At 31.3% G+C, this 127,345-nt stretch overlaps 8 protein-coding genes across 16 annotated transcripts; 3 read left to right on the forward strand and 5 right to left on the reverse strand.

The window, feature by feature from the left end:
* Window positions 1-12,479: 12,479 nt before the first annotated feature.
* LOC132718511 (ATP-binding cassette sub-family G member 5-like) lies at window positions 12,480-18,389 on the reverse strand. The gene is made up of 10 exons (XM_060702212.1): window positions 17,799-18,389; window positions 17,276-17,508; window positions 16,810-16,942; window positions 15,930-16,199; window positions 15,186-15,405; window positions 14,594-14,793; window positions 14,090-14,228; window positions 13,636-13,821; window positions 13,004-13,125; window positions 12,480-12,734 (listed from the first exon to the last, which is right to left on the reverse strand). Exons 1-10 carry the CDS (start codon window positions 18,109-18,111, stop codon window positions 12,568-12,570), a joined length of 1,983 nt encoding a protein of 660 aa, XP_060558195.1. The 5' UTR covers window positions 18,112-18,389; the 3' UTR covers window positions 12,480-12,567.
* Window positions 18,390-19,732: 1,343 nt separating this feature from the next.
* On the reverse strand, window positions 19,733-28,001 carry LOC132718512 (ATP-binding cassette sub-family G member 5-like). The gene is made up of 9 exons (XM_060702213.1): window positions 26,234-28,001; window positions 25,540-25,672; window positions 24,902-25,171; window positions 24,033-24,252; window positions 23,521-23,720; window positions 22,780-22,918; window positions 22,206-22,391; window positions 21,496-21,617; window positions 19,733-20,415 (listed from the first exon to the last, which is right to left on the reverse strand). Exons 1-9 carry the CDS (start codon window positions 26,522-26,524, stop codon window positions 20,249-20,251), a joined length of 1,728 nt encoding a protein of 575 aa, XP_060558196.1. The 5' UTR covers window positions 26,525-28,001; the 3' UTR covers window positions 19,733-20,248.
* Window positions 28,002-29,765: 1,764 nt separating this feature from the next.
* On the reverse strand, window positions 29,766-35,869 carry LOC132718518 (ATP-binding cassette sub-family G member 5-like). The gene is made up of 10 exons (XM_060702221.1): window positions 35,411-35,869; window positions 34,941-35,173; window positions 33,844-33,976; window positions 33,150-33,419; window positions 32,645-32,864; window positions 31,948-32,147; window positions 31,266-31,404; window positions 30,845-31,030; window positions 30,432-30,553; window positions 29,766-30,008 (listed from the first exon to the last, which is right to left on the reverse strand). The coding sequence occupies exons 1-10, from the start codon at window positions 35,739-35,741 to the stop codon at window positions 29,842-29,844; spliced, it is 2,001 nt and encodes a 666-aa protein (XP_060558204.1). The 5' UTR covers window positions 35,742-35,869; the 3' UTR covers window positions 29,766-29,841.
* Window positions 35,870-37,962: 2,093 nt separating this feature from the next.
* Window positions 37,963-69,689, reverse strand: LOC132718520 (ATP-binding cassette sub-family G member 5-like). Of its 5 annotated transcripts, none has more exons than XM_060702229.1 (13): window positions 69,568-69,689; window positions 48,185-48,446; window positions 47,761-47,891; window positions 46,137-46,238; window positions 45,323-45,455; window positions 43,129-43,283; window positions 41,942-42,059; window positions 41,513-41,744; window positions 40,506-40,705; window positions 40,050-40,188; window positions 39,143-39,328; window positions 38,648-38,769; window positions 37,963-38,281 (listed from the first exon to the last, which is right to left on the reverse strand). In XM_060702229.1, the coding sequence occupies exons 2-13, from the start codon at window positions 48,438-48,440 to the stop codon at window positions 38,118-38,120; spliced, it is 1,938 nt and encodes a 645-aa protein (XP_060558212.1). In that variant the 5' UTR covers window positions 48,441-48,446; window positions 69,568-69,689; the 3' UTR covers window positions 37,963-38,117. The 5 variants fall into 5 exon arrangements, with proteins under 5 accessions (XP_060558212.1, XP_060558209.1, XP_060558211.1 ...); XM_060702226.1 differs by lacking the exon at window positions 69,568-69,689 and adding an exon at window positions 68,347-68,513; XM_060702228.1 differs by lacking the exon at window positions 69,568-69,689 and adding an exon at window positions 54,740-54,872.
* Window positions 50,670-81,322, forward strand: LOC132718519 (ATP-binding cassette sub-family G member 8-like). Of its 4 annotated transcripts, none has more exons than XM_060702222.1 (13): window positions 50,670-50,815; window positions 52,938-53,137; window positions 66,369-66,518; window positions 70,214-70,489; window positions 70,713-70,951; window positions 71,297-71,429; window positions 73,306-73,429; window positions 75,636-75,781; window positions 76,185-76,413; window positions 77,423-77,622; window positions 78,337-78,413; window positions 78,591-78,858; window positions 79,442-81,322. In XM_060702222.1, the coding sequence occupies exons 2-13, from the start codon at window positions 53,071-53,073 to the stop codon at window positions 79,705-79,707; spliced, it is 2,175 nt and encodes a 724-aa protein (XP_060558205.1). In that variant the 5' UTR covers window positions 50,670-50,815; window positions 52,938-53,070; the 3' UTR covers window positions 79,708-81,322. The 4 variants fall into 4 exon arrangements, with proteins under 4 accessions (XP_060558205.1, XP_060558206.1, XP_060558207.1 ...); XM_060702223.1 differs by lacking the exon at window positions 50,670-50,815 and adding an exon at window positions 51,172-51,321; XM_060702224.1 differs by lacking the exons at window positions 50,670-50,815; window positions 52,938-53,137 and adding an exon at window positions 55,103-55,472.
* Window positions 81,323-91,687: 10,365 nt separating this feature from the next.
* LOC132718498 (ATP-binding cassette sub-family G member 8-like) lies at window positions 91,688-100,765 on the forward strand. Its single transcript, XM_060702196.1, has 8 exons — window positions 91,688-91,750; window positions 91,992-92,172; window positions 96,616-96,783; window positions 97,177-97,405; window positions 98,404-98,603; window positions 99,287-99,363; window positions 99,543-99,810; window positions 100,436-100,765. Exons 1-8 carry the CDS (start codon window positions 91,688-91,690, stop codon window positions 100,699-100,701), a joined length of 1,452 nt encoding a protein of 483 aa, XP_060558179.1. The 3' UTR covers window positions 100,702-100,765.
* Window positions 100,766-113,875: 13,110 nt separating this feature from the next.
* LOC132718522 (uncharacterized) lies at window positions 113,876-115,536 on the reverse strand. The gene has a single exon (XM_060702231.1). The coding sequence runs from the start codon at window positions 115,434-115,436 to the stop codon at window positions 114,327-114,329; it is 1,110 nt and encodes a 369-aa protein (XP_060558214.1). The 5' UTR covers window positions 115,437-115,536; the 3' UTR covers window positions 113,876-114,326.
* A 984-nt stretch (window positions 115,537-116,520) lies between these two features.
* LOC132718492 (uncharacterized) lies at window positions 116,521-124,777 on the forward strand. 2 transcript variants are annotated; one of them, XM_060702189.1, is made up of 6 exons: window positions 116,521-116,652; window positions 117,660-117,704; window positions 118,485-118,541; window positions 119,292-119,348; window positions 122,870-122,917; window positions 123,671-124,776. In XM_060702189.1, the coding sequence occupies exons 1-6, from the start codon at window positions 116,586-116,588 to the stop codon at window positions 123,808-123,810; spliced, it is 414 nt and encodes a 137-aa protein (XP_060558172.1). In that variant the 5' UTR covers window positions 116,521-116,585; the 3' UTR covers window positions 123,811-124,776. The 2 variants fall into 2 exon arrangements, with proteins under 2 accessions (XP_060558172.1, XP_060558173.1); XM_060702190.1 differs by lacking the exon at window positions 117,660-117,704 and having other exon boundaries at window positions 116,529-116,652; window positions 123,671-124,777.
* Window positions 124,778-127,345: the final 2,568 nt, after the last annotated feature.

Consider the following 127,345-nt stretch of genomic DNA (forward strand, 5'->3'; position numbering starts at 1 on the left):
AATATAGTGTAAATGAAATATACCTGGAAGTTACTTTTACTGTTTTCATGATGTTTAAAGAGATAAATACAGAATCCCTAAAGAAAGCCCAACACGGCAAAATTGAAAATGTTGCAGGCTCGGTTTGATTGAGCCTGTTCATGGACGGTACTGGAAAGTGCAAGTTACCGTCCACGCCCCCTATCATCGGCTTAAGCAGAATTCAACATTCAAACATGGTTTAGTAAAATTTTGAATTTAGAAACATCTACAGATGTGTTCATACGGCGGTTATCATGGAACCTTCAATGTGACACAGGAGTGTCATTCCATGAAAAGCGGCGTATGGTCCCCAAGTAAAAAAAGCGTGTGCCCTAAACGAGAAAACAATGGGCGGAACTAAATAAAATGGAATTTTGAAAGGGGATCAGAGGTTATGAAGCCTGCGTATCACAGATAAGACGTCAAAAGACAAATTTTAAAAGCAGGCAACATATCCTAAGGGTGATTCAACATTATTCAAGTAGGAATATTGGAACCACCCAACTAGAAAATGCCGAAAGGTTGAAAATAAAAATACCACAAGCGCAACAATAATGTCGTGCTGAACGATCTTTAAGGATCGAAAATATAACATCATTGATTAAATGTACGGGGAGACTTTTAACAGCCGCCACACGGCACAAATGACACGAATGTGATCATTAAAGAGATAAATGCAGAATCCCTAAAGAAGGCCCAACACGGCAAAATTGAAAATGTTGCAGGCTCGGTTTGATTGAGCCTGTTCATGGACGGTACTGGAAAGTGCAAGTTACCGTCCACGCCCCCTAGCACCGGCTTAAGCAGAATTCAACATTTAAACATGGTTTAGTAAAATTTTGAATTTAGAAACATCTACAGATGTGTTCATACGGCGGTTATCATGGCACGTTCAATGTGACACAGGAGTGCCATTCCATGAAAAGCGGCGTATGGTCCCCAAGTAATAAAAAGCGTGTGCCCTAAACGAGAAAACAATGGGCGGAACTAAATAAAATGGAATTTTAAAAGGGGATCAGAGGTTATGAAGCCTGCGTATCACAGATAAGACGTCATAAAAAGCAGGCAACGTATCCTAAGGGTGATTCAACATTATTCAAGTAGGAATATTGGAACCACCCAACTAGAAAATGTCGAAAGGTTGAAAATAAAAATACCACAAGCGCAACAATAATGTCGTGCTGAACGATCTTTAAGGATCTAAAATATAACATAATTGATTAAATGTACGGGGAGACTTTTTACAGCCGCCACACGGCACAAATAACACGGATGTGATCATTAAAGAGATAAATACAGAATCCCTAAAGAAAACCCAACACGGCAAAATTGAAAATGTTGCAGGCTCGGTTTGATTGAGCCTGTTCATGGACGGTACTGGAAAGTGCAAGTTACCGTCCACGCCCCCTAGCACCGGCTTAAGCAGAAACCATTTCAATACAAGTTAAATCAGTACTTTGAAATTAAAAAACAAATCATAGATTCATGGATTATTGTAAATTTGTTGGATATAAATACTCTTTGATAAAGCCAGGTCAGTAAAAGTTATTGTTTTTCTTATCATGCATTCAGCTTTCCAATGTGTCGTCTGCTAAATATCTCCCTCCCTGAAATAAACACTGCCACGTGCTTTTGTTTACTACTGAAGGTTCATGACCTGTTGTGATCACATGGCTCCTCCCAGGGAAATTCAAATTTGACAGCCAGTATTTTTTTCCAGAAATGCACTTAACAAAGTTATATTTTGAATAATTTTGGTCAATCTTTATCAAAAATATCTATGCCTACATACATGCCAAATGTTGTTTTGATGCTTTGGTAATTACTCTTAAATCTTTGAAAAGGGGTCCCTGAAGTGAAGCATGCATACAATTAATAAGAAACCTGCCCTAGCGCCATCTGCTGGCTTTTATAGTCCAGTTGGGCCTTTAAATTCCAATTGGTTATAAGTCAAGGTATAAATAGTCAAACAAAAATCCAAAAATGAAACCGAAACTATACGTTCTTAGCATATTTAATTATTTAAAAAACCTATTTAAGTCAATCGCAACTTCTCGGTGCTCGACGTAAACTTATACCTTGTTGACCTTGTTAATCATAGTTTATAGTCGAGGTGTTCCAAATGAGATATTAGCGCTGTGATTTATTGCACATTTACATATCAAACATCTTTCGTATATCGTTATATCGTGTCAAAGTCGACTTAGAGATGAAAACGAAAAGTACATTTAGTCTTTTTTAGAAAAAGAATGTCAGTGGCAAACAGAATGTGCAAATGACATATTCCGGATTTGGTTATGATTATATGGCAATGGATATTCTAAAATTGACTATGACTTTAAATATAAACAAATAGTACTTTGGATTATTTCATGTAAGAAAGCAATCCATCTAGTTTACGAAACATCGTTAGTCCGTTCATACCTGAAATAATGCACGCAGAGGCACCTTTTGTCTTCCTCCACCAGTAAAGCTGAAAAGTCGCAATATGATCTTTTCAGTGTTAGTACATTCGTGACTCATCTTACTTTACTACACCAAAAGTCACTTAGTAAATCTATTGATTGGGGCGAGGTGATCAATACCATATTATTTACTACAGAGTTTGAAGTATATGTGTATTTACTTTTCAAATAAACCTGATAAATTACAAACATGCTACGTTAAGGCCTCAACAGACGGTAGGATTTAGTTGTACAGCACTAATTAGAGATAAGATGTACAATTTTCGAAACTATACAACACTTGTATTCAGACGGTAATTCTACACTGTAAGAATCATCTGAGGTTTCCCCTAAAAAGGATCCCTTTACATTGATCCTTTACATACTTTACTCATTAAATACTTTATTTCGCCATGAGTAATGATTGAAACACCTCCATTTTTAGCTCACCTGAGCACAAAGTGCTCAAGGGTGAGCTTTTGTCATCACTCTGCGTCCGTCGTGCGTCCGTGCGTCGTGCGTCCTTCAAAAAATGGCGTCAAACTTTTCAAACAACATCTCCTCCTAAACCACATGGCCAATTGCAACCAAACTTTACAGAAATGATCCTTAGGTGGACCACTTTCAAAGTTGTTCAAAAATTTAAATTCCATTAAAAACTCTGGTTGCCATGGCAACCAACAGGAAAAACTTAAAATTTTTTTTTTAAAAAAAACCCTAAGAGCTAGAGCTTAGATATTTGGTATGAAACATCTTCTAATGAGTGTCTACCAAGTTTGTTAAAATCAAAGCCCTTGGGTCAAAATTGGCCCCGCCCCAGGGGGTCATTGATTTTCCCTATAATTTATGCATATAGTAAAAACTTAAAAAATCTTCTTTTAAAGAACTCAAAGAGCTAGAGCTAAGATATTTAGCATGAAACATGTTCTAATGGGTGTCTACCAAGTTTGTTCAAATAAAAGCCCTGGGGTCAAAATTGGCCCTGTCCCAGGGGGTCATTGATTTTCCTTATATGTGTATAGCAAAAACTTAAAAAATCTTCTTGGAAAAAACCCAAATAGCTGGAGTTTAGATATTAAGCATGAAACATCTTCTAGTGAGAGTCTACAAAGTTTGTTCAAATAAAAGCCCGTGGGTCGAAATTGGCCCCGTCCCAGGAGGTCTTTGATTTTCCCTATATGCATATAGTAAAAACTTAAAAAATCTTCTTTTAAAGAACCCAAAGAGCTACAGCTAAGATATTTAGCATGAAACATCTTCTAATGAGTGGCTACCAAGTTTGTTCAAATAAAAGTCCTAGGGTCAAAATTGGCCCCGCCCCAGGGGGTCATTGATTTTCCCTATATGCATATAGTAAAAACTTAAAAAATCTTCTTTTAAAGAACTCAAAAAGCTAGAGCTAAGATATTTAGCATGAAACATGTTCTAATGGGTGTCTACCAAGTTTGTTCAAATAAAAGCCCTGGGGTCAAAATTGGCCCTGTCCCAGGGGTCATTGATTTTCCTTATATGTGCATAGCAAAATTTTAAAATTCTCTTTGAAAAAACCCAAATAGTTGGAGTTTAGATATTAAGCATGAAACATCTTCTAGTGAGTGTCTACAAAATTTGTTCAAATAAAAGCCCTGGGGTCAAAATTGGCCCCGCCCCGGGGGTCATTGATTTTCCTTATATGCCAGTGTATAGCAAAAACTTAAAATCTTCTTTGAAAAAACCCAGATAGCTAGAGTTTAGATATTAAGCATGAAACATCTTCTAGTGAGTGTCTACCAAGTTTGTTCAAATAAAAGCCCTGGGGTCAAAATTGGCCCCGCCCCAGGGTGTCTTTGAATTTTCCGGTATGCATATAGTAAAAACTTAAAAATCTTCTTTTACAGAACCCAAAGAGCTAGAGCTAAGATATTTAGCATGAAACATCTTCTAATTAGTGTCTACCAAGTTTGTTCAAATAAAAGCCCTAGGGTCAAAATTGGCCCCGCCCCAGGGGGTCTTGATTTTCCCTATATGCATATAGTAAAAACTTAAAATATCTTCTTTTAAAGAACTCAAAGAGCTAGAGCTAAGATATTTAGCATGAAACATGTTCTAATGGGTGTCTACCAAGTTTGTTCAAATAAAAGCCCTGGGGTAAAAATTGGCCCCGTCCCAGGGGGTCATTGATTTTCCTTATATGTGTTTAGCTAAAACTTAAAAAAACTTTTTTGAAAAAACCCAAATAGCTGGAGTTTAGATATAAAGCATGAAACATCTTCTAGTGAGTGTCTACAAAGTTTGTTCAAATAAAAGCCCTTGGGTCAAAACTGGCCCCGCCCCGGGTGTCATTTATTTTCCTTATATGTGTTTAGTAAAAACTTAAAAAATCTTCTTTTAAAAAACCCAATGAGCTAGGGCTTAGATGTTTAGCATGAAACATCTTCTTATTGGTATCTACCAAGTTTGTTCAAATCAAAGCCCCTGAATTAAAATTGGCCCTGACGGGGGGGGGGAGTAGATCATTGTTTTTCATTATATGTGTGTAGTAAAAACTTAACATTGTGAAACATCTTCTAATGGGTGTCTTCTAAGTTTGTTCAAATAAAAGCCCTGGGGTTTAAACTGGCCCCGCTCCGGGTGCCTTTATACAGGTTAGCGACCTCAGGGCCATCATGGCCCTCTTGTTTTTAATGTGAAGCCTGACCGAGACTCAAACCTGGGACCCTCGGAATACCGTACTGCCGCTACTGCGGCTCTACTGACTAAGCTATCTGGCCGCCTATAAACTACCTCCCCTCCCCTTATTAGAGAACAATTCAATACCGTGACATAATCATTTTCGGAATGATTTGGGATTCGAACATAACACAACTTTGGGTCTGAAGAGTTTTTCAACATCATTTTTACCCCATGTTACGACTATGTTTACCTTGTAGCCCTAATTGTTCTGGAATTTCATTCATTACACCCATTATAGGAGATAATTTGGTTATCTGTTACTTGTCATTGTGGGAGGTCTGTAAAGATCTGTACGACAAGATTTTTAAAATAGAACATGTCCTATCCCTTACATCTAGACTTAAGGTTTCCGAAATCAAATAATAGTAGCCTTCACACATTAAGATTTGTCTGTGCATCTTAGTTTTAATTGGTGTTGTACTTCAAAATCCTACCGTCTGTTGAGGCCTTTACTGACTGGATGCAGTGTTTGTTCAATTGCATTAAATCACTTGATATGCAGATAACATACCTAGATATTTACATTTAAAGGCCTCATGATAACATTGACGTTAGTTTGTATGCATAATTAGAGTAAACATCTGCATATCAGCTAATTTATTTTGAAAAATAAAATGCTTATACAATGTCCTCAGTATGCGCAGTATAAATAAAGACACAATAAAATTATCATTTTAAGTAAAATATGTAATTCATAATGCACGTACACGCTTTTAAAGCTATGATCTCGAGTAATTAGTTGTGGTTTTAATCTATACATGTACTAGATGTATATGATTTTTTTTTAAGAATTGCTTAGAAAATGGAGCAGAGTTGAAAAATTAGGTTTTTAATGTTGTTAACATCACAACAACATTTTCAATATGACCAAACTTTTGCACATACTATATTTTGACAAGTGATATAATCACTAGATCGTTCACCGGCCCAAGGAATATGAATTATGTATATAACATAACATATATTTTATTCAACATAACATTGTATACATACAATTTATAGTCATTCAGATACTGTGTGGTGTAAAGTGTCTTACAGACAGTACTACATATCAAATATGTCATCTTCAAAAATTTCACCAGTGTCATGTTTAAATGTTGAATTCTGCTTTAACCGGTGCTATGGAGAAAGGACGGTAGTTTGCACTTGTCAGTACCGTCCACGAACGAGCTCAATTAAACCGAGCCTGCATCAATTTTGCCATTTTTGAACTTTCTTTACGGATTCTTACTTTCTCTATTTTACTTAGGTCCATAAGATTAGCATTTAAACTACAAAACAGATATGTACGTGCTGTGCGTTTTAGTGTCTCGGGAGAAAATATTTTTATCATACTGTCAAAGTGAATGTAAAAAGTTACACAATGGTAGGGTAAATGTTGAATTCTAGATAATAATTTAAACAAACTTAATGATATTCTACCAGTCAAAACAATTCGCTAAATACCTAGGTTTTTTGTGGGTTTCGGACAAGAAGTTTCAAAAAAGGCTTTCCAATACGAGTCAATCTAAAATCATGTGACTTCCTCGGGGGGGGGGACAATTTTTAAACTTGGTTCATGCCCTATGCAGATTTTGGTGAGGTCTATTAAAGAACGAATTAACTATCTAAGCTCTCGTGTTTGTCTTTAGTTACTCTTCCAAACTCATACGCAACACGAAAAAATCAGTGCCTCAATCTGCTTTTTGCCAGTTATTATTTTTTTTTTTTTTTTTTTTTTTGGAACCACGTTTAAGGCCCTTTTATTTACTTTTCCTTTTTACATAATACATTCATTTTACATTTTTCAATTAATTATTTTACATAACATACGTTACAAACTAATATATATGTTGTTGTAGACATTTTAAAATAATTTCAAAGAGCTTAAACGTGAATCTCTTTAAGAAAAAGTTAAGAGAAAGGATATTATATTTTAAACAAGATAGAGTTTTGTTAAATCAATTTAAAAAAAAAAAAAATCTTGAGTCAGTTGGAAAAATGCTGACAATTTGGGGAGGTGCTATAATATAAAAGGATAATTTGCAAGAGAATAAAAAAACTACGATAAGATAAAAAAAAATGGTAATATTAAGAAAGAAAGGCTGCTTTGGTAATATACTTCTGACATATCATCAATCAGTTCTTATAACATTATTAGAAAGTTATTCCACTTCCTGTTGAAATCAGCAAGAGAATCATTTTGAAATGCTATGTATTTTTCTAAAGATATTCTATCAATCAATTTTCTTTTAAACACAAGATTATTTGGTATTTTCTTTTTTGTTTTACAACTATATATATATAATATTTGGCAAATAAGAGAATATATGATAAAATTTTATTTCGTGAATGAAAAAAGGACAAAAATTTGTCTTGGGTTGCAAGTATACCAATTTCAACCAACCATTTAAACAATTCATTCCAGAAAATTTGTGTTTGTTGACAGGTCCAAAATATATGTTCTATGCTATCTATTTCCATATTACAAAAATCACAAAGACTAGACTCCACTAATTTACATCTAAAGAGAAATTTGTTAGTTGCAATATTTCTATGTAGGAAATCAAAATAAAAATTTTGCAAAATATTATCCTTACAAATATCAAACGCATTCAAATATATTTGTTGCCAATTGAAATTTTTATCTGGAAATACTGCCTCCCATTTTAACTGGGATTTTAGTTTTTCATTCTGGTATTTTAGCTTTCTTTCTTTTTGAACCTGTGTTAATTTTCTATTTAGGAGATGTGTTTCTGTTTTTTCTAAAAGCTCATAAATATTTATTTCCTCAGTTGTTACAGAAAGAATGACATTATCTAATTTTCTTTTCCAACATTTTGGGATTGAAGAGATAAGTCTATGGTAATTTAAAAACTCAGTATTAGGAATGTTATATTCAGTTTTTAATTGACTAAAAGTTTTAAATTTTTTTGCGTTTATATCATAGATATCTTTTACATGGTATATATTTTTGTTTCTCCACTGTCTGAAATAGAGAAGGCTATTGTTATTTTTTATGTTTGAATTTTGCCAAAGAATTTGTTCTGAAATATTTTTCGGATTTTCATTAAAATTGATTTCACTCCAAGCTACTAATACTTCGTGTATAAATTTATTTTTGATTTTAAATTTCAATATATCTTTTGTGTTTATATTGCATTTAAATATAGATATTCCACCTAAATGATTTATATTTTTCTTTATTATTTCTTTCCACAACCCATCATTTGAATCGTTTATTATTCTTTTTATCCAGTTCGATTTTATTGAGTTCAAAAATATAGGAATGTCAATCATATTTAGACCTCCGTTTTTGTACTCCTGTATTATTACATCCCGTTTGACTTTATCCCTTTTTGAGCTCCATATAAATTCATAACATTGTTGTTTAATTGTATTTACAGTTTTATTTGGAGGATTGGGTAGAACAGAAAACAGGAAAGTTAATTTTGGAATTATTAATGATTTCAATACTGAGATATTACCAATTGTTGTGAGATGTCTAGCTTTCCATCTGTTTATGTCTATTTGGAATTGAGATAATCTGTTATCGTAATTTAATTTGAGGATATGGTCAGTTTTTGAATGAAATGTTATTCCTAGTGTTTTGACACTTTCTGATGTCCATGAAATATTACTATATTTTTTTCTACAATATATAAGGTCGTGCTGGTTTCGCAGTGGGCCTATTCTTAGAGCTGTACATTTACTATAATTAAGATTTAGACCCGAGATGAATGAAAATTGTTCAAATATATATAACATTTCTTTGAAACTGTTATTTGTACCATCTAATAATATTGTTGCATCATCAGCAAACATGCTGCTTTTTACTTCTATATCAAATATATTAAATCCTTTAATATTTGTATTTTCTCTTATTGCTATGGAGAGGAGTTCAATTGCTAAAATAAAAATGTAAGGAGATAAAGGACAGCCTTGTCGGACTCCTTGTCTGATATTAAATGAGTCCGACAAGAAACCATTGTAAAGAATACAACTTGTTGGATTTTTGTATAACAATTTTACCCACATTTTTAAATTTGGTCCAAAGTTAAATAGATCGAGTGTTTTTAAAATAAAATTATGATTCAAACTATCAAAAGCTTTTTCAAAATCAGCAAAAAATAATATTCCAGGTTTTTCGTTTGTTCTGCGTACTCGATTACATCATAAATCAATCTTATATTTTCACCAATGTATCTGCCTTTAATAAATCCAGTTTGGCTATTGTCGATCAAGTTATTTAGTACACGTTTAATTCTATTAGCAATTACTTTACTCAGTATTTTATAGTCAACGTTCAATAAACTTATTGGCCGCCAGTTTGAAAGAATGATAAATCTTTTTTTGGTTTTGGATTAAGGTAATTAAACTCTGTGCCTGCAACTGACTTAAATATTCAGTTTCGAATGAATAATTAAGAGAATTTATTAGATCATTTTTAATTTCATTCCAAAACATTTTTTTAAAATTCAACGTTTATACCATCTGATCCAGGACTTTTCCCATTTTTCATGGTTTTAATTGCTTCGATACACTCTCCTTCTGTAATAATTCCTTCACATAATACTTGCTCGTTGTCGTTTAGTTTAGGGATTTTATTTTCATCATAAAAGTCATATGTTGAGTCTCTTTGTATCTTTTCACTGTACAGACTTTCATAGTATTTTTTTTGCTCATTCAGAATTTCATTTTGGTTTGACGTAACATTACCATTGACATTTAGATTATTAATAAGTTTTCTTTCAGCATTTCTAGTCTCTAAATTTTTTAGCAATTTAATGTTTTTTTCACTGTTGTCTAATTTAAAACTTTTTATTCTCGTTATAATTCCATTGATATTTTCATTATGAAATTGTTCTATTTCTGATTTTTTCAATTCTAAATTTCTATTTAAATTTTCGTCAAAATTGCAGGCTATCTCAGTTTCAATTTTTTCGATTTCTGTCATAAGTTTTTGAATTTGTTCTGTTTCTGTTTTCTTTTTATATTTTGAAAATCTTATAGTTTCATTTCGTATTGTACTTTTAATAACTTCCCATCTGACTAAAGGGTTTGTGTCTGTATTAAGAGAACGTATTTCAGTTATGGCATTTTTAATTCTGTCTTTAAATTCCATATTTAAAAGTAAACTATTATTTAGTTTAAAAACACCAGGTCCTCTCACTATAGGATCAAAATTTAAAGTTACATATGCTATTGAATGATCAGATTTAAAACTAGGCTTTATGCCAGATTTTTCAACAATATTTACCAAATCATTTGAAAGAACAAAATAATCTAATCTACACGCTATATTTAACCGTACTTTTGAGCGCCAAGTAAATCTTTTAGTGAACGGATTTTGTACCCGAAATATATCATTAAGTTGAAAAGTTTCAAGTATACTTTTTATTTTTTTGCGACATTTCAAATGTGTATGAGGGTTACCACCTTGTTTGTCAATATTAGGTTCTAGCACTACATTAAAATCTCCTCCTATAATAAAAAAGGTGATCACTTCTGTCTTTAATGAAGGCTTCTAATTTACAGAAAATATCAATATCATCTTTATTTGGGCCGTATACATTTATGATAAATACCTCTTTGTTTTCAATCTTTACATGAAGTGCTAATACACGTCCGATCTCAATTTCAAAAGTATTTAGAATGTGAATATTTAAACCATTTCTGAAAAGAACTGATACGCCTAACTGATTACTTGAATTCCCACTATTAATTATTGTTCCATCCCATTCTTTTTCCCACTTTTCTTTATCAGCCTGTTTGAAATGCACTTCTTGGAGAAGGCTTATGTCAACCTTTTGTGTTTTCAACCATTGAAAAATAGCAATTCTCTTGTCTTTTCCAGAAATTCCGTTAACATTATAAGTAAAGATAGTAGTTTTAGACATTAAATTGAATCGATGAAGAAAATTTATATACCACCAAAGCAGTTAAAAATTGTTCAAGTATAAAAGTCTTCCTGCAAAGAGGATTAAGTTGTGAATTACATGACCGCTACTAAATATTGTTTAAATTGATGTTTTATCTATTGTAAATGAACTATGACATTTTTTATTAATATCTAATGAATTGCTTGGTAACATTACAGGTATGTTAAAATAACAATAATAAATTTTTAATCTAAGCTTGATCGCTATTAAGTTAAATCCTAAGTAAACCAAATATGACATACATATACATATATTCGGTGCAAATCAATGTTAAAACAGTCATTACGTCATTTTTATCTACTATCAGGATTTAAAAATGAATGAAACAACAACAACAAAAACCAAAATAATTCAACATGACATATCAGAAAGAGAATATTATTATGGTACCTAACATACACTCTTACATATCATTTAAAGATGTGAATATTTGGAGAGAAAAAACTAAATGTTATGGATTAAAAAAATTTTAACAGAAAAATATTTATGTTTATTAAGTCATTGTCCAATGATTACTAAAGTTACTTTATTCTGAAATGAGTTATGAAGGAATTTTAGGTGACATTTGGAATAAGAGGATGAAAACAGAAAAAAAATATCTATCTAATTTTGGTATCAGTACTATCAAAATCATTTATATATCTTATATTTCTTAATATCAAATCTAATTAATTTAAACAGCAAGCAAAAAATATTACACTCATTTTGAAAACTCCTACCATCAAATCTAATAAATGTAATTGCTAGCAAATCACATTACATACAGTTTGACATTCATGCTATCAAATCTAATACAAATCATGTTACATTCATTTTGACATTCACACTATCAAATCTAATCGATTTAACTGAAGACAAAACACTTTACATTTATTTGTACATAAATACCGCAAGCAAAATACATTGTATTCCCTTTGACATTCATACCATCAAATCTAGTAGATTTAACTGAAAACAAAATATATCACATTCATTTTAACATAAATACAGCAAGCAGAATATATTACATTAATTTTTACCTTTATACTATCAGTCTTAATACGTTCAACTACAAGCTAAATATAGTGTATTTATTTTGACAATTTGAAATTTTGACAATCATAGTACCATAATCTAAATAAATTAACTGCAAACAAAGTATATTATATTCGTTTTGACGTTCATTTATACTTTTAAATAAATTAACCACAAGCAAAGTATACTATATTCGTTTTGACGTTCATTTATACTATTTAATGGTGTAACTTTTACCGAAAACAAAAACTTGACATTTTTAGAGAATTGTTATTGTTTTATTGCAGTACCGTTTTGACAGAAGATAAACACAACATACTTTAATTCAAATCTGTTTCGTTTATTTCTTTCATTTCATAAAAATATCTACAAGAAACATAACTGACCATAAATCTTGGTCAATATAAAATATATTACATTTAACAACAGGTATCACACAAATCTTTACAAATGTGTCAATGTAAATTTCGTAAACCAGATAATTTGAAGACGATAATAGCAAATATTAGAGTCCCTGCCAAATAAGCTGCTAAATATCCGAAGTTGTTTGCAATATCATCCACAGCACCAGGGTAATATTTGTTTAGGTAATCATTTCCACTTTCAATACAATTTAACGTCACTGAAATGTATCAAATATTTTGGTACTATAAATTCATTATACTATGTAGTTCATATAAAATAGAAATACATAAGGTAAGATAAATATTAATTCAAGTTATACTGATATTATTAATGCGATTTGATATTCTAATACTTTGCATGGGATGACTAAAAGATTTTCCTACTTTTATACAGGAAGAAATTAGTAAAAAACACAACACTTATTTTGGTCAGGTATCGGAGCATTTGCAGTCATTTTTTATTGTATGCCAATGTCTTCAAACTTACCATTCCGATCACAGTCAAAGTCAAGGTCTTTAAACTCGTTTGCTACAAAAATGGCTGCAGAATATCTATGTATTAGTATATAGCTTAACCACTCCATTGGTTCAACCAGGGTATCTAATGTTCTAAAAAGGAAATATATTTTACAGACGTTGGAAAAATTGTTACACTGAAGTTACACTAGACAAAATGTGACCTTTATTCATAAAAGAAAATAATAATAATACATTTTTTAATAAAACCTTTCAAACAATCATTGATATCTTATTCATCTGTAGAGTACCTTTACTTACACTGAAAAGCATAGCTTTTAATACATCGTTACGGTCACATTCAATGTCTTTTTTTGGAAATTTTCAAAATCGACGAGAAGGAAAACTCACTTACAAAGTTTTATTTTTAAATTACTTTGACGACAAAGAAATGATATATAATGCGTGTTTTCAACCTACATGCAAATCTATTCTTTTAAATATATAACCTTCTCTATTTCTCTAGATGAATTTAAATGAATGTCATCCCAAATTTAACTCATTTTCCGTAAATTGTCAAGGAAATGTTTCAACAATGTAAACTTGAATAGATTTTGCAAAATTTCCGTTCAAGGAATTTTGTCACACAAATATAGATCATACTTAATATATCCTGACGCTGCAATGACAGCAACTGACTGCAGCAGAACAGCAACACTGTTGGCTAAATTTGGATTCATAAACATTCCTAGACAGGCAACAGTCAATATCTCTCCCCAATAATGCAGCATGAACACCTCGAGTGTAAATATACCAAATCTATCGGCACTTGGGTACATCCCGCAAACCCTGTAAATGAGAAAGGGGAAAGAAATCCTACAAAATATGTAAATAGTACTTTTACAATTAGATAACAAAAAAGCATTTGTGCTTAATCAGATCACTCATTGTGCATATAATAGTTAAAAACGCAATTTACTTTTCTCTAAGACAAATTTACTGTAATGCTATATCAACCGCTATTTGTACTTTAAAAGATACCTGAGCAAGAAGTAAATGCAGTCTATAAATAGCTATGTCTTGTGGAAATTGTGATTTATATAAAATTTTACCATACCAGTATATAATACTGCTAAATATGGCACTCGACACAATATTGAAGGGTATGACATGTATGGAGTAAGCTATCAAGAATGTCGCAGGTCCATACAATCCGTCTCGACTCTCACGGTAGTATAAATCCCGCAAACATAAAACTGAAAATTGAACCGATTATGTTGACAATAATAAGTTTAAACGTTGGTGTACATCTACAAAATATACGAGGCATCAACAAACATCTGGTCTTCGAATATATTTGTATAAATTTTGCCTGCGCCTGCGTTTTGTTGAACATTTTGCCATCCTGATCCTCTCGTTTTTTCAAGTTAAAATATGTTTAAAAGAAAAAAAAGAAATATTTCAAGAATCAGATGTCATAGAATCAGACAACAAGTATGTCTTGGTCAAAATATATCACAATAAATGTTACGTTATTAAGTAATAATTGAATTAACACTTATTTTTACTGATTTCTGCATGATATATGTACATGTTTTTGCAAGTAAATGATTATACGTACAAAGTGCAATGCTGTTAATGATGCCCATGAAGGGAGGGCCTGTGGTAGCGTTGTAGATCAGACCAATACGGTCCTGGATACTTGTCTGGGTGTGTTTAAGCCTTCCCAAGAAAATGATGATGAACACCATAAACAAGGGGAGTAGAAAAATACGAGCAAAGTAGTCCTTTCGATCTCTAAACACGTTAGTATACATCCGGCTGGGAAAAAAAAGATTTGTTCATTACCGCTAAATTCATTATTATAGACATGTGAAAGCAAAGCATATTAATTCATTACCAATGACAAAGTAACCGTCATGGGTGTAATAGTCTCGTTAGTAAGTTTTTCATAATCTTACAAATATGGAGTCTCTGTCATTTTATATTTATAAAATGTCTTATATCTGTAGTAGTGTTTGTTTTTTTTAATTTTACATTATCTGAATAATCTATTCAAAATTGCAAAACAGCAGATTTGAGACATTTCACAAATTACTGTCCAAATAGATGCGATGGCTTGTTTTTATTTGTAACGTAACAAAAGATAATGATATAAGAAAAAGAAAGTTTCAACCAATAATCTCTATTGATTCAGTAAAATAATGATTTACCCTATAAGTGTTAGTAGCACCCTCATATAACTTGGTCCGCTACCTGCTTCACTACCACTACCAAGCTTACGGCCATCATTTTCATTCATGGCATTTCTTATATTGTGGAGAGTTTGTTGGTTTATATGCGAGTTTTGAAAAGCTTCTACTAAACTATCTACTCGTTTCGTACTTTCATATTGTCTTTCTAAATCACGACGATCTATGCTAGCAACATCGACTGTCACAAAAGAGAAAGACTTAAGGGTATTTTACTGTATTGCACTGTATTGCTTTGGGGTGTTTTATTATAAATAAATTTGGTGAAAATAAGTTAAACTTTCATTGAAAAAAAACCCTTAAGACTAGAGTATGTCTTTAAACAAATCATTCAATTAATATAACTATAAATATTGGTTATTGTTTATTTTCTATTAATGTATTTTGTTTTACGTTTTATTGTTACGCATTTTATGTTAAGTTTTAAACGATAAAAAAATTTCATATTTTAAAATCAACGACTCGTCAATACAAAATATAGACTTTAAATTTACTCGTTATGTGTTATATTGTATTGTATTGTGTAATTTGTGTAATATTAATCTTAAGTACATTCATTTGATCAGCAATACAAGATATGAAACTGTTGATTCGTACAACATATAGATATCATCTAGTATTAATAGTAAATCCCTTCAAAATATGCCTCAAAGATTTAAGTTGCATTGCATATCTAAGTAACGACATAATTTCCCTATAACTTACCATATCTGTCTAAAGGATTGGTATATCTATCACAAGGATAACCAAGGGCAGTGAAATAAGGAACCATCTCTTTGGCAGGTCCACAATACACCATCTGTCCCTTTGACATGATTCCAATCTGATCAAACATGTTGAAGATATCTGAACTAGGTTGGTGGATTGTTAACAGCACAATTTTCCCTTGTTTAGCCAGATCACGAAGATTTCTGACCAGGTAACGAGCAGTGTAACTGTCCAAACCTGATGTTGGTTCGTCCAACAAAACCATATCTATATCAAAATTAACAAAATTATGTCTTAAACAAAGCCAACAAGATCATATCTATGAAATAACCAACAAAATCATTTCGATAACTTATTCAACAATGTATTTTATTTGGTATAATAAATAAACCATGTTTGTAAAAGAACAAATAAATTATTGTAACAAAACCAGCAAGGCTTTATTTTAGCAGAACAATTAAATTATATCTATAACAAACAATTTTTAAAAGGGAACCAACGAAATCTAGAGAAGCAGAAAATGAAAACAAATCCAAGTTTGAACAGATGTCACTTAAATTTAACAGAACTAACCAAAAATTAAGCAGAATAGAATCGTTATTTCTAAGTGTCAGATACTCGTATATCTGTGAAAAAAAATCATTTTAAGTAAAAAAGTAAGGTTTGTTACAGTACAGTAAAGATGCGACTTCCCTTAAATAAATAGATGAGTTTTTAAATAGGACATTTCGCACATCCTTAATCAACAGGGCAATAGACTAAAGGTTACATAAAACTAGGAAGAGAATGATTTACAATTTACTGTTTCATGGGATGCATAATACTTACAAATTGTTATATGTCAAGATGTTTATTTGGAGAAATCAATATATATTACCTGGATCTTTAAGTAACTGTATTGCTATGGTAACTCGTCTTTGCTCTCCCCCAGAGATTCCACGAATTATATTACTTCCTATCCTTGAGTCAGCAACATCTTTTAGACCCATTTGCTGTATTACTTTAGCTACCTTCAATTTTTATTACAATTATGAAATAAACTACGTTGACAAAGATGTATCAAATTTACTTCTTCTCGATATAAATTTAGTCCATGTTTTCATGTAACAACCTCATGAAGGCATACATTTTAGTTATCACATATAAACATTCAATTTGAACATCAATTCCTTATTCATTTCCGGTCATACATTCAAACGCTAAGATACGTCATTAGAAAATCTACACAGATAATTGAGCTAATTACATTACATTTCTTTTATTTCACATCATTTAATATTTGTTGAAAGGATTGCTATAATCCTGCAAAGTAGTTATTTTACTACTTTATAAAAGAAAACTACCTTCCGTTCAATACCATCGGTTGTTACATGTCCTGGTAATTTCAGCTTTGCAGTGTATCTTAACGTTTCTCTAACAGTTAAGTTAGGTAACAGCCGATCAGCCTGCATGACGTACGTAGCATATTGTTGGATGACGTCACGAGTACATTTAACGTTGTTAAGATATACCTGGCCATTGACATCTCCGGTGGACCGACTAGATATTACATCTAGCAGTGAGGTCTTACCCGATCCTGAATAAATAATATATGCAAAGACATTGCTATCGAATGTTACATAAATGCCTAAGTATCACCTATTGTACAAAGTATATCATTCTGCATTAACATGTATTGTTAGCACAGGCTTTTACAAAATTCTTCATCAATAACTTCGTTCAGAGAAGCATATTTAAGTTTTACATAATAGAAGAAAAAACATTCTCTATATATACTGAAATGATAAATGGTTCATAATCATCTCATACCTTAATTGATATAAACTGACTTAAATGGACATTTTAAATGAGCTAAAAATTGCATACCTGAATTGCCAAGAATTGCCGTGAGCTCTCCTGTTTTCACTTGCAAACAAATATCCCGAAGAACTATTTTCCGTCTTATTTTTCTAAAACACGCCCCTGTCCACCACGGTCCTACCCATTCCTTCACAACGTAACATACATTAGATATATTCAGTGTTGATTGCACAGTAGATACTCCTGGTATTGGTGTTACTTTATCGTCTTTTGTGTCAAAATGCATCCCATTGGCTCTAATAAAGCCATCTGGTGCAGAATACGCTGTGGAACCATAACTCCCAAGACTATTTGACTGTATAAGTCTTGTTGTGTCCATGTTATACTTATTACTCGTACAAATCAAGTATGAAAATATTATTACTAAATAAAATACACACAAAAATACGATCTGCACTTTTTAATAAATCTTTAATGATCACTTACGTCCAATAGTATACTAGATACCTGCTGTAGCGTAAAATATACAGTTTACACGAGTTTCAAATTTCACCGACTGTAAATATTAGAAATAACTTTATCTTAGGTCAAAGCATTTTAATAATAAGACTGTCTATGTACATGAAAGTGACAATGTTTTATAACCACTAAAGTTTATCAATGTGATACATTCATATATACTTTTGTAATCAGTGTTATTGTAAACAGGACAAAGATAACTTCTATTGTTAATATGTAGAAAATACACTATGTATTACAACCGTATTACTTTATTTGAATATAATAGGAAATTAATTGAAGTATGACTGTCTTACATTCGTTATAATGACATACTTTCAACAGTGTATTTTCACGCAAAGCATTTTGAATGATATTTAAGCTAGCGTGGACGTACAGCAATTTATAACCACTCTAATCTTGTATTTGTGAGAAATACTCACAAATAAATGTGTTTGTTAAAATGCATTCGTTACTGTGACAGGCAATTATGATTCTGGAATCAATGTCGTTTTAACTTCCACAACATACAAACTTTTATACCTGATAACATTGTGCCCTTTTTATGTATGTAGGGTCAGCTAGTTTTTTAATGGATAACAACAGGGGTTATATAGAGGGCATTATTAATTTTAATAAAGGGTTACGTAATCGCTGCGCAGATTTTACAAAGTCCATTTATTTGGCTGTAAAACGAAATTTCTGACTGCTTACATTTTTTATTTTCAGTTTGCAGTCGTTTTATTAGTATTGTTAGTATTTTTAGAAATTGTTTCCTGGTCGCATTCTGTTTTTGTGTTGCATTATGATATAGTAAAATGTACACACAAATTGAGACCTCATGGCTTTATAATTGATCAAGTTATCATCATTTAAGATAAAGAACCTTAATCGGCTATATTTCAACATCTTAACGGAATTTGTATTCCTTTGAAATACCCAACGCTAGAAGTAAATAATTTATTTCAATGTGCGAGCGGGTATGTAAATGTGTGTGTGCGCGTGTGTTTTATCGTCACAAAAGTGTACTGTATTTATAAGCCAACTGTTATTTGGACATAATATTTCCCACAGTACTATTTTACTATCATTCAGTCTTGATAAAGGACGAACAAATCACTACAATATAGATACGGAACATTTAAATAAAAATTTACTCCATATAGTACTAACAAAATATGATGTTCACAATGATGTGCTTAATAATGTTATCAATTGTAAAACAGTGGAAACTTTAAAGAACGCCAAAAAAGGCAAAATTGAAATTGTTCCAGGCTCGATTTGATTGTGCCTGCTCAAGGACACTATTGTTTAATAAAAGCTACTGTCCACGGCCCCTAGCACCGGCATATGCAGAATTCAATATTTATTCATAAAATTATCCGCATATGTGTTCAAATGGCGGCTTTCATGGAACCTTAAATTCCATTTGAAAGCACGAATCCCATGTAAAAGAATGCGTTTGTCAAAAAAAAACAAAAAAAACAAGCAGAACAAAATAGAATTGAATTTCGAAACAGGGTCAGAGACTATGAGACGTGCATATAAAAGTATATAAAATGGAACAGTTTATTTTAACAACATTATGATATGTGAGTAATTATACAATATTATAATCATTTCAAGCATTCCACATATGAAAATAAAAAAAGACTTACAAATATCAATACCTTATGTAGCACTCATCAATAAATTAAAAACAACAAAGTAAAATAAATTGTCACAAACATCAAACATCATAAGAACTAAAATAATCTAAAAACGACTTAGTTTGTAAGCAGACTTATTTATTTCAAATTACACTAAACTGGTATGTACAGTTACAACCCAAGAAGAATCTCGATAAATCTGACGTACCACCACCTTTAGCTTACTATCTTTCTAGCTATGCTTTGAGCGAAACTGATGATTTGGTTTTAATGAGATTGCACCATACAAAATCGCGTTACATCACCAACTTTGCTGGTATGAAAACGTAAGCTTTGTAAATTTTTGTAAAATATCATTAAGTAATGAAACTAATGTAAATTTCGTAGTCCAGCTAATTTGAAAACAGTTATAGCAAATATTAGGGTCGCAACAAGATATGCTGCTAAATATCCGAAGTTTTCCGCTATATGCTTGTCTGCATCAGGATAGTACTTGTTAATAAACTCGTTCCCGTTATCTATACAGTTAAGCGTCACTAAAATAGAAAATAACAATAATATATCACACAACAAGGAAACAATGAATCAAATGCAAAGCTATATATCAACGACAAATTGTTTCTGTAAGGACAAATATAAGTTTGATATTTATATATAACGTCAAAACCCATGTATCACATCTAATTTATAATTTAATTTTCTTTAGTATAATCACAACTTCCCATAAAAACATTTTCTTTATATTATGTATCTCATAAAACAAGATGTATTCATGAATACTCAGTACACACTTTTCGAAAAGACTACCATCGTAAAGAATTAACACTGTAATATTTCAAGATGTACTAGACTGAGCCAAGTAAGTATCCTTCTGGTTATCTTATAAAATAGTCAAAGTTCGGCTAATACTGCAAACTTGAAATTGTTGCATTCGGCCTGTTCATGGACGGTGGTAGTTAATGCAAGCTACCAACCACACCCCTAGAACACAACACTAAAACAACAGTAAATTGTATGAAATTGTATGGAATCTAAAACGGTTGTGGACATAAGTCTTTTTATTTCATGCCTTCCAGTGTTTTATTGTAATATATCAGATGATTATATTCTGATAAACCACTAGTGAAATTTATAAAATATAATTTTCACTGTCATAACTAAATGGAATAACAGGCAGAAAAAAATGCCGTCTTGCGTAAATTTTGCTTCTTTAGGAAAAGAAAGTCGATGGCATCATACATAATGTTAAAAATGTAACAAAATTAGAGAAATGTAACAGTCCTATATTTCAAAATTGATAATGTGACGTCATGATGTGATGATGTCAAAAGGGAGAATGCGCGACGTTACGCGGCAAAATCAGTAAAAAAGTACTTAAAATCACTTAAAAAGCATGAAATAAAAAGAAAATTTATTTGTTTTACATATAAGATTGAAATATATTTCATTCGTGAACACCAGCTATTATATTTTCACTCGTGGCTACGCCACTCGTGAAAATATTGCATCTGGTGTTCACTCAGTGAAATTATATTTCAATCTTACATGCAAAACAAACAAATATCCTCTATATCTTGTTATGATAATAGACGATACAGAAATTTCTTTTCACTAACCATTACGATCACAGTCTAGTTGTAGGTCTTTAAACTCGTTTGCTATAAAGATGGCCCCAGCGTATCTATGAATAAGTATATAGCTTAACCACTCCATTGGTTTTACAAGTGTGTCTAATGTCCTGAAAACAAAAATAAGCCATGGCCTCGCATTTTGTATTCAACGTTGTGTAAAATCTAATAAGTATTACAGGTAAATTCCGATGAATATTTACAGAAATTTCCTTGGACCACGTGAAATCTTTATCGTCTATGCGAAATAAATCATAACATTGAAAGGAATTATGACAAAATGTAAACTGTTTTTTTCTTTCATCAGTTCACTCTTTATTTACCCTTTGATGGGTATAATATCACTGTAAAGGTGGTCTACAATTGGCACAATTTCTATAAGTATTTTAAGTATTAAAGTAAACAATAGAACTGTACCTTATGGATATTCTTATACAATATTGCTTGAAAAATGTTAATAACGCTTAAAAGGATTCAGTATGAACATTTTAATATGATAAATAATAATATTCTGTTCTAAAATAATTTATAAATAATACACACACTTTAAATTAAATGTGAAAACAATTTGATAATAAATGTCTTTTAACGTTTTACAATGTTGTTTTGTTTTGTTTTTTTCACAAAAAGAAATGTCCGATCTTAATTTTTTCAGTAACGCGTTTTGGGCTGTTTCCAACGATAAACCAAATACTTACTTAACATATCCTGACGCAATGATTACGGCAGCTGACTGGAGTAAAGCTGCAACACTGTTGGCTAAATTGGGATTCATAAACATTCCAAGACAGGCAACAGTCAATATCTCTCCCCAATAATGCAGCATGAACACCTCGAGCGTAAATATCCCAAACCTATCAGCACTTGGATACATCCCACAAACCCTATAATTATAATGATTATTGTATGTTAGTTAATACCATTACTTCTTCAGTTTGATGCTTATACAATTCCTGCACAATACTAGACAATAATTATCTATTCCCTAAAACTGCCTTCAACATATTTAAACGATCCATTTAGACAGAATGATATTTTTAATTGATAGCGATTCGCAAAAACTACATGTAATAAACCGAATCAGAAGTTGAAAAAAAATATCTAAAAAGACCGTCTAAATCGGCAAAACTGAAAATGTTGCAATCTCGGTTAGATTGAGTCTGTTCATGATAGAGTGTGCATGTTAGAGAATACTAAGAGACGTAATGAACCTTATTTGCACATTCATAAGTACATATATATAGGATAAAACAGTTGTATAGAATAACATACCAGTATATAATACTGCTAAATATGGCACTCGACACAATATTGAAAGGTATGACATGTATGGAGTACGCTATCAAGAATGTCGCAGGTCCATACAATCCGTCTCGACTCTCACGGTAGTATAAATCCCGCAAACATAAAACTGAAGATTAAGAATGCATCATTTAAATAAGTAAATAAAATAAACACATTGTGTAATTCTTTACATTATACAGAATTTATATAAATTCGATTGTGTTGGAAGCAATTAGCTATAGAAATATTTTAAAAATCCGTTCCTTGAACGAACCAATATAAGATGTTAGAGTGTGAATGTTCTAGCACAAGGAAACGAAAGTTTGTTCCCGACAGGGTTTGAACCCCACGGTCAGCAATCCTTAGATGTCTTGTTTGACAAGTTAACCACTAAGCTATGCGAATTATTTTAGGTAAAACTCCACACAAATTATACGAAATTGCATAATGTCAAAAACAAAACCAGCAAAATTAAAATGCTTTCTTGCTCGTTTTTAATTAAGTCTTTTCATGGACGGTAGTGGTTAATACAAGCTGCCATCTAAGCCCCTATCACGGGGTTATGCGTGACAATGGTTGAATTTGGAATACCAATACATGTTCCTTTATAATGTTTCTTACTCGATACATGTGTTTAATGGAAGATTTAGATTGAATAAAACAAGAACAATAAAATAAATATCAAAGAGATTCTTTATGTATTGGTTCGTGTAAGTTTTAGTTACTTACAGAGTGCAATGCTGTTAATGATACCCATGAAGGGAGGACCTGTAGACGCGTTATAGATGAGACCAATACGGTCCTGGATACTTGTCTGGGTGTGTTTAAGCCTTCCCAAGAAAATGATGATGAACACCATAAACAACGGAAGTAAAAAGATACGGGCAAAGTAGTCTTTCCGATCTCTAAAGACGTTAGTATACATTCGGCTGCAAAATTTAACCAAAAACATAAATAGAAACATAATCATAAAACGGGTTTTTGAAATAATTTTTTATTTATTTTTTGTTGTATAATAGGAATGATAATACTTAGTCAACAGATTTATTGTGAAATATTTCTTTTTATGTTTGTGAATTAGTTTAAGTTCCACATGACTTGTTGTCTTATTTCATTTTTGCATAATAATAATAAGTTATAAGATGCTTTTTACATCATTATCCTAAACAATTAATATTGTATTCTTAACAGGAAAGTTGATGGAATTATAACAGAAACAACAAACTAAAAATGTACTTTACCCAACAAGTGTCAGAAGCACCCTTAAATAGCTTGGTCCGCTACTATATGCTTTGCCATTTTTGGACTTGCGAACATAAATTCCAGTTATAGCTTCACTAATATTGTGAAGAGTTTGTTGGTGAATTTGCGAGTTCTGAAAAGCTTCAACTAGACTTTCTACACGTTTCGTACTTTCACATTGCCTTTCCAAATCTCGACGATCTATGCTTGAAACATCGACTACAAGAAATACAAGTATCAAGATGACCATTAAATATGTAGGAGAAATTAAAATTCCTGATGTAAGACTGATTTTGTAGAAAATAATGTATAATTTGTTTTAAGTTGCAAATGCGTGCTTTTTATATGTAGTTTACATTGTAGGTCTTCCTTTACCAATAAAGCTGAAACAAAACCAACCAACCAACAAAATCAAAACTTGTAATGTATAGTTACCTCACTTGTAACTTTGGACTTATTCATTAAAAAGTAACTTGGTTTCATCATGATGACAAATGAATCGGCAGAGACATATTTTAATCCCTGCTAGACAAAAGCAATAACTGTTTGTGTCATTTGCTTCGGCATTATTGGATATTTTGTCCGGAAAAAAAATAATGTTAATTGATAATAATATAGTTATTTACACGTTCAAACTCTCCAGTAACATTTCAAGCAGACCTCATTGAACTATGATATCAATATTTGAATTAAGGACATCAACGGAATTTTTTATCTTGGATATTTCAATAGATAGATATTACTATTTTCCGTTGAATAAATTAATATAAATTTGCATATCTCTCCATAAATATCAGTCTATGTTAACATTTACACTAATTAAACTGTTTAATATATTGAACATTACATTAATGTCCATTTAACTTACCATATCTGTCTAAAGGGTTTGTATATCTATCACAAGGATAACCAAGGGCTGTAAAATAAGGAACCATCTCTTTGGCAGGTCCACAATACACCATCTGTCCCTTTGACATGATTCCAATCTGATCAAACATGTGGAATATATCTGAACTAGGTTGATGGATTGTTAAGAGTACAATTTTCCCTTGTTTAGCGAGATCACGAAGATTTCTAACCAGGTAACGAGCAGTGTAGCTGTCCAAACCTGATGTAGGTTCGTCCAACAAAACCATATCTGTTTGTCAAAAAATGGAATGTTATATCAACATATTAAGCAATATTTGAGAAGTTCGGAAATATCATTAGTGTATTACTTCGAATACTTACCTAAATGTTATATTGTGTTACAGATCTTTTTTCATCCAAAACATATTATTAACGTGTAAAACACTTACATCATAAGAACATACATCATAAATTTAGATAATCGTATCTTAATAAAATAAGGGAAGAAACCGATCGGTCAAACAATAGCTCATATATATGTAACTTCAAGGGTTTTTTTATATAGAAAGTCATCGGTTAAACGAGAGTTTATATGTATTTAAGTTAAATATATTCATAAGAAGGTCGTAATACAATGTAGTGTACAATGATTAATACCTGGATCTTTAAGCAACTGTATTGCTATGGTAACTCGTCTTTGCTCTCCCCCTGAGATTCCACGAATTATACTACTTCCTATTCTTGAGTCAGCAACATCTTTCAAACCCATTTGTTGTATTACATTTGAAACCTAAAAGAAATAACTCTCTACATCCTTCACTGCGGACTTTAACCCTTAACCTTTTGAAATATGTTTTATAAACTTGTGAATCTCTCATTGTTTGGAATTGTCAATTTAACAGGTGACTTAAGCTAATAATTTCGGTCCCAGTAAATCAAGGGTTAATTGAAACATACTCATTTCTGTATCTATTACGAAATTTCTTACATTCTCTTACTCTTAGGTTCCATTTATTCAAAGTCGTCTACAAAATTCGGCTTCGTTTTACCTATGATGCCATGTTTTATGTCGTAATTAATTCAATAGTGTTACAAAGAAATTGATACAAGCGGTAAATTGAAGCAGGTGTAAAATGTCAATATTTTAATCAAATAGCGTTTTTAAACTTGCTAACACGCTAACTAAGTGCTAAGGAATTTGACAGTCCTCTTTTGAATATCAATGATATTATGATATCTGTTTTTTAAAGAAAACTCTTTTTGTATTTACTTTGTTGTTTTAATATATGTCTATCTAACAAGACATTCGTATATATTCATCTTTATTTCAGTCTTAAAGAAGTAATTTTACCTTCCGTTCAATATCATCTGTTGTTACATGTCCTGGTAATTTCAGCTTTGCAGTGTATCTTAACGTTTCTCTAACAGTTAAGTTAGGTAACAGCCTATCAGCCTGCATAACATACGTAGCATATTGTTGGATGACATCCCGAGTACATTTAACGTTGTTAAGATATACCTGGCCACTGACGTCTCCGGTGGACCGACTAGATATTACATCCAGCAGTGAGGTCTTACCCGATCCTAAAAATATAACGAAGGTCAAGAGATCACCAAATATTTTACATTTACTGGTCAGCATGTATTTATACGCCAGTTCATATCAGCAAAAAAATCATCTGTATGATAAATGGTTTTGATAATTTGCGCATATGTGAATAAATACAAACTGGTTTGAATGGAAAGTTACATGTTCAAACAAAAAAAGTAACATGCCTGAATTGCCTAGAATCGCCGTAATTTCTCCTGCTTTAACTTGTAAAGAAACATCCTGAAGAACAATTTTCCGTCTAGTTTTTCTAAAACACGCTCCTGTCCACCAAGGTCCGATCCATTCTTTTACAACGTAAAATACATTTGATATATTTAGTGATGAGTTCAGTACAGGTATGTCAGTAATTGGCGATACTTTATCATCTCTTCTTTCATAGAACATCCCGTTTGCTTTTGAGAAGCCATTGTGATATGAACAAGATGTGGAACCGTAGCTACCAAGGTTATTTGACTGTATCAGTTTTGCGTCCATGATAAGTTTTATTTATAAAGAATTCTCAATGAATACAACATATATATAAAGCACGTGATAAGTGATCAGCTACCTATCAAACCTAATAACAACTATACAAGTTATATCCAATTTTTAATTAATATGCATTTTTATTTCATTTATACTGAATTTAAAAACTTCAGTACGCACTATTGAACTTTACTCAATTTAAACGTAAGTGATCAACTTATACATAAATACATATTATCTACATTTTGTAGGTGAAGCGTTTATCAGTCTGACCAGATTGCAAACTATTAAATCACATTTGCATTTCATTGTCATATCACTGAAGGACACACTACTAGGATGACTATCATTGATTATATACCAAGCGTCATCAAAAATAAACATAACACATTTGTTCATATTCAAAATTACGAAACGGGACATTTTCTTTTAAAAGGTGTGTTCTTTTCTTATAGAGATATACGATCTTAGTAATTTGTTGTTGTTTTTTTTTTCATATATATTTAAGGCCAAGAATGTTTTAATTGTTATTTTTCAAACTCCTTCATTTTTGGTGTCCTGTTAAGTTTCCAAAATAGCTAAACATAGGTTTTTTGCTAGAGGTATAGTGGCTTTGAATTCTGTTTCAAAGTCAGAATACTATATTGTATTTTGTTTACATTACCAAAAAAGAATTCATTCATCTCAAATTTCTTTAGGAGAAAAGGTACACAAACACTAAAACTACTATTTAAACGTTAAAAAACTCAAGTGTGCCATTTTAAAATAGGAAAAATAAATCAATTCTGAGGGAAATGCTCCTTTAAACTTAGAGTTGATATAAACAAATACTTATATGTGTACACCAAATCTTTAATGCTTACATGCAGAACTATGTTCAATATTTTTATGTCCCCGCCATATAATGGCTGAGCATATAGTGTTTCCCTGTTCCGTCATTCCGTCCTTCCGTCATTCCCTAATTCTGTCATTCCGTCATCATCAGTTTCCGTTCATTATCTTGGTAACGGTTGCACACATTCAACTCAAATTTGGCATATATATATATATATATATATATATATATATATATATATATATATATATATATATATATATATATATATATATATATATATGTGTGTGTGTGTGTGTGTGTGTGTGTGTGTGTGTGTGTGTGTCATGAGAAAATACAGGTCAAGTTCGTATTTGGTAATGGTTTGATGATTTTTAGCAGAGTTATGTCCCTTTTACTTTGAAAATAATATGAAATTTAATTTTCAGTTTCCGCTCATTATCTCCCCAACGGTCTTACACATTCAACTCAAACTTGACATATGGATATGTCATGAAAAAATACAGGTCAAGTTCAAATTTGGTCATGGTTCGATGCTTCTTGGTAGAGTAATACCCCTTTTACTTTGAAAATAATATGAAATTTTCAGTTTCCGTTCATTATCTCCCCAACAGTATTACACATTCAACTCAAATTTGACGTATGGATATGTTAAAGAAATGCGCAGGCCAAGTTCGAATTTGGTTCCATGATTTTTTGCAGAGCGATGCCCCTTTCACTTTGAAAATAATATGAAATTTTCAGTTTCTGTTCATTATCTCCCCAACAGTGTTACATATTCAACATAAATTTGACATATGGATATGTCAACGGAATGACATATTAAATTAAAGATATGGATAAGAATGCATTGGTCAATTTCCAATTTGGTCATGGTTTGATGATAGCTGACAGAGTCATCCCTCTTGAACTTTGAAAAAAAAATCAGAAATTTTAAGTTTCAGTTCATTATCTCCCCAATGGTTGTACACATTTAACTCAAATTTGACATATAGATACATCTTAGGAATAAGCAGTTCAAGTTTGAATTTGGTCGTGATTCAATGATTTTGGACAAAGTTATCTCCCTTGAATGTTAGAAAAGTTTTAAATTTTCAGTTTCAGCACTCATACTTTTGTGGAAATGTATGTAGCCATTAATTTGGCTAGAAATATGCAATATGCAATTTACAAAATGTTAACAATGAATAGTTTTAAGGGCTTTGAACTTAAAATGAAAAAAAATAATTTGTGCAAACAAATTTGGAACTAAATATTATAACATCTGAAATTTTGGCTACATGCGGGGGCATCAGTGGCGTGACGACACATTTCTAGTTCTGTATGAAGAAGATTATGGTAAAAGTTAAGTATGAATATTTTATAAGTCATTTTAGATTATAAGGACAGGACTGGATTTTTTTCATTTTTCGTGATTTTATGCCATGTCTATGATGTAAATCTTTACTTATAACTAATGTGCAAAATTTCAGATTTTTCAATAGGTGCAAACTAACGTTAAATCAAAAAGCTTAGAATCGTACTAAATATCGATTTTCTAATTGATTCTGAGTATATCCTTCTCATATCTTTATTATAAGTGCTCGGTTTGTTTTATGTACACTTTTCAAATTTTATGTTTTATGCTTTCGGACCTCAGTGAAGTTCCTTTAACTGGAGTTCAAATCATTTAATCGAAACATACCTTCAAGTTAGCCTGGTCAAGTGAATTTAAATGATATATAAGCAGGTAAATATTATCCTATTCAATTTGCCACAACTTCCGTCAAAAACAATGTTGAGCGTATAGAGAATATAATTTTCTGCATTAGCTCTAACTATTCATATACATGTGTACTCTTAAATTATGACACTTATCCACGTGATTGTGGATGGTTCGGTATGTAATGCAAAACATAACACTGTCAACGTAAACTAGGTTTTTTTTTTTCATCGAAGCAATAACATTTTGTTATATGAAAACTTCAGAAAACAGCAAAACAACATCTTTAAGAACTTCCAAAGACTTGTGTAGATTATTGCAATTTGCACCCATTTAAATAGTCGTTCAGTGAAGATTTCTCAGTCCTCCGGCTTTAAAAGCTAGCATTGCAAGTATCAATGTTCCAACAGCATATGCTCCAACTGCACCGAAATTCCGTGCAAGATGGTCATCGGCTCCAGGATAGTATGCGTCGATATATAAATTACCATTTGGAATACAAACTGCAGTCTCTGTTCATGTTATGAAAAATAAATGATTACAACATAATAATTTAGATGTCATATGTATTAATGAATCTTATGAATGTTAGCCACTTGTTATGCTTCTTTAATTTTCTTTATGACAACGCAGTATTCTTAATTAAATTGTCATTAATATGCATAGAAGTAGATCGTATGGAATGGGCAGCTGATATAAATTAATGCAGCTAGGAATTTTTATAAAGTGTTGTAACATTAATGTCTTTGTAGCATAATGTAATAATACTACAAGAACAAGAACAATGAGATTACTTATTTAGATAAAACCTAAAAATCATGGAAGTCAGAGATAGATTGAACATATTTATGACCGTGGAAAGGTCAATATTACTCATGACCCTTATGCAATTATCGTTATTATGTGCCTCACATTCAGGTATTGAAAAGACTCACCATTTAAATTACAATCAAGTTCTAGATCACGAAATTCGTTGGCAACTAGAATTTCACCATTGTATTTATGTAGCAGAATCCAACTCAACCACTTGAAAGGTTTAATTAAAGACGCGGTGTTCCTGAAGATAAACACAGAATCATTTTTACAGAAAGTAACATTTTTTCTACATGTTCAGATATTTTCTTCAAACAAGTTACTTGGGGCATTCTTTTTTATATTTAAGGCAGATTTATACACTAACTGTAAACATTTTTCTAATATTAACGGTTTGTCAATCACCATTATAACATTTAATCTTTTAAAACAAATATTCAGTTTAGCTCAACTTGACAATGAAAAGAAATTAGCATAATGTCACTTAAAACAATACAGTCCATTGTACAACATGGATGGAAAAAAATATAATTACTTTAGAAATCCCGATGCAATAACTACTGTTGCTGCCTGCAGCAACGCAGATACACTGTTAGCCAAATTGGCATTCATAAATATCCCTAGACAAGCTATCGTCAGCATTTCTCCCCAGTATTGTAGGATGAATACATCCAGGGTGTACAGAGCAAATCTGTCAAATCCCGGATGCATGCCTGTTACCCTGTATTGAGAGAGAAAATTAAAATAATTCTGTGCCGAATATGACTTATTAATTACATTTAACTATTACTGTGATTTACTTTCGTATTAAATGTTACATTAAAAACATGATGAAAAAGAAATTCTTCTATAGATTATTATATCTTTTTAAGTGCATGTATGATATTGTCTTTGTATATTTATAACTGAGTCTCCATTATGTAAACAAAACTTAAAAAACATCAAAGGATAAATACCAGTAAACGATACTGCTGAAAATGATGCTTGATACAATGTGGAATGGTATTATATGAATGGTATACGCCAATAAGAAAGTGATTATTCCATATAACCCGTCACGACTTTCCCGGTAATAAAGGTTCCGCAAACATGAAACTGAAAAGTAATTTTATATGCAGTGAAATGATCTGATCGACTAGAATACTAATTAGTGGTGACACTTACAAAGTTGTTCTGTAAGCTAACGACATAATTTGACAATATCACAATAATGGGGAAGTAACTGGATCCGAAATATAAACAAGATTTGAACTAGTATGATCCCTTTATGAAATACAATAAGTAATACTGAAAGACTATCACATTAAAAAAAGCTATCGCTATGCAGATAAAAGACTCTCAATGACAAAGTATATTTTGTCTTTGTCCTACTTTTTCGTCCAATGAGAAGACCTAAATTTAAAAATTTCTGAGCGTCTATTTTCCAAAACTGTCACCAATAGCGTTGCGTGTTTCTGGGTTAAAAACGCGCGAAATATGAACAGTACGCCAACAATTGAAACGGTAGACGCTTATAATAAAAAATGTATAAAACAGCCATCTACTAAGTCGCTCCCTGTGAGCTGTTTAAATTGTTGTTTTTTTTTATTAGCGTCAAACTTTTTAAAAATTTATTCATAGGAACAATGGTATATTTACATAGTGCTATACTGTTTATTATTCCCATGAATGGTGGTACCGTAGACGACTGATACAATAAGCCAACACGGTCCTGAATGCTTGACTGGGTGTGTTTCAATCGTCCAAGAAAGATTAAAATGAAAACAACAAAGAGTGGCAACAGAAACAGTCTTGCAAAATAGTCCTTTCTGTCCCGAAATAGATTTGTGTTCATTCGACTGAAGAATAAGAAAGAGAAATTACTTAGTATCCAAAGTGTTCAGATATAAGATTGATGTTACCAACAGATAAACAGAGAAGATATTTCTTCTTGATACTTCTGCAACATATCAGCATAGTAATATTGAGTGCTGTTAAATCAATGATAAATAAGATATATGATATATCAGTTTTACATTATATTGTTTTTACACACGTATTTAGATTTTAAATGTCCAGAGCTGCCAAAAGACGCTGTCTGCTTGTACTTCTTTGAGAAAACATAAAACTTTTTAAATATAAAAGTATTAATTTATAAAATGATTTCTTTTTTCTCCATACTGTAACTTTTATATCTTAATGCATGACGTATAAATTGGTAAGACTACCTCTTAAATATGGATTGAAAATATCTCATTAATTAACAATATAAAGACATCTGATTGCTAAGAATACTGACATGTAGTAAAGTTATAATTGTAGCTCAAAAGAACCCAAGATTGTATATGCTTTCTACCTGAGGAGCGTCACTAATACTCTAAAATAGCCCGGGCCCTTTTGTTTCTTGATACCATAACTTGAGCTTGCCGAAACAGGTCTTGAAGACTCATTTCTGATGTTTTGTACCGTAGTAAGATGCAATGCTGAGTTCTGGAAAGCTTCAACCAGACTAGAAACACGTTTCGTACTTTCATGTTCTTTTTCTTTATCTCTTCTATCTATACTTGCCACATCAACTGTATGATCATATTCACCAATACAATAATATAATCTGTACTATGTTAATATACATTTTAATACAAGCTTGATGCTGTTTTAAAATAGAAGATACATTTTAATCTAGATATATAAATATTTTTAATTCATTTTATGTGTAAGAATATTCGTATATTTGTAATAGCCGATAAAAGGGCGTGCATAATGGTATATATCATTAAATTCCAAAGCAAACTTTAGCAGTCATACTGTTATTGATTTGAGATATATCCAAATATTTGGCATATAATTTCTCTTTAACTTACCATATCTGTCTAAGGGGTTTGTATATCTATCACAAGGATAACCAAGGGCTGTGAAATAAGGAACCATCTCTTTGGCAGGTCCACAATACACCATCTGTCCCTTTGACATGATTCCAATCTGATCAAACATGTGAAAGATATCTGAACTAGGTTGGTGGATTGTTAACAAGACAACTTTACCCTGTAGAGCTAAATCACGGAGATTTGTGACCAGGTAGCGAGCTGTGTAGCTGTCTAGACCAGAGGTTGGTTCGTCAAGGAGTATCATGTCTGTAACAGAAGGCTTATAATTATACAGAAGAAACAGAAGATGTTTTATTTTTTCTAATTTATCTAAATTTATTATCTACAGGGAATCTTCCATTTTTTATATTGATGACAATTAAGATAGTATAGGGAGAGCTAAGTTCGTGGAATGAAGCTCTGAACAACATCCAACCTCGTTGCAACTATGTAAAGACCTCATAGCCGTCTTATTCATAGAAAAAAATATGTCGGCAGGTTATGACCTAACAATGCAGTAAAGCCGGTTTGAGCAATTATCATACCTTGGACAAAATCAAAGAATTTTGTTTCTAAAATAGCGGATAGCAATGGAATTATTTTTAATGACAAAAAGTTTGTAACAAAACCTCAAACATTTACGTACATATAAATATTTTCTCGGAGAATTGTACAATACAAAATTATTTACCTGGATCTTTAAGTAACTGTATTGCTATGGTAACTCGTCTTTGCTCTCCTCCTGAGATTCCACGGATGATACTACTTCCTATCCTTGAGTCAGCAACATCTTTCAAACCCATTTGAATAATTACTTGTGATACCTGTAAATAAAAAACGTGTTCTTGAATTGTATCGTCGCAAGAAGATAAAATCCACTCCACGTATGTAAACAGCCTTTCTGAGAGTCTTATGACCAAATAAGGTTTATTTTTTATTTTGGTATTTTGTGACATCCCTAATTATATATTCAGTTTACTCTTTTATGTAATTATTTGCGCCTATTCTCCAATAACCCATAGATTATATAAGTTACCTTTTGAGTTATTTGATGAGACAGGACTATTTTGCAAGTTAAATATGTGTATGCATTCCACATATATTTGTTTCCTCAGAGAATCTAATGCATTGTATAGAGTGTTAAAGCTGTTAAACATGTTTGAGATATGTTAAAATTTCATAGACTATAACCTAAACTTATACAATTACACTTCTTTATTTTTGTCTGTAAATTGTCTTCAACATACATTTACACCGTACTAATTTCTTTAAAGACACAAATAAAACCGTTTTCGGTCCAATTAATGGCGATTTGATGCCGTCCTGCATCGCTTCTGGTCGGATGTGTGCCTTATACTGACTAAGATTTGTTGTAATATTTCTAATCGTTTAAGATAAATAATAATGTTCAACTTGATAACTTGATGAGATTATAGTCTGCGTTGTTTTGAACTATCCTCTTATCAAAATGTTTGAAATAAAGAAGTAAAAATGAAGATGTAACATAATTATAAACTGAAAAATTGAAATGATTTGTTCACAAGGTACTATGAATAGTTTATCACATTTTTTAAACTACACACACATTTCCGACAATCAAAATATGGAAACACCTAATTTAGTTTGTGAAAAACAAACATTCCTGAACTCCAAGTTAGTGAAGTATTATTCTAATTTAACCATTCCTTAAGTAATTCTTGTACGTTTGTTATCATAAAAACATAAACATACATTAGCAAGATTGAACTGGATTAAATATAATCATAATCATTGGTTGTTTTGGTTTACCTGTTTGTCTATCTCTTTTGATGTTTTGTTTCCCGGTAATTTTAGTCGGGCAGTGTAGCGTAATGTTTCTCGTACTGTAAGATTCGGTAACAAACGATCAGCTTGCATGACGTAGGTAGCACGCTGCTGGATGACGTCACGGGTACATTTAACGTTGTTGAAACATACATTACCGACAACCGAGCCAGATGATCTGCACGATATAATATCCAAAAGCGAAGTCTTTCCTGACCCTGAAAGTTAATACCAAAATACACATGATTGTAATTGTTATGATATCTTCTACATTCACGTCTTGAATATATGTAATTATTTAAGTCGATATTTAAGAAAGTTTGTTCCTTTTAAAAATAAATCGTCATAGAGAATTATTATGTTTGTCCTATATTTATTATGTACTTAATGGTACAATGATAGATTGAGTACCATTCAGACATTTCACTTTAGTATTAGGTCTTACAGCTACATACCCGAATTTCCTAGAATCGCTGTTATTTCTCCAGATTTGACCTGTAATGAAATGTTTTGAAGAACAGTTTTTCGTCGCGTTTTTCTGAAACATGCTCCATTCCACCATGGCCCAACATATTCCCTTACAACATAAGTCACATCAGATATATTTAGCGTAGAAGGTGACTCTTCTGGGGATAACGATACTTCAGAAAAGTCATTCACAGGTGAAACTTTATTCGATTTAGGATTAAAGCTCAAGCTATGTGTATTTTGAAATGTTGTCTCGCTAGTGTATGAAATAGATCCATAAGTGTTTCCTTGTCCGTTTGTGTTCAGTCGTAAATCCATGTTCCTTTTTACCTCCCTTAAAGTTGTCAAACTGTGAAGTGCCTTTAACAGAATCAATCGATGATCCTAAATTCTATTTTAGGGTATTTATATGAAATGACCTTCATTTTGTCTATCTTGTTTACATTTTTGTTTTAAATTACGATATGCGATAACGCTTGAACCTATTCTACTTAATGTACACGGAGATAACAGTTCGTACAAATGTACTCTATTTGAAATATATCAGTCAAACGATTTAGGATAAGAAGGTAGGACATCCTAAATAAAACCTTTGACAACTGTGGCAGAGATTCTTTATCTTAGTCGTCTAGAGCGTTTTGTTCCTGTAGTTTTGAGTTCCAACTCCATAGAAAACACAATTTCTCGTTAGATACATAAGTACCTGTGAGTTTAACAATTTGATATATTATTTCAAGCTTTACCCACTCCTTGATATTGTTTTAAAATGGGAGAGTATCTTTATCTTTAAGACATATCTTATACTTATTACAAACATAAAGATAGGGCGCGTGGTTATTAAAGGTACTAATTGCGATTACTGTATATATTTTCCAACTAGTGAAAAATGCATTTGACAATTGAATCTTTGGCTTTCTGATACCTTTGCATCTTTCTGCTACGAATTTCTAAATGTTGATTAGAGGTCTTGTGCATTTCTACACCAAGTATGCATCTATTGATTGTGGTTTGACCTTTATTATAATCACTGACTTAAAATATTCTCCTAGTATTTAATTAAGTTAGCTGTCCTGGATCTGTTGCGTAGGCATTCATGTGACTTGTCATTGAAGTATCAACACTCATTTTATCATATGTAATGATGGGACATCAGATAACTAATGAATTGTTGTCTGGCTACTGACTGGTTGTCTGATATAAAATCACAGTCATCAATGTTTTAATGATGTATACACTGATAATTATCTAATATAGCATATTGAGATAGAGGTAAAATGATGTATCGTACTAGAGTTTAAGAGTGGACTGGCAAGATTTTTGCACGGTCAATAATATTTGCTTTGCTGTACTTGATTTAATTAGTTTATCGCAATCTTTGTCTAGACAATATGAAATTATGATAGAAATGATATTGTACACCAACCTGTCATAACCGGGACACTCTATAATTGGTACACTTAAGTCATAAAAGCATATTAAAAGCGATTGTTATACTTATAATGTACTCCTTTTGTATGCTTTGTTTTGTTCATGAAATTGCCAGTAAGTAACAAAGCATGTTCTCTGTCTTAAATCAAGAACGTCATGAAACGAGAATTCGAATATCCAATCGAAGTCGGATTTTTCTTTTGGAAATTTTGCTTTCTTGTCATAATTTTGCAGCCATCATTGGCCATTTTGCCTTTTGTAAGGGTTCAATAAGAACAATTTATTTATACTCTTATCCATTTCAGATTTAGCTTAGGTTTGGGTTTTTTGAGGATATGAATGCTTATTTAAACATATCAATTGGAAATAAAATTTATATTTTAAACTCTTTTTTTTATTCATCTTTTGGACAAAAAAATAGCAACAAAATCACATTATTTATACAAGTTATTCATACAAAAATGAATCTTTGGTAGTACATATATAAGAAATCAATTTACTTTGCACTACATAAAGAAAGTCATTAAAACCATGGCAACAACGCAAGGTTTCCTTCTCGTTTCCTTAAGTAGCATGCGAAAGGGAATTCAAAAAAGATTTTCAACAACAAATAATAAGATAAAGTAATTGCCTTAAAGGTATGAATTTCATTATAGTACGAACAAAACACATTAATTCACTTATAAATCAATGTTAGCTTAAGAAATTGTTTTCACTCTCAAAGAGATGTTTTAAAAACTTGATTCTTTGGAGACCGAGTCAGTTTGTTTCGTATTAAATTGTTCACGATTATCTATGCAATTACAATAATAAAATAGCACAAATATACAACAAAATATCAGGCAACTGCAGGGGAAAAGTACATTCAAGTCAACCGAACTATTAAGTTTTGATTAAGTTGTTTTAACTTTGATATGCAGGCATACACTTCAATGTAACTCAATGCTTTCCTGGCAGCCGAATATTTTGAAAAGCTATATAAAAACAACATTTAATGAATAAAAGAATATCACAGTCACCTTATGTAATACTTCAAAACACTATCAAAACACAAATGTTCCTATAACAAAGGTTCACTATAGCTTAAATTAGCTTAAATTAGTTTAAAGTTATCAGTTGCAAATACAGAACATCACAACAGCGATGTCATTTGCCATAAAAATATCTGAGATATTTTAAACAAGAAAGTATATTTTATTTCACGAGTCAATGATAATCTTCACTGTTCATTGCGCCCAACTGTACATTATATTCATCAACAGTAACTCAACTCAAGTTCGGTATTCCACGTAACTTGAATACCACTATGACACATATAAACGTGGCAGTTGTAAATCCTCCTACAGCCCAGAAATTACGTGTCAAATTGTCAACAGCTTCCGGATACACTAATTTCAAAAACGTGTCACCGTTAGGGAAACAAAATGTGCCTGAAAATAATTAAAATGAGACAGTGACTTAAAGTACAAGAATATGATGATTTACTGTATACATTTCTTTTGTAACAAAACATGAGACATTTGAGTCTAAAAGTCTAAGTCTAAATTGCACCTATTATTTCTTTGCAATACTACATGTTTTTGTATTGATTTGAAAAAAGCAAGTCTTAAGAATAATCATTAAAAAATATTGTATCCATCAACAAATCTTTTTCTATTACATATTTTTGCAACACTTTCAAAGCATAATTAAAACATATATAGATGAACAAAGTCTACTTCTAGATACTTATACTAAATTGAATTTATAAAGAAATAATCAGGTTATCTTTTACAATTTGACAAGACTTATCTCACCATTTTTACCACACGAGAGATCCAAATCATGGAATTCGTTTGCTGCAAGAATTTCTCCGGCGTACTTGAAGATATTCCCCCAAGCTATCCATTGAAAGATTGGTATCATTTTGTCCAAATTTCTAAAATGAAGGACAGAATAATAGTTATTTACTACTGACTCATTAAAAACGTTATTGGTATTCGATAATAGTCGTCAAAGTATCTTAAATGAACGACAATCCGACCAATCTGTATATAATAATAAAATATAAGAATGGTAGATATTGAGTTTGTCCATATACGAGTGTACATGTATCTTGTAATGAATTCAGGCAGTAAAATAAACAGATAATTGTGAATGCAACATTACAAAATATTTTATTTCAACTGATGAACAACATATTTATATCATTAATATCGTCTTTTTTATCGTAGCATGTTCATATGATTTTAAAATTACAAATTCGTACATTTGGCAGAAATATTGCAGAAAAAAGCTTCAAACATAAACACCTTAAGAATCCTGACGCCATCAGTCCTGAAGCAGACAATATCAAACCGGAAGTGCTTGTTGCCAAGACAGGGTTCATGAAAGCACCCATCACTAGCACACACATTATTTCACCGAAGAAGTTCAGGAAGAATATTAGAGAAGAGAAGTGTATAAACTTTTCTGTCAATGGCTGTAGTCCAGTAACCCTGAAAACATAATAATGTGATAACATTTTAATGTCGATTAGAATGTTGGTGTTAAAGCGCTTGAAGAACTCACAAATGATTCATTCACTTCAACAGAATCGTAATATTAATTAGTTAAACATGCTCAATATATGTATATAAAAAGAATAAGAAAAAAATTGTATAACAGTGGCTACTATTCACAGATTATATAATACATGTGTTATCATGGCCGTTCACAATATCATTTATTTTATACTCCGCTGATAATTTGAGTACAATGCTTCAATTTTCATCAATTATATAGCATTAATGATAACAATCCATCATAATTTCTGTTTACAAATCTGTAATAAATTTCAAAAGTTTATCATGGTGAGTATACAGAGTGAGCTTTTTATGTCAGATTGAATTCCACGTTAATAAGGCTCTAATTGCAAAGTAAAGCAGCTTAATTGTAAATCTGATCAGCTTAGACCAGGAGGAAAATATGCCACCACAGAACCTCGTACACAGAGCTTGACAATGTTCATGAAAAAAACAACCAATTTAATGTAATATTAAGACTTGGTTATCCTGTTATTGCATAAACCACTTTGTTAGAGAATTTAGTGTGGGCTATCTCTCCCAAGTGCTTTCAAATACGATATACAGCATTTTAAGCCGGTATGTTCAGTTGCATATTATGGAGATGGACAATCAAACATAAAGGCTCACTTATGTTGATGTATCATCAGCTTACCAGTATACGACACTAGAGAATATTCCTGAGCTGACAATTGTGAACGGCATGATGTGCATCACATATGCTAACAGGAACGTTGTCGGCGAGTACAGACCATCAGAACACTCCCTGTAGTATAAATCTCTCAACGGCGGAACTGGAATATAGTATCATGCCTCATTGTAATATTAAGGACTAAAATCTATAGACAAATAACCTTAGTACGGTCGTGTCTTAAAGGACTAAATGATGCATTTGAATATATTGTAGAGCTTTAAATGGTAACAGATTACGGTACAGATTTTTTACCTTTAAACACCAATGATAAGAGATATAATTGTACGTAGAAAGCCATACTAAGTCCAACAACATTATATATTATGGGCTCCAATATTAATAGTACAAAATGGTGATAATACAGACATTTGAATAAAACAGGTAAGCATTAAGTGTATGATAAATGTTAAAACTTACATAACCCTGCCGCGTTTAAAGCGGCGACGTATGGCGGGACTTGTGAACTTTGGTACAATAAACCAATCCTATCTTGTACACTGGTCTGGTTCCGTCCAAGATGACCAAGGAATACGCATATAAACGGGACAAACAATGACAGCATGAATATTCTAGATAGGTAACTCGTTCTGTCCCGGAATACATTCATTGTCATCCGCCTACAATGTATAGTAAAACGATTTAGTTGGAACAGTACCAATATACGCTTGCAGAAATCATGATCACAAAGTAGAAAAATAACGCTTGTTTTCGCCGATTCTTACATTTTTCAGTTTTTATCGTAAATGAATCTGTGTGAAAGGATTAATTGGATGTTTTAAAGCTCATTCCGTTGGGTTAAAAGGCGAGATTTTAGAATTTAATCATTCAAGCGACTTGTCCGTTATATCGGAATACAGTATTTAGTGTGATGCTCGTCTCACTGATATGTAACAAGATATATTCTACCAACAGTTACCATGTACTCGTACATTAAATGTGTATAAGTGGGTATAATGTTTGTATTTAGTGAATTTAACAGATGTTGATTTTGTCTCCTTAGTAGTAAGTGGAAACATATTTTGAATATTTCTGAGAAATTAAAACCGGATCCTTATGTAATTAAAACCGGATCCTTGTGTAATTAAAGCAGGAACTGAAATGAAATTGAGACCGGAACTTGATTATATATTTCCACTTAGGTAATATTTCATCCTGATTACGCTCTATGAAGAGAGAGGCGATTACTGAAGATGAGGATGATTATATATTGAGAAATACTTTGGCAAAATGACTTTTGAAACATATTAAACCATAGTTTATTTTCTGTTTATTTAGTATTTGTTCTTCTCACCCTCTGGATATGAACGGGCGAATATTTTGACGTACATAATTATTAAGTAAATAACATGCTTCATGAATTATATGTGTACTGAAAATACGTTTAAAAACAGCTCTGAATAAAACAAAACAAAAATCCAACAAACCCTAGTAAAGTATATAATGTTCTGAAGAAGCCGGATTTCTGTGGTCTGTAGTAAGTTATTTTCTGTGTGAAGAGTTGTCTGCCCGTGGTAGGTTTCATAGTATCCTCGATTATCTGGTAGACGACATCTTTGTGCATGGTGGAGTTGCTGTATGATGTAGCAAGTTCTTTAACTCTTTCAGACGACTCTTCTTGTCGTCCATTGTCACGTCTATCCACGCTTGCCAAATCAACTAAATATAAAAAATAAAATCATAACATCTGGCTTATTCATATTGTCAGTAATTTAAGAAGCAAAGTACAAAAAGTCTATTTTTGATGATATTTTACCGAATCATTGTTTAAGTACTTAAATCCATTGTAAATAAGTCACTAAAAGCATTAAAAACATATTGTTGTATTTCATTGAAAGCATAAAGAAGTCATATACCAAAATAGTCGGATGGATTTGTGTATGTAGGACACTGGTACCCGAGCTCGCTGAAGTAGGGAACCATTTTATCTGCGGGTCCAAAATAAACCATTTGTCCTCGGGATAATAAAGCAACCTGTAATAAATTATAAAGAATATCATTTTCTCTTCGTTTTCAAAGGTACGCACATCTCGACAAATAAGGAAAAACTTGTGATGTGTTTTTTTTATAAATACAAAGTAACAAAATAGCAGTAAAATACAATAGGTAGATGCTATTTTAAGAGATAATTCAAACCATCTAGTAAAGTAAAAATATTAGCCATAATCTGTATAGAAATTCATAACAAATGATTACTGAATATATAAAGAAAATGAGCTATTTATTCATCCTTGTTTGTTTACATTTGTGAGATTTTGTAAAGAACTTAAATATTTATGTTCCAAATTAGATGTTTTAAAAAAAGAATTAAATAATAGAGGATATTTCGAGATCGTGTGAATTGTAAACAAATTTTATCTTGTAGAATCTAAGCTGGAATAAGGAATGGCATTGTACAACAAATAAATGTAAAATCTAAAATATTTAATTTGACTTTCCTTGTTCAGATTATTGAATTGGCGACAATATCAACAAACTGTGTCTTTATTAAAGTGACATTATGCCAATCCAAGTATAAGTGGTGAGTATACATTCAAGTCAAAATAACTTTATATGTGGCCATAATTGTTTTCTTTTATATACATGTATTCTGATTCGAAAAAAATAATCAACAATTAAAATAGTATTTTTTTTAAATATATACAATGTAGCTTATTTCGCTGAAAGCGTTATCGTGCTCATTTTTTTCATTGTCACGCTGAATTAAGAAAAAATATATACCAAACAGTGATTTTATCTCTCAATAACATCACTGTTTGGAGTTCGGATGTGACGAAATTTTATGACGAGGGCGTAGCTCGAGTGATATAATGATGCGCATCCTAATGTTATCAAGCGATAAAATCACCGAAATAGGTCTTGCCACTTTTTGGCTGTTAACGTGTAATTTGTCTACCCGAAATAAATGCAAGGCATGTTACAATCATTGTATTAAAATATAATGATCACTTACTAAATTCTTATAGTGTTTCATAGTAATGTTCTTTTGCTTTGCTCAAAACATCACCATTAGGTAAAAAAAATATGTTTTTCTGTGGCTTACCTGATCAAACAGTTTAAATATTTCAGATCTTGGCTGGTGAATTGTTAGAAGCACTATTTTCTTGCTGTTGTGGGCTAGGTCTGCCAGAGAGGAAATCAAACTTCTCGCCGTGAACGAATCTAAACCGGAAGTTGGTTCATCCAGAAGCAATATTTCTAGAAAATGTTGTTTATCATTAGTAAGTAGTCAAAGAAAACATGAAATCTATCTTGAACAGGTCCGCGTGAAAACAAGTCTTAATATTAAAGCAAACTTTTTTATAAAAAAAAGAAAACAAAAGAAACATAATAGAGGCATTTTAAATTAGATGTTGTTGTTGTCGTCGTTGTTGTTGTTGTTGTATGTTTAAATTGGCAAGACAATATTTGACTATCTATAAATAAAAGGACTGTATTTCATAAGTTGAACATTCTTATTAAATATTGATTACCCAATCCCTTTTCAGGTATACAACGAATCAAATGTCGCAATATCTTAGAAATAGCTGAATAAAATTACGCATATTATGAGCAAAAATCTTATAATCATAAGGCACAATATTAATCTAATGACCATATATGCATTGAAGATAAAATTAAATCACTTGTTAATTAATATGATATATCTAATTTCATTATAATGTAAGAGGCTAAATCCGTACTAAGAATATGTTCGGTTATTTTCATCTCAATTTCATGACATTTGAATAACGAAGTCTTAAAATATCCACAAATGATTTACCATACATAGACAGAAACAGGATATTGTTATTTTTTTTCAAATTAAAAGATCAGGTGGCAGAATTAAAATAACGTAGCTTTTAATTGGCGACATAAACATACTGTGAATTTGTATGCAAACAAAAACCCGTTCGTACATTTATGATATAGACCTTTTTACTCTACGATATTCCATAGAAACGGAAGTAGCATTTCGCGCATGCGCATTCTGCATATGGCAAAAAAAAATCGCATAAGGTAAGAAAAGATCAGTATTTAACAACTTCATTTACAATTTGATTTAATCTAAATGATTAATCATACATTTAGGATATTTATTTTGGTTAATTACCGATGTAAAAGTGAATCTAAGTAATTGGCTTGAGCGTTTCTGCATTTACGCATTAATTCAGGGTCTTTCATATTCGATTCTGACAAAGTACCTTCGTATACAAGCATAAGAATTTAACCATCTCTTGCAATTAAGTGTGCTGAAATACGTTATTTGGATATATCGTCCTTTAAAATACTCGTTAAAGGTGTCATTAAAATATGCTGACTAACTAATTCGGTGATTCAAAAGCGCATACAAAAGTCCTGGTAAAATTTAATAATTTTACATATACCTATTTTATTAAGGTTTGGAATTATTTTTGTGATGTGACAAATAGTGTGGGATGCATTTACCTAGATTTTGAAAATGTGTGAAAATAAACTGGTTAAAATGTGTTTTGCTACGCTATCTGGTAAATGGCCTAAACTTCTAAAGATTTTGTAGATTTGCTTAAACATGTATATGTGACTTTTTGGCATCGCTGTATAAATCGGGTGAAGAATAAAATAAGGTAATCTGAATACTAGAAACATTTTCATGAACTTACATTATCATATGTTCTGACTTTTTTTCAGAATGATAATTAACTTCGATTTCATAGGCTATATAAATATCTTACTTGGATTATTTCATGAAGTATAATGTAGATCTTTTTTCTTGATAAAAATCTATTTCCACATTTTTACAACAATTATTTCAATGATTTTCAAGTCCGGCGTGGTCGCAAAGGGCTTTCCATGGATATCCTGTTATAGCACTCTTGGCTACTAAGCTGTAAAGGCATCTTTTTCTTTTTGTATTTAAGTTATTTAATATTTTTTAATTTTAACCGACAATGTATTTAGAATTGTCTGTGAACTTCTACTGCATTTCCAGGTAGGGCGATGATATTTTGCCCATCAAAGATTGCGCATGCGTGAGAAAATACTACATCCGGTCGATTTTTAATAGCAACAGACCGCGTCGTAAAAAGGTCTATAAAATGTGCATATTAATCATCTTTGAATACTTAAAGAGATATAATTAGATATAATGTGAACAGAACTGAACAGATATGCGCTGATCAACTTATCAGTTTATTTCCATTAATGATTTTACTCAACGCTCGGAGTAGCAAGACGAACATTTTGCCCCTTGAGGAAAGATGTAAACACCAACATACTTGGATTCTGTAATAACTGTATAGCAACTGTGACGCGTCTCTTTTCTCCCCCGGAAATCCCCCTTATAATACTGCCCCCTATCCTTGAGTCGGCCACGTTTTTCAGTCCCATCTCTATAATCACCTTACTGACCTTGAAAACAGACGACAATTAAATAAATACTGACCTAATTAAGCATACATACGTCAGTACAGTCAATGAATATTTAATACATGAATAACAAAATTCTTACAAATCTAATTTTCCTAATGAACTTTTATGAATTATAGATTATTCTGGGCAAGTATACTGTATTAACGAATAAAAAAAGATAAACATATAAGGTGATATAAATCCCATTTGGTATAAATGTTCATGTTTAATATTATTGCATTTCATATTGATTCAAAACTTTCAAATTGATTCAAAACTATTAAGTTTTAAAGGGACTTCACTGAGGTTTTTTGACATGACGGAACTGGAAATAATTCACCGAGATTAATGTCCGATTAGATTGAGGTCTATATAAGTAAAGTGTGTGCAAAATTTTAGATCATTCGCTCACTCTGCTTTTTTCAGAATAATTATTTCATTTGTGGAAAATGACCCAAATCGGACCAAGAAAGACTCAAAAATACGATTAACAATATTTTTCTGAGTACATTTCTTAAAAATCTTTTGCATATCTTTCTTTTTTTATTTCCCCCATTGATCTATGTAAAAAACAAACTCAAATGATACATATTTAAGCTGAACCTCAATGGAGTTCCTTAAATGATATGATATTATATATTTATATATAAATGAACATATTCATATATAAATGAACTTTACCTTTTCTTCGATGTCAAATTTTGAAGCGTTACCAGGCAACCGTAATTGTGCACTATATCGTAGAGTTTCTCTTACTGTAAGATTTGGTAACAATCTATCAGCCTGAAATAATAGAATACAAACACACTAAAATAGAGCATGTACCTAAAAGTTGTTCATGTACAGGCATGACAGTAACGGCTAACCAATAACTTTTGGGGAGTTCTTAGTCTGAGACAATTGCGTACAACTAAGACACGGCAAGACTGTGGTATTCTTATGCCATAGTTTTATCAAATCGATTTTTCATTCAGGAATTCTTTGATACTTCGAAGACATTGATTTTGAATGTTATTTGTTCCATTGTTGTTGAAACTTTTATGACCACTACGGAGATAAAATGTCTGAACAGTACAAGTTTAATATCTATTAACATCCTTACTATGGCAATTTTATTACAGAATCTAGCATCAGAGAATATTTCGCCCCTTGACCTTGCATTTGAAAGGCTTATTATTTATTAATTCATCTTTATGACTCATGAAGCAGACAAGATAGTATATATTTGTCTTTCATTTCTAACTTAGTTACTTGTATCGAGTTATAAAATCGAATAACAAATGCTACTAAAAGCTTTTTCTGAAAGAAAACATGAACGCCTAAAGGGAAACTAGCAGACGACGTCAGTAAATACCAATCGATTATTCTGTGAAACAGAGAATTTAATGTGCCCCTGTGGAGTTACATAAGCCATTGTCAGTATATAATATCCTTAAAGTCTGTATAGCAGTGTGCAGTTGTCCTACAGTATTATCCTTATTAAGTATTTAAGTGAGCGCATTGTTTTACTAACATAAAACGTGAATCAAAGTTTCTCCGGTAAATAAATTGAGTATTTTAAAGAACATATAATCATCAATATTCTAGTAGATCAAATAGCAAGGATGAGAAAGGATTAAAAGAGCATTGTTTAAAAAATATGACGATTTAATGTTTAAATATGATAGAATGCATTATGCACGGAAGGGCACTTGATGTCTTCCCCGACCAGTAAAGCTGGAAAGTCGCCATACGACCTTTACTGTGTTGATGCGACGGAAAAACTCAACCAAATAAAAAATTGACTGCATTATTGATTTGGAGAAATTTAAAATTTCTGATCTATATTCCCAGCAGAATCTTATCATTAATATTTTTGAATTCAGACGTTTAATGACTTTGTAGACATTAATAGAGAAATTACACTGACAAAAATGAAATAGGTAATTAATTTCAAAGAAAGTTTCCAGCGGCGAATTGAAATTATCTTCAAGGAAAGATAATATCTATTTCAAGTATAAAACAGAATGACTGTCTTGGTTGAGATAGACTTAATATAAATTTCTTAATTACAAATATTCGGTTTACAAATGTATATTTTATTATATATTTTTTCAACAACATATCTAAAAACCGTCAGATCAATTAAATCAAAACTCGTTATCTTTTGAATAATGGTTAATACCCGCGCAAGTTAGTCGTTCAATATTGTATGTTAAAATTTAAATGAGAAATAAAGACTAAAGGAACACTTTAAAAAAAGTCAAATTCAAGTAATTGGTTCCTTAAGACAGGTGGCTGTTTAATCAAAATATCACTATAATACCTGCATGACGTAGCTTGTAAATGTTTGAGCTATATCTTTTGTACACTCCATGTTGTTATAGTACACCTTTCCTGACACAGTACCATTAGCTCTCGATGCTATACAGTCTAACAATGATGTTTTACCTGAACCTAAATCATAACATATAAAACATATATCATTAGGTATATAAGAAGAAAACATTTTAAGCGTGTTTCAATTTTCATGGCACAAATTGCTATCGACATTCTGACGATAATAAACTAAGTGAAATGTCTCATCAGTCATTAATCAGTAAAATATTTTCATTTTACATGGTGAATCATTATGAGTGTTTTGTAATGAGCAAAGATTAAGGAAATTTGAGAAGGAAATCTTGACAGATTTGAGAAAAAAATAGAAATTGGAAAAGAAGAAATGTTTTCAACAAATAATATATGTATACCTGACCCGCCGAGAATCGCTGTTATTTGCCCAGATTTCATGTGCATGCTGGCATCTCTTAGCACCACCTTATGCTTGATCCTCCGAAAACACGCCCCTTTCCACCATGGTCCGATCCTTTCTTTGACCACGTATGATACATTAAGAACACTAAGGGTGGTCTCTGCCTCTTCGTCGTCGTCGTCCCAGTTACCAAATGTGCATCTCCCCAAAATATAATTTACCGGAATGTCAAACGCGCTTGTTGTAGTTTCCATGGTTACCTGCAATAAATAATGTAAATTTAACCTAGTTTTTTTCCGGAAATTAAGAACAAACCGGAGGGAAAATAACTGAAATTGAGACGACATTGTTGCAGCAAAAGTGTTTTAGGAAAATAGTGTTCGTAATTAATACAAGCGACTTGATTAAGAACAAGTAATGCAATTAAAATAGATCTAATGGAAAGCATGTAAGCTGTATTATACTACATATAGACATGTCACTTATAACCGACATAACACCATAAAGTCTGATAATATTCAATTCAAACTTTTATTGCAATTAAGTATGTAAATACTTATAGCAAATCAAAATGAAAGAAATATGCGTGAAATATATGTAAATCTATATTATGATTGTAACGCTATTTTGTAACTGGTGACCTGAAAATAAGATAAGTCTAATCCTCGCGACAGACAAATTAGTCGAGATGTCATCTACATATGTCGCCATTAACAAGAAGAAAACCCCTTGATTTCTGCATAAATTCTCACGAGTATATGTAGAGCAAACGTTTCCATTGATTTTAAAGAGGTGCCTAATACATATGCTACATTTAAAAAAAAAATTATCCCATGTGAGTTACGTTTTACTACAGTCGATAAGAATCGATTACATTCATGTGATTCATCCATTCCATTTTCTTGTCACATACATTTTTAAAGGTTGTTCGAATTTTGGTTAACTTAGAATAGCTTTATATGAATTAAAATCGTGTTCAGCCGCGGTATACATAATTTACTCTTTCACTTCAGTGTTTACCTAAAGGTAAAATACTGTTGACTTTTTAATGATCTATTGTGTTTTGTTTGTAGGGCAGAGGAACTAGTAGATGTCGGCTAGCAAAATGAATGAAGTTTAGAAAATCATTGCTAAAGAAGATAGGCATTTCAATTTGGATTTAATACTTTAGCATGATTTTTTTATATAGGAAGCAGAATAATGATAAGACAAAACAACAGTTTTATCAGCCTTGAGGGAAATAATCATTCAGCTATATATAATTCAGGCGGACGCTTCGGGTTTTCCTCATATAGTTTACTTTTATGATTAGGCTATTTTGAGCCATACTATTGATTTTTCCACACATCAGTTTGGGGGCAACTTTCATTATTACGCTTCTCCTTTTGATTGATTACTTGTCTCCCTGACCACTCCGTCTTGGCAACCTTAGTGATGGTTAGCAACTTACACCAATCATTAACATAATAACCACTATTAAATGTGAAACTATGAAGTTTGAAAATAATATGACATTTCTTAAATCAAAGTTTTGGTAGGAATATAATTCATTATTGTTTTCTTATCGAATTCCATTACTCTGTAATGAGACTAAACACAAGAACTTACTCGTTATCTTTGTGATAAGTTAAACACAATTATATAAGACAGACATTCCATTATGTTACTGATCAACCTCCGCAATATTTAAGAGAATCACTTGAGGGTATAAAGCTATATCTTAAAAAATACTGTTATAAAATTAATCAACACTACAAATATAATGTTTTAGTAATCTTATGGTTGATTCTTGAAAGAGTTTTAACACAGAAATGTCTCAGTTATTTAATATACACGAATATTACCGGAACAAAATGTTATTCTGCCACTTACGTATTCTTTTTCCGTTTAGCAATGATTTCGTTCCTGTGCCATTCGCTCATGTGCCATTCGCATGGCAAATTAACTGTCGTATTTTTTCTTTTCATACAAACAATTTTAAAGTATCCTTTATTAATTCAAACAATACGTTTTACAGCAGATATATAGCTTTATACACCTTAAAGCACATAAATATGTATCCACCCGCGTTATTATTTCAGACAGCAACAATAATACACTGACGTATTTATACATGAATCCCTTCTACAATATTATATCGAGAGATATTATGATTGTGTAATATTTAAGTCCATTCTCTAAAATCATAAGAAAGTACTCATCTATCTTTAAGCATTTATCTAACATACCTTCAACTATTTGAGATTTACTTCCGCGTGTTTAAGTCATTCAGTGTACACGTGACTTTTCATATCCATTCTTTTTATCACTGAACTCTTTTCCTCTTTGTTTCCTTAAAACACATGCTTGTAGCAAGCTGCAACTGTTTCAATATTCAAGTTTATATCAGTTTTAGAAGCGGTATGACATTGAACTTAAATCAATTATTGGAAAAATTGATAGCAAGCGTCTCGGTAACTTTGACTGCAGAATCTGGTAAAATATTCACAGGTATTGAACGTTTGTTAACAAAGAAAACCGTTATAACAAAACATGGTGATAATTGTGGTGAGAATATAAAGTTAACACGGGAACTTGTATCTGAAGTATGGTTAAGTGATAAAGGAAATACAGCAATGAAAGAAACAAAGTAAGTGCCCTTTTTTCCAATTACTGTTAAAATGCCTTCTTTGTTAATAGTTATAAAAATCTTATTAATTCCTTACACCGCGGGTTTTAATACACTTAGTAAGCGAAAAATTGTGTTTTATTGTCAAATATAACTATTTAAGAAAGATTTTATGAATGGTTTATTCACCAAAGGCTTTTAAATCAATACTTCACTTTAAAATATCCGGTTCAGCCGCGAGTGTTTTATGTCATATGTATTATGCTGATCTAAATAGTTATGGGTGAATGATTTTTTAAAAGCAGTACAGCTGTTTTTATGAAACATATAACATTTGATATAGGGAATGAATGTGGGTTACGTTTTGAGTATGCTTGACTGATGAATGTAAGTGACTTAAACAATAAACTTGCAGGTCCTACCTTAAAAGTGATTAAATGTAATCTATTTTTATGCGTGTTGATAAAATGGGGATCTTTTGAAAGAAGTGCACAGTCTGTGTTACGTGGATTTCTGTCACATTTTAGGTAATATTTTGAAATTTCTCAGCTGAAGTCGGTTTCATTAAACACTTGTGAATGTAGATAATTTTTCGTCTTTCGAAGATTTAAGTAATAGAAATGTATATAAAGAGCATCGAAACACGAGGCTATCTGATTTGTACGAGGGGGTACCCCCGAGTCGATGTTCTTTCTGTTTTGTATCATAGTTGAAAATAAAACACCTTCCCTGTTGTTACAATATGACACTCCAGAAAAAGGTAACCAATGAACGAGCATTTGAATATGATATTTATATCGCTTTCTCTTTCTCTGTCGTCACAATAAGTAAACCCTAGAAAAAATGAGCCAATCAATAGGCATGCTCTGGAGTGCGGGTAACTTATACCTGCACTCCAGTTAACGCACTGTACATGTATATTTATACGATTTAAATACAGAAAGGTCTCCAAACTATGATACAACATTCAATATACCTCATTTGTTAACCAATTGTTCTTTATCTGTTTAGTATACCATAAACAACATTTGGTTTTTTGGTATTTTAAGTGTTATTCAATAAAACAATAATATAAACTATCATTACTCGTGCAATCAATGTTAAGATGTTAAGTGATTATAACAGCTCTTTTTTCATCCATGATTTAATTCAGACAGAGAATGGCAGCATTGTATATATAAAACATGTGTGTTATGTGCACGAATATTTTCTATAATTTCTTGAAACTTCTGCTGCTATTCTCTAAATTATTTTCTGGTTTAAAATTCGATAAATTCTGCAAGTATTGGTGTAAATAGGAATACACATTACGCAAGTGTTATCTTAAGGTAGTGATATGTGAGAGGTAGCTGATGCTCATTACTTCAAGGTTTTTTTTTATTTTAGCTGATTAAGATAAAAAGTACACTATATGCTAATTCAAGATCTTAAAAAAAGTTAAAAAGGTATTTAATTTCTTAGTTTCACTTAATTAATAATGCGATTACTTGTGCCAGGTTTGAATGCTATGACGGTCTGTATGGAATGCCTGGTTAATATTACTGATAAAAGTTCGAAATAAGTGCCATTATATTCAGCTGTCGTTTAAATTATTAATTTCTAAGGTTCCAAGGTTCACCTCGCCTCGTTTGAAGTATGTTTATTTATTCATATATTTGTTCTGTTTCATAAATTATGTATACGAATTTGGCTATTTCATGTTTACTAAGTAGGTTTATTAGCCGACTCAGCATTTTATCACAGTCATAATTTTATTTAATTTACTAATAGTATTGTCTGACTATAAGTTTTATTAAGTTTACACTGTTTGTTTAACACATTTCATTTGTACTCTGTCTAGTTTTCATAAACCGACATACACACTCTTGTCAGATGGTTGGATTCTATTCCAGTACTTGTCAGCTGTGTGTTTATCTCTGCAAGTAACTGACAACTTCTTCGCATAGTTTTTTGGGACGAATGACACGAAAGACTTTTGAGTTCAGTTAATTTATCACAAAAAAACTACATGTTATGGCAAATTTTCCAATTTGCTAAATGCATGTATCATGTATCATGTTCATATTACATGATAATATATAACTATACTTATATCATCTATTACGAGCCTATAAAATTTATCATTTTCTTATTCATATCACAGAAGACCCCACAAAAGCAAGCAATGTGACAAATAAGTTCTACTTCTGATAAAACCTGAAATAATACATTCCAAAGATCGTAATTCATCAGGCGTCCTGGGGTCAAAGTCTGCAATACAGCTGACAGTTTTCAAAATGGAGGGTGACTCTGATGATGACGTCATTCCAGAGTCTGAGAGGACGCCGTTAAGACGCCGAGAAAGTAAGTAGACCTGTGACTATCAAATATTCGTTTTTTTACAGTTATAGCATTTTGCCGGTTCTCGTCAGTCAGTGTCTTAGTTAACGTAGCTTATCATTTAAATTTATCCACACTATTATAATTATTTATCAATATTAATATTTCACCCTTAAATATACGATAAATCCAATTTTTTTTCACCTTAATGAATTGATTACGACGAACACGTATCATCAAATTAGGTTTTCGAAATTCAACCCCGTCTACGAAATAAACTTACATATTCTTGTTTTTTTTCTAAAGCGAGTGGGTTTATCAAGAACATGTAAATGAAATACATCTTCGAGCTGAAAGTGATATTTGCACAGGAAACATGTTATATTAGTATTTTATTTCGCGAGTGGTATGATTTGCAAGTATTACCAGATGGAACTCTTTGTACATACCTACATATTTCACCTTTGAAGGATTTCTATGTTTACTTTCCACCTGTACAGAAACAATTTACTAAATACCCAGATTAGAAGTAATTTGTAGCTGCAATGTTTCGTCGAGTTAATTAAACGACCGAGGATTTATATATTTGTGAACGCATTATATTATCATCTAAATAATAACAATTGAAATACCCCGCCAACTTATATTCAATAAATAAAAATTAGAAATTAAGTACATTTATTTCTTCAATGAGTTTTATGGGTTTGGTTATGTATAGGTACTGATTTATCTGGTATTCAAAAAAAGTTGATATGCTTTTAAATTATGTCCTTTAAAAAAACCCCAATTAGCCTATTGTGAGGAAATATACCTTACCGCATAGGGAAAAATTCTTTCAATATGAACCAAGGACAAATAGAAAGATATAGAGCTATGAAGAACATTGTAGGACATTCATGATAAAAAAGTTTTTTGGTGTCAGTTCTTTTAAACTAATGTTTTCCCAAAATATTATGCGCGTGTAAGAATGAGAACGGTAGCACGAGTAAAGAAAACGAAATAAATAAAAAAAAACTCTGTTCTTTCTTTTCCTGTCTTTATTTTTTTAAGGAAGCAATATATTACCGAAAAGACCGTCTTCTTTAATATCTTGATATTTCTAACGATTTTTAAATAAATTTTAATTTTTACATTTAATTAAACACAAAACACGATAAGGACAAGCAACAACTCATTTCATCAACAGAATGCACAAACTATGTTAAGAAAGCTGCATTACTTATTAATGATCAAATTAATTTGGTCTTTTAATTGCCAGTTCTTTTAATGACACTATGTCTTTATACTGTATTTACCTATTGGGTGTAGAGTTTTTTAAAAATCGTAATATATCTTCACTGGTGTACTCAAAGATATGTTTATTTTACAAGAAACTGTATAGCAATTATCAGTATTTTCAAATATCAAATTTAAGCGCAATATATCTTTATTAAGTAAGCATTGTTTTCTAATTATTTTTGTTGATCAAATCATACTGTTGACGTCTGAAATCGATTATTGTACATGTCTTTAACAGCTTCGTCTCACAACTGTGTGAACTTTTGACAGTCTGAATGCTGTCGCAGCAAACTAAGACAAGAATAATAAAAAGTCTTTAACGAAACAACGAAACGAAATGTCACTTACATCTCTCTAAACCCGTATAATCCTTATTTAGCGAGCCTTAACTCCGTTGATTTCGTATAAAAATCACGATTTCCGCCGAGTAAGACGCATGATATCTCACATGGGAACTGAAATCTTCCAATCTTCCGCTTTATGATATCAAACCTGATTATACAGTCATAAAAACTGATCTAAATGTATCATACAAACTAAAAGTTCACAAAACTGGAATGTCAAACTGCATGAGACACAGCATCATTTCCTTACAAAGATTATTGATTCACAGAGTCTCGATCAATACATATTCCGTATCCCTCTCTGTAGCCATTTTACACATCGCTACATTTTCTAAATATTATGTTTTGCTCAATTTCCATGGAAACTGTGTCGCAAACTTGAGAGAAAGAAAGAAAAAAATGGATCTTATATCTTAGAAATTTCGTTGCATTATTGTATTATTTAATATATTATAGCTGCTATTGTAAGGGCGTGACAGTGCTTGTGTTTGTCTTTTAATGACTAAGAGACTGAGGTTGAAGGATTTCGAATAATTAGAAGACGATCGATGTTTAACTTACATCAGGATAACTACGACGAGCTTTCTGTTTTCCTATTCAAAAACATAATCATGTGAGTTTTGAAACGGTCATTTGAAATTATATTGCAAACTTCGTGACAATAATGGACAGATAGGATTTGGACATTCCTTGAAGTTCAATTACAATGTTAAATCTAGGTTTCCCGCTAAATGTTGGTAAGTAATGAAATAACAATATTCTTTCCTTTTTTACAAGATCTTCAACAGATTCAGGCGTAAACGTTTCCATGGTAACAATGTATTCTTAATAGAAGAACTAATCCATCATTTTGACTGTGGTGTAATAAACATGTACCGTCTTTAACTTAACAGAATTAAATATTTCAACAAGTCCTTTTTACGTAAATATTCTGTCGAAACTGCTATAGAGTGTCAGCTTGGTAACTTCTCAAGCCGACCGTAAAAGTGTAAAATGTAATATTAGTTTGAAGCTGGCACACTTTTATTTTCCACAAGTTTCATAAAATTCCTACACATGCTAATTGAGGCATAAGGTAGGAAGGCTTAATACATTTACCTTCAAAGATGACCTTGATCATAAGCCATGTACAATATCGTGTCAATATTGTTAAGAATTGGTCCCAATTTTTGAAAATATTTCTAAAATTGTAAGAGAAATAAAGCAACCTGAAGCACAGTCTTGCACTTTTGACCTTCAAGTGTTCCTTGACCTTACATCATGCTTATCTTCTTTATTTTGTTAAATCTCGCATACCTTCATAAAAATCCATCAAAAATACAAAAGATATTGATTGGATACGAAAATTGCACGTACTGACGGACACACGATAGAATCGCGGCTGAGCATTAATAAAATTAAGACGATAAAAATTTCGTTCCTCTTTTTATTACAATCAAATGCGATTTCATTATACTTAGCAATGAATATTGCATAATATACTCTCTAGAAATCACGTCGCAATGAGACTTTGATACGCTCAGTGAGTAAACTAATGACTGTAAACTAATGACTAATGTATCAAAGACAGTCTGTTATAATAACCAAGTACTTACGGAAATGTTCACAAGTAGAAATGTGAACTTCGGATACCGTACTTTAAACGTATTATTACTTTAACCTTTTTGTTCTTGAGAATTATTTATACACGCATGTGATATAGTTCAGAAATACATAAAAAATTATCATTACATATTAATCTATTAGTATATATTATTTTTATTTAGTCATAAAGTCACTTCACGTCAATGAAAATAAATGTTGTAATACATTTCAATATCGCATTTAAAATAAATTTGATTTCTCAAGCATATGACATATAGATGTATAGACTACATTTGAAAATGATATATTTATATATATATTCCTCTTTTTCCTGATATTGATCCTTCGTTACATAATTTCAATTTGTGAAATAGCATTCCGGGAAAATAAACTTATGAACCACTTATTTAATATAATGTATTTTAGATAAAAAATCACTCTAAATCTGTCACATTATGTAGTTATTGATTTGCGTTTACTTGCACATTTTTAATGGTTAAATTAACATGTGCTGTTTAAGCTTTTAAATATTATGTGATACTTAAGATTTATTATTATGAAGCATTATAGATTTTATATCATGTGGTAGTTTAGATTTAATATCACGAAGTATTTAAAATTTCATTTTATCTTGTATTTTAGCTTTAATATCATGAGGTATTTTAGCTTTTACATCATGAGGTATTTTAGCTTTTATATCATGTGATATTTTAGCTTTTATATCATGTGTTATTATGGCTTTTATCATTAGATACTATAGCTTTTATAACAAGAGGTATTATAGTTTTTATATCATGGGGTATTATAGCTTTTATATCATGAGGTATTATAGCTTTTATATCATGAGGTATTATAGCTTTTATAACATGAGGTATTATAGCTTTTTATATCATGTGATATTTTAGCTTTTATAACATGAGGTATTATAGCTTTTATATCATGTGATATTTTAGCTTTTATAACATGAGGTATTATAGCTTTTATAACATGAGGTATTATAGCTTTTATAACATGAGGTATTATAGCTTTAATACCATGAGGTATTATAGCTTTTATATCATGTGATACTTAAGGTTTTTTATCATGAGGTATTATAGCTTTTATATCATGAGGTATTTTAGCTTTCATTATATGAGGTATTTTAGCTTTGATATTATGAGGTATCATAGCTTTTATATCATGAGGTATTTTAGCATTTATATCATGTGGTATTATAGCTCTTATATCATAAGGTTTTTTAGTTTTTATATCATGTGGAATTTAGGTTTATATCATGAGGTATTTTAGCTTTTATAAAATGTGGACTTTTAGATTTTACATCATGAGTGTGGTATTTGAGATTTAATATCGGTCTCAGCGTTGTTTATCGGCTCGGCTATTTAACACCGTTTAGTCTAGAATGTATTCCATGTGTTATTTTAGATTCATCTCAAGACATGTAGTATTTTAGATTATATATCATGTAAAATATTTACGATTTTATACCTCGTACTACTATGCGGTACTTTTGATTTTATATTATGATGCTTAAGATTTTATAGCATAAGATGTTTCGCGCCTGACATTTATGGTATTTTAGACTAATATCATTATGTATTTTGCAAAAAAAAAAAAAAGGAAACCAATGCACATACAGATCTTTTGGTGCCTCGACGAAGCTATTATGAATGAAATATCATTCATTAAAGAATACCTCTTCGACACTAGACGGTTATTTTGGTTACAAAAATAGGAGCTGATATGTGGTGATTCGAATAAATCTTGACACGTTTAGGTCTATTTTTGTCTGAATTGCCTGGTCTGGTTTGTTATTTGCCAAAACGGACATATAAACAACTAAAGATAGGAAAAATTTCCGTAGATGCATACACTAATGTAATTTTAATGTTACATTCCATATATAAGGCTTCCTTTGCCACATTTAGAACAGTATTGTCCTGCAAGCGATTCAGAAAATAGATAAGAAATAATTTAAAGAGAGAAAATTTCTATAGAGAATATCGACTTGTTTGGGTCAAATCAGATAACAATGTATTTATATCTTCCACAAAGGAATAATCAAATCTCACAAGAATGTATATCTAGTTTCAAGAGAATAATAAAGTCTCAAATATGCGATAAAACTGTCTTTTGTTACAGCTTTCCGAAACTTTTTCAAACTCTTCTTGAATAATTTTTTTAACACAAGACAGGTTAGCAATATTCATGAATCGCTTTTGTTCATTGGTAGTTGAATTCTTTACCATATAAATCGGTTCACGAAACGACTTATGTTTCATTGTTAAGAAATATGCATACGGTCTCTTCATTACGTGCGAAAGTGTCATTCCATACGATAAAACAATTACTTTCAATAATTTCCACATATTCGTACTTTTTGACACGAACAACTATTGGACTTTTTATCTTGCATTTTTGTTAAAATGTAGTTTATTTCATATGATTTGTCTTATAGTAAAAGGAACTCCACTCCAAAGGTCTAAAACATAAAATATGAATTTCTTACAAAAATTATCTGGGACGCTTAAAACAGAAAAATATGCAAAAGCTATTTAAGAAATATACTCAGAAATAAATTAAAATCGTTGATCATGAATACTTCACCACGATAAGCCTGCTAGTAGAACAACAAACAAAGTTGACCATGAAAACCATACCACATTTAGACTGTTAGTAGAGCAACAAACAAAGTTGATTATGCAAACCATACCACGATAAACCTGCTAATAGAACAACAAACCAAGCTGACCATGAAAACCATACCACATTTAGACTGTTAGTAGAGCAACAAACAAAGTTGATTATGCAAACCATAACAACATAAGCCTGCTAGTAGAACAACAAACCACGCTGACCATGAAAACCATACCACATTTAGCGTGTTAGTAGAACAACAAACCAAGTTGACCATTTAAACCATACCACATTTAGCCTGCTAGTAGAACAACAAACCAAGTTGACCATTCAAACCATACCACATTTAGCCTGCTAGTAGAGCAACAAACAATGTTGATTATGCAAACCATACCACGATAAGTCTCTTAGTAGAGCAACAAACCAAGTTGACCATTCAAACCATACCACAATAAGTCTTATAGTAGAACAACAAAGATTACCATGAAAACCATACCACATTTAGCGTGTTAGTAGAACAACAAACAAAAATGACCATTTTTACAATTCGTTTCGTAGGATATCAATGACAAAGAACACTAGCAAAATGTTGACAAATATTAATATGAAAATAGATAAGAAGTTATTGTATTTGCACTATTTCAGTTCATGCCGGACAAATGGTAATCACTTGGGTCACCCTATAATTTCATATGAATATAAGAATCCGTAATGACGCCTCTGTGTGGTACGTTGCCATATATCTGATGGCAATAATTATTATATTTATAAGTCTTAAGAAATGGAAATAGATGTTGGTATTTTAAGTAAGACTTTCCCATCAAACCAACTTATAGATCTTTTTTGCCTCCGCATTCTGTTTTTTGCAAATTAAAAAAATACCTATCTTTGTGTTTTAAAAAGAAATTTATCATTGTGTTGGCAGATTCAAAAAGTTATAAAATCATAATACAGCTTCTTCAATAACAAAAGCTATATTACAAATATATGAGATAATGTAATAAAGTGTATAAGACAAAAATATATGGCAGCATGGACGATAGCCAAAATATACTTAATAGGCTAATCTTGTCAGTGAATTGTTTATAAGTACGTAGGTCCGTCGTGTGCCAATTAATAAAGTAGCCCGTATTCTCACAGATTGACGACAGAATAGCCCTATTGGATGTATGGTTAATCTAAAAGATGTCTCCGGACAAATATTTACAATCAATCTTCTTGTCGGACTTGCTGAAATGCTTGTGGATTGATGGCATGTAACCTTTGCTCCTCGTATATTTATTGTTGCTTTTAATGTGGGTTCTACATATCTTAATCATTACAACACTCTTAAGTTGACATGAAGCATTCTATGCTCGGATAATTATTCTTATAAAAAGATCTATTAAACTTGGATCAACTTATTGTGAAAATTTAATTTGAATGCTTTACTTCTTTTGCAGCCTAATTTTAGCATTTTGTAAAAGAAAACCCTTAAGATTAGAATGGACTTCTCCAAATTCAAAGTAGGACATGTCTACTACGCAAATTTAACAGTTTAAAAGTCAAATGAACGGCCATTTAAAAAAATATATGCTAATCTTATGTTTACTTTTCAAGTTTAGTTTCATTGCACTTTATATCCGATATTCACCCATTGCACTGATTTAATATTTGTCATTGTTATCGTAATCAGAAATTATAATGCATCTTATTTGTTGAAACATTAGCCATTTATGTGTTGACTACGATAAAACCGACATGCCGGGTATGTCACTTTGCTGTAACCTGGACAGTTTTACAGTAAATATATGATAAGTCCGCTACTTTACTTCAGCAGCAAACATCGTTTTGTTTTTTTTATATAAAACTAATAATTTGATAGTGATTATTTCTAAAATGATAAATCAGTTCAAAGATAACCTGTATATTCAATTAACATGGTTACTTATACAATTAAAGTTTAAAGGACTTAATGAAATAATAAAAAACACACCGTATTTGTGGCTAAAATATGCTTGTACTTTGCATTTTGCGAACAAACTGGGTTTTAAAAAAATGTTATAAATCATTTATGGTAGTTTTAATACTTCTAAATACATGTCGTTATAAATCTATAAACACAATTCATATCAAAATGTGATACAGTGTGACTAGAAATCAATATGTAAAAATAAGTCCTGTCTTTGTTCTAAATCATATAGTAAATATGTTGTGAAAACATCAAAGTGTATCTCATTCATTCTTATGGAAAAAAATATCTATTAGGCTTTAAGTACATTAATGTCATTCCAGAGTTCTTAGCATCTTCAGTAAACAAACGCTGTCTGGGCGAACTTTATTTATGGAGGCAATTTTTTTACCAGATGACGTCATATTTCCACCTCTTGACTATTTTCAGATATTTCTTTGTCAAAGTGGTTATTGTTTTTTGGTAAAATGTAATTTTCCCGCCCAGTGACTGAGTGATGTATTAGAAAGTATGTTAATAACAAACTCCTATGATTTCTTCTGAGTGTTTAATTTTTTTTTCAGTTTGCAATTATTGTATTTCAAATGTAAATGAACCGAGATCGTTTAATTAACTGATATAATTATACGGAAGTCCCACGGAACATATGTTAGTTGATAAAATAATTTTATTTTACTGAAATGTAGACGAAAATGTTAATTTGATTTTTCCAATGGAAAATTAAGGAAAATGTTAATTTAATATTTGAGTTTTTACAGGAAAATTAAGAAAATGTTTATTTAATATTTGCGTTTTTAATGAAAAATTAAGAAAACTGTTAATTAAATATTTGCGTTTTTTAAGGAAAATTTAGAAATTCGTACTGATGTATTTTTATCAAAGACGTATTTTTGCATAGAATCTGTTTTTATTTTGGGAAATTTCATCGTATGTACACATCACTTGTTATCTATATTATGTATGTATATTATCGAGTTAAACGGTCAGTAACAAAAATATTAACTTTAATCCGAGGGATCACATTTTTAGATTAATAATTTAAAATAATTAGTACAAAGTATAAATAAAGGAAAAAAAGATGTTTTGTTTTATTATTAGCACTCAATGAATGAAGAAACACATTTCAAACTATCATAATATCAATGTTTTTAATGGTATAGATGCCATCCTATCTATAAAGCCATGCACAACGATGAATTAATGCTTGTATTTCATACTGTAAGTGACCCAACGTGAAGTTATTTGCTTTAAAGGCCCATTATGCCAACATTTTAATTATGCTTTGATTTTGATTTCTCAAAAAGTTTTTATTTTTGGTATCTGCTTACAGTTTAAAATACACTCATTTGCCATATGGATGAATAACCTTTTCTCCTTTTGCTTTGTTTGAAATCGGTATCATTATAGTGAATAAGTATTTGTATGGAGGTCTAAATACTACTTTGTTAACATTTTACTACTTATACTACACATTACTGTGCAGTCAAAGCTACTTTCCTCAACTGTTAAACATGGAACATGCCCCAAATCCATTATGAAAACATTATTAAACACATGTTTGACATTTCTAAAGAATTTAATAAATATGGATTTCTGAGGTTTAATGTGCCTTTAAAAATCTGTTGAACTAAGTGACACTTGTTTAACAAAAATCTCTGCTTATGTGTTTGAAAGACATCGCAGACAGATAACTTAAACATCTTTCTGTGAAAAAGTACTATAGTCGTTCAGTAAATATTCGACTTAGAAAAATATCTCATCTGACTATGCCTTAAGGCAGATTGTGTCAAACACGTGAGTGTCTGTTGCATGAAAATCTCCCAAAAGAAGTTTTTAGATTAATATTTTATGTGAATATTCTTTAGTGATCATCAAAAGGTGTCTTTAAGATCTTAATTATTTTTACTTTTTTCAGTAATTATTAACCTGGGACCAAAAATAGTTGCCTGTCCCGTTATTTTTGGTCCCAGCATTAAACATATTAATATTTTACGACTAACAGTAAACTGTAATTTAATATCACACATTTTTCTTCATTGTCAAAGTTCAAGTTAAGCTTTAGTTTTATTTCATGTAAATCTTTCATTTACAGGACGTTTTTTAAGTAGTAGACTATCCCATGTCGAATTCTAACAATTCATGACATTGAAATAATAATAAACTTACTAAAATAATGAAACAATATTACAAACATTTCTATACATGATCCGAGCATTGATTCACGAGAGCGTTCTCGTAATATGATAACAGCAATTATATTTGTATTGTGGAAAATGTTGGCAATTAGGTTATCCAATATCGCTCTCTGACAAAATTTAAAATTTGTATTTGTAGATAAAAAAAACCACACACATACCGCAGTAAAATTGGTGAAGTTGTGTTATTATAAAGAAACACTAAATTCCATTGCAAAAAAAGATAAATTGCATAACTATCAGCTTATCTTGTATTGTTTTCGTTTAGATGTAGATGAAAAAAGTTATGACCAAATAGAAATTAATATGAAATTCTTTTCTTTTTCAAAGTTATTGTTTTGCTTCACCTAAATTGATCTGTAGTAACAAAAATGTTTATACTGACCATGTTAAACGGCAGTGATGTTTTACATGTACAATTTCAGATTTTCAAAATTTCCGAAGTTACAATCTAGATGTTTCTTTATTATGGAAAGCTCATTACTTGAAAAATGTACAGTCAGATTAACTGGCGACAGTGTAAATCTATGTACTACTTCTGTCAAATGTCAGTTATAGTTAGTCTGATAAAATACGAAACAGAGATTATCATACTTCGTTTATTTTATTTGCTTATTTATACACTATTTATAACCAATCAATATCGTCGAAGTCATATTTGGCGCTTTAATTAAATGAGAAAATCAAAACGTAATTTACCGAGACATTGCTCGTAGAAGGACAGTAAGTAATCAGTGCCGAGAAGTTTAGCTGAGAAAAAGGCCATAAACACGACGATTGGTCTTATCTTACTGAAATAATTGTGTAATTTGCTACAAAAGTCATGTCAGTGTGTCAGTCATTGATATTAAGGATAGTTTTTGAAGCAGTAAACGTTCGTCGCATTTTATAAGACAAATACAAATACGAAAGTGTTTTCTAAAACGTTCTTTGTTTCATTGATATGTTGAATCATAACCATTGTTTGCCAAAGACATTTTTATATGTTCGTTTTCATCAAGAGACAAACACATATATATACAGTATTTAGGTAGAGAAATATCAAAAAGAAGAATCTTAAAATACCACAAATAAAACAATAATGTTGTGCAGAACTATTTTCAAAGATAAAAAATATTACATATTTGATTGAAAGTACGGGGCGATATTTCGGCCTAAGCTCCTTCCTGATATTTGTAGACATGTTGTGATATAACCGTGTTTAAAATTATCTTAATTGTGTTTTATGACTTTTGTCAAGACCATCACATTGGAGGTAAATGGAAAAATGTTCATCTCGATGACGTCATATTTTCATCTCAAAGCTATAATAAGTGAAAGATATTTCACTGGCAAAGAATTTATAGTTTTTAGTCAAATTATCAGTCTAGTGTGGGATGAAATATACGAAAGTACTGTTTTCGAAACCAATATACAATGTATGTGGGTTTTGCTTTTCTTTAGTTCGATACAAATTCAATTTTCTAAATGTAAATGAATTTGAGCTGTAACAGTTTTATTACTATTACTATTGTACGACTTGATTTCGCAGATGCCCCATTGGAATTCAATTTAATACTGAATAAAAGATAAAAAGAGCAGAAACCAACCACTTAAATGTAGCAGTTGTTGGTGTTATATACCCTGTAGTGATTGGGTTTGAAGAAAGGTGTGTTACGAACTCACAGAATACAATCAACTTAAGGATTAAATGCATATACAAAAAAAAAAACATTAGTTACATTCATTCTCCAAATTAAATCTTACGAGGACATAGAGACAATATATAATCAGACAAACCAAGATAGACTTCTGACTGTTTGTGACAACTAGATTATTTTTACAGCAGTAAAATGATACATACTCATGTAAGGTGTCTGACTTGGGAAAAAAACTCGTGTTATCGTGTTATTTCTAGGTTTTATAGGGTGGGGGAGAGAAAAGTCTGTAGATTTCTCCAGTACTCAGGAATCGTTTTGTGTACCTTTTTTTCTGAATTTGTTATTATACTTCGTTTATCTTATTTGCCCAGTGTCCGACATTATAATTATCATCTATTAAAAACATGATGTTGCACATTGCTCCTTAAATTAGTAAATCAAAATGCAACTAAAAGAAACATGTACTCGTAGAAGAACGGTAAGTAAATAATTGTCGTGAAGCTTTATTTACTTAAGTTAAGAGTAGGAAATGAAACGTTCGATGGGTCTTGTCGTACAGAAATAAATCTGTAATCATGTCAGCAACAGTCAACAATTTATTGAAGATTTTCTGTACAATTTTATTAGTTTTATAGCGTGTTCGAACGTATAAAACAAATAAAGTTTATAAAATTTATGTTTGTTTTATCGATTTATTGAATCACCGTCTTGTTTGTACAAGTGAACATTTTAATATTCACAGCAACGGGCAAACATGTACATCTTTTTGCAAAAATAATAAAAGTAGAATTTTTAACACTTTATTGTGTGTTGTTATAAAAACTGGCAGAGAAATAGTTATGCCTATATTTCTATTAGCTTGCAATTTGTTCGAACTTGTTATCAATATAAAAATGTTGTATGCGTTACTTAGCAGGCATGTCAAACTATCATCGACTGGCAGACAATATGACAACATTTGAACTGCGTCATGACAAAACCAACATGAATTGTTTGCGACCAGCGTGGATCCAGACCAGCCTGCGCTTCCGCGCAGTCTGATCAGTATCCATGCTGTTCGTTTACAAACCCTATAACAAGTAGAGAAACTGATAGCGAACAGCACGGGTCCTGATCAGACTGTGCGGAGGCGCAGGCTGGTCTGGATCCATGTTGGTTTTGTCATGGCGCGACTCATTTGTTTTTTAAAACACAGTCGTACAATATATATGTTTTCATTGTATTTCAAAATTCGTGAAAATTTTCTTCTCTTTAATTTTGAAGTCAATATATTTAATTTAAAATATCTTAAGTATGTTTTGTTCATAATATCAAAAGTTAAAACTCCTTCATTTGATCGAATCAATTGCTTATTGTATTTCTAGTTTTTATACACGAAGTTGTTAATTTAACATTCTCGCTTATATTACTGTTTATCAATTTCTGTTCCCCAAAACAGTCTAGCTCCTCACACTTTCTTCTTACATCACAGACATCACAAAAAAACTCACAAAACGTCCATCTTCTTACATAATAAGACATATACAAAATCCACCAATATTATTTTCCCCATAGTAATCAACCAAAGGAATTTTCAGATTATTAGGCAATTTATGAAATTATAATTATAATTTTATTTTTTGTCTTCAGATTTTGAAGAAATGGCGTCATGTCCATCAAATCTGTATAGTGCTGGCGGACACACGAATGAAGTACTTTTAGAAAGATCTAACACGGCAAAGGGAGTTCTATATACCACATATAAAGATGAAGCAACAGCTACTGTTATTAAAACAGCAGGTAACAAACAAGAATACCAATAATACATGTTGTGTAGTAAGTTAGTAAACGCAATTCCGTTTGCCGAAAGTTGTATACAAATGATTATCATTCTAAGTTACCCAGTCTGCTCGCATGCCCTTACATATATGCAAAAATGCAATATTTTATTGCAAGCACTCTTTTCTATAGTCTGATAATGCTTGCGATACAATATAAATCTTAGAAATTAAATGATACCCGAAACGTTGATATGACATAATGTAAATAGCTTTGAAGGTGTTATTTCATTACGGCATGTACAAAAATTTTGCTGTATAATACATAGAGGATATAATAGCGTCGTCTGACTAGCGAAAGGACATTCAAATTATTAAAAGAAACTCGAGGAGATCTGCCGTATCTTACACCATCCGTTTTATATAGTTAACATTGGGTGTCAGTCATTTAGATACTATCTTAATTTTACTACAACAAAAACACACAAACTGTCGTCAAGAAACATAGCTGTTATAGCTAACTGTGCCAACTCTACTAAAACTTGATCAGAATGATTACACTGTTTTTGGCACACTGGCTTAATAGGATCTGTTATTGAGCTTTAAATCACATAATTCTAATTTCCGGACCAATTTGTCTCAGTTAAATTCTAAACCATGTAAATAATATAGTGCTGTAATATTTACTTTAAAGAAGACCATCTGAGAAATCAATATTGTTTTTTACTAAATTTATAAATGTCTTTATAATTAATGAGCATTGTCACGACAAAACCAACATAGTGGGTTTGCGACCAGCATGGATCCAGACCAGCCTGCGCATCCGCGCAGTCTGATCAGGATCAAGCTGTCGCTATCAGTTTCTCTACTTGTAATAGGGTTTGTAAGCGAACAGCATGGATCCTGATCAGACTGCGCGGATGCGCAGGCTGGTCTGGATCCATGCTGGTCGCAAACCCACTATGTTGGTTTTGACATGACACGGCTCACTTATAAGGAGAAAAAAATATCAGACCAAGATGGTATTTAGCTTTTATCATACATAAATTTCTATTATCGTTTGAAATACATGTATATACTGACGAATTTTGATTATCATTAGATACGAACTACTTTCACATATATGCCCCAATACTTTTTTAAGCGTTTTAAAAATATCAAATATGAAAAAAAAGTAAAATATAAATACTCTTAGATTAATGTACAGACTAAAACATGTTAATATGCATCTTCGAAACGTACTTTTCTTCTAAAAATTAAATGTAGATGAGTTGTTACTTATTTGAAAAGAAAATTTGTACAATTTCTTAGAGATTTTTAATTTATGAACATATATTTATTGGGAAAATTCAGTATCAAAATTTGGAAAAAGATATATTAGCTACGTGATGACTTATTTTCAATTTGATCAATCATCAGAAATTGTTTTACTTGTGCCAACATTCGGTGGCAAAGTGCAATTAAAATCATAAGAAATTTTCTGATGCCTTTCACCCCTGTGTCATATGAGTTATTATAATCAAAGTTCAATTAAAAGTAAAACATTTTGTAGCTTAAACATTTTACACATATAAATGACAAAATTGTTGATATCCTTTTAATATAAGTATAATAATTTCCATTATAACCAAGTGCCGGCGTTCTTTTTCTTGTGAACATGTACTTGATTATAACATTGCAATAAGACGTTTCTTTTTCGTGTGAACACGTACTTGATTATTACATTGTAATTATACAAACAATTCAAGTAAACATTTGACAAGTTAAAATTTGTACTGATAGACCGTTAAATTTCAGATTTGTTTTGGTAAAAAAAAACTTCTTATGAGTAACAAGATAAGTCTACTCACTGTAATTATTGTCCTGTAGTCATTGTTCTGGTAAGAATTCAAGAACACAGGAAATGTATTTCATTGGTAAATACATGATAGAGATGATTCATAGTTAGATGTTAAAACACTCAATGTCATGGTCAAATTATTACTTTGTTACATGGCGACTTGTTTTGATTGAGGACTTTGAGTCACAATGGACTTGTTGTCCATAGATATGATACTGAATGTACCATGACGTTATCTCATCAAGTTGGTTTAACTTTAAACAACTGATACAAATAACAAATATAACTTATTAAAATATTGCTCCTCAGTTATTATTTCAAATATGTTTAATTTCATTCTCCTCGGGGTTTTAAATAGTTTTGACCTTATATCAAATGAATGATAAATGAAGTGAAAATAAGTCGATAACTTGATCTTACTAAGTTCTCAACTGAAAGTACGCAGTTGATGAACAAAACTTTTAAAACTTATTTTCCTTCATAATTAAGTTCTTATGTCGATTGCAAATTTCAAATTGATATTTATGATATTGCATTATTCGGAACATGTAGTCTTTCTGAAAGATACCATGATGAGAAACAAGGTTTAATTATTGCGTTTCATTTTCTTTTGGTCTGAAATTTAAATGTTTAGATATTATACATGTATTTTATATCTATAAGAATTCAACCATACCAATAAATTTTTACAATGTCCGTCAGATAATTAAATATCTGATTTATAATGCGCAGTTTTAATTGCTTTACAATACATAGCTTAACACATTTTACTTTTCATATTATATTATAAATCATATTGATCATATGACTAAGGTTATGAAATGAGTACAAAAGTCGTCTGGCTGACCACTGTTAAGGGTGTTTGTTTTGACTGAAATTTTGCAATCGTTGAATTCGTCCTTGGGTAAACAGTGAATGTGATAACGTTTAGATAACGGGTGCACTTTATAACGTTATGAAAAGCGACAACAATTTTAACCTATAGATATGGACTTAATATGTAGACATTCATGAAAGGATATCAGAAAAGTGGTAATGAAACAACGTCTGTTTAAAATGTGATTAAATATAACTCTAAATAAAACTTTCTACTATAGGAAAAACTGAAAGAAGTGAAGGTAAGTACAAAACGAAACACACTTCCTGATACTATATATAAAATGTTTTATATTAGATACGTTGGAAGTTCATCACTTTTTTACACTAGATGCTAGAAATGTTTATAACTCACCTCACAAGCGGCCGCACACTGTTTATCTCCTTTTCACATGTATATTTTTTCCAAAATTGAATAATCACAATATGTAATTAAACGAAATAAAAGACATTGCATAAATACCAAAAAAAAAAATAAAGTATTTTAATCTGAAACAAAGTTCAGACTTATGTAGCTTAGGTTATTTTTGATATCCTCACCAAGGTCAAATGTTTCAAATATTTGAGTTTCTTTTTTTCACTATACTTGGAACTCAATGATTTTTAGATAAGAATGACAATTAATTTATTTTGTGGATTGCTTTATCTTTCAAGTTATTGATTTGACAGTGCCGCACTTTTTAATTCAGCCCTTACTACACGGTTACCATAATCCTTCGTATAATTTGATAAGCTAAACCAATTTGTTCTTTAAGTTTTGTTTTCATCTCGTATAAATACAATATAGTAGCAATCTGATAGTGTGATCCAACTTTCCGTTTTTATGCATTCTAAGCCTTTGTTGGTGTTCTTTTGGTCAATTTTGCAGTTTATGAAATAAATAAAAAAAAACAAAAGATACCATATTACTACAATTATATGATTGTTAATTAAAAAAGGGGATCTTATTTATCAATAATTTATTATGAAAAGGAGAAATAGTGTAAGTGATATAATTTCAGTTGTGAACAAGGACAAGATCATGGCTGCACGAGCATCTAGTCCGTCTTCTATTTATCATATCCCTGGTGCGACCTTTACACAGAGACCGTCAATAGATGTCAAGGTCAAAGCACTGTCATATACTGTGAATCCAGCCTCGTTGTCATGGTGGCAGAAATTGTCGACAATGCAGTTGCCATGGGAATGGGTAGACAACTGTGAACCTCAGCAAGTTCTCAACAATGTGTCGTTTTCAATAAACAGTGGTCAAATGTTGGCAATTATGGGAAATTCAGGTTAGTATGACCATATTAAATTCAGTAGATACCCATTTGAAAGATTTTAATTCAAAGCAATGATAAACTGAAAATAAAAGCACGTGTATTGTTTTTTGACAAGCATAAAACTGAAACTTTTTAAATTGTATAGAAATGATTTTACTTATACATTGTGGTTAATTTTATCAAAATTAAGTTATTAAAAGTAAAGCAAATATATTCATATTCAATGTTTCTCCAGGTAGTGGCAAGACAACATTACTAGATGTAATATCATGTCGGACAGAAGGTGGTGGGCTGATCGCAGGAGATGTGTACTTGAACAATGTGGCTCGCACAAGTACAATGGTGCGAGGCTGTTCTGCTTATGTGAGACAAGACGATCGCTTGTTACCTCATCTCACAGTCAAGGAGACGTTGATGTTTGTTGCACAGCTTAAGCTTCCAACTACATTTACAAATGCACAAATTAAGAAAAGAGTAAGTTTTTTGTTGGGTTTTACATCGCACTAACACAATAGATGCTATATAGTGACTTTTCAGCTTCACTAGTGGAGGAAGACCTCTGGTGTCCTTCTTTGCATTATTTTTGGCACGAACGGGCACTTGATTTAAAACAAATATCATCAGTTCATCACACCTTACGAAAGTAAACGTTACATTTATCAGCAAGGCGCAGTTTATGTATTTAAATTTATAGACAAGTGTTTGATGTACATCAAACCGAACGAACTGTACCATGTTGGCTGTTATTTCAGCTTTCTATTTTATATACATTAATATTTGTATGATAGTTTACTATTGTTAAACATTAATTTAATTTAGGTAGAAAGTGTTATCAACGAACTTGGTTTGAGTCATGTAGCTGATAGTAAAGTAGGCGGAGCTGAAGATAGAGGTGTGTCTGGCGGTGAGCGAAGGCGTGTCAGTATTGGTGTCCAACTACTTCTTGATCCCAGTGAGTGAATATGCTGTTTAAAATCCGATAACGAATATAATTATATATGAACGAAGTAACGAGACGAAATTATTGAAGTTTTCAGTGATAACTGTATTATCCTTATCATAAAACAATTTTGAACAGATATTTTCTTTTCAATGTAGAATCGGCCCTTGCATTTTCATTAAATTAAACAAAAAGTTATCTGTTTTCTATTATTTATTTTTGTTTTACATTTTGCTCCTTTGAACTGATTTAAAAAAGTATGTAAGTAGCAATTTCAACACAATCATTGGCATGCCAGTACGTACACATGCGCACAGTTACCCGCATACAAAAACATTATATCAATCAACAATAGTCATATAATTGTTCTGCTGATACCATATTTTGTTTCACATTACTCTTCAGAATATCAATAATACACTTGTCCGGTTCTGAATTTATTTCATGGACTTGACCTGCTGTTAACAACGCACTGTCTATGTAAGATTTATGGATTTTAAAATTAAAATCCTAAGATTAAACCGCAGACAAAATAGTCCGGTGTATCGGCTGGTCTAGCTTTCTACGGATGCACATATCTATAACATTGAGAAAATCAGAAAATTGGCAATTTCATACAAAAAACACAAACACACAATGCATTGATACAGAAAAGCACCCAATGCAATACAACAGCACCTGTACGAATGACTAGCAAACCACAAATATGCACTTTTATAGAACAGCAACTAGCACACCTACTGTTTATAAGACAAAATGACAATTCACGAGGACAGTAGCATTCATCTTTTTCATGAAAATTTTAATTGTAAAATGATTTAAGGAAATCATTGAAAACTAATGGAATGTATAGGTTGTTCAAATAACTTCATGTTTCGAGCATCTTATTAAAAAGCAACTGTTTTTAAGTGATTTCGCAAGATGAATACACAATACAACATCAAACAACGTTTTTCTAGATAACTTTTTCTGATAATAATGCTTTTAAATATTCATTCATGAAAAAGATTGTTGAAATACTTTTAGAATTATCTTGTTCTGCATAAATCTGTTGTTTGACATAATTTATCATTGTGGCAAAACTGGCACCTTTCTAAGTCTGTTATATATCAATAGTTTTTTCATCTGAATTTAAATATTTGATTTATCTACGGTAGAATACAACCCCAAGTTGTTTACGTTTTATTTTCGCCTATCAAGTTTGATCATCGATCTTATCATAAAAGCATAAATGTACACGATTTAAGAACACATTTTATGTACGGTAGCTATGTTTCCGAAAAATACATCACTTCTTTTTGGACACAATATGCACGTTAATACAATATACCAAGTGATAAGTACAACAAAACATCTGCTCGTTTAAACGTTGAAAGTATTAATTTATATCAATGAATGAACAACAATTAACATATTCATCTCAAACGAATATTGAAATATGTATTAAGTTTTGTGATTTTTGGAATAATATATTTATGTATTCATTACTTATATATACGATTACGGTCAATATAGATTCTTGTAGCATTTTCAAATTCTATTTTATCAGAGGAAGGAGTATTCGGTAACACGACTTTTTACTAATAACCATAAAATTGATACATATATAACCATAGCCGGTGACATTTAGCTGACGCCAATAGGACTTATCTTCAAAACAACAAATATTGATGACGCAACAACTGATATCAAACTGAGGTTATTTATTATTCACAAATTATAGGAACGCTTCCTCATTACAAACCCATATCATTTAAAAAGATTTTTTTCAATTGTAGAAAAAATAATTTGACATTTTTTATTACAACAAGCTTGTACTGTCTTCATTCTTTAGAAAATAGATATTTTCACATGATGGTATTAAGATCAAATTTCTTTTTAATTTCAGGTGTTCTGTTTCTCGATGAACCTACATCTGGTCTTGATTCCTTCACTGCTCATCATCTCGTAGAGACCTTGGCAAAACTTGCCAAAAATAACCGAACAGTCTTATTATCAATACATCAGCCAAGGTCAGTATTGTACACCATCCTTTGCCTAACTTGTGTGATAAAAATATGTTCATGTGTGAAAGTTATCACGTGAATTTGCCGAGTACCGATGATGATACTTCGTTGCTCACTATGTAATGTACAGAGAGATAATTCCCCTATTACCTGTTTCAATTTTGTATTGGAACAGTCCATTTATTAAAATTTTAGGGATTTCATTATCAAGATATAAAAATGGAGCTATCAACAGTGTAGAACCTGGTCAGACTGCAGTGATGGTGATAACGACTAATCACCTTCGATACAAGCAAGCAAGGGTTAAAGTTTATCACCACTTGCAACATGAATTCTAAAATCGTCTTATTACCATCACAGTGTAATATTCACCATACAAATTGATAAAATTATATTTTAAAGCCATCTTTTTGTTCTGGTACGATCATAACCATTTCTCTGCTCGAACTGAAGGTAATCAGCATTTTTCACCTCTATGAAGCCATGCCAGTCTGTACAACAGTCTTGTCTGACCAGGCTCTATACTGATGACTAATCAACTTGAAATTGGCGTCTTAATTACTCCAAAATTGAAAATGGACAGTTTCAAAAATAGAAGCTGGACCAATCGCATCTTCTCACCCTTTCCGTCAAACTTTGGATAAGGACCTCGAACACAATAGTTAGAATACACAGAACGGATACGGTATTTCCGTCACCCCTACGCTAAGAAACTAAACATGTGAACAAATAGCAATTTAATGCTGGGAGTTGTTTATTGAGTTTATACCAACATATCGAGTAAAAGTCCACCTAAATTAAGTTAATATATAGATATAAAAGTAAGCACTACAATGATTATATACTTATTATTATGGTTGAAGAAACCGAAAGAGCAAAATGTGTACATGTACCTGTTGACATTAATTTGGATATGTTTATAAAATGTACATCATTTGACATTTCTTAAATTCTTTATGATTGTCAGACATATTTTCAATCATCATGATACCGACATAGACTTTATTTTTCTTTTGATGTCAAATACACACTTTCGTTCTATATTAACAAAAATTACAGCTTCTGTTTTTGCTTACATCTAAAACTACGCGTCAGAACTACTTTTAATCCGTATTAAGTCCGAGGTAATTACGAATAATAGCCGAGATGTTCCGAATGAAACTGGGCAAGTCCATATAGGAAATAATGCAGTTGGTTAATGGTTAATGATTTTCGACATGCAGCAGAGAAATGAACGAATCACTACTGATCACAGCGAGATGACATCATGCGCATTTGAGCCACGCCATGACAAACCCAACATAAAGCGTTTGCGACCAGCATGGATCCAGACCAGCCTGCGGATCCGCGCAGTCTGATCAGGATCCATGCTGTTCGCTTACAAACCATATTACAAGTAGATGAAGTGATAACGAACATCATGGATCCTGATCAAGGCGCGGCACATTTATTTGAAATCAGTTTAGTCAGATAACAAAACTATAACAATTCTCCCGATATGCATATCATCAGAATTAATCCAATTACATTACCACAGCTGCATTATGTATGAACAATTAATGAGTTCAGATTCCCTTGGAGATATCTGAAACTGTTACATAATTATATCTTTAAAGGGTGTATTACCATATTTAGAGACTGATTTAGGCTAGAACATGCCGGGGCATTTTACAGACTGATGCAAGTGTCTGGTAGAGATTTTGTCTGATTGTAGGGTATTACGTAATCAAAAAATTTTACCGTCTGCTTCAATTGTACACTAGAACAATCGTTTGAGACATTTTGATAGCATTGCGTTTTTTTTAATTATACTTAAACTTTTAGATATTGTCGAATAATTTATTGTATGTTTGAATAATATCAAGTTTAGAATCTATTTCATATTAATATATATAAAATTATGTGTACGGTGAATCATTGCTTTCCGGGTTTCATTTTAATCAAGGATCAGGAGAAAACACATGGTCAATACATTTTATTAAGATATTCACTTACATGCATTTTCAGCGTTTGGAAAGCTGATTGTTATGTCATGTTTCATATTTAAGACAAATTCATTTCATTGTTAAACATTTAACAATCAGTAGCAGTTCACACATTTTTTTCTTTTTGTTGAAATCATACATTTCTTATTACATTTGAAGTTTTAATTTTGGTATCTAACATATTTTGACACACACAGAAAAACCTATGTTGATTATATTGTTTACAGATCTGATATATTTGAATTGTTTGATATGGTGTTGGTCCTGTCAAAAGGCGAGATGGCGTACTACGGCCAGGCATCAAATATGGTCAATTACTTCAGCAATCTCGGACATCCTTGTCCAGAATTCACAAACCCATGTGACTTCTACGGTACATGTTTGATTATAGATAAATAACGTGTGTGTAATATAAATATATGTGATTATTTTCTTCACTATCAATATCTAATACTAGTATTTGGATGTGGTTAATAAGTTTGATTGTTGATATACAATGTATATACCGGATTTATTATACATTTTACATAAATAGATAACATAGAATGATGCAATTATACAGTAAAAACTGTATACCAAACAAGTTGGGTTATTTCTTCAAATTTATTTCATAATTGAAATGCATTGATCTTTGAAATGCGATAGATATCGAAAAGAAATATTACGGTTCGCCCTTTTGGGTTTGATGAGGATTGATACATGTTTATATTTATTTAGATCTGTATATAACAATAGCTGTTTTAAAATACTTTAATCATATTTACATGTATTCATAGTTGACCTCGCCACGATCGACCCGACATCTGAGGAGTCCGAGGTTAACAGTACAAAGATGGTTGGAACCTTGGTTAAAGCTTACAAAGACAGTCAGAAAGAACTAACTGGAAGTGGGTCAACTAGTAAAGATAAGGAAGAGAAAAATAAAGAGCAATGGCCTGTGCTGGCGATGTTCAGAAACCTAGAACATCAACCAGGACCGTTAAGACAGTTCTGGATACTTTACAGGTAATATAAAAAGTAAAAAAAGGAATCCCTCAAATACGGATTTAAGGCGGATAAAATACTTAAGGCAAATTAATACAAAGAATGTCATTTCTAACATGTGTCTGCTGAGATAGTTAATGATATAAACATTAAATGCATACTAAGAAAATGTAAATAATTGTATTGCAATGCAAGAAATAATCGTTCTTTGAAAAATCTTGTATAATATTATGCCCTGACATAATATATAAAATATAGGAAAACGGAATTCCTGAAGAACGTCCAAAATGGCACAGTTGTAAAATGTTGCAGACTCAGTTTGATTAAGCCTGATCATGGACGGTACTTAAGGTACAGGCTATCGTCCACACTCCTCACACCGACTTTAGCAGAATTCAATATTTGAACATGATGGTGAAATTGTGAATTTAGAAACATTCGCAGATGTGTCTGTAAGGCGGTTATCATGAAACATTCTATGTGACACGTTCGTGCTATTGCATGAAAAGCGGAACATGGTCCCGTTTGGAGTAAAAAAATGCATATGCCGAAAACGAATAAACAATGTGCGAAACTAAATAAAATGAAAAAGAGGTTTTATATATCAAAATCTATATATGTACATTATGTTATTTGAATGACACTTTTTTGAATTATGTATAATTCACCAAATGTGTTTTAGACAAAACTAAGCTTTGAATGTCATCTTAGGAGCTAGGGGGCATGAGGGATGTTGCACTTTTTCATTATCCTTCGTGCACAGACTGAATCAAACCGCATCTGCAATTTTGTTATTTTGTTGATTCTAATGCTTCTGAGGGATCACCCTTTTTTCAATTTTTTTAGAAAGCAATCTGTTTTCAAATATAGATATATGATTGTGCCTCAATGTTTTTAAAGTTTGAATAGGTCAGAAGGAAACCGTATTTAGTTCCAACTTCAAGATCGTATATTCTATACATGTGTATATCATAACTAGTAAAACAGAATCAGTATTTCAATATTTTGTGTTTTTTTCTTTGGTTTTTAGACGATCAACGAGGAATATTGTAGAAGATTACGGTTACCTGGCAACGCAGTTCATACAAGCGGTTGCTATGTCAGTGGTTGTGGGGTTTGTTTATTTCAATCTGGGCCTTGACCAATCATCAGTTAGGGACAGATTTGGGATGATGTATATTATTGGTGCCTTATATCCGTATATGGTCGTTTTAGACCTCATTGGACTGTGTAAGTTTATAAACCGATAATGCTTTTGTTGTTATTTTTAATATTAAAAGTCTTGTTATTTCTTGAAGTCAAATAAGCATATTTGGAGCACTTTAGTGTTGTTTTTTTATTCTTAATCAAATCAATTCAATCAAAAACAAAAGGCTTGCAAACAAGTTTTATATATGTGTCTGTTGAAATTGAATGCAAGTGAAATTATATTTTTATCGTGAATGTGTTAAACTATAACAGAGTAAAATATAAAAGTTTTATAAGATTTTTCTAAGACACAAAAACCAATTTTTCTTTCTTAAAAAGGGGAAACAAAAAAATGTTTTTTGTAAAGAAAAATGGCCACTTTTGAAAACCCCAATCTCCCGCGGGCCAAAAAATTTTGATGGTTACTTTTTAAATAATAAGAAAACAACAAAACTATTTTTTGAAAATTATCCCCTTTTCTTTGTAGTTATTTTTTAACCTTGAAATTAAAAACTCAACCCCCCATTTTATTTTCATTTTAACAAAAATTTTTGGTCCGCTCCCTTGAAAAAAATTGAAAAATTTTGGTGTAAAAATATAAAGGAAAAAAACAGTTCTTCCCCAAGTTTTGTTTTTTGTCTTTGGGTTAAATTTTAAAAACCCAAAAAAACCAAAAACTGCTAGGACAACTCTTTCATTGACTGTTTTGTGTTGTTTTTTATTAATTTACTATAATGTGTTATTTCGCTTTTGTAGACCATAAAGAGCGGTCTTTTCTATACTTTGAACTAGAGGACCGACTGTATGGAGTCACGCCGTATTATTTTGCAAAGGTATATTTGACGTTTTACACCACATTTTTATTTATTGTTTTCTTTGTATAACAATAAGAAAAGTTAAATGACTACATTATTAAAACATTTGATCTTTTTTGTTCTCTTTTTTGTGTTTAATACACAAAGCTTTATATAGCTAATTCTAAATTCATTAAATTTCATTTTATTTTTCAGATATTTAGCGAGTTACCATTCCATACATTCTTTGTGGCAGTGTATGCAGTTCCGGTGTACTTTATAGCGGGGCTAAAGCTGAATGTTGAAGACTTTTTGACAGTGTTTGCGATATTATTCCTTCTTGTATACTGTAGTAGAACATTAGCCATGTTTTCTGCAGCAGTCATGCCAACATTCCAACTTGGTTGTTTCTTTGCACAAACTTTCTTTTCAATGTATATTATGTCGGCAGGGTTCTTTATCAATTTGGATAATATATTTGATGGTAAGTTTACATTTTATTTCATGAGATTAAACATTAGGAAACTATCTAATTCGTTTGGAATTACAGTGACATTATGTCCATCTAAGAGTTTATAGTGAGTGAACAGGTGGAAGTCAAAATAAATTTAAATTTTACCACAATTCCATTCAATTTTATATTTTACTTCGCATGAATGATAAATAACTCATATGGCCCAAGGAAATTTCTAAAAATATCCGTCAGAACCTACCTGTAATTTTTTTATATTTTAGGCAGATTATATTTTATCGGACACATTTCACAATATAAACCGTTGGTCAACCACCATTGTAACAGTCAATGTTTTAAAATATATAGTCAGTTCAGCTCAACTTGCCAATAAAATAATGAGCATAATATCACTTTAAAGGTCATTGTTTGATTTGTATTTCTTTTGTCACTATTTCCTTGTAAAATATAAAACAGAAAGCATGTGACAAGTCTATAAAGAAGTGTTCCGGTAAAAAGAATTTTTACTTTATTTTATTTTTTATTTGTCTAATTTGTATTATTTGAAACGAATAGTGTATCCCTTGAATCTTAAAATTTCTTTTTTTTATTTCAGGATTGAAATGGGTGTCGTCAGTGTCCTATCTAAAATGGGGCTTTCAAGCATTATGTAAAGTACAAATTCAAAGTTTGGAATTCAACTGTGATGACGCCATTCCGGGGTCATGTATAAAAAACGGCACGATGGCGTTAGAAAGTTACTCTCTGCAAGGGAATTCCGTGTGGGAGGCGTGTGTAGTGATGGGATCTTCATGTGTTATATACTTGATCCTTTTCTTTATAGGAATGAGGTTTGTACCTCAAAAACCCCATGAAATGTAGTACAATTTCAAGAATGGATATCCTATACGAGGTTTGACAAAAGAGGTTCTGAAAACACTGTTATAACAACGGATTTTTATGGGTCAACTAAGATATAACGAAGTTGTCGCTCAATGTTATTGTTGCAGTATTAAGAGAGTTCGAACGAACAAAAGATTATTGCTTTCTCACATATCGGTTGATGCCTGAAATATATTTTCTGGCGTTCTGTGATCATACCGGGACCATATCTTAATGCCAGCTTTATGTCAGTATCTAATATTTTAAAATAATGATATAAATTTCTCTTGACAATTCATTAAATGAAGCTTTTTTATGTCCAATTTAAATTGCATGTTTTACATTTTCTTATTTCTTATTAGTTTGCTGTATAATGTGAACAAAGAACGTCAATATTATAACACCTTTCTATGCTTTGACCAAAGGCTGTGCGTAATCAGTAGGAAAACTGGTTTTTTTTTGTTTCCTTACAAAAAAATAACTATTGTCTGTCTTATTTGTTTAATTTTAATATTAAGTAATGATATTTCCTAAACTTTTATTTATTTGGACTTTGTTACAGTCGTTGTTTTATGTATGTTTGTTAGTTCTTTCTTTATACTTACTTTCCATAAGTCAATGCAAATGTCAATGCAATTGTACAAATGTATTTATTTTTATAATAGTTTTTATGAGTGATTTTATGTTTGTTTGAAACGATTCATGGTATGTATGGGTTTATTTTTTTCGTTTAAAGCTTTCTAAATTATTTGAATATAATTTATCCCTTATATTGACAAAAGTGCTAATCAGTAAATATAGAGTTTACATCAATTGTGATGTGTTTGATATATAGTCACGTTACATGCATGGTAACTAACAACATGACAATTTATGGAAAAGTTTTATAATATACGTAGTGTATCAATGATTAGATATACAACGAATTTTTCAATATCATGTCACAAGAACAATGGCGATATAACTGCTTTACAAAGTTCAAAATATATACTGGATAAAATAATAACAGCAAACAATATATCTCAGACAAAACTTGCCTATATAAAGAACTTATTATTGTTGTTGTACACCTCACCTTGAACTGTCACCATGATGTAATGAATATCACGGGACATATTTACATCTTAAAGCTATGTTATTTCAACATACATATCTTTTTATCATTCCGTTTTGTTGAATTTTTTTCTATTTATATTGATATGTGCAGGCACATATTTTGCTTTTAATTTTAAACTCACATTTTAGAATACAAAATATGTATACATTTCTTACATGTGTACGCTTGTAGTTGTTTTTGAGATAACAGTTTCATATTCCTAAATATTATTTAATTATTACTGTTCACAGAATGATATGAGTGTTCATATATGTTTAAAAGTAAGTACGATTTGAAATCTATTCATTATTTTGTAATGCAAATTTTACATATTAACTTTCTCTTGAATTGTTTCGAGGTATATTCCTATCTTATAAAAGGACATGGGTTAATTTATGTGAAAACAGCTAGTAACTGTATTTCTTCACATGCATTGTTTCTTTACAAACTAATTAACTTCATTGTTGTCTGATTGAATTTGTTAAAACATTGTTGATGAAATAAATTGTTGATCAATCAGTGAAGTAAGTTGTCTTTTCTCATGCAGTTTGTCTTTTGTTATATATTTTGTGTGATCATAAGTCACTGTATCACTGTGGGGTATGATATTAATAAGATATAGTTATTGAAAAATTTTGTCCCTTTTTTTAGTTCACGGTTTCTGAAAATTGGTCTTTATTTTGAATTATCAAGCAAGAGAATAGGAATACTTTTTTGTTCCAAAAGGTTTATTTTATTATTTGATAATGTACATTGTATATATTATGTACTTTATATACAAGTACTCATTACACTAATTGGAAACTAAAAAGAAAGGGCACAATATTCTCAGAAACGAATAAATGTTTATTTCTTTAGAAAGGGCAAACGTGAATTTTATAGCGTCTAAAAACGGTTTTAGAGCATGGTGTTAAATGAATGTTACCTAAAGAAAGTCGGGCTCAATGTAATATTATTTGTCATAAAAAGTAGCAAAATGTAAACAAAGTAGTATTTTAACTTCCATTCAAATACGAAATCACTATAACTGAACTTAATGCCAGAAAGCAACATAAAACAGGTTCAGGTAATTAGCCAATGAATAACTTTTAAGAAACTATAAAAAGTCACCTTAAGTGAAAAAGTTTTTGAGACATGAAAATAAAAGCATTTCTGGAACATAAAGGGCATTGTTACATTCGCAACCTTTTTTTAAACCAGACATACATATACATTTTGTCTTATAAAATAAGCACTACGTTTTTCAACATTAGCTCTTAATAAAAAATATAGTTTTAAGTATTAAAACAAGTCGTAACCAGTCGTATTCAGGTATATACTTGCAGCAATGTAAACCAAAGGTTTTGTCACTGCGTTTATGACTCGTTTTGTAGGAACAGTTCAACAATTATATCGGTATACATTTGAGCATATCTATTTATAAAATATCATGTACAATTTGGTGTACATAACCCAAAAGATTAAAAAACAACATATTTAAAAATGAATCACACAAGCGACCAGCGGCACACACAAAAGACGTCACCTTGCGATTATCACATTATCGCAGTCACTCCCAGTGTGAAGACATTTGTTCGTCCGTCAGAAGCCTCGAAACCCACCTAGCACTTACTCGTCTCATTTCCAAATCTCTGTAAGAGGACGCTGTACTGAACCGTGACTGTCGCTTCAATGTTCGCAGACAGCCCGTATGGCAAGCGGCGATCCTCATCAACAAAATCGGAAACAATCGTGACGTTTGCCTTCGTTTGTATTTTCGGCATAGTCCTTGCATGGTCATCCAGTGACTCGTCTACGTCTCGGAAGTGTTCATACTGTCTGTAGACACGTCTTCTGTTTACAGAGCTTACATGTTATGCTTAATTTACTGTTTCCACCATTTCTAGATACATTTTGTTTAGCTTAAAGCAAAATTGTAATATGTTATCATGCATCAAGTGTGTGTGGATAACGCAAATAGTCAATGTCAGTCAAAATGTTGCTCACACTATTAAACAATATTAAAATGACATCATGTCAAGCTTCTATTTATTTATAATTTGAGCTTAACAAACTGCCGGGGTATTTGTTTGTTTTTTGTTGTTTTTGTGTGTGTTTTATTTTTATTAGAATTTGTGTTATACGAACAATATGATTCCCTTCCTTATTGAACATTTATCATTATTGTTCTAGTAAAGTGCGGTAAAAATTAAACATATAGGACAAAGTACATCATAACATTGTTGTGAGCTTTCAGTCAACTTAAACAATGGACGGACCAAACCCGAATTTTTGAAATGACTGATCCCAAATTGGAATTATATTTCATTATCCCCCAAAATTAGAGAGCATAACACAGTATAATTATAATGTACATACAACAGATGAGAAGAATATACATATGTATAGTATTGATTACATTATAATAAAAAAGAAACAAAAACAGATGGAATGCTTTTACAATGGTAAAATAATGACTGTTTGGGGATTGAGCCAGTACATTAGGGGTAATGAAAAGTGCAACATTCCCCAATCCCCCTAACACCGACTTGAGCAGTACTCAATCCTGAACACCTAAAAAGGGCTGGACGCAATAATCCCGGAGGACATGAAAATATATACCAATACTGAAGTGAATCTTGTCACAACTTTCGTATTTTTATTACAGTAAGACTACACTTAGAAGTAGTGGGTCTCTTTAAAATGCTTGTACAAATGGCAATACTCCGAATGATAAAGAAAATCAAGATCGGACAAGAAGGAATTAATCAATAAAATTAGGTTTATCGATCTTGGGTCTTTTCAATATGTCAAATGTCATTCAACGTTAGAAATAATTCAAATTCCCAATATATCGAATACAGACAGAAATCATACAGATCAATGTATCTTCGTGTACAGAAGATTATACAATTTATATAAAATCTTGTGTTATTGTTATCTGCTTACAAACAACAATTGAGTTGTCTTAATCGGTAAATTATTCGAAGGCTTAGTACCTTATTATAAACTATATACATAGCTCTAAGATACCTATCAAACTTATAATCAAAGCACTGAAAGTACTGTGTGCGGTAAGCCCGAGAATTAGGTAGTCATATTATTATCGAGATCATAGCTTTGTACCAGTATATACTTCAAAATTTCTTTTTGTCACCAAAGTTACTTTAATTAACTGTTAAACCTACGGCCCGTCACAACCATTTTACATACAATTTATTCTGAGAGATATGAATCTGGTTAACTTTACTTGAAACTCAACTGATAAGAATAGCCTGTCGTCTGCTAGTTCGGCAACTGTTTATCGGTTATTCAAATGCCATGAGAATTTCAGCACATTTTAAATGCTATAAGGAATTCAGTACCATTCAAATTCCATGTGAAATTCAGTGTGCATCATATTCCATAAGAAGTTCAGAACAATTCAAATTCCATGTGGAATTCGGTGTGCTTCATATTCCATGAGAAATTCAGTACAATTCAAATTCCATTTTGGATTCAATGTGCTTCATATTCCGTGTGAAATTCAGTGCAATTCAGATTCCATGTATTTTTCAGTGTAAATCAAAGTCCATGTAAATTCAACATGTACAATTATGTAATTTAATATCAAATTTGTATTTGTATCATGAGAAATTCAGTATGTTGCAAATTAATCCATTAATCTCTGAATATCTGAATACTGAACAAGGTTTGAAATGTAGTCCTTTAGGTAATATAATATGGAAAAGACGGCAGTCCAAAAATAAATTTACAGACTTACAACTAGCAGCAACTGAAAAAGGCCTGCATGAAATACATTTACCAGCCACAGACTAACCATGTATCAAACAGTAAAATGCAATCTAATATGCATGTGATTATACTGATATGTAAACAATATCAAAACATCCTTTATCCTTCATGTAAACAAACCAAGCGAAAGTAGGTCTCGTACAAGGCAGTGATCGTTCAGGCTTAATTCACTCAGATACCCACTGTTGTACAGCGTCCACCGGATATAGCCCCTCAAAACTCCGAAAACGAAAATAAAAAGGTTTACGTCGAGTTCACCAAAGATAATGTTTCAACTTATTTCTCCATCATAACTCCATCGATTTTTCCAAACTTAACAATTTTGTGAAGCTAAATATGTCAGGGTTTAGAGCAGTATTTGCTTTTTTCTGCAAATTGAATACTTTTTGTTAAATCGGCGATAAATTGTGCCGTTTTTGTTGACATTTGCGAACGATGTTGATATTTACCTGTAAATCGGGTTCAAGAAGCATTTGTTGTATCAAAATCCGTATTCAATATACAATATAGACATTCTTTTACTTATATTTGAGTGGTCATCCATCAACTCGGGCTGCTTTCATCAAAATTTGCGAAAAACAGTCTTTCCTTGTGTACAGAGTCTAGCAAGAAATACAAATTTAAGTGAACGGGGTGTAGAAGTTTAATGTACAGGGTTTAGTAGAATGTTACGGTGTATAGCAGTCACATATTTTTTATTTTTAAAGTCTTTATGAGCTGACAGTCATTCGAAGACACAATATATTGATTGCTAACTTCAATAATTACTTAAATTCATGTACTATAACATGAGAATGTGTCATTCTAGATAGCCACTTGCTTTCTTTAAAAAAAACATTATTTAGATCAAAACAAATATAGTCAATTCATATATTATTTTATATTTATAATATTTTTTTGTTCTTTTTTATATTGTTTTTGTGAGAGGAGGCTAGCCAATAACTTAAGTCTACCACAATCACATGCTTACACACTTACCGCATAATGCATATAATTGTCTTATTTGCCTCCCGTGCGTTATCCCAATTAAAATATGAAAATAATTGCATATTCTTTGGTATCATTCAATGAATTACTGAACTGAAATAAAATAAGTCAACATAATATTTAAGAGCATGACTGGTGACATGTCCAGGGTCCGTACTCTCAGAGCTTGGCCCTCATTAAGCATAGAAAAGAAGAAGACAGATCGATAATTGATCAGGCACTTAAAAGATTATGCACGGGCGTCATTTTCTACAAAACGGCATTAGCACGTGTCTTCCATAAAACCATTTTTGCCACATTGAATAATCAATGTTTCGACTTAGAATTGAAGCACTTGAGAAAAGTTGCGTTAAACGATTTTAATTTGATAGACCATTCAGTGGCGTAGCTACTATTAGGCCATGTCGGCCCGGGTCAAGTTGGTCAAGAAATTGTCATTTTCATAAGTCCCCAAAAAACAATAAAAACAGGCGTGGGTAGGATTGGTATTGTGTTCGGATCAAGTGCGTTTTAGGCTTATGCATAATTTTCCGCCCCCAGTTTGCATCTAATCAAATTCAAGTTTAAAATTATTGTTTTGATTATTTTCATCTTTTTAATCTGAACATGTTTTTGGCCCCAGACCCCTTTTTATGGGCCTACAAGTTGAAAAAAGCTGGCTACATCCCTGCCATTAAAAATTTTATTCAACGTTTACGATAAAACATTTGTATACTTCCACGATGTTGCGTGACCTTACTGCATAGTTATACGTAGTCAACTATTATCTTACAGGAAAAGGCCCATGATAATTTTGCAAAAACAATTGGCCCAACCCTTTTGTATATTGTGTAATTATGTTGATGTAAAAGAGTTGATGAATTATATTATATATGCAATAAAATATTATCAAACTTACTGTTCACAGTGCATAACGTGAACATGATTTGATACTGTTTAAGACAAATTATAGAATTCCACTGTAAAGTTCTACCAATATATAATGTTTCAGTCTACTGAGTTTACATTTTTTTCTCAAAATCACGCATTAAAAGTTGTCTAGCTCAGGACGGAAACGGTTTACTACCATTGATATTCATGCTACGTATAATGTTTCTTATCTAATTTAACATTTTTATCCTTTTAAAAATGATAAAAGGTTTCACTTTACGATCCCTGCCCCCGGCATCGACATCAGCGTACGTGTATGCTCAGCTGGTACTTTATTTAAAAGTATAGCAGTCGTTTACCTACTACACCCCGTACACTTGCTAACAGTTTTACATCTACACCCCGTACAAAACCGTGCTAGACTCTGTACACTAGGCAATGTCTTTTTTCGCAAATTTTGATGAAAGCAGCTCGATTTGATGGATGACCACTCAAATACAAGTAGAAAGAAGTCTGTATTTTATATTAAATATGGATTTTGATACAACAAATGCCTTTTGGGTCTGATTTACAGGTAAATATCAACATCGTTCGCAAATGTCAACAAAAACGGTACAATTTATCGCCGATTTAACAAAAAGTATTCAATTTGCAGAGAAAAGCAAATACTGCTCTAAGCCCTGACATATTTAGCTTCACAAAATTGTTAAGTTTGGAAAAATCGATGGAGTTATGATGGAGAAATAAGTTGAAACATTACCTTGGGTGAACTCGACGTAAACATTTTACTTTCGTTTTCGGAGTTTTGAGGGGCTATATCCGGTGGACGCTGTACAACAGTGATACCGCTAAAACAGCATTGCATAATCTTAAACATATAATAACAATGCAATTGATAAACTGAAAAAAGTATTGTTGAAAACCTCTGTCTTCGTCTTGCAAAAGAAATGTATGCAGATATATTCATGCGCGATACTGCTGAACAACTCTTAATTCTCATTTCTTAATAAACATTTGTAAAATAAAGAAATATACATAGAAATAATTGACATATATTTATTTGTATAAGTTAAGGCTAAAACAAAATGAAATAACACTAGCACTTTTACGGCCTAATCACACGAAACCGCAAAAAACACGAGTGTTCACAATAATCACGAGAACTAAACAGTTAGTTTCCATACGATGATATTTGATTTGTACTATTATAAAATGATTGCACCTATCTGTCAGGAATTACTCGGAAAACCATATTAAGTTATTTATTTCTCTACGGTAACTAACACAAACTTGACGACATAAGCAAACTTCTCTGGACGTTACAATTTTAAACAATTTAAAATATTATAAAGATGAAAAAGGTTAATCTAAACTAATATGGGATTAAGTCCTTAACAGCAATTCATATTGGAAAGCGATTAATATTTCATCATTTTATGTTGCAGGGATCAGAACTTAGAAAAATTTGTACAAGTTTATTCATACAGTAGACAAGTGGGATCTCTTTTTAACATCAATGTAAAATCCACGAATCATTTTGTTCCTATGCTATTAAAGATACAGGTCATTTATTCTTGGAATATCTAGGAATTTTCATTTTAACAAAAGTATTAAATCAAAGTATGAAAATTTACTTTTAGCAAGAATTGTGAAATAAATCAGAACAAGCAATTACTTTTGTGTTTCCAGGATAATAAAATGACCCAAGGAGTCAATTTTCTACAGGGTCAACATTTAATTTTACATTGGCACTTATAAAATATACATTTCTCACATGTGAATGCTTGAGGTTATTTTTAGATAAAGGTAATTTTGAACAATGTTGATCAGATTTAATAATCACTATTCCAATATGATACGAACAGTCAACGCATGTTCAAAAATCAGTAGAATTAAAGTCTGTTCATTTTTATAAAGCAAAAGTTCATATGACTTTTTCACAGATAAGATTGTTTCGAGATATACTCCCATCTTGTAAATTTTTCACATACTCTTTTTTGGAAACTAAATTATCTTTATTGTTTACTGATTAACATTGTTTTTTAAATGATGAGAAATAAATCAATCAGTAAAGTAATTGTCTTTTTTCACACAATTTGTCTTTTCTTATATAATTTTGTGGTCTTGCGTGTACTCGGGGATTTGACATTAATGAGATATGTTTACAAAATCATTTTGTCTCTCGATCTTTACTTTCATGGTTTATTTTGAATTATGTCTTTAATTCAAAACAGTTATGCTAATACAAAATTCATTTATAAAACAGTTATATACACGGGTATATCATTAAATAATGTTTTGTCAATTTATCTTTTTCCCCAATCATAACATATCGATTAAATATTATTGAAGCAATCTGAAATCAAGTACTCAAAAAATACCGGTAAAGTGATAGACATTTATTTCAAATGGCTTCACAAGTCGTATATTCAAGTTTCTGAAGGTAATTGCCAGCTACCTCATTTCTTCAAAATTTTGGCAAGAATGTGTATATTGACGTTAACTTTTCCGTGATAGACGAAATCTTTCTTTGCGATTTCGAACCCGCATCGAAAATCTGGTATGTGAATTTCTTTACCTATTTTCGGATTACATTCAAATTTAATTTGCTTTGATAAAACCTTATGTGCTTCACTATTATGCTGTATTGCAATTCTCCCAAAAACTGCCATTTTTTCTACAGATTTTGTAAAACTTTTTATTCCGAATCTGCTTTGGTCGTATGTTCCTATTCTTATGGCAATTGGTGCTTTCATACCGTATAAACTTATTTCGAACAGCGACCCTTCATCTAAAGGAATGGTGATGTCATGAGAGCATCCGTCCCAATCATCATAATCTGTAATATCAAGTATTTGATCTGTTTCAACAATAGTTTCATAGTATCTTTTCAAAACTTCTAGAAGATTCTTATGTTGAAGGCGAGTAACCATTTTGTCAAGGATTATGTATTTCAAATCTTTGTTAAGTGTCCCTTTTCTTTCTGCTCTGCGGAATGACTTTACGTCCATATCCGAAGCAATATCAACGCAATACTTTAGTAGGTCAGGCATATTGTAAAGACTAGCCTGCTCTATCACGATGTAAAGGTCATCAGATGAAATGGTGTCCTTGACTTGTCTTAAGAGTACAGCCTCGCATTTTAATTTCAAATTCGACACTTGATATTCTTCAGCCAGCGGAAGAACAGCAGAAACATTTTCCGAATTTACTTCGACCGAATCTGGATAAATACATCGTAGAAACGTTTTGACATCTTCAACTTTTTTCCCTGGAAGTTCAAGTTCAGACGAATTTTTCTCCTGAAATTCTGCCTGGAACATGGTATCGAAGACTGGTGACGCATGCGCTAAAATTATTTTTGCAACATGTAATCGTTCATTTTCAACTATGAGAACAAAATCATCTTTCCATGTTTTTTCTGTGAAATCGAAAGTAGTTGTTTTCTTTTTGTCCAAAGTTTCTTTAAAATAGTCGTCACTATCAAGATTGACACCTTTCAAAGACTTTTTTTTTCAAAAAACTTTGTTTCCATCATGGAATATTGTACTAGTATATTATTTTAAATGTCTAAAGCTCTTATGTTATTAAACACTATTAAAGTAACAATTGACGTCTTTATACCCGGATGTTTTATTACAAATGAATAGTCTAAATGACAGAACACGGAACACGCGGCATGAATACGAAACCTGTTCCTTGATAGGTATGATATCATTAAGAAATAGGTGGTCTTGGGTGACTTTATATTCAACATCAAAAAAGATCACGTCTGTTTAAAGTTTATAAAAGAGTTTGTTCGTTTTGTTTCTTTTTTTTTCTTCTTATTCTTCTTCTTTTATAACTTTTCCTTGACCTTTACTTTTATTCTTTTAAAAATAAAAAGGGTTTAAGATAACATTAATAAACATACATTCATTTAAATACATGATGTTATGTGACTTTTTTTAAAATAATATTTTGTTAAATCATATATACATATGTGTCATAGATTTTGCATTTTGCCATTACTGAATCGTTACAATCTCCAAATGTAAATATTTTGAATAAATTAACAAATTATCGTAAAAATGCACTTTATTTTTAAAAGAATTCATTTAAGCTTTTATAAATGACATAAAATTCATTTATATGTAAGTGCTTATTTAGACCAACATTTAAAGAAATTGTGCAGTAAATTTTAATTTATTTTGGCTCAATAATATCTTGGTATGCATTGTGTTCTCAATATAATTATCAAAAATTATAATGTTGTGAAATTATGATCATTATAATGTAGTATAAACTGGACAAACTAACACATAGAGAAATTCAGTAGCATTTTCCTTAAATAGTTAACATTTCCCATTATTTTTTTCATGTTTCTTTGTCTACCAGTTTCAATAAAAAGTGGATGAGACGAAAATGTAAGTAAGCGAGATTGGACATTTTATCGTAGTAATATAGTCTTATATTCATGTCATGGGATATTTTATATCTTTAAACATTTTCATGGAATGTAATTAATGTATCACCATATTAAAGTTGCATGCCTTCAGATGAGAAAAATGATTTCAAGGAAATCAAAATATGAAAAGAAAATTCACGGTCAATTGACCGCTTTGAAGCATAATGCTAGAACTGGTAATGTTGATGATATATTGCAAGTTGATGAAAAACGTTTTGATATTATAGATATTGAATATAACAGTATATTTGATGTAGATATTTTAAACGAGTTGAGAAAAAATGATTTTTCTGTAGCACGTGTTTCAATGGATAAAGTTGCTAATCGTTTAGGAAGAGATCTTGTAGATTTTTGTAAATCGAATGAAACAGTGATTTTAAACGGAAGGTCGTTTACAGATAAAAATGTAGGAAGTTTTACTTGTAAAAACTCTTCAATTGTTGATTATGTAATAGCTTCAGCACACGCACTAAAACTATTTAACGGTTTTACTATAGACGAATTTAACGCATTATACTCTGATGTGCACTGTCCAATCAATTTCAATTTATCACATATTGTTGAAAATAATTTAAGGCAGACTTATTCTTCCAATGAGAAAATGAAAGGTTGGACTCAATCCAAAGCAAATGTATTTCTTGACAATATTAACAGTAATAAAGTTGATGATATGTTAAGAGAAATCGAAAGCTACGAAGAAATTGATAAAGATTTTATTAACTCTATTTTTCGAAACATTGAAAATACACTCCTTGTATCTGCAAAGAAAACATTTGGTATACAAAAAATGAAAACAAATATTTCAGATGGCTGTAGACAGCCTTGGTTTGATAATGATTGCAGAAATGCTAGAACGTTATATCATAGATGTAAGCGAAAATACCAATGGACAAAAAATGAACGTAACATGTCTGATTTATATAATTCTAGTAAAAATTATAAGTATATTATGAGAAAAAGTATTGTCAATTTTAAAAGGGAGCAGAGAAAGAAAATACGAAACATGAAAAACTCATCGCCTAAAGAATATTGGAATTATGTTAATAGTATAAGTAAGAAAAAACAAATGACTGATGTTGATGTTTCAGCATTTTATGATTCTATAGACAGCTTAATACAGATACAGTAGATGCAAATGACAACCCAGAAACAGATTTTCCAAATGTTAATTTTGATAATGGGCTTAATGATAGCATAACAATCTCTGAGATACAAAGAGCAATAGATAAACTTAAGAATGGCAAGGCGGCTGGTCTGGATCAAGTTACTAACGAATATATTAAGGGAAGCAGTACTTTACTTATACCACTTTATCACAAATTGTTAAACTGTATTCTTAACACTGGTTTTTTGCCAGATTCTTGGTTGACAGGATGTATTGTACCAATCTATAAAAAATAAGGTAGTATTGAAATGCCTGAAAACTATAGACCTATTACATTGCTTAGTTGTATAGGGAAATTATTCACAAGTATACTAAATGAAAGATTGACAAAATATTTAGAAAGTTATAATTTATTAAATTCAAACCAAGCTGGATTAAGGAAGCATCATTCAACTGTTGATAATATTTTTATTCTCCACATGTTAACAGATTACCTTAAACATAAGAAAACAAAACTTTTTTGTGCTTTTATTGACTTTCAAAAAGCCTTTGACTCTGTATGGAGAGCAGGCGTTTGGTGTAAACTTGTCAAATACAATATTTCTGGAAAAAATTTTAATGTAATAAAGAATATGTACAGTGAAATCAAGTCATGTGTATCTGTAAATGGCAAATTTTCAAATTTTTTTGGTTGTTATAGGGGCTTAAGACAAGGAGAAAATTTGTCACCGGTAATTTTGTCTCTGTACCTAAATGACTTAGAAAATTACATGTTATGTAATAACGATGTTTCAGTTATACTTGAAGATAATAACATTGAAATATTTTTGAAACTTGTTGTTTTGTTATATGCTGACGATACCATTCTTTTTGCTAAAACAGAACAAGATCTTATATCTGTGTTGAACACCTTTTCTAATTATTGTCATATCTGGATATTAAATATAAACTTTGATAAAACAAAAGTAATGGTATTTGGTGATAAAAGAAATAGAAACAGGAATATTACGGTAGATAATCAAGTTTTAGAGATCGTAGACACGTTTCAATATCTTGGTGTAGTTTTTTCTAAGAACAGACAATTTGCGGTTGCAAAGAAACATATTGTTGATCAAGCAAGACGGGCAATGTTTGGTTTATATAAGAAAATAAGAAATCTAGATTTACCTATTGATTGTCAGTTAAAGTTATTCGATCATACAATTGTACCAATTTTAACTTATGGGTGTGAAGTGTGGTGCTATGGTGACTTGTCGCTTATAGAAAAAGTGCATACAGATTTCCTTAAATATGTATTACGTGTTAAGAAAAGTACACCGCATGTTATGGTTTATGGCGAACTTGGGCGATTTCCATTATCAATTATTATTAAGAAACGAATTGCTGGTTATTGGTATGATTTAGTTAACAGTAATTCACTACAAAAATTATCGTTAAATATTTATAAGCTGGTATATGAAGATTTTGTAAGAAATGGTAAGGAGTACAAATGGTTATTGAATGTTAAGAGTATTTTTGACGAAACAGGTATGAGTTATATTTGGTTAAATCAGAAGTTTAGTGGTTCTAAATGCTTATTGTTAAAAACCATTGATATATGTGTAACCAATATGTACAAAAATGGCGTAGTGATGTCGACTCAATGCCAAAATGTTTAAATTATAGAACGTACAAAACTGATCATTGCTTTGAACCGTACCTTTGTTTACTGTCAGACAAATATTTAAAAACATTTGTTAATTTTCGATTGTGTAACAATCTCCTCCTTACAGAAAGAGAAAGGTGGTTAGGTATTGTTAGAAATGAAAGAAAATGTAGTCTTTGTAACTCAAATGATATAGGTGATGAATTCCATTACATTTTTTCATGTAGTTATTTTTGAAAATAAACGAAAACGACTTTTACCACAAATTAATCAACAAAACAAAAATATGTTTACGTTTAGAAAATTAATGAATGAAACAGATCCACAAAAATTGAGCAACTTAGTTAAATATGTTTATGTTATACTTGAATACTTTAAGAGCCCACCTGGCTAGTCACATTGTTTTTTGGGGTTTTTTTGTTGTTGTTTTTTTAAATCTATAAATATTTTTCTATTTTGCAAAATATAGCATGTACACAATGACATAGTTACATTGTATGGTATGAAATATTGTAGTTATAAATACTTTTTTAAAACTACTGTAGTTCATTTAATTTGTATACACAACCTGATTACACATTTATTAATTTTGTTTTTATATTATTGTACACCTCTTATCATATGTAAATATGCTGAGTGTATCAATAAAACTTGAAACTTGAAACATAATCACAAAATAAAATTACAAGAATTTAAAAACCTTTTTAATACACTTAAGGTAGAATTTCATTGTAAATCATAGTCAAAGATTTGAGATATGATTATTTATTCATATTAACATCATTATTGGTTATATATTGATAAAATAAAACCCGAAAGACACAGTTTGTAAATATTTATTACAATAAAATATGAAAAAGGTATACGCGCCGAGGTAAGCTATAATTAAAATTCCCGCGCTAAGTCGCGGTGGTGCTTGGGATAATCACTTGATACTGTAAATGGCAGCCATTTTACGATACGAATCCTCGGACAGTTTATCCTGCCGAAAAGATATGAAAAAATACTTGCAATTCAAAGTTTGCTGGCTACATAAAGATTATCGATTTACTCGTTGCATACTTTTTCTCTGCCTGAGTATAATAATATTGACGTGTTTTCATTGGCTTAAACCATCACGTTACCAATACACATGTAGGTGTGAACTAATTTCGTGTTCATTAAAATTATTCCGTTAATAGACACATAACAATCTTATTTACAAATGAATTGATAAAACAACAATCCCAGAAGCATTTAAGATAATAAAAATCATTGGAAAAAAATAAATGCATATAAATTGTAACTTTGTGTATGACAACTCAACCCCCTAAACAAAACATAATAGACTCAACCAAAACAAGCGCCTGCTTCTTCACCTAACTATGTAGTTGCATGACCATGATTAGCAATTTAGCAAACCAAATCTAAGAGATAAACCTATTGTAAAAATAATACTATGACCACAGCAGATTTCGTACAGAAAAGGAAGATCGCTAGGTCAAATTCTTACGTCAACTGAGGTCATTGAAAGGTTATTTTCTATTATCAGCACTGGAGGCAATGTTATTCACCAGACCAGATGACCATTTAAGCAAAATGTATATGACCTCAAAAAACATTTCTTCAAGTTTCATCAAAATATACCCAATAGTTAAAAGGAACATATCGTTTAAAAGTTGTTATTTTTAGCTCTAGTGGCAACCTTGGTCAGCAGACCAATATCATTTGAGCAATTTAATTGAGGACCTTCCAACGTCCATTCATTAATGTATATTTTCCTCAAAATCGATTAGATAGTTTAAAGAGTAAATGTTGTTGAAAGGATTTTTATCTCTGGCGGCCAGTTTGTCCATCAGTCCGAAACCATTTGAGCATATTCAAGATTATGTCTGTATGGGCTCATCAAAATGTATCCGAAAGTTAAGGAGGAGATGCGGTTTAAATGTTTATTATTTCTATTGTTTTAATCTCTTGCAGCCATTTTATTCGGTACATCAGTACAATTATAGCAAATTTAGTAAAGGACTACCCTATGATCGTTTCTATTCCATTTATATTCAGTTTTACCAAAATATTTCAGACGGCTAAAACACCTTTTTCCTTTTTTAACTCCGACGACCTGAAGAATTTGAGCAGTTATTAATATACGACTATCCAACAACATAAAGCGTTTGCGACCAGCATGGATCCAGACCAGCCTGCGAATCCACACAGTATGATCAAGATCCATGCTGTTCGCTTACAAACCATATTACAAGTAGATAAAGTGATAACGAACATCATGGATCCTGATCAGAGCGGCACATTTATTTGAAATCAGTTTAGTCGGATAACAAAACTATAACAATTCTCCAAATATGCATATCATCAGAATTAATCAAATTACATTACCACAGCTGCATTATGTATGAACAAATAATGAGTTCAGATTCCCTTGGAGATATCTGAAACTGTTACATAATTATATCTTTAAAGGATGTATTAGAGACTGATTTAGGCTAGAACTTGCCGGGGCATTTTACAGACTGATGGAAATGTCTGGTAGAGATTTTGTCTGATTGTAGAATATTACGTAATCAAATAATTTTATCGTCTGCTTCAATTGTACATAAGAACGATGATTTGAGTAATTTGGATAGCATGGCGTTTTGAATTTAGATATTGTCGAATAATGTAGTGTATGTTATATGTAATACATCAAGTTTAGTATCTAGTTCATAACTATATATCGGTATATTTATGTGTACGGGGAATCATTGCCTTCCGGGTTTCATTTTAATCAGGGGTCGTTTTTGTTAAGATATTCAGTTACATGTGTTTTTAGCGTTTGGAAAGCTGATTTTTATGTCATGTTTCATATTTAAGTCTCTTAAACATTTAACAATCAGTAGTACAGTTCACACATTTTTTGTTTGTTTAAATCATACATTTCTTATTTCATTTGATGATGTTTTATTTTAATGCTTTGACACAAAAAACTATGTTGATTATATTTATTACAGATCTGATATATTTTGATTACAGATCTGATATATTTGAATTGTTTGATATGGTGTTGGTCCTGTCAAAGGGAGAGATGGCGTACTACGGCCAGGCATCAAATATGGTCATTTACTTCAGTAATCTCGGACATCCTTGTCCAGAATTCACAAAACCATGTGACTTCTACGGTACATGTTTGTTTATAGATAAGTCAAATATATGTAATCATTTTATTTGCTATTGATATCTAAAACTGGTATTGGGATGAAGTTGATAAGTTGGATTGCTGATTTATACATACATTTTACATAAATAGATTAAATAGAATGATGCAACTCATTAAGTAATACACTAAACATGTTGGGTTTGTTTTCTTCAATTTATTTCATTTATAGATATCGAAAGGAAATATTACGGTTCGCCCTTTTTTGAGTTTTGCTTAAAATGGCAGATGACTTGATACATGTATATATTTATTTGGATCTGCATAATTATATAACAAAAGCTGTTTTAAACTCTTCTTCAAATAAAACGGGGGAGAGCATTACCACTTATTTTTCTATTTTAACATCTTTTCATAGTTGACCATGCCACGATCGACCCGACATCTGAGGAGTCCGAGGTTAACAGTACAAATATGGTTGAAACCTTAGTTAAAGCTTACAAAGACAGTCAGAAAGAACTAACTGGAAGTGGGTCAACTAGTAAAGATAAGGAAGAGAAAGATAAAGAGCAATGGCCTGTTCTGGCGATGTTCAGAAACCTAGAACATCAACCAGGACCGTTAAGACAGTTCTGGATACTTTACAGGTAATATAAAAAGTAAAAAAGGAATCCCTCAAATACGGATTTGAGGCGGATAAAATACTTAAGGCGAATTAATACAAAGAATGTCATTTCTAACATGTGTCTGCTTAGATAGTTAATGATATAAACATTAAATGCATATTAAGAAAATGTAAATAATTGTATTGCAATGCAAGAAATAATCGTTCTTTGAAATATCTTGTATAATATTATGCCCTGACATAATATACATGTATATAAAAAAAGGAAAACGGAATTCCTGAAGAACGCCCAGAATGGCACAGTTGTAAAATGTTGCAGACTAAGTTTGATAAAGCCTGATCATGGACGGTACTTACAGTACATGCTATCGTCCACGCTCCTCACACAGAATTCAATATTTGAACATGATGGTGAAATTGTGAATTGAGAAACATTCGCAGATCTGTTTGTAAGGAGGTTATCATGAAACCTTCAATGTCATACGTTCGTGCTATTGCATGAAAAGCGGCACATGGTCCCGTTTGGAGTAAAAAAATACATATTCCGAAAACGAATAAACAATGTGCGAAACTAAATAAAATGAAAAAGAGGTTTTATATATCAAAATCTATATATTATACATTATGTTATTTGAATGACACTTTTTTGAATTATGTATAATTCACCAAATGTGTTTTAGACATAACTAAGCTTTGAATGTCATCTTAGAAGCTAGGGGCATGAGAGATGTTGCACTTTTTCATTATACTTCATGCACAGACAGAATCAAACCGCATCTGCAATTTTTTTTCTTTGTTGATACTAAAGCTTCTGAGGGATCACTCTATTTTCCATTTTTTTAGAAAGCAATCTGTTTTCAAATATAGATTTAATGTTTTAAAGTTTGAATAGGTCAAAATGAAGCCGTATTTAGTTCCAACTTCAAGATCGTTTATTTTATACATATGTATATCATAACTAGTACATACAGAATAAGCATTTCAATATTTTATGTGTGTTTGTTTTTCTTTGGATTTTAGACGATCAACGAGGAATAATGTAGAAGATAACGGTTACCTGGCAACACATTTTATACAAACAGTTGCTATGTCAGTGGTTATGGGGTTTGTTTATTTCAATCTGGGCCTTGACCAATCATCAGTTAGGGACAGATTTGGGATGATGTATATCATTGGTGCCTTATATCCGTATATGGTCGTTTTAGACCTCATTGGACTGTGTAAGTTTCTAAACGAATTCTGCTTTTGTTGTTGTCTTTAATATTAAAAGCCTTTTTATTTCTTGAAATCAAATAAGCATATTTGGAACACTTTTGTGTTGTTTTTTATTCTTAATCAAATCAATTCAATCAAAAGCAAAAGGCTTGCAAACAAGTTTTATATATTTGTCTGTTATAATTGAATGCACAGTGAATATTTATATTTTATCGTGAATGTGTTAACATATGAACAGAGTAAAAAGTATAAAAGGTTTTATAAGATTTCTCTAAGACGACAAACAATATGCTGTTTTCTTAAGAAAGGACAAGATGTCTTAAAGACATGGCCACATTTGACAACAATCTCCGTGCCATATTTCAGTATCATTTATTTTTTTAAAAAGATGTTGAGTACTTTGCAATAATAAGAAACATAACTCAGTATTTGACAAGTATGATATTCTTTGTAGATTAGTTTACCTTGAATAAAAAACTCAGCCATTTTAGTTTCATCTACGTATATTGGCCAGCTCCCTTGAATAACTAAGATACTGGTGTCATATGAGGAAACATGTTCTTACAGCTGTGTATGGTCTTTTGGTTGAGATAAAACCATAAACCATAACTGCTAGGACAACTCTTTCATTGACTGTTTTGTGTTGTTTTTTTTTAATTTACTATAATATGTTATTTCGCTTTTGTAGACCATAAAGAGCGGTCTTTTCTATACTTTGAACTAGAGGACCGACTGTATGGAGTCACGCCGTATTATTTTGCAAAGGTATATTTGACGTTTTACTCCACATTTTTATTTATTGTTTTCTTTGTATAACAATAAGAAAAGTTAAATGACTACATTATTAAAACATTTGTTCTTTTTTGTTCTCTTTTTTTTGTGTTTAATACACAAAGCTTTATATAGCTAATTTTAAATTCATTAAATTTCATTTTATTTTTCAGATATTTAGCGAGTTACAATTCCATTCATTCTTTGTGGCGGTGTATGCAGTTCCGGTGTACTTTATAGCGGGGCTAAAGTTGAATGTTGAAGACTTTTTGACAGTGTTTGCGATATTATTCCTTCTTGTATACTGTAGTAGAACATTAGCCATGTTTTCTGCAGCAGTCATGCCAACATTCCAACTTGGTTGTTTCTTTGCACAAACTTTCTTTTCAATGTATATTATGTCGGCAGGGTTCTTTATCAATTTGGATAATATATTTGATGGTAAGTTTACATTTTATTTCATGAGATTAAACATTAGGAAACTATCTAATTCGTTTGGTATTACAGTGACATTATGACCATCTAAATGTTTATAGTGAGTGAACAGGTGGAAGTCAAAATAAATTTAAATTTTACCACAATTCCATTCAATTTTATATTTTACTTCACATGAATGATAAATAACTCATATGGCCCAAGGAAATTTCTAAAAATATCCGTCAGAACCTACCTGTAATTTTTAGTTTTAAAAAAAGTACGGCTTGGTTTTTATATTTTAGGCAGATTATATTTTATTGCACACATTTTACAATATAAACCGTTGGTCAACATCCATTGTAACAATCAATGTTTTAAAATATATAGTCAGTTCAGCTCAACTTGCCAATAAAATAATGAGCATAATATCACTTTAAAGGTCATTGTTTGATTTGTATTTCTTTTGTCACTATTTCCTTGTAAAATATAAAACAGAAAGCATGTGACAAGTCTATAAAGAAGTGTTCCGGGGAAAAGAATGGGACAAATTGACGTTTTACTTTATTTTATTTTTTTATTTGTCTAATTTGTATTATTTGAAACGAATAGTGTATCCCTTGAATCTTAAAATTTCTTTTTTTTATTTCAGGTTTGAAATGGGTGTCGTCAGTGTCCTATCTAAAATGGGGCTTTCAAGCATTATGTAAAGTACAAATTCAAAGTTTGGAATTCAACTGTGATGACGCCATTCCGGGGTCATGTATAAGAAACGGCACGATGGCGTTAGAAAGTTACTCTCTGCAAGGGAATTCCGTGTGGGAGGCGTGTGTAGTGATGGGATCTTCATGTGTTATATACTTGATCCTTTTCTTTATAGGAATGAGGTTTGTACCTCAAAAACCCCATGAAATGTAGTACAATTTCAAGAATGGATATCCTATACGAGGTTTCGACAAAAGAGGTTCTTAAAACACTTATATAAGAATGGATTTTTATGGGTCAACTTATGATATAACGAAGTTGTCGCTCAATGTTATTGTTGCAGTATTAAGAGAGTTCGAACGGAAAAAATTTTGCTTTCTTACATATCGGTTGATGCCTAACAAAATCGTCTTTCCATGTTTTTTCTGTGAAATCGAAAGTAGTCATTTTCTTTGTATCAATCGTTTCCTTAGAATCGTTGTCGCTCTGAGCTTTTACATCTTCCAAAGACAAGTTTTGAACAAGTTGTTTTTCCATCTGATTTATGTGATTTTTAAAAAATTTTCTTAAACTTTAATGTACGTTGCTATGTCTAAAACATGTGTTTAGGCAACAATAGAATAAATGACAGAGTACGGTAGACACGGCATAAATACACAATGAGTCGGCCCGATGAATTTTCGCCCTATATATCTTAAAGTATATCCATCATATCTAAGGCTTTATTTTGGACATCGCATATCCGGTACAGGAATTTGATGGAACAATATTTTACAAAATGATAATAAATTAGCCCTTTGACAATCTTCTGTACCTTTTAAATTATATAATATCATTATAAAATAATCAAAATAAAAAATGGGGTGTATTCAAGGATTAAACTCAATAACATATAATAAAACTTTCATGTTATATCTCTGTCACGGACACTGCTATGTTAACAACGAACTGTTTCCTATATATTTTAGTTTAGAATAATATACGTAGTTAGTGCGCATATATTTATGTTGTTCATAAACCCATAACATGGTGTCATAACTGGAAAAAATAATTGTAAAAGACGGAATATTATTTTAAAAAGTATATAATTCCTAAGGAAAGAATATTATATATAAAAAGGACAAAATAATAATTCCAAATGAGGGAATATTGTAAAAAGGGTAATAATCATTCTTAAAAAAGGACAGAATATTTTTTAAAAGAAATAACAAAACAATAATTTCTTATTGATGGAATATGAGAATCTACATATGAGATAAATAACATTTCCTTAAGTGTTGTACTAATAAAAAGTTCATCATGAATATAAGTAGTATCTTGAAACCTCAAATGGACTGGACATCAACCAATCTTGTCGAAAAATTTATAAAATTTCAAGAGAACTGTGAGTTACAGTTGAGTTTACACTAAAGGTTACACAAAGTGCACACCGCCTCCGTGGTCGAGGGGTTAGAATCGATGACTTCTAATCCAGCTACCTCTCTGGCGTGGGTTCGATACCCGGGAGATGCTTTGGTAGTTTAGCACGGAGGAAGGTAGTCTATTACTGGTGAAACTCTCCAGGAACGATGGTTAGGAAACTACCCGCCTATATGACTGAAATACTGTTTGGAAAAGGCGTAAAATAAAATAAACAGACAAAAAATACACAAAGTGCACTAGATGTGCACTCTAAGTGCGCTTCAATGTGCACTTGACGTGCACATTGAAGTGCACTAGACCCATCATATGTATTTAAGCAGTTGCCTTTTGTTTTAATAAATAACAATTAGACTTTTATAAAACAAAAAAGAAAACAAAGGTAGAGATATCTGAATAATATTTTTTCCATATAATCTATTTGAAGTTGTGAATATTAAATGTTGTAAAATATAGAGTAAAGTAACAAAACAATCATTTTATAAATTTATCAATGTTCACTGGTGTGGGTATTGATATGTAATTAATTGTTATAATGTTATAATAAGTAAATATAATTAATTATAACTTTGATATTGAGAAGTGTATAAATAAACCAAATTAATTAATATTTTAGATGATTCTTTTGTATGATAATCAGGTAAAACTTATTGTTACTTGTTATGCAATCGTCTAATAGACCAAGGGTCACCCTCTCTGGCCTTTCTGGTCTTATGATCTAGTGCATTACAAGTGCACACCGTATTAGGTAGTGAGTCATGCTTAGGCTTTCAGCTCATAGAATTCACACATTCTGTACAAATTGATCAAGATAATACATGTATAAATGAAGAGGCATTTCTTACTAAACTGTCACTTTTGAGGGATTACGCCTAGGTATTTGATGACGTAGGGTTACTCTTTTTTTGGGGGAATGTTGTTCACACGCCCGAAGTTGCTTAACAAGATAAAGTGAAACAAGAACTTTTACGAATGGAAAAATTACGGGTAATGGCTAACTGACTGGTGTTATAATTAAGTCGTTGCTGAAAAAAGTAATGCTGATATACGTCTTTGTTTAGATCCTCGTTCGCTTAACATCACACATCTTACCCGCTCAAAAAACTTGATGATGTATTGCATAAGTTTGGTAATGCAAAGTATTTCACTTAATTTCATACTGGTGAATAAAATTATCTGATGAGTCTTCATACTAAACCGCATTTAACAGACCTTTTGATGTATTTAGGTACCTTTGTTGTCCATAAGGCTTAAACGTATCAAGTGATTTTGTTGTTCGTGCCCTTGTAGAGGCACTGATGAGTCCCAAAGGGGTAGCTACAGTTGTTGGTGATATTTGTGTATGGGGTTCCACGAGGGAAAGTCATGATCGAAATATTGTAGATGTCCTTCGTTTCGATTCCAGAAAGCTGGAAGTAGGTCCCACCGATATAAGTTACTTTGGTCATGTGTTCAAAGCAGAAGGCTTAAAAGACGATCCCGCCAAAATGGAAGCTATTAAGGATTTGAGACCACCCACATCTAGAAGTGAACTACAGGTGGTATTATATCTTTTGAACATTCAGAACAATAAGGTCTCTATGCTTTGACCAGAGGCTGTTTGTTATCAGTAGGAAAATGGTTTAAGTGTTTGTTTTCTTACAAAAACCAACTTCTTTCTATGTCGTATTTGTTAAAGTAATGATATTTCCTATTTTTTTAATTTTTTTTTGGACTTTGTTACTTACAGGTGTTGTTTTAGATGTGTTTGTTAGTTTCTTTCCTTATACTTACTTTCCATAAGTCAATGCAAATGTCAATGCAATTGTAAAAATGTATTTATTTTTATAATAGGTTTTATGAATGATTTCATGTTTGTTTGAAACCATTCATGGTATGTATGGGTTAATTTTTTTTTCATTTAAAGTTTTCTTAAATTATTTGAATATAATTTATCTTATATTGATCAAAGTGCTTATCAGTAAATTCAGTTTACAACAATATTGAAATGTTTGATATATGGTCACGTTACATGCATGGTAACTGTCAACATGACAATTTATGGAAAAGTTTAATAAAATACTAGTACGTAGTTTATCAATGATTAGATATACAACGAATTTATCAATATCATGTCACAAGAACATCGGCGATATAACTGCTTTACAAAGTTCAAAATATATACTGGATAAAATAATAACAGCAAAAATATATCTCAGACAAAACTTGTCTATATGAAGAACTTATAATTGTTGTTGTATACCTCACCTTGAACTCAAAAACAGTCACTATGATGTAATGAATATCACGTGACATATTTTCATCGTAATGCTATGTTATTTCAACATACATATCTTTTTATCATTCCGTTTTGTTGAAATATTTTCTATTTATATTGATATGTGCAGGCACATATTTGCTTTTAATTTTAAACTCACATTTTAGAATACAAAATATGTATACATTTCTCACATGTGTACGCTTGTAGTTGTTTTTGAAATAATAGTTTCATATTCCCATATATTAATTAATTATTACTGTTCACAGAATGATACGAGTGTTCATACATGTTTAAAAATAAGTACGATTTGAAATCAATTCATTATTTTGTAATGCAAATTTTACAAATTAGCTTTCTCTTGAATTGTTTCGAGGTATATTCCTATCTTATAAAATTACATAGATTAATTTATGTTAAAAATGTAACTGTGTTTTTTCACATACATTGTTTTTTACAAACTAATTAACTTCATTTTTGTCTGATTGAATTTGTTGAAACATTGTTGATGAAATAAATTGTTGATCAATCAGTGAAGTGAGTGGTCTTTTCTCATGCAGTTTTGTGTGATCATGAGTCACTGTTCACTGTGGGATATGGTATTAATAAGATATAGTTATTGAACAATTTTGTCCCCTTTTTAAGTTCACGTTTTCTGAAAATGGGTCTTTATTTTGAATTATCAAACAAGAGAATAGGAATACTGTTTTGTTCCTAAACGTTTATTTTAATCTTTGATAATGTACATTGTATATATTCTGTACTTTATATACAAGTACTCATTACACTAATTGGAAACTAAAAGGAAAAGACACAATATTCTCAGAAACGAATAAATGTTTACTTCTTTAGAAAGGGCAAACGAGAATTTTATAGCGTTTAAAAACTGTTTTAGAGCATGGTGTTAAATTAATGTTACCGACTCAATTTACATTTTTTTGTCATCAAAAGTAGCAAAATGTAAACATTGTAGTATTTTAATTTCTATGCAAAATACTAAGTCACTATAACTGTACAATTGCCATAAAGCAAGAGAAAAATGTTCAGGTAATTAGCCTGATGAGAAACCTTTAAGAAATTAAAAATATCATCAAGTGAAAAGATTTTGAGACATAAAAATAAAAGCATTTCTGGGGCATAATTGGCATTGCTTCATCTATAACATTCTTTTAACAGATTAACACACATTAAGCCTTATAAAAATCAGCACTATTTGTTTCAACATTAACTCGTTATAAAGGTCATATAAAATCTATGTATTGAAGTCGTATATAGCTATATTTTGAAAAGTGTTATACTTATAGTTTATCATGTAAAATTTGGTGTACATAAACCAAATGATTAATAAACAACACGTTTAAAAATAAAGCACACAAGCGACCAACGACACACACAAAAGACATCATCTTGCAAATGTCACATTATCGCAGTGACTCCTCAAAATAACTTCCAGCGTGAAGACCATTGTTCGTCCGTTGAAAGCCTTGGAACCCACTTAGCATCTTCAAGTCTTCTGTAAGAGTGTGCTGTACTGAGCTGTGACTGAAGAGAGATCCCGTATGAAAACCGGTGATCCTCAATCGGGTTTACCCTTGTTCATATTTTCGACTTAGTCCCTGCACGGTCATACAGTGACTCGTTGCCATCTCGGACGCGTTCATACTCTCTGTTGCAGACTACACTTTGCCAAAGTTACTGTTTACACCATTTCTAGATACTTTTTAGCTTGAAGCAAAAATGTTATATCGCGTATAACGTTTTTTAACATGTTATTGTTACAGCGGACATACATCAACCATGTGTGGATAACGTGAATATTCAACGTCAGTCAAGAATAGAGTATAGAAAATAGAATATGACAATAAAAGAGATATTTATTACAACTAGTTGATATCTGAATATAATAGATGTAAAGGTATATTTTTCATACACTTTTTCTTACTGTTCAATAAATACTCGTATTCTTACTTTATAAAGTTTAAAGATCCTGTAACACAATTTTTTCATTGTTTTATTTCATAAATTATTTATAAAGATATTACCCAATTTAACATTTAATGTAAATAAAGGGAGGTAATTAGAAATTTATTTTCCATAAATTCTAAGTCAAATTTTCCTAAAAGAAATGAATGCATTTTATGTATTGATTAAATATAATGTGCACAAATATTTGCAGTACACATTTTACATATTCTTCGATGTTTGAAAATTGTTTTATTTGCATAATTATATACATATAAAATTTTTTGCAAGTGTGGTATACACGCAGTAACAATATCAATCACAAAACATACAGGATCTTTAAACAAACACTTTTCAGTTTTCTATCCATTTTTTAAAAGTTTTCTTTAAACCCAAATAGAATTTAAAAGTTGATGATGTGAAAGTCGCCACAATTCGTGTACCAATTGTAAGAGGGCAAATACATAATAAAAATATCTCTGTGGCACATTTTAATGCAATAATGAGAAGAAAAACGCTGTTTACTTTAACACATAAATATAATTTAATTGTCTTTCAATTACTTTGATTACCTTAATTTTTTTTTAATATAGCCTCGAAATAACGTCAGTCACATGTTACTCTGTAGTTTTCATGATATTTACCTAGGCATTTATAAGTAACACAAATGAATTGTTCTAATTTGTGTACTAGAGCACATCGCCATTATATGATAGTTATATTACTTAGATGGCTTGTTTAATGTTAATTTGCACAACTTCATGCTTTATTTCTTATACCTCTAATTATTAAATATTCTAAAAATGATATAAAAAAATATTATGAATAAGTGAAAAGATTAAAACACTATTTTCAAATGTTTCCCCCTATAAAAAAAATATGAAGATTGTACTAAAAACAGAAAATATATTTTGCAAAATTTCCATTTTTTTTTCGGTTCAACAAATTTTATATCTGTCTAACAGACTAACGTATCTGCTGGCCTTTAGCATTTTGGTAAAGGCTGTGATTGTGTCATAAATGGTATATCAATCGATATAATAAAAATACTATAAAATCGTAAAAATGGTTTCGAGAATATCAAGTACAATGTACTTACATAACAGAATACTGTAAAACAACAAATTGGAAAAAGCATATACTATATGCCCCGGTATGAATATTAACTAAAATGCAAGAGTGATAAGAAAAATGTCACAATCACAGTTTTCTTTTCAAGATCACAGTGTGGCTGAATTTTTATTTGTCTCTTTTGGCAAGAAAGTGCATTTTCATATGAAGTTCATCATGAAAGGCGAAACCCATTTTTTGGAAATCCTTTTCGCAAATAAGGTTTGGTATATTTTCTTTTAACTCTGTGTCACATCGAAGAGTGAATTCAATATGTCTAGATACAACTTGGCATTCTCTGTTGATTGGATGTATTGAAATTTGTCCAAAAACTTCAATGACTTCATCTTCTGGCATATTACTACTTTCTATCGTAATTTTGCTGGGTTGGTCGCCGAAGAAAGTATTTGCATGCCCTATAGTTATGCTACATTGCGTTTTTGAACCAAGCAAGACAAGTTCAAACGGTGTCTGATTACACCAGCCTACAGACACATTGATATCTAAAAAGCTTCCATCCCAGTCCTTGTATTTTTCAATATTAACTATTTGGTTTGAATTAAGGTAAGCTTCATATTATCCTTTTACAACCTCAAGAAAAGTTTTAGGTTGAAGTCGAGAAACCATCCGTTCAAGGATCATACATTTCACTTCGGGATTAACTGATGTTTTTCGGTCTGCTCTGCTCTTTGGTATGACTCAAAGTCCACATTGGAAACAAGCTTAACGCATTTTTTCACAAGGTAAGGCATGTTGTATCGACTTGCCTGTCCTAAAATGTTGTAAAGATCATCAGATGAAATGACTCCATTGACCTGTTTCAACCGTTTTCCCTGGAAGTCCAAGTGCAGTATTGTTTTTTTCCTTGAAATCTGCATGAAACATGGTTTCGAAGACCGGTGACGCGTGCGCTAAAATAGCTTTTGTTACGTACAAGCGTTTACTCTCAACTATGAGAACAAAATCGTCTTTCCAAGTTTTTTCTGTGAAATCGAAAGTAGGCATTTTTTTGTATCCACCGTTTCCTTAAAATCGTTGTCATCATGAATATCTGCATCTTCCAAAGACGAGTTTTCATCAAGTTGTTGTTCCATCTTGGAATATCTAACTAATGTATGTAATTTAAAAATAATTTACTCGTTAGTTGCGGTGTTATGGCAACAACAGAATAAATGACAGTGTACGGTAAACACGGCATAAATACACACGGAGTTGGCCCACTGAATTTTCGCCCTATTTATTCTATAGGAAATACAACACATCTAAGGGTTAATTCTGGACACAGCATATCCTTTACAGGTAGTCGATTGCTATAAGTTTTTAACAGCAAAACTTTTCAATTCAATTTAGCCCCCAAAATAATGCATAAGCCCTGAGACATTTTCTGTAACTTTTAATTTGTATAATCACTATTAAAAAATCCAAAATAACAACTGGAGTGTATTCTGCACTCCATAGAAATGAAGTCCTGCAAAGGTATACAAAAAAACAATCTTTAGAGTACGTAGAAATGACACTTGATGTACACAATTACAAAACATATACTTAACATATAAACAGTCTTGCCAAGGGCCAAGAACTACTTTCTACAGGAGGTTAGGGCCTAATTCCATTCCGGGGTGACACCACATATCTATTATGAAAATGTCATTAAATTGGCGCTTCTCATTTCATCATTAAATATCAGAACTATCTAGAGAAAGAAATACTTCTCATGCACATACTGCCAAGTCATCATGACCTTTACACCGAACAGTATATCATCTGAACTGAACATAATGATGGTATCACACAACAGTTTGTGTTCACTACTGAACATAATGACCTCTGCACCGAACAGTATATCAACTGAACTGAACACAATGACGGTATCACACAACAATTTGCGTTCACTACTGAACATAATGACCTCTGCACTGAACAGTATGTCATCTGAACTGAACATAATGACCGTATCACACAACAATTTGTGTTCATTACTGAACATAATGACCTCTGCACCGAACAGTATATCATCTGAACTGAACATAATGATATAGTGCCATTCAACAGTTCTATTTCATAGGCACTTGATGGCAAAAAAAAATTATGGACTTCCCTTTGTGACCGGCTACCTGTCGTGATTTTTTTTTATCTATAACACACACATCAATTCATTAAAAATCTACCGACAAAACGTCTTTTTAAAAAATAGATAATTTAAATACACAGTTGATATATCTATTTTTTAAAAAAAAAAAACGTTTTGTCGGTAGATTTGTAATGAATTGAAAAGTGTAATATAGATAAAAATATATAAAAATCACGGCGGGAAGTCAACAGCATGCCATTGCAACTGAAAATAATGAAAGTATCACCCAATAATACACTGCCTCAGCCAAACAAAATGATAGTACCACTCAATTGTTTATTTTCATGGTTAAACATAATGAGAAGAGCACCAAACAGCATATTATTATTACCGAACATAATAACACCCTACAGCATATCTTTTTAACTCAACATAATTGTGTTACCACATGCCTGTTTGTTTTAAGAACTGAACATAACGACTAATGCACTCGACAGTACATTGAGTTGGCTGAAGAAAATGTAATCAGCACACAACACAACACTTCAATAACGGAGCACATTGGGATTTCCACCAACCATATTGGAATTTCGACCCAGCATATTGTATCTCGGACTCATAACCATGTATATTAGTCATTCTACACATAAGACAGTCCAGGTGTTCAATAGTCATGCAACTTTACGTGTATGAAGTTGTGCATATTTGGTTTCGCTCGTCGATTTAGAATTATTGCCCTTTACTTAGTCAAAATCAGCAATTTTTTACCTGCCATGCATGTTGTTAAAAAAAAACAACAATTAGATCTATTTAAGGTCTTGAATTTTTATATCAAAATTTGATAGCATATAATAATATTGTTGTGCACGTGAGGTTGTCATGTGGATTTGCACATTAATGAGTTTTTGTCCTTTACTAAGTCATAATTTGAAATGTTCACCTGTGTGGCTCTGTAGCTAAAAAGTGTTTGAAGCTGAGTAAAGAAACCTTACAAGATTTTTGGTCAGCATATGCTGTTGTGCATTTGGGATTTCACTTGTGAACTTGATTAGTGCTGTCATAGTTATAGCCATTGACTCAGTGAATTGTGTGTAGGTGGGTAGTGGGGCAAATGTGTCATATGGTTTAGATAAAATAAATTGCCATGCCAAAGGTAAATTTTCGACTTTTTGTGCCCCAACTTTAGGGGGGGGTGGCATTTAGATTTATCCTTGTCCGTCCGTCCGTTCTCGTTTGTGTCGCAGGTAACTCAAAAAGTATTTGACCTAAAGTCATGAAACTTAACAGGAATGTTGATAAGCATGTGCAGTTGTGCACCTGGGTATTTTTGTGTGGATTTATTCAGTATTTTTAGAGTTATTGCCCTTAAATTAGTAAAACTTTGCAATTTTCAACTTGTGTTGCATGTAACTAAATAAGGATTTGACAGAAAGTCATGAAACTTCACAGGAATGTTGATCAGTATGTGTAGTTGTGCGCCTGGGTACGTGGTTTCGTGTGGATTTATTTAGTATTTTTAGAGTTATTGCCCTTGACTTAGTAAAAATTTGCAATTTTCCATTTGTGTCGCATGTAACTCAAAAAGGATTTGACATAGTCATGAAACCTTACGGTAATGTTGCTCAGCATATGTAGTTGTGCACCAAACAGTCAAAACCATTTCATTATGTTGTGTTATTTATTCCTTGAGTGCTTGTGTTAGAATCAACCAACTTCACTGTCAAAGCTATGCACCTGGGACTTTGCATGTTGATTTTATTTCAGTTTTGTAAGAGTTATTCCCCTTGACTTACAGTTGTATAAATTTGCAATTTTCAACTTGTTCATGCATAGCTCAAAAAGTATTTCGCTTGTAGGCCTGAAAGTTTACAAGAATGTTGGTCAGCATGTGTACTTATGCACCTTGGGGTTTGCTAGTGGATTTATTCAGTATTTGTAAAGTTCTTGCCCTTGACTTAGTAAAGAATTTTTAGTGTTCAACTTGTGGCACATGTAGTCCAAAAATATTTGACCTAGAGTAATAAGATTGACAGAACAGTAGACTAGTTTAAGTATTAAATTTCATGATTTTGTAATCATTTTTTACAAAAACTTGTAAATTTATATTCAAATCAATAATTATAAATATCCAAAATAGTTAGCATAAAATTTCGGACCTAGCCGGGTCACGACTATGTTTCCTCATTTGACACCAGTACTGGTTAGTTCCAGGAAGCGGACTCTAAAGTGATTAGAATGTGTTTCGCAACCATGTTTAAACTAAAAGCTTGTAGATTTCTTAAGGGCCCTGGAATCATTTTGTTCAAGCAGCAAAAAATATAAAAAAAAAATTTAGTGCAAAAGGAAAATATAATTTTGTTCACATGGATATTGCGGTACGATACTCACGAAATATGTTTTGCGCTTATTTGGTGAAATATTTGTTTATAATACACTTTAAAAAATCTGTAAAATATATGTCTATTGTAACATATACTTTTAAAAAATTCGAGGAAATATTTGATTATTATCCATTTTTCAAAAAAATCGGTGAAATATTTGTTTATTATACACTTTCTATGATGATAATGATGATGATAATGCTGCTGAGTATGATGATGGTGATGAACATTGCGGTTGTGGTATTTACGACTCCGTCATTAGTTGTTTTGTTGTTGTTTTTTTTACTTTTTCGTTCTTTAAACTAAACGGATTTAAGTAAAAAAAAGAAAGAAAAAAGAACGCATGTGACGTATACGTTGATATTTTCATTTTTATGCGCATTTTTGGTAAGTTTGGTAAGTGACAAATACGTTGAAGAACTCAATCCAACCGAATATGGCACATTTTGTGTACCATATTCGGCTGAAGAGAGTGCCTTATTCGATCAAATATGTCACACTTGTGACAAATTCGAACCGAAAATATCACACGTGTGCCATATTCGGTCCTTGACATATATGGTCCGACAGGGTGTATGGATGAAAACGAGTCGATGTGGACTATGATAATAATTTGTTAATTTGGACGAAATAAAAACGAGACTGTATATGGTACGATATGGATTTAATATGGACATATTAGGACTCGAAATGAAAAGAAAAGGCTAAATTGATAAGATTACATCCAAAAAAATATTTATTTTGGACTATCACGTGGTGCAAACGCTGATAATTCATTGGTAATATCTTGTAAGGTGTGGATAAATATTATTCTTGCATATCAGACAGGAAAATCTTCTGTTAATACCGGTGCTAAAAACCTGTCTTAACCCCCGCCTCCCCGCCCGCACCCCACCAATGTGCGACAAGTCACGTTGTTTAGATAACGTCACCCCAAAGCTCCTTTCATAAATGAATTGCGTCTTTTGGATGACGTCATTGTGTCGTTATGAATGAAGTTGTAAATTCATTCCCTACTATAAGAAAAAAGTGCTAAATGAGAATATTAGTTTCGTAATTTCTTTCCGTAACATCATTTTTAAAATGCAAGAAAAAGAATCAAACACCGGTGCTAGAAAGCCCTGTCTTACACCCCCATGTAAGACAAGTCGCGTGCTTTAAATGACGTCATTGACGCGCGCCTTTTATGAATGAATCGCGTTCTTAGGATGACGTCATTTTTCCGTTATGAATGAAGTTGTAAGTTCATACGCTACTATAAGAAAAAAGTGCGTAATGAGAATATCAGTTTTCATAATTTCTGTTCCGAAAATAATTGACATGTAATATGCAAGACAAAGAATCAAACACCGGCTGTTGGTACAGACGGGAATATCTAGCTCTCGGGTAACTGTTTAGCGGAAACTCGGCAGAGCCTCGTTACCGCCGTAAACAGTTACCCTCGAGCTAGATATTCCAGTCTGTACCGGCAGCCGGTGTAAGATTCTTATAATCTACCGTTTACACCGGTGCTAGAAAACCCTGTTTTTGACGTCATTCCCGCGCGCCTTTATGAATGAATTGCGTTCTTAGAATGACGGAATTTTACCGTTATGAATGAAGTTGTACTAGAAGTAAAAAACTACTGAATTTTGTAATTTCTGTATTATTATCACAAAGTTGACCTCTGATCGATAGGTAGTAGAATTTGATAAGATGTTTTAACATAAACTAATTTATTTTATGCACAAGACTAGACCTTTTTGTCATTGTTAGTTACTTTTTCTAGGCGAGTTTTTGTCAAAAAGACAAATGTTCTACAAAAGACGAAATGATACCTTTTCGCGCAGCATATCGAAAAAAAGTTCTGCAAAGTAAACGTTTTTCTTAATATTTCTGAATAAAATTTATTGATTTGTGTTTAAACGTAAATTGAATCGTATTAAAATCAGACGACTTACACATCATCGTCTCTTTTATTGGAGGCCCTTTAACGTTTCCGTAATTTTAAGCAATTTGTTCTTTTAGTGTACAAGTTTCACATAATATATTTAGCGCGCTGTGATACTATTAATTGAACCAGCCTCGTATCTACTTTCAAAGTTATTGTTAGTTTGGTAAACATATTTCTAATCTGAAAGGTGCACAGAAATGCTACTGTTTAGTTGTATTGTTTCAGAAATGGTAAGAAAACTAAAAAAGTATAAGTGACGTAATAAAGAAACTCTTTATTGACACTATACTAACCGTATAATGATATGCATAAAGTTATAGTAATGCTATCAGAATAAAATAAAACAAAACTATTATAAACTTAATTAATGTCCCATTGCCTCATTCAGTAACATGTTGATATTATGAAGAAAAATTTCTGTACTGATTAAGTATCAAAACATCATATTTCGACCAAATAGGAAAATATTCCTAACCAGTAACTATATCATTATAGAAACGTTTGCTTTTCTTTATACCTATAAAGTCCTTATTTTACAATGAGTCTAAAATGAATGTTTGTCATAAAATGTTTTATGTTAAGCAAATGAAAATGATATAATACACATTTCTGATCCGCTCTATGATATAAAAGTCTATGAGATTTACACTATGCTGTGTCTAGTGAATGACAAAATGTTGTCATGCCCAAGTAAATATGATCACTTCAATTACTAATTTCAGTTAAATCGAGTTTCTTCGCCAACAGTAGTAATTCAACATCTAGTTTACCATGGTAGACGTAACCACTTCTTGGGAAATTCGCGACGATTCCGCCCGAGCATCGTAAAGTTGGTATTTTAACCTCTATGTCCGTTTGTTCACTGCTGTATTCGAAGTTAATTTGGCTTTTCTTTTCACTGTGCTCCCCGCTGATAGGTTTTATGACGATTCTTCCGAACATTTTGATCTTTTGAACTTCAGCTCCTGTAGTACTGCGTTTTACCTTGAAGATGCTGGATTCAAAGCTCGTGTCTACAATACACATGACACAATTAGCTTCAATACCATGCATGCATACTTTGAATGACTTCCATTTATTGATATAAAACGTTATCTTCAGCAAGTTTCCATCCCAATCCTTATAATCTTTAATTTCAGGTATATATTTTGGTTCAAGGTAAGATTCATAGTATCTTTTCAAAACTTCAAGAAAATTCTTTGGTTGAAGACGAGAAACCATTCTATCAAGGATCATACATTTCACTTCCGGTTTGATTTTCAGGATTTTTTCTGCTCTGTGGAATGATTCTACTTTCCTACCTGATGCAACATCAACGCAGTTTTGCAATAGAGATGTCATATTGTAAAGGCTAGCCTGCTCTAATACTCTGTAAAGTTCATCAGATGATATGGTTCCATTGACTTGCCTTAGTAGAAACGCCTCGCACTTCGACTTAAGATTCGATACCTGGTATTCGTCAGCTAAAGGAAGTACGGCATTAACGTTTTCAAAACTAATTTCGGCCTGAAGTGGATAAATGCATCGCAGAAATTGCTGTAAATCTTCAACTTTTTTACCAGGAAGTTCAAGCTCAGATGCGCCTTTCTCCTTAAATTCTGCTTGAAACATCGTATCGAACACAGGAGATGCGTACGCTAATATAGCTTTTGCAACATGTAATCGTTTATTTTCAACAATAAGAACAAAATCGTCTTTCCATGTTTTTTCGGTGAAATCGAAAGTAGGCGTTTCATTTTCATCGCCAATTTCCTTACATTTTTCGTCACTATCAACGGTTACATCTTCCGTTGCTTCAACAAGCTGTGTTTCCATCTCCGATGTATAATGCAAGTATAATTATGGAAATTTGCAAATGATTACCGCTTTAATTTACATATCATATTTTGCCAACATTAACCCGGATGTTTCTATTTTTATTATAGCAACAAACGAAGAAATGACAGAACACGGTACACACGGCATTTTCTAAATTTTAGATGGGCATTATATCTGTACTGACTATTAATTGATAATTTAATCAGGTATATTTAGAAATAAAAGTTGTTGTTTTTATTTTCATATGTACATACTGATAAACCAAGGTTGAGTTAATGATGAATTGTAGTACTTTGTGGTACCGTAACATAGAGTTCCAGTTTACCATAAAAATTGTTTGTTTGTCTGTTTACAAAGAAACTGAAATTGCCCCTCACAACAAAAAGGTATCACAAAATCAATAATGAGTGAACATTTCTAATATTGCGGTATCCCTTATCTCACGGTGGTGGCCAGTGTTAGCATTGGTCAAAGTTGACCTTTGATATTCATTATTCATACTGCTGAAAACCAAGTTTCACTCTAAAAAGTTTATAACATGTAGGTGTTATGCAAAACAGATCAACACTTTACAAACTTGCAAAAAAGAAGAAAACCCGGTATACCGCTAAAATTGAGCGTGTATCGGAAACAATCACCGTTTGTGTTACAATGATAAATTTAGTTTGATAACAAGATCTATAGCATGAAAATAGTTTTGTCATATTAGCCAGTTTTAAGTGTTAAAACATACAGAATGTTATTTTGGTTACATCTATAGATGAGGTATATATTTGCTACATTTGTTTAAATTTAATAATACTTTAACAGATTGTAGAAAAAAAATCACTTCAATTGCTTTAAAAGAACATAAAAAAAAACTAAACAATTTCAATCAGTTTTTACATGCTGTACATTTTAAAATATAATTCGTTCAAATACAACTTGATCTGTGTAGCATTTACCTAATAGTCGGCCTAGATCTAGAGAAGTACTGACCCGTTGTTATTATAAACAACGTGTACAACCCGAACGAAAAGTTAGATATAATTATGTATATCCACCAATACAATCTCAACACAAGAAATCTATATATAGCATGCATTGCTATATATAAGACGGCGTCTTCAAAGTTGCATTTTGTTACATACTGTTCTAAACAGAGAAATGGATAAAAAGTTTTTGCTGACTGCGTCAATGCTTGTATTTGTGGCAATTATCTGCTTACCTACTGGTAAGTATTTATTTGATGCTCATTTCTAAGTCTTGCAATGTAAATTATTCAAATTTTTGAAAAGATAAAGTTAAACTAAGTTCGTATTATACATTAAGATATTTATATTATTTTTTTATACTTCATATACTCAGAAAAGTCGATTTAAGTATTATGTCTTATATTGCATCTTGGTATAAATATATATTAAAGAAAGAGGTTTATAACAAGGTCTTTAACCTAATGTACATGTATGTCATTCTGATGAGATGCTTTTGTTGTTAAACGCATTAAAACGACATTTAAAAGAGAAATGGAAACAATTATTTATTTCTGATACGATAAATATATTATTCTTAATCAACTTCAAATCTAATTTTTTGATATATTGGTATTTTTTAGTAATAGAAGACGATTTCTGCGCATATGGTTTGCGCATATTTAACGTTAATTCTTTTTTTCTTCTTCTTCAAAGTTATATATATATATCAGTCTCTTAATTATTTAACTACGCATCTACACATCACAGCATATAAACATATTTGATAGAGAAATAAAATTTTTATTTTAATTAAATGTGAGACTGTATTACCACAAACAGTTTTCTAATTTTTGTTAGATCTGTATTTTCATCTTTTAAATGTCGTTATGTACAAAAAAATAAATTTATGACCGGTGTATTTTATTTCCAAAAATAGTGACACATTTAACGTACCATACGCTAATCTTGAATCATTTTGGAAATTGTGAACTGATTCATTTTAATATACTAAGTTATGAAATAGAGCAAATGGCAAGTACAATAGATTTATCACCTGCATTGTATAATTTACTTCTGGGACATTTATGAAACTTTGTTTAATCAATTTTGATGCATATGTAATAACTAAGTAAATGGACAAGAATGTTTACAGCTTTTGTTTCCTTTTCTATTCTTGTACATGGCCAATACAATGCTTCTTTGTATTATGCATAATAAAAAAATCTTATCAGTAAACAATTGTGGTTATTTTTTGTTGTTGTTTTAGGAGAGGCTGCGCCAAAGTATGATTCTGCTGTATATATTTTAAAAGGTGAATATTTAAATATTACATCTATTTCACATATCAAAGTTCTTTATCTGTACATAATACTTTAAAAGTTTAATTACCACAAATTACCACAATACGGTATACTAGTGGCACGTTTAATGTTTTTTTTTCTTACGTCGAAAACGAATTTGCTAACATTATCCATATTCAATTTTAAAGTTTTTAATGAGTTTTTTTTCTTCTTCAAAGTTATATATCAGTCTCTTAATTATTTAACAATGCATTTACACATCACAGCATATAATCATATTTGATATAGAAATGAAAAACTTATTTTAATTAAATGTGATTCTATATAACCACAAACAATTTCCTAAATTTTGTTAGATCTGTATTTTCATCTAGTAAATGTCGTTATGTACAAAATACAAATTTAAGACCGGTGTATTTTATTCCCAAAAATAGTGACACATTTAACGTATCATACGCTAATCTTGAATCATTTTGGAAATTGTGAACTGATTCATTTTAATATACTAAGTTATGAAATAGAGCAAATGGCAAGTACAATAGATTTGTCGCCTGCATTCTGCAAAATAAATTTACTTCTGGGACATTTATGAAACTTTGTTTAATCAATTTTGACACATATGTAATTACTAAGTAAATGGGCAACAATGTTTACAGCTTTTGTTTCTTTTTCTATTCTTGTACATGGCAAAATACAATGCTTCTTTGTATTATGCATAATAAAAAAATCTTATACTTGAGTACAGTCTTCTTTCAGTAAACAATTGTGGTTATTTTTTGTTGTTGTTTTAGGAAAGGCTGCGCAAAACGGACAACCATTAAATGAGTCTGCTGTATATATTACAAAAGGTGAATATTCAAATATTACATCAATGTCACATATCAAAATTCTTATCTGTACATAATACTTTAAAAGTTTAATTACCACAAATTACCACAATACGGTATATTAGTGGCACGTTTAATGTAAATTTTCTTACGTTGAAAACGAATTTGCTAACATTATCCATATTCAATTTTAAAGTTTTAAATAAGTTTTTTTCTTCAAAGTTATATCAGTCTCTTAATTATTTAACAACGCATTTACACATCACAGCATATAATCATATTTGATTTAGAAATGAAAAACTTATTTTAATTAAATGTGATTCTATATAACCACAAACAATTGCCTAAATTTTGTTAGATCTGTAATTTCACCTAGTAAATGTCGTTATGTACAAAAAATAAATTTAAGACAGGTGTATTTTATTCCCAAAAATAGTGACACATTTAACGTATCATACGCTAATCTTGAATCATTTTGGAAATTGTGAACTGATTCATTTTAATATACTAAGTTATGAAATAGAGCAAATGGCAAGTACAATAGATTTGTCATCTGCATTCTGCAAAATAATTTACTTCTGTGACATTTATGAAACTTTGTTTTACCATTTTTGACACATTTTTAGTTAAAGGAACAACAGTGTTTACAGCTTTCGTTTCTATTTTTATTCTTGTACATGGCAAAATACAATGCTTCTTTGTATTATGCATAATAAAAAAATCGTTTTCTGTTAGGAAACAATTGTGGTTATTTTTTGTTGTTGTTTTTAGAAGAGGCTGCGCCAAACGGACAACAAATAGTTGAATCTCCTGTATATATTACAAAAGGTGAATATCTATGTCACATATCAAAATTCTTTATCTGTACATAATACTTTAAAAGTTTAATTACCACAAATTACCTCAATACGGTATACTAGTGGCACGTTTAATGTAAATTTTCTTACATCGAAAACGAAATTGCTTACATTATCCATATTCCATTTTAAACTATCTCTGTGAAATCAAATAAACGCAAACTCCATTGAGTGAAAAATGATCATTCAAAGTCATTCATTACACTCAAAAGTAGTAATGTGACATATCAAGGGGTTCATACCATGCGCGCGCATCCTTAAAATTCTGATACCGCGAATATTTCAACCGGTATTTTGAACAAACACGATTCATGTCAAGCAATAAGAATAGATTTGAATTTAATTTCTTTTGCAAAGAAGATGTCCTTACTTCTAGTTTTAATATTCCAAATGACTTGACACAGGTCTTCCTTTTTTGGCAGTATTTCGCGCTGAATGCGATTTTGATTCTGGATACTGCGTACACCCGGCGTTGAAATGTTACAGAAAATGAGAAATTGTCGTTTTAACAGAAAGTTTCACACAGCTGTAAGTTAGTTTATTATAGAACCTGTTTCTTTTTACACAAAATAGACATTATGATACTGCGTACACTTTCAAAAAAAATCAAGATACTGCGTACAGATTTATGTACACTTTCTTCAAAGCACTCTCAGTTCATAATGGGATCAAACGATGACACTGGCGGGCAAAAAGTAATAAAAGGATAATTAAAATAAAAAAATCAAATTCTGTGATAAAGTATGATCCCTTAAAATGTAGATGTGCAGTAATATAATCACAAAGGCCGTAGGCCAACATCATATAGTGCTATACATGTATGTATAACACAGAGCAAACAAAAGCAATATGTTTTTTCCATTCTAACACGTCAAGAAAACTTAAACATAATATACCGTGTGGTTTACAACTTATGGATATTTTTCTGAACTAAAACTTTGCTATTAGAAGGGATCTTTTTCAGAAATGAGGAAACTTAATACATTGAAATATATAATATCATCATTATGACAAATGTTTTCCTATTGCTCATTGTTAAGAAACAAATAATTACATTCAGGTAACAAATTACACGAGCAAACTGATTGTTTCTAAACAAATGTTTTAAATATGTATAAAAATGTTATCCTACCCTACCCACCTTTAGCATTTATTTGGCCATTTCACTATGTAAAAAGCAGAATTCAAAGTATCCCTAAAATTTACCACAAGGAGGGGCTGTTTTCAAAATTTGCCTATATTCTTTTTAAAGTATATTGGTTGATCTTGCAAAATATAAAATACATTTACCGTGTAGTTTTTATGTTATTAAACTTTAAAAATATCTGATATACTATTTGCTATTAAATTTGGCATTATTTAGCAAATAAATACCTACAAAAATTAAAATCAAACACTTTTTTTCTACCCAAATGGAATCTAAGAGATACATAAGTACTGTTAAAAATAAAAAAGAAAGAAGAAAAGTTGCCCCGAATGGGATTTGAACCAACCCCCGTCAGTTTCAATACAGTTGACAGTTATTTTAGTGTATTTGAAAACGCTTCAAAGTGGAGTTAATGCATTAGGGGTGGTTTACCTTAATTATACTATAGGCGCGTTCATGAAGAATGGTTCTTTTTCATGTCGATCTATTTTTGGTATATGATAAATAGAATATTAAAGTCGTGTAAGTTTAATACTAAGTTTATTATACTCGTTGAATATAAAAATATTGTGCTCGCCAGAGCCTCGCATAATATAATTTTATTCTAGTCGTTAAAGAAATTCCGTATTAAATTTGCATGTGTGTCGCTTTTGCGTCTCTCCGTAAAAATGATATTGCACGGCCGTGTTCATTAAACGCATATGACATGACGTCAAAATATATTCACGGCCGTGCAATACCATGTTTTACGGAGACGCAAAAGCAGTATGGGTATGTGATAAACAGAGTATATTGAATGAGAGCATCAACCGATTGAAAAGCCTTTAAAGAACGTTAATTTTAGAAACACTGAGGCGAAAACAATATAGTCCAACTATAGTTTTTCTTGACGTGTTAGAATGGAAAAAAATCTCTGTTATACATATAGCACGATATATCGTTCAAATGTCCGTAGGCCTACGGCCTTTGTGATTATATTACTGCACATCTTAACTCCATACTGTTTTATATTATAGCATAGTCCACTAAAAATCAAGATATATTTCCTTGTTTAACCACCCTGAAATTTATTTTCTCACTTTACTTTATACAAGGTTCTAATCATACGAGTTTTATTAACTTGTTTGCCTAAGAGCATTAAGGCCGTTTACGATACGAATTTTCTGATTTTGCATTTCGTGCATACGCATTCTAAGTAGGGCAAAAGTTATAAAAAAGAATATTTAATATCGGTATTCAACAACTTCATAAATGACTTGATGTTATGTGAAAGATTAAACATTAGTTTAGAACAGTTTATTTTGATATATAATAGGTGTACGAAGGTTAGCTAGTGCATATGAAAGCACTGAACTCCTAATTAAGAGATCGTGAATACAAAATTTATGGGCACTATTTCTCTTTCTATTTTCATTTTCCATAATGGATATCAAACTTGCGTCCAGAGTTGTGACATTTCATACATGTCAATACCCAGAAAAGAAAAAATACACACATTCCTATTCAAAGGTCACATTTGTAAGGACCATCTTAACGATGTCGATCGTCCTTCATGTTGGCTGGAGAAGAATTAGAGACATTTTGTTCGCCAGTGTTCTCAATTTGATCCCATTATGAACTAAGACTGCTGCGAAGAAAGTGTAGACAGATTCAAAAACATATAAATGTGTACGCAGTATCCTAACATTTTGAGAGTGAACGCAGTATCATAATGTCTGTTTCCTGTAAATAGTTCGTTTTAAGACATTTTTCATACAAAGGAAAAGATCAAAAATGTATTTGTGAAATAGATTCTAAAATAAACTTACTTCCAGTCGTGTGAAACTTTCAGTTTAATCGACAATTTCTCAATCTCTGTAACATTTCAACGCCGGGTGTACGCAGTATCCAGAATCAAAATTGCATTCAACGCAAAATACTGACAAGAAAGGAAAGACCTGTGTCAAGCCATTTGGAATATTACAACTAGAAGTAAGGACATCTTACAAAAGATATTAAATTCAAATATATTCTGATTGCTTTACATGGCTCGTGTTTGTTCAAAATACAGGTTGAAAAAGTGTTCGCGGTATCAGAATTTTGAGGATGCGCGCGTATGGTATGACCCCCTTGTATCTGTTCTGAGAAGTTTATTTACAACCAATAATTTCTACATACAGCAAGGACACGTTCATTTACAAAGAAAATTAAAAATCGCAGTGAATATAATGTTTATGTTGTCGTATCATAGTTTCATTGCAATACAATACAATACTTCTGTGTAGTATGCATAATAAAAAAATCGTATTCTTGTGTACAGTCTTCTATCAGTAAACAATTGTGGTTGATTTTTGTTGTTGTTTTAGGAGATACTGTAGAACCAAGTTATGCTCCTCCTGTATATATTACAAAAGGTAAATATTCAAATATTACATCTATGTCACATATCAAAATTCTTTATCTGTACATGATACTTAAAAAGTTTAATTACCACAAATTACCATAATACGGTACTCTTGTGGCACGTTTAATGTAAATTTTCTTACATCGAAAACGAAATTGCAAACATTATCCACATTCAGTGTATCTTTGTGAAATCAGATAAATGCAAAATTCCACTGAGTGAAAAATGACCATTCGAAGTCATTCATTACATTCAGAAGTAGTAGTGTGACATCTGTTCTGGGAAAGTTTATTTACAAATTAATGTCCGCCCAATAATTTCTACATTCGGCAAGGAAACGTTCATTTGCACAATAAGTTCTGCGAAGGATATGAAACAAAACACCAGTGAATATACTGTTTAAGTGGTCGTATCATAGTTTCATTGTGCTTTAAAAGACATTTTTAATTTAAGCATTATCTATATATGTTCAATTTGTTCAATAAGCTGAAGTAGGCCCTATCAGTGTTTTTGGTCAAGGCACGCAGGTTCATCAATCTTCAATAGGCATGTGTCCTGTTCCCCAACATCATTGTATCGTTGCACAAGACTTCGATACAAAAGTAAGGTGTTTGCTGAACGTCGTGTCACATCTAAGCCAGTCTTGTATCATTTAATCTTCTTGTTAAACAATGATAACAAGCGTTATGCAGTGTCTGTTGTACGGTCCATTTTGTTAATTTTCTATCGATTCACAATAAGCATGTACAGTAATTTTTTATAGATGTGACTGACTCTCCAAAAACTGACCCTGCCAGAAACACGACGGACAAGACAAGTGGTCATCAGGATGGAAGCGCCAGTTGTACGGACAAAAAGAAAAAACTAGTGCCGTTGCTTTTTCGCCTTGTAAGACATAGATAACAAATTTTAATATAATGTAAGATATTCAGTATATATTGTCACAATAACAACGCTATAATAAACATCAATTTCTGTAATCTTTATCATTTCTCATTGTATATATACTAGTATATTCTTTTTTTGTGCTGATGAAATATAGCAATCATGGTAAGCATACATATACCAACGTACATGTAAATTTATAAAATTTATGAAGTATGTAACGAAGTTTATTATTAATGACTGTAAAGTCATTCATTTGACATCGTTTTTATCTTTTCATACATTTTTTAATTATAAAATTATACTTCACTAAACTTTTCCTAGAATATTAAGCCAATGTCAAAAAGTATGAAATAGTATTTTCAATGGTATGTACTTGTCAAGCCTTCGAATATTATAAAAAATTGATGTTAATGTTTTTGTTGGTTATTTCCATCTAAAGGTTTTGCTGTGAATTTGACAAATTTTGTTAACTAAACAGAAATATGTTAAAAATGTAGTTTAGTTTGTTGAAGCTATTGCAACACTTTACAAAAAAAAAGTGAGTAACATCTAAGTCACATTAGACTGGAAGAATTCCGAGCATGCTTAATTTAAATTAAAGTATGCGTCCTTTCAAATATGACTTAAAATATGATATATATTATTGAACAAATAATAGAATTACGATACCATATATGTGTTAGGAATATACTTGCTTGTCGCACCAACACAGTAAATGCCATGTGGCGACTTCCCAGCTAAATTGGTGGAAGACTACAACAGGTGCCACTCCGTGCACGAGCGGGCATCCTAGTAGAACCACTGACGTTCCGTAAGCTAGCTGGATATTTTCCTCACAATCCAAAGTCCCTTGCGGGATTCGAAGCCAAAGCGGTGAAAGACAAGTTGTTTGAAGTCAAAGATCTTAACCACTTAGCCACAAACAGACGGACAGAAATGATTCTACGGCTGCTACATATTTCATTTCTTTAAATAAATATGGAATCCATTCGTTAAAATTTGGAAAAACAAATGAAAGGTTTCCCATTTTAATTTACTGAAATCTTTCTTTGATAAAGGGTGGTATTTTAAAGCCCCCAACTCCGCGCCCCGGGTTTACACCACAAAATTTGAAAAGAGGGAGATCACTGCGTGGGAGATTGCAAAGCTCCTAGCACCGGCTTCAGCAGAACTCAAACTTTCCACATGAACAATGCGTTTGAATAAGAAATTAGGTGCATTTTCCCTTTTGCCCAAGATTTTCAACAATTTTTGTGTTCCTTAAAATTATTTATTTAAAATTTATTTCTTTCTTCTCAAACTCTCGCTGATTCTCTTTTCTTCTGTGGGACAATGACTTTTTTTGAATTCCAGATAGCCCCAAATAATTTTGGCAACATGTTTTCCGGAAACACCCAGTGACTATTTTTTAAATTATATTTTTGAAATACGAAAATTAACTTTTAAAAAATAATTATAAAATATTTTAAGAGTTAAGTTAGTTTACTTTTTCATTTTTAAAAGGGGGTTACATAAAAAAAACCCAATATTACATCATCCAACAGTTTGGTAAAAACCCAATCTATAAGATTTTTTATAAAGCCCTTTGTTTTTTGCAGTGAGATATTTTTCTAGGTGCACATTCTGAAAGACTCGTTTCTACATGTTCTCAGATATCTCTTACTTTTACCCATTCAAGGTTGTTAAAACTTTTCTTTCCTTGGCATTTTCACTTTATATTTATAATATTTATATTTATATATTTGCTCTACAATGTATATTTTAAGCTATTTGAAATACTTATCGGTTCACACCTTAAATAATAAATCTACAAATAACGCACTGTATTGCTGACTAGTAAATGCCTTAAAATGCAGTAATTTTGAGATAATTGCCAGTATAGACTGTAGTCAATATTGCCATTCAATACATCGCTTGTAACAATCAGGGACTAATCATAACTTTCAACGGTCAGTCTAATACCACCAAGATACTCAAAAACGATTCAAGACTGCTTTTTAAAGACAAGATTGATTAATGAATGTATTGTTGATTGATGACTTTTTCCCCGTTGAGTGGGCAGATATAACCTACACATAACCAATGAAGACGTCTCGATGTGCCTGTGATTGTATTCAATTCTTTTATGCATTATTATACATAAGACAGGTTAGATCGCATCAAATGTTTAACTTGTTAATACTTTAATGTATTTATTAAGTTAACCGTTCGCATGAAACAATGTTTGATGTTCTAAATAGTTATTTTAATATTTATGTTTTCCGATAACATAACTTTATTGTTACAATGTCCAGGCATAACATACCTCCATGTCCCAGATCACTTCATGTATAAAACAAATATATAAAAGTGGTGTTAATTTTCAATTTATTTTTTTACCAATTAATACAAAAAGAACATACCATGTAAATGAATCTTATAAAGACACGATTTATAACAGTCTTTAGGTAATCTATATTAAACTGTACCCTTCACTTCACTTTCACTTAGAAGTCTATCAACATCATGTTTTCTTATAAAACAATAATCTTATTGCTTCTATAAACAAGTCTATACAAGAGGGCGATGATGAACCAGGATTACAATTCTTATATTTCAGTGATAGTCAAAAATAAGGTGGCATTAGGTTTTTCATATTTTTACCCCAAGGCTGAATAACTTTTGTAGATGCCAACTGCAAATTGCTTCATGACTTAAATCTAAATTCTTGGCATTGTAATTTCACACTAGATACTAATATATTTTAAAATTTCTGTTTTCCCTCCCTTACAAAGTGCCCCTCTGGGGTTAATCCATTTTTGAAAACAAGGGCATGGTTAAACTTCTTTTTAGAGAGCCAAAGGTTATTTTCCCATGAAAATATTTTAACTTTGTGCACAAGGAGAAAATTATTTTAAAACTTTTTTTTAAGTGAATTAAAACTATGTGCACTCAGGACATTACTATTTTTGACCTCAGGGGCATGACTGTTGTATAGATCTACTTCAAAAATGAAGACAATCTTGTGTTTTCTATGACAAGTCTATATAAACAAGAATTTGTAACAGAGTTACCACAACCCCCGCCTCGGGAAGTTTTATATGAAGCAAAAAATTGTGCTATTTCAAAAAATTGAGGAATGGATCTCAGGACATTCAGTCCAAAATTATGATCAATGCTAGATCTGCAAATGTAACAATAAATTTGTTAAAAAAATTAAAATGAAACACGGAATTTAAAAATCTATCATGTTAACCTTTGACCTCTAAGTGTGACCTTGACCTTGGAGGTAGGGGAGCAGGTGTTGTGCATGACATAACGTCTTATTATTGAGACTATTTGTGCAAAGTATTTTCAAAATCCCTTGAACTATGAATAAGTTATAGATTGGACACAAAATATACCCTATAACAGACTATGTAAATCTTTGACCTCTAAGTGTGACCTTGACCTTGGAGGTAGGTCACAAATGTTATGCATGTCATATCATCTAATCATTGTGACTATTTGTGCCAAGTATTTTCAAAATCCCTTAATCTATGAAGAAGTAATGGACGTGACACAAAATATA

This window comes from Ruditapes philippinarum, unplaced genomic scaffold (genome assembly GCF_026571515.1).
Source record: "Ruditapes philippinarum isolate M1 unplaced genomic scaffold, ASM2657151v2 ctg386_1_1_1_1, whole genome shotgun sequence".
Lineage (NCBI taxonomy): Eukaryota > Metazoa > Mollusca > Bivalvia > Venerida > Veneridae > Ruditapes > Ruditapes philippinarum.

Bases quoted from the DNA above. Each gene is read 5' to 3' on its own strand.
- LOC132718511 (XM_060702212.1), bottom strand. From the start codon at position 18,111: ATGGACACAACAAGACTTATACAGTCAAATAGTCTTGGGAGTTATGGT. The intron at 15,406-15,929 runs GTAAGTTATAGG...CTTTTGTGACAG, and splicing joins CAATCCTTTAGACAGATATG to TCGATGTTGCTAGCATAGAT. The intron at 14,794-15,185 runs GTAAATCATTAT...TTTTTTTCCCAG, and splicing joins GTGCTACTAACACTTATAGG to CCGGATGTATACTAACGTGT.
- LOC132718512 (XM_060702213.1), bottom strand. From the start codon at position 26,524: ATGCTGACCAGTAAATGTAAAATATTTGGTGATCTCTTGACCTTCGTT. The intron at 24,253-24,901 runs GTAAGTTAAATG...TATTTCTTGTAG, and splicing joins AAACCCTTTAGACAGATATG to TCGATGTTTCAAGCATAGAT. The intron at 22,919-23,520 runs GTAAGTAACTAA...CTTAATCTTCAG, and splicing joins CATTAACAGCATTGCACTCT to TTTTATGTTTGCGGGATTTA.
- LOC132718518 (XM_060702221.1), bottom strand. From the start codon at position 35,741: ATGGATTTACGACTGAACACAAACGGACAAGGAAACACTTATGGATCT. The intron at 35,174-35,410 runs GTATGTAGCTGT...ATTAACTTTCAG, and splicing joins AGCGATTCTAGGAAATTCGG to GGTCAGGAAAGACTTCGCTT. The intron at 30,009-30,431 runs GTGAGTCTTTTC...TAACATGAACAG, and splicing joins ACTTGATTGTAATTTAAATG to AGACTGCAGTTTGTATTCCA.
- LOC132718520 (XM_060702229.1), bottom strand. From the start codon at position 48,440: ATGGAAACTACAACAAGCGCGTTTGACATTCCGGTAAATTATATTTTG. The intron at 45,456-46,136 runs GTAAAGTTCATT...TCTGTTTTCAAG, and splicing joins AATTTGACATCGAAGAAAAG to GTCAGTAAGGTGATTATAGA. The intron at 42,060-43,128 runs GTAAGCCACAGA...AATTTATTACAG, and splicing joins TATTTAAACTGTTTGATCAG to GTTGCTTTATTATCCCGAGG.
- LOC132718519 (XM_060702222.1), top strand. From the start codon at position 53,071: ATGGAGGGTGACTCTGATGATGACGTCATTCCAGAGTCTGAGAGGACG. The intron at 73,430-75,635 runs GTCAGTATTGTA...TATTGTTTACAG, and splicing joins TTATCAATACATCAGCCAAG to ATCTGATATATTTGAATTGT. The intron at 78,414-78,590 runs GTATATTTGACG...TTTATTTTTCAG, and splicing joins CGCCGTATTATTTTGCAAAG to ATATTTAGCGAGTTACCATT.
- LOC132718498 (XM_060702196.1), top strand. From the start codon at position 91,688: ATGGCTGTAGACAGCCTTGGTTTGATAATGATTGCAGAAATGCTAGAA. The intron at 96,784-97,176 runs GTACATGTTTGT...ATCTTTTCATAG, and splicing joins AAAACCATGTGACTTCTACG to TTGACCATGCCACGATCGAC. The intron at 99,811-100,435 runs GTAAGTTTACAT...TTTTTATTTCAG, and splicing joins TTTGGATAATATATTTGATG to GTTTGAAATGGGTGTCGTCA.
- LOC132718522 (XM_060702231.1), bottom strand. From the start codon at position 115,436: ATGGAAACACAGCTTGTTGAAGCAACGGAAGATGTAACCGTTGATAGT.
- LOC132718492 (XM_060702189.1), top strand. From the start codon at position 116,586: ATGGATAAAAAGTTTTTGCTGACTGCGTCAATGCTTGTATTTGTGGCA. The intron at 119,349-122,869 runs GTGAATATCTAT...TTGTTGTTTTAG, and splicing joins TCCTGTATATATTACAAAAG to GAGATACTGTAGAACCAAGT. The intron at 122,918-123,670 runs GTAAATATTCAA...AATTTTTTATAG, and splicing joins TCCTGTATATATTACAAAAG to ATGTGACTGACTCTCCAAAA.